This window comes from Cricetulus griseus, chromosome 3 (genome assembly GCF_003668045.3).
Source record: "Cricetulus griseus strain 17A/GY chromosome 3, alternate assembly CriGri-PICRH-1.0, whole genome shotgun sequence".
Lineage (NCBI taxonomy): Eukaryota > Metazoa > Chordata > Mammalia > Rodentia > Cricetidae > Cricetulus > Cricetulus griseus.
This window is the reverse complement of record NC_048596.1, coordinates 77,894,199-78,024,252: the sequence shown is the minus strand read 5'-3', so window position 1 is coordinate 78,024,252 and position 130,054 is coordinate 77,894,199. Positions and strand designations below refer to the sequence as shown.

Here is a 130,054-nt window from a genome sequence, read left to right as displayed (position 1 = left end):
CACCCTATTTCATCCATGTGGGGGGGGGGGTTCTGAGGTGGCTTCTGGTCATGCAGTTATCTCTTGAGGTCTTCAAATCTTCTCTAAACACCCTTGAGTCTCTAGACGCCTCCTGCATCTCTGTGTTTTCTTAGTGTATAGGTCTCAAGGAAACTAAGCCCGTAATGTCAGCCATTTGTTATTCCAAAGGTGGCAGATTAGAACAGATCTCATTAAGAGAGCCAGCTTCTTTGGCATCATCATTTTATTTATAGTGCAGCTGACATCTATTGAGCACTTGATACATGCCGGGCACTGTGCTAAGTGTCTCGTGTATTATCATATGCAATCCGAATTCTGCAGTAAGAAAGGTCTTATTGGCTAAAGAGACAGGTCCTAATAAGATCCTGGTTTTATTTTGGAGGGAAGAGGGACATGGAAGGTTAATTTACTTTGCTTCAAGGTCACTCAGGAGATGCAATTGGGTCTTGAACCTATGTTTCACCTTCTCCAAACCCCATTACCTACCTTTACTGGTTATTATCTGGGGAGCATAAAGTACATTTGGTACTTCCATAGACGCACGCTTTTATCCCCAGACCTGCTCTGGACTATGGCTGAACAAAGGTTCTCACTCACAGTTCTCCCACTGACATTATTTGAGGCTCTTTATTCTAAGTCTAGTTCCCTGAAGTCAGGTTTTAGATGAAGGCAAATTCCATTCTCCTGTCCCCCACCTAATATTTCAACCCAGAAGTAAGGAAGGACAGCAGTTCCCCTGTGGAATCTTGGGGTTGAAGGACTGCTATTTGCTTGCCCTCTGCTCCAATTTCTGTCCTACACACCACAACTAAAGCACTGATGCATAACCAGAAAACCACAAGTTTAACCAGACCATCCCCATTTAAGCCAGGTGAGTGTTCCCTTCAGCCCTCAGGAAATGTACACGCTTCAATGTCCTAAACACCAATACCTGAATTAATGACACTGCTCCCTAAGGTGACTCCTGGCCTTCACCCCTGCACTTCATTACCCACTCCATGACCAGAGTGAAATCTCCAAATGGCATCATTCGAGCCACCCCCAATTTGGTCACGCCTCTTTGCATTATGGAAGACTAACACCCACTCTTGTCTGCCCTGCCTTGTGAGGCCTGCATAGGCTGGCTCTAGTTTGCTTTCCTGATGTCATCTTTCATTTATCCCCTTGTCCCACAAGACTACCCTCTCTGACTGCCAACAAACCATATTCACAGCTTTTGTGCTGGGGACAGTCCCCCAGTTCCTCTTAGGCCTCTCCTGCAGCACAGGCTTTTCTCATGCAAAGGTTACCTCCCCAACCGACTGTGTTACCTGAAGTGATGCTTCAGCTGCTAACGCTGGTCTGGTCATGTTACATAATTTCATTTTCTTCAAGGTGTGTATGGCTGCCTGCATGCTACAGTTTGGATCCTAAATGGTCCCAAAATCCATATGGCAAAGACGTCAAGAGCTATTGGGAGACCATGAAACCTTTGGTAGATGGGGCCTACAGGAAGGTCCTTGGGTGACTAAGGCACACCTCTGAAAAGGATGGACTTTCAGTCTCCGTCTACCCTTCTATCTCCCCACACCCCTGCTTTGTATTTCTCCCGGTGCACAGGGGTGAACGGTTTGGTTCATCTTAGCTGCTTTATCACAGCCTCAAAGCAACAGGGTCAACCAACTATGGGCTGTAACCTCCAGAAACATAAACCAAAAGAAGCTGTTTTTTTTCCTTCATAAATTTATTAGCTCCAGTATTTTGTGATAGTGACAAAGAGTTAGCATACTGTATCTCTTTGGTTGATTAGTTACATAGTTCTTGGCCATTTCTCTCAACATGGAAGTCTGCTGGAGGATGGGGAATCCATTTGTCTTGCTCACTGCTACAGCCTCAACACCCATAGTGATAAGTAAGAATACTTTATTTTTTTTAAGATTTATTTTGAATTATGTGACTGTGTGTGAGTTTGTGTAGGCCTGTGTGCACATGAGTACTGCTGTTCACTGAGGTAAGAAGAGGGCACGGGATTACCTGGAGTTGGAGTTACAGCTTGTGAGCCTTCCAACTGGTGTGTGCTGGGAACAAAACTTGCCTCATTGGTAAGAGCAGTGTGTGCTCTTAACCACAGAACCATCTCTCCAGCCCCAGCAGTGTTTTTAATTTGAATGACCTAGCACAGGTTAAAGGTTCTCCATGACTGCAGTGCCTGGTGTGTCATGTTTTGCTTCCTGCCCTTTATCCATCCTTCTTCTGGCATCCACATTGCAAGTTTCCTCTAAGACTCATCCTCCTAGCTATTCTTGTCCACACAGATTAAGATGAAGCTGATCTTACCCATATGTCCAGGGATGGAACAGGAGCCAGGACCTCAAAGCTGCTTCCTGTTTATCATGGTCGTGTTCAGAAGGAAATGGACCAGTGAGAAACCAGCTCCAAGAAATGTGCTGCAGCTGTTAGAGCCAGTGCAGAGCAACGTGGGGCTGAGATGGAGAGACACAAATGCCACAAACCATCGATGGCGGTCCTGGGTGCAGCTACTCCAAGCGTCATTACCTCGGCACTCACACACACTGACTACTGAATTTATTTGTTTATCTCTGTTCAGTTGGCTTTCTGTTGGCTGGAACTAAGAATTTCTTGACCACTAAATTAGCCCTCTAGTTGCACTCCTCCCTGTCTGTATAAATTAGTGATTATCTTCATTATAAACTTTAAATCAGCTAATGGTCTGGGTTTTGCTATATACAATAGGAATTTTGAAGACAAATAGCCCTGGCCTTTCATGAAGGCTAATATAGGGAGGGGATTCAGCATCTTCTATTTTATTTTCAAATATCCTAAGCATGAGCTTGTGACTACACACTGACAAGGGTGCTGAGAATTTACTGAGTCCTGGCTTCAGGCAGGAAGACATGGCAAAGCCAAGCCATGTCACATGGCCAAAAGTCAAATGCTTCCAAGGATGCTTTATTTTTTACAGAAAACCCACAATACAACTTTTCCCCACCTTTTTACTGTGATAAAAATATATAACACAACTTTTTTTACAAAATTTGACATTAAAAAGGTTTTATTTGTTTTTATTTTATGTATATGTGTGTTTGCCTGAATGTGCATTTGTGCTTGTGCATGGGCACAAGCATGCAGAGCCCATGGAGTCCAGAAGAGGGCATTGGATCCCCTAGAGCTGGAATTACAAAAGGCATAAGCTAATACTATATAGGTGATGGGAACCCAACCAAGGTCCTCTGCAAGAGCAGCCAGTGCTCTTAACCTCTGAGCCACCTCTTCATTCCCAAATTTGACATTTCAATCATTTAACATAGACGATTCAAGGACTTTAACCACATTGACAGTACTGTACCATCTTTACTGCTTTTACTGAACCATTTTTCTGTAAATGTAGCAAAAGTTTTGGAGTAGTGGTGAAAAGCTCCCTGTTACCCTTGCTTTTCAGTCCCTCATGACCTCACTGCCTGCCTCTGGATGATCACCTGCTTTAGGAGGCTCAAATAAGCAACATCTTTTGTGTCAGCATAATGATGTCATCAAGGCTTGTTCATATTATAGCGTGTCTGAACTTCATACATTTTCATGGTTGGATAATATTCTTCGGTATGTATGTGCTACATTGTAGTTATCCAGCCATCAGCAGATAAATACATGCATTGTTCCCACCCTCTGGCTATTTCCATACAGCAACTTTAATTACATTTTATTGATCAGAGTTGTATTATTGGCCTACCTTTCTCTTTAAGGAAGGCTAAAAAAAAAAAATGAAATTTGCTTTCAACTCTAGAAAAAGCACCAGAATCACGATTGGTGTTTTGTTCTTTTTTCCCTCAAGCCCATCTCAGACCAGGTCTTTCAATATGTTAGTCTAACTACCTACAACATGTTGATACTAATCTTCACTTATCTGCACATCCTCAAGAGTTCTGTGTCAGGAGAATGTCTTCTATAAAGTTTTCTTCAGTGACCTCAGTTGCCCTTGAGGGCATTCTTCTATCAGCTCTCTTTGATTGCATAGGTCAAATTCCCAAGAAGCAGAGCAGGAGGCAGGGGTTCTGATGCACTTGATTTATTAAAGGAATAAGGGACCATGGGACAAAGAAAAATAAAGAACAATAATTCTGCAATTGTGGTTTTCTAGAGAGCAGCAACAGCACCCATGAGAACTTGCTAGAAATTAGCATTGTTAAGCATTACCCCCTTTATTGGGAATTTATTGTGTAATAGGCCTTTTAGATAATCCTACCTCATTGATTTGGCTTTTGTCTTAGGTTCCTATTGCTGTGTTAAGTACTTGACAAAAAGCTACTTGGGGAGTGTCTTAGTTAAGGTTACTACTGCTGAGAAGAGACACCATGACCAAGGCAACTTATAAAAGAAAGCGTTTAATTGGGGCTTCACTTACCATTTCAGAGGGAGAGTCCATGGTTATTATGCTGGGGAGCACAGTGGCAGACAAGCACATCACTGGTGTAGCAGCTGAGACCTCACTTCTGATCTGTAAGTTGTAGACAGAGAAAGGGCAAGACTCGGACTGGTGTGAGCTTTTGAAAACTCAAAGCACACACACAGTGATACACCTCCCCCAACAAGGCCGCATCTCCTAATCCTTTCTAAACAGCCCACCAAATGGGAACCAGACATTCAAATATATGAGCCGGTGGGGGCTATCCTCATTCAAACCACCACAGGGAGGAAAGGGTTTATTTCATGTTATAATTTCAGGTAACAGGCCATCATTGAGAAAAGTCAGGACAGGAATCCAAGGCATGAAATCTGGGAGGCAGGAACTAAAGTAGTGAGCATGGAGGTGGCCTACTTACTTGCTTGCTTCCATGACTTGTTAGCCTGCTTCTTATACAACCCAGGACCACTTGCCCAAGGCTGGGCCCTCTCACAGCAGTCATTAATCAAGAAAATACCCCCACATACTTTCCTCCAGGGCAGTCTGATGGTGGAATCTTCTCAGTTGAAGTTCCTCTTCCCAGATAATTCTAGATTTGTATCAAGTAGAAAATACACACACACACACACACACAGAGAGAGAGAGAGAGAGAGAGAGAGAGAGAGAGAGAGAGAGAGAGAGAGAGAAAGAGAGGAGGGAGAGAGAGAGAGAGAGAGAGAGAGAGAGAGAGAGAGAGAGAGAGAGAGGTGGAGGGAAGATTTGCTTTTGAGACAGAGTCCTGGGTTGGCCTCTAACTCACTACATAGCTAAGGATGACCTTGAACTTCTAATCTTCCTTCTTCTACCATCAGAGTGCCCGGTTTATAGGATATTGGATATTGAACTTAGGACTTCCTAAAAGCTAGGCAAGCACAATACCAACTGAGCTTACATCCCCAGCTCCATTGTAGGTGACTCTAATGCCCTTCCTAGTTTAAGAACCACAAGAAAAGGGGATAAAGTCAAGTCTTAGCCTGATCCACGAATGGTATGGAACATATATAGTTCCTCCTTCTGGCAAGATGGCTGTTTTTGCATCCCTGTATCTGCTTCCCTCTAGCTGCAGGCTGTCCCCAAGGGACATGTCATTTCTTGGGCAAGGCAGCTTTCAGAAGCTGACAAAGTTGTCCCAAGAAACGTGGCTGTGGTTTGTAGCAGTCAGGATTAGGATTGTGGTAACATACCAGCTTGGTAAAGGACATCCATCCAACAGCATCTGCTACAAGTATTCTTATTTTCCTAATCATCACCATCTACTCCTTCAGACTGAAGTTCCAGGTGACCAAGAACAATATGCTCTTGCTTGAGTTCACAGTGCCGGTTGCAGGAGTGAAGCTTAATTATTACTTCCACAATTGATGGATTGAGCAAATGCTATTTGAGTAGCTATTACATACTTAGGTCAGAAAATGTAGGTACAAAGAAAACAAATCAACTTCCTCATCAGGAAGATAAGAAAAACACAAAAAACCCACACACACTGAGTGTTCATGTATTCAGGCACGATAAATGCCATGACAGAGTACAGAGTGAGAGGTGAGAGAGAAATATGGGGTGATATTTTAGACAGCACAGTTAGGGAATGATGTTCCTCGATGGTGACATTTGCATTCAGAAGTAAATAAAGTAATGGAGTAAACCACAAGATGTCTACTTTAATTTATGTAAACTAAAAACTACTTTGTTATTGTATATATTTACTTGTATGTGTATATGTACATGTACCTACGTGCACAGGCACATGCCTACCAAAACATGAAATGTGGAAATCAGAAGACAATTTGCAGGAGGATCTTTCCCTCTACCACGTGAGTCCCAGAGATTGAACTCAGGTCATCAGGCTTGGCAGCAAGTATCTTTACCTACTGGACCATCAAGCTATGCACCCATACACACACCCTGCAATTTTTCAGTGAACAGGACATCTCAGGGAAGATAACCCGAGGCATTAGGAATAAAGAGACAGCACAGGAAAGCAGCTGGCATTTCTGTACTGATGAAGAAAGAGGTGGCTGAGAACAGTAGATAGGTAACTTGCTGCTTTTTGGTTTTTAATTAAGTTTTTAATTAACTTTAAACATTTAACAAAGTATGCATGCATAAGATTTAAAACCAAGTAGGCCAGAAAGGGCTGAAATGAAAAGGCAGCTACCTTAGAGTCCCTGATCTTTCTGCCCAAGGGTATTTGCCTAAATATGTCTTCTTTTAACTTATTCCTCCCCACCCCCTCTTCTGCTTCGGTATGGTAATAGGATGTCAGTTCTTTTAGTGACTATTTATTTTATGTGTATTGATGTTTTGTCTGCATGTATGTCTGTGTACTATGTGCATACCTGGTGGCCTTAGAGGCTAAAAAAGAGTATCAGATCCCCTGGAACTGGAGTTACAAATGTTTGTGAGCTGCCCTGAGGGTGATGGGAATTGAACCTGGGACCTCTGGAAGAGCAGACAGTGCTCTTAACTGCTGAGCCTTTCCTCCAGCCCTTATCTTTGCCATTTTTATAAGCTGTCCAGATTCTATATCTACTTTCTTCAGCTAAAGATACATGTCTTGGTTTCTATCTGTAGTGTCACCATACTGCCTTCTACCTTCCTTCTCCAGATCACAGGGTATGATCCTCTAAGCCTCTTAGCCAGATTGTTCCATAGGCTCCCTTCCCTGGAGTCCTTCTGATTGGCAGTAGTCTAATAACATAACACACAATGGACCTGTTAGGTTGTCAATTCTGGATATTCCAAAGTGGAGCTAAAGCACCTCACATTAGTCTAGGCAGATTTCTTGATAGGAATAACACAAAAAGTCTAACTCTAGCTTCCATCTTAAAGATCAAAGCATAGAGAAGGTGTAAGGGTTGACCTTGACTCTCAAATTGATTGGCTTGAGAAGCTCCTGGGGGTTAGTAAATCCCACCCCTAGGTATATCTGTGAGGTCATTTCCAGAGACATCAGCCAAAAGAGGAAGATGTGTTCTCAAGCAGTCCATGGGCTGAGGGCCTGGAGAGATAAACTTGGGGATCAGACATCACAAGGCTTACCCTCCCTCCTTCCCTCTCCCTCTTTTCTTTCCCTTCCCCTTCCTTCCCCTACTTCCTCCCTCTCCCTCCCTTTCTGCTTCCTGGATATCAAGATGTGAGCTGCCCTGGTCTAGCATACTCTCTTTGCATGATTAATTGAAACCTCTGAAACCAGGGGTCAATAGTTCCCTCCCCCTGCCTCCATCAGCTGCTTGGGTGTTATTCTTCCACAGCAATGAGAGTGCTACACAGAAGGCAAAACTTTTTTTCTAAGAATGTAAAAAGGGGCAGATGTGGAAAACACAAAAGCTGTCAAGGACTCCAGTGACTTTTATGTAGGAATTTCAATTCCTTGCTGAGGTCTAATTGCATTTTTGCCTTCTGGTTCCTCAAAATCAGCCCCCATATTCTTATACCACCCTCTCCATTTTCTCAAGCTAGCTCCAGTGAGTTTCTGGTGCTTACAAATACAGTATCTCCTGCTCCTTGGAGAATGAGACTTACGTCATTGTCCCAAGTGTGGTGCTGACTGTCTTATTACAGTGGGCACTCATGATCAATTATTGAACTGAATTAGCTGTTAACAATACTTTCCTAAGTAGAAACCTAATAGATGAGAAAGGCATAAGTAAATATACTTTGACTGTTATCAGCAAGCTAAGAATTCAGTGGAAGAAAAAAACCTTAATAAAAGAAACACACACAAGTTTAAAGCTGCCGGAATGCCTGCTGAGTCTCCTGCCAGATGAGCAGGATCAGAAAGGATCTTGGCAAACACTGAGGAAGCCTCTGGCTTTGACTCTGCGTTTGAACTGGTGAAAGAGCCCTCTAGTGGTGAGAATGAATAATTCTCTCTCGGTCCAGCCGCAGATTCCACACACCCATGTGTACACCTACACACCTCACTGAATGAAAGGCTGAGATCACCCCCTAGTAAGTGAGGTGAAATTATTAGGATCTAAATGACTGGCTCTCTGTCTCTGGCTCCCACTTCAGTCAGGTTCTCTGACTTGTTCCATGTTCTCCCACATTCAAATTAACCTTGGCTCTGGTCAGAGGTTACCAAATATGGTTCTGTGCCACCAAACTTCAGCGCAAAGCTCTATTCTTGGGCATTGCAGCCATTTCTCTTCTGCTCTTTCACTGTGATCATCCTTTTCATCCACCTGAGCACCTAGCCTCTTTTCTCTCAGTAGTCTACCTGGATGCTTGGTTCCATCAGCTGAACATGACATGGTATGTCTGGCCTTCTATCACATATCTGAGGGTGTGAGTCTGGGTCTGCTGTTGTTTCTGCTGAGAATATGGTGAATAGAGTAATGGAGCACACAATTCCCAAGGCCCAAGACCTTCCCCCATCACTGTCTTGCTTCAGAGAGCATCTTTCCTACCTCTGCTGAAATAAGAGAAGAATAAAACAGACCCAGGAATGGCCATTTTGATTATTATTAATTATTTCATGTTATTTAAACTTCTGAGAGGGAGAAGAAAATATCCTTCTATCTTATAAACCCTCCCAGGGAAAGACCAACTTCACCTTCGTCTAACTATATGGCCTTTTAAATTAATAATTATTGAGCAAGGTATGTGTGATAGCCATACTTGCAACCCCAGGCACTGATCCAGGAAGATCAGTTTGAGGCAGCCTGGGTTATATAACAGGCTTGAGACCAGCCTAAACTACATTAAGACCATTTTTAAAAAGTTAATCAATATTATTTGTATTAACAATATAAATAATAGTGATCAAGAACATTACTAATCATGCCTGAGAAGCAAGTTGTCTATATAGAGAAAAAAGACATAAAGTCACTTAAAGGAGGGCTTATGCATCTCCCCACCTTGCCTCTAGGCTCTAGTTAGTTATGGCCCTGGCCCTATGTTTATGTTTCATTTTGTAATATGGCAAATTTTCAGTATAAAATGTGCCACATACATATATGCAACTAAACATGTATAAACAGACAAATCCACATTTTACCTGCATATTCACATTCCTATACACATATCCATGCATGCGCACAGCTGTGTTTATATAAAACATGATCACATGACTCCAGAAACTGCACCATACAGATGTATACATATATTGACACATCTACTTTATGTCTACAACAACCTCACAGGCATTAGGAAATCACCACAAAATTGATCATAGCACTCACTCACACATAGTCACACTGTTACTATACATGAAAACCTATATGTGCACATGGATGTGTATATAACACCAAGAAACAAATCTTCAAGTGACATTAGCATGAAAATAAAAACCTCAAAGTGACAAAAGGGTTGTAAGCCAAATCTGAGACTTTTTCGGTATATTGTCCTTACTCAGTTACCTGAATAGAAGCTCTCAGACAGCCAGAGATGGCACCACAGGGAATGAATGTGTGCCTACGATTCCCTTCCATTATATGTTTGTCCAGTTAAATAACACTCAAATATGACAGCTGGTTGTGGGCACATCTCAGAGGTTTGCAGAAACAGCCCAGTGCAGCCTCAGCTCCAAACACCCAACTGAGTATCAGTACTTGTCATGCCACAAGAAAATAAATGGTCAGAGCAATTTGGTGGAGTGCCTGAAGTCATCTTAGTGTGTCCTTATCTATATGCTAGAACATATGGAACTGGAAAGCTGGTCTGTGCCGGTTCTTTTCAGCATTCACTATTTCTGAGGGAAAGAACTCGCAGGTGTGTAATGGCATTTGTGCTTTAGGCTAGCAAGGAACCAAGACCTAATTACACCTGCATCCAGGTCTGACTTAGAAGATGTTAACAAGTGAACAGCACTATGGCCTTTGGAAAGAGGCTGACATTTTCAATACTCTCCCATCCTGAATCCACCACCCCCTTAAATGTAAAAGTGTTAAAATATTTAACAAGTGTATTCAGAGACCAAACCCTTACATCCTTTCATCCAAGGCCCCTGATATATGAACAACAGTCTAGGTACATTTAGCCTCTTCAGCACTTTAGAGGTATATGTTCATATGTATATGAATGGTTTCTGGGTCTGATGTGAGCACGCTGTCTCCTGTGTAAACCCGAGCTCCGGAGAGAGGAGGGTAGACATATTGGTTTGTTTTCTGAGGAACAAAATTGAGACAGATACACATCAGACGTTTTGCCCACCCAAATGAACCGTCAGTCAGAGCTTCCCATCCTTTTAAGAAGATTAGATCTTTCCTAGCTTCTGTCTCCCCAGTGGACTTCCGCAGCAAAGAGCAAAGTTGCCTGGTTCATTGGGCTCAGGGATGAGGAGGAGGGTTGATTAGAGAATGCTGCGTTGGGTGGGCGCTGAGAGAACCCGCGCACCAGAGTGCGCTGTGGGTTTCTTTCCCTGGCCCTTGTCCTTAACCCTTCCCTCTGAGGAGCGGGATCCTCAGTGCTGCAGTACCCTGGGGCCCTGTTTCGAACTGCCTTGGGCTCCCGAAACTTTGCTAAGGGTGCGGGCTCGAGTACGCGGAGCTGAGCTGGCTGGCTGGTTCCGGGAAAGCACTAGGGGAGTGTTAGCAACCCTTGGCATCCCAGGTCCCCAGCCTAGAAGCTAGAAGAGCTAGGGTACAGCCGCAGAAGGGAGCTGTCCCTTCAGCACCGCGGACCTCCAACGATCCTGCATCGGGAAGAGGGAGGCTGGGCAACAGGCGAGGAGCTGTCCGTTCAGCACCACGGACCTCAGCCTTCCCAAGCAAGCGGCCGGCCCCCGCCCCAGGACTCTCCCTTTTCTCCAGTTTGCGCGGGGGTGTCGAGAGCAGGCGGAGAGCTTTCCTGGGAGGCTGGGGAAGCAGTGAACACTCTTCTCAGCGACTCGCCTCCCAGCAGAGCTATTTTTTGCCATCCGCCCTCACTCCCGGCACACGCGCTCGCACACACGCACGCACGCGCGCACACAGACACACAGACACACACACACACAGACACACACACACACACACAGACACGCACACGCTCACACACCAGACCTCTCTGGGTTTCTTTTGCCTTGACTCTCCTGGAGCTGTGAGGAACCAGGCGCATCTCAAATCGAGCCGGCAGCTCCAAGCTCCGAAGCCATGCCCAGCACAAACCCTCGTCCCCACCAAGCTCCTAAGGAATGAAAGCAACCCAGGAATCCTCTGACCGCAGCAGTGATGTGGACCAACCCCCTGGAGCCTGCACCCTCCCGAGGGCCATAGAGGACTCAGGGAATTGGAGAGAGCTCAAGACAGGAAATCCCAGCTTTCCCAAAGTCCCTGTGGATGCTGACAAAAGGAGATCCAGCTTTTTGGAAGAGGCCGTCCTAGGTTACCCAGCTGCAGAGTGATTCTCTCCTCTGGCACTGAATCTCCCCCTCCAACCCCCAGCCGTTCAGAGTACCATGAAGAATTATGAGGATGTGTGACAGAGGTATCCAGATGTTGATCACCACTGTAGGAGCCTTCGCAGCTTTTAGTTTAATGACCATTGCAGTGGGCACGGACTACTGGCTATATTCCAGAGGTGTGTGCAGGACTAAATCTACAAGTGACAATGAAACCAGCAGGAAGAATGAAGAAGTAATGACCCACTCTGGGTTGTGGAGGACCTGCTGCTTGGAAGGTACTTACAAATTCCTCTCACTGGCTCTGAATGCTTGGCTTCTAATGTCCTGATGTGTGTTTGAGGGAAATAGAGGCAGTGGAGAGAAAAAAAACAGTTGAAATTGTTTTTGAAAATGTCCACACTATGTTTCCACTGAGGCTTGTGCTGTGTGGATGGAAGGGTTGGGTCTTGTTGATTGTTTTTGGTCTAAGCTAAATGTGATGCGATTTTGTAACACTTTAAGCAGCTTCTGCAGTTGGGAAATCTTCTAATCCCAAATCTCTAGGCATGCTGTGCACTGCTTGGATCTCTGTCTAGAGAAGGAGACTTTGGATTTCTTTAATTGCATTTCAGTGATCTGGGATCATTAAGGAATGGAGGGAAGGAAGATAGGAAGTGATGAAGGAGATTAAGGGGGGCTGATCTGACTTGGGACATTCCAATCTGCTTTTGTTTTTTCTTTTTCTTCAATAAAATCTTAGCTTCTCCTGAGTTTGGTCTGATTAGACATTGTCATGAACTTCCTTTGCCAACTGGTACTAGGGAACAATATGTAAACCCCGACTCTCACACCCCCATATCTAAGGAAAATTTCATTATGAATAAGTGTTTCATTATTTGGGATCAAAATAAAACTGAAGTCTTGGTGTTTGCTATCCACCTGACTTCATTCATAAATCACTCCCATAACCAGCAAATGTATCTCCTTGACATTTAGAAGAGACTAACTCTAAGAATTGCAGCTCCTTGTTTCTAATTTTAAAAATTAGAGGATTTGTTCTAAATAGTAATGAGGAGGGCAGGCCAATTTTAGAATGGGGAGCTCTTATGTAGCCTATGTCACTACTAAACTTGCTTCACCACATGAAGAATGACTGTCAGCTTCACTAGACAGTGTCTGGATATCACAAGGAGTGAGAAAAAGAAAGAGGAAAATCAAAGCTCTGTGAACCTGTTACCTGAGGGAGACACTAGATTAAAGGGGCAGTAAGAAGGGTTTTTATTTGGTTGGTTGGTTGGTTGGTTGGGTTTTGTTATTTCTCTGGGTCACAGGGAATCAGTGAAGTTTATCACAGTGATAGTCAAGAAAATAGGGGCTTCCTCCCCCTCCCTCCCATTTGCTGTTGGTTCTCTCCACCCATATTCTCTGTGGCATTTCTCAGGGTTTCTTGGGAACTCGGATTTATGTAAATGATTTAGGAAATCATGCTATGACATCACTTGCTAGTGTAATATTGCATCATTCTCTGGCCTCCTTCCCACGTCCTGATGCTCTGAACTCCCCTGACTATAGCGCCACTACGGTCGATTCTGTTTCCAACACATATTTGCAACTGGTGGGAAATTCAGGAGGGAAAGGGCTTCCTTTGTGAAGTGAGAATCAATGTGAAGTTAGAAAACCCAAGCAATGCTGCAAATGATCTCTATACACTTAGCTAAGACATTTGTCCTTTTCAACTCTCAGTTAACCCAAGAAGTGATTGATTTGGAATTGATAGTTTGGGGCCAGCACTACTCAAGCTTACACTGTTTCTGTCAGTGTTCTGATACAAATTCTAAAATGACTCTTTCCTAAACATCGTGAAGAATCTATCTAGCATTTGTGGCTATTTCTGAGCATTTGCAGCTGGGTAGCAAGAGGTCATTCACCTTGGGGAAATTCCATCTTTTCCTTTGATGTATTGGTAATAGTGGATTAAATCAGTTTTCTCAATGCTGTGATTTGGTAGAAGTGATGATGCCTACATACTCCAAAAAAGCTGATGCCCCTCTCCAGCCAAAACCATATATCAGCTTTAGTCATTTATAGTCATTTTACCTCATGGAATTATTTTGGAAATGTAAAATTAAACACAAGTATTGACAAACCTCACTGTGCCCTATTTATTTAACAGTCTGTCAGAATCAGGGCCTGAGTTTTTGGAACCTTTTCTCAAAGCCTCCTAAAGAGTTTTCTCTTCTCTTCAACATGCTACTCTGTGCCTACAGTTCATGCATGGGACCAGAGTTCCAAGTGTCATATAGGACACTGGGATAAATAAGAAAGAAAATTTAGAATGAATTACATGGATTGAAGATGTGTTCTTGGGCAAGTCAATTCTTTTGAGAAAACTTGTTAGAGTCTTCCTATAGTTTTTCTAAACTACATTTTACATTTTTGCGGCACTCCATTCAGTAAGTTACACAAACCAATATGGATCTGAACAGTTTTTACCATCTAGATGGGTCTGGCTAAAATTTGAAGCCAGGATTCTTCTTAATGGACTGAATACACCAAGTGTTCAAGGAATTTGTAAGAGTCTGTTTTCTGCATGATAAGAAGCATGCAGCAGCCAGCATACACCCTGAGATTTCCATCCTCTGTGAGGATGAAGATAAATACATCTCTATTCACTAGCTCCTGTCTATCTCAGAACTGCAACATCCTCATCTTCTGGTCCTTCAAACATCACAGGACTTATGAAGAGAGTGTTATAGACCAATTTTTTCTTACACATAATTTAAAAGAGTCCTGTTTTCATACGTTAAGAGCCATAAGACAATGTGGCTATTTTTCCTCAAATAAGGGAATACTCTGGGTTGGGGGGGAGCATGCCAGCTGTCTGCAAACATATGAAGGGCTGTCATTTGAAAGAGAGATTTAAAATCTATGTGGTCTCAAGGAAATTGATGAGGGAGCTAAAGTAAAACAGGTTTTACCTAAATATAAATAATTACCTAGTGTGGGGTAGGAAGCTTCCAGAGGTGGTGAGTCCCATAACAGCAAAGTATTCACAGCTAAAAGAATATAATACAATTGTCCCCAAACTTGGCTAGTCATTGGAGTCTCATGAATAGTTTTTTTTTAATGGATTATTAAGCTCCACAGCTACATTTCACGCCTCCATAGATCTGTGGTGGATCCCTGGGATCTAAATTTCCTAAAAACCCTCCAAGCAATTATAACATCAGAGCCAGAATGTAATGAATGTTTACAGTGGTCTGGGATGATATGAGGACCACAGAACTCAAAGAGATGGTTACTTCCTTTTGACATCGCCATGAACCAACAGAGTGATGTTTATCCTATATACTATATACTAGTACTGGCTTCAAAATTTTGAAAACTTGGGTCTTTCATCTTCGGGTGAGCGCAGGGGTGCAGGTATTGTCATTACTTTCACCTTACAGGTGAGGACACTGAGGCTCAGAGAAGTTCCATAATTTGCCCAAGGTCATACACCTTAAGCTGGCAGGCAGTACTTAGGCTAAGACTTGCAGCTTCTCAGGGTGTTGCTAGAGAGCCTCAGTTCATGCTCCAGCAGCTGATTTGCTGCCCGTAGAAATATTGACTTTCAAGAATGCCCAGACACATGGTTTTTTTCCATTCAGAAGTCTCAGATCTGAAAACATTCAGCTTGTCTGTGCATCGATGGAAGGGACACAGGAGCCACCAGACAAGAACAAACTGAGAGCAGCAAAAGATGCACTTTGAATGAGAAAGCAATCAACCTATGCAGAGACACTCACAGTGAGAAACCCTAGCGATTGCCTGACTCATCATCTGGAAAGCAGGCAAGGCATTCACACAGTCCCCACCTGCTGCATGTTTTCAAAGGCAGCATGGGAATTTGAATGCAAATGTGTTCAGTAGGCATCTCTGTCATTAAAAACAAAAAACAAAAGACAAACTGCTGAAGCCCTAGATCCAAGCAAAGCAATGCATTTAGATCGTGGAGAGACCACTACTCTAACAGTGAAGAAACCCAGGTGCTAATCACATATCTGTCCCTAATAGTCATATTAATTGTTCACGCCGCTTTCTTCCCTTGGACCTCAGTTCTAAGGTAAGAACTTTAGATGAGATTAAGAAGTCATAAATCCAACTGTCCATGTGGCCTAGGTAGGTCAGGTGAAGTGTGAAGAAAGACTCTCACACTCTTTCACCTCAGCTGTATGGTTGACAACAACAGTACATTTAGGAAGATACATGATGACTAGAATTTTGTCTCAATGTGGGGGCAATAGAGGATAGTAGGAGACTGTACCAAGCTGGAGAGACCATCTAAACATCAACTTAGTTGACCTGAATTTAGTTTGACTCTGGGGACATGTGTATCAAGTGTGTGCTAATATATCAGGTAAAGAAGAGCCAGGCATGGGGCAGCGAAAAGGCTCAACAGGTAAAGTGCTCATTACACAAATGTAAGGGCTGGAGTTCAGATCCACACACACACACACACACACACACACATGCCATGCAAGTGCTGAGTGGTTAAGGCAGGCTACCTGTAATCCTGGCAAACACAGGGGTTTCTAGACTAGTTGAATCAGAAAGCTCCAGGTTCAGGAGAGAGACCGTGACTCAGCATATAAGGTGGAGAGCAATTGATAAAAAAAAAAAACAAAAAACAAAAAAAAAAAAAACACCCACTTCAGACTTCAGCTTCCACATGTGCACACACATACCTGTATACACACAAGCACACACACAGGCAAACACACATACATAACCTGATATACATACATGCATACATACCATATACATAAATACGGAAAGAAGAAAAAAGATCAAAGAAAATCAGGCATAAAAACCACTTGAATTTTAAAATGCAAGCAAATAGTTCACCTTTCTAAAAACATGGACTCATCCATGCTGTAGTTACATTGCAGCTCAATTTTGTCCACAGGTTGCCAGTTTTGAGCCCTAAAAATTACCTAAATGACCTTTTAAAGCAAATTTCTGATATTTTCATACTCAGTGCGTGAATTACTCTTTATAACTCATTAAAAGGGCTTTGGATATTAAGAAAAGAAAGCTCACTCTGAACTACAGCTCAGGGGACTTAAAATCGTGGAAAGGAAGTTCAGTAAACTGCTGTTTCTGCTGCAGATGGGCCTGAATGACACCAAACATCTGGCTGAAAAACTGAAAATAAAAATTAGCCAGTCATTAGAAGTTCCCCCATATTTCCAAATCTGCAGATGGTTGGCTTGTTCATCCAGATGGGGTTCCAGCTTTATTTATGTGTTCAGAATCCTTCAGGGAAGTCACAAAGATGCAGTTGAGTATATCCTGTGTGCCAAGCCCTGTGCTAGGCACCTTCAGACACGTCAATGCCCATTTTTCATATCATATATCAGCCAGCAGAAGGCAAACTCTGTAAAGTCCTGGGGTCTTGTTTTGGAGGCACACTGCTATATCCCTAGAGATTAGAAATAGCCACTTCTGCTTCTTCATTCCTAGATATCACATGGCATCCTGTCATCTCATCTAAGCCATGGCCCAGAAGAAGCTAGAGTTCTTCCTGACTTTCTACTCCTGGAGTTTATGGTCCTTACCATGCTTTTTTCCTCCTCACCCATAACACCCAAGAGCCAAAAGCAAGAAAAAAATGGGCCAGAGTCACAAGGCAGGATGCCAGCAAGTGAGCTCAGTTGTGCCTGTAGGATAAGTTAGGATTGGGTAGGTGGTAGAGGTCATAACAGGAGCACAAATAACACACTTTTGTGCTGTGTCCACATAGTCATAATGTTTTAGATAGAGATGCTTCCCTTAGTGCTGACAGACAGCACATGCTCAAAGTCCCTCACCAGCCATCCTACCCATTCCTGAGACCTCCTGGGACTTCCTAAGACCCATCAAGTAAAGAGTAAAGCCCACCAGGTATTGGTTGCCTTGGTACAAATGTGACCGATTTGGCTGGTAGAGAAACTAATGCTTGGAGGCCCAGTCACTGCCACAGTAAATGGCATCCAGGTAGGAAGTAGGACCCACCTGACCACTGCTACCTGTTGGATCATGACCCTGTTTCAGCCATGGAAACCATCCATTTTGTGGGCTGGTCTTGTGCTCAACTGAAGGCTCAGCATTTCTCCCCAGCTGTGCTCTGATTGTTACAAACCCTCAGGCACGGGCATTGGTGGCGCACGCATGCCTTTAATCCCAGCGCTCAGGAGGCAGAGGCAGGAGGATCTCTGAGTTTGAGGCTAGCCTGGTCTACAGAGCAAGTGCCAGGATAGGCTCCAAAGCCACAGAGAAACCCTGTCTTGAAAAAAAAAAAAAAAGCAAAAATCCTTCAGGCATCTTCTTTCTGCCTGATGCACAGCATCCTGTCTTCTTGATCTGTGGTTCCATCACAGGCAGTAAAGGCTTCTATTAGTTTTATCACTTGAAATTGTGTGTGGTGGAGTACAATACAGACCACTCACTCACGTAATAGTGACCAATGTGGGCTATTGGTACTAAGTGTTGAGGAAAAAAAACTATAAGGAACCAAGCAAAATGATGCCACGTTCTTCTCATGGTCTTACAAAGCAGTGAACAGTTTCACCTAAGAGACTGATCCTCTGAGGGACTGGACTTTTGTTTAGATTTTGTTTCTTAAAGAAGTAGACTCAGATCTAGTAACTGTATGTTTATTTAGTTCAAAAATTGGTGAAGTGAACGTAAACTTTTGTCCAGTAACAGTGCAAATGATTCCTGGTCAAAAGAAAAGGTACCCCCAAATAAATGGCTTGCACTTCCCAGCATGCCAATCTGCTTTTACATATAACTTTATAGTCTTATTTCAGAATTTTGTTACCTCCTCTGTTGAACCAGTTTTATGATTCTGTTCGCTCCCTTACTGTTGAGTTGAATAAAACTTGACATCATCTGACTATGTAAGTTAGGAGAAATGTGTTCTTTATAGTTTGAGAATTATACTTTGCAACACTGAAGCCCTTCCTTACAAATGAAAACAGTGTTCATGTGGTTAAAGAGAAGCCTTAAAACAAAAATCACAAGGTTGTTTTCTTTCCCTCTGTCTTGTAGGCCTAAGAGACACTGTTCTACTGAAGAAACAAGCTTGACTTTAGTAAGAGCTCAGGGAGTCTAGTGTAACAGCAAAGATCTGGGACCCAGTGGGCCTGGGTTCTTGCCTAGGTCCTATCTTTCAGTGAGTGTGAGATCTCGGAGATAGCTTTACCTCTGGTTGTCTCCTTATCAGTTGCATTACTTTGCAAATGCTTTCACCAAAACAATGTTATTGACAGAAGCAACTTAGGGGAGAAAAAGCGTATTTTGGAACACGTATTTCTGTTGATGGAGGTTTCTGTCCTGCCTGGTCCCACAGCTATTTAGACGCAAATAAACACACTGAGTCTTATATTAATTATAAACTGTTTGGTGGATGGCTTAGGCTTCTTACTGTCTAGCTCTCTCTTAATTATTAACCCATAACTACTAATCTATGTACGTCCACATGGCCTTATCTTACCAGAGAATGCCCGGTGTCCTATCTTCCTGGTAGCTACATGGCATTTCACTGGCAACTCACTCTCTGCGTTCCTCTTCCTAGCTTTCTCCTAGTCTGGTAGACCTGCCAATACTTCCTGCCTGGCCACATCCTACCTGTTCATTGATCAAAACAGCTTTATTTGTCAACCAATAAGAAAACCATATATTCACAGCATACAAAAGGACATCTCCCATCAAGTTTCAGAGCATTCCCTCTGTCTGTCATTTGCTTGGCCCCATGTGTTTAGGCAGGACATCAGGGCAGTGGAAACACGTAGCAGAGAACAGCTGTTTGTATCACAGCAGACGGAAGTACAGAGCAGCAGCAACCAGGAACTAGAAATCACCTTCAGAGGCCTACCCCCAGTGACTTGCTTCTGCCAGGCAGAGGTCCCAAGCTTCCAAGGACTCCCCAAATGGTGCCCCCTGCTGGGGAGCAAATATTCAGAATATATGCCTAGAAGCATTTAAGCATGACACCTCCTGTCAAAGGTAGGAGCATTTTTTCAACCACTTCCCTCACATTTTCTATGGTTCTGTCAATAATATGTTGACCACTAGTTCTTGATTCATTCATGTCAGAGTATTTACTTGCTTTAGGATGGTGAATTGGCTTTCTTATGCCAGTGCTCTTTTATCCCAATACTTGTGGTCTTTCAGGAAGTTCCCTTGGGCTCCTAGAAGAATTGTTACCGATACACAAGGACATGTAAGGAAAAGAGAGGCTAGGATACCTGCTGAGGCTGCATAGCCAAACATTTGCACATGTATCAACCTCAGCAAGGAGATGAAGGCAAAACAACCACGTTGAAAGTGTGCATGACAATGAGGATGAACTGGTTTTGGATGATGAGGTTCTTTGAGTTGAATGAAGCTTGGGAAGAAAGATGCCCATTGGCTGAAAAGCCCTTGGCCCATTGCACGATACTTGTAAGCAAGTCACACTCCCTGATTGTCTTGACCTTGGGGTCCAGCAGGGGCTGAATGCCAACCCCCACTCCACTCACCAGCCATGCACCTTCCTGCAGAATTGAGTCTATCTAGTGGGAGGAGAGTCTTTAAACATAGTTACATGGTACTCGGTTGGCAACTGCAGTCTTGGCAGCATGGGGCTCAGCCAGTAGTAGGAGCCAACATGAGATGAGAAAGCACAGTTCAAAGTTAGATATTTCACAACAAAGAAGCATGTTATTGGGAAGGGACCCTAGGATCCTCCAACAACCAATGCCTGTGCCTTCGTAAGAGAGCCAACCTGTGAGGCCTCACCACTCAGGCATTAGCCAGACAAGCAGTAACTATAATGAGCTAAGTAAGAGAAGCATAGACCTCTTCTCTCTTTGTGCTCTGGACATGGTTCCTTAAGGGGAATGGAATTGTTGTCATTGGGAAACATAGACTATCTCCTCAAAATTGGGAGCCATTGAAAGATCTATCATCATACCCATCCTCTCTCTCTCTCTCTCTCTCTCTCTCTCTCTCTCTCTCTCTCTCTCTGTGTGTGTGTGTGTGTGTGTGTGTGTGTGTGTGTGTGTGTGTGTGTGTCTATGAAGGAAAATTCAGGGTTTGACTAGCTTTTGCCTCTAAATCATGCAATGATTAACCATGTCTAGAAGCTCTCCACCCCTAGACAGCTCTGCAAGGCAGATTTTCTTGTGGTCCTATATCCTCGGTCACACGAGGTGGCCTACCTCCAGGGAACAGGCCCCTTCTTCCTGGCATTTCTAAGCAGGGGAGATACTGCTAGTGAGCCTGTGGGATCCACATGCTTCCAAGAAAGGAGGAGAAGAATGGGCTATGACTATCGCTGAAGGGAGTCATAAGAAAGCAGTACAAATAACTGCTGACACTTAGCAATCACCTTCCCTATGCAAAGTGACCAGTTTTGTGTCAGGCTGTGTACTCATTTTCCTGGCCATCCCCTGAACATTTGTTTATTTATTTAACAGCAGACATACACGATTTGAACAGTGTTCTAAGTAAGCACTTAATAAACACTGTTTTTTACAGAAAATGGATATTACTGTTATCTGCATTTTATAGATTTCCACACAGAGCTGAGATGCAAGTCCTCCCCATCTGCCGCCTCTCATTAATTATGCGCTAGGCACTTGGATATGCAGTATAAACAGGATCAGCTGATGATCCTAAAAGCCAGTCTACTGTTAGCCATTCTGTGCCACCAGCAAGGAGACAGAGGCTCAGAAAGACAAGGTAGTTTGCACAGAACCACCGCACTGGGAGCTGGTAGAACTGGGATACAAGGCCCTGCCCTAACCTCAGCATTGCCTGTCTCTAATTAAAAGCCCAGACCTGGCAGAATAGGTTTCATCCCACCTGCTCTGTCAGGGAAAGCCTGATGTCAGTCACTAGCATACAACTATCCAATAGCTGCAAATATCATGAGAAGTCATTATTCTGGGGGCTGACGACATGGTTCAGTCAGCAAAGTGCTTGACACTCAAGCAGGAGGACCTGAGTTTGAACCAACAGCACCCTGGTTGGGGAAGCCAGGAGTAATGGTACAAACTTGTAACAACAGTACTGGGGAGGTAGAAACAGGTGGCTCCTAGAACTCACTGGCCAAGTAGTCTCTCTGAGATGGTACAATCCAGGTTCCATGAGAGACCCTATTTCAAAAATATGAGTGATAAAGGGACAAAGAGAGATAAAGAAGGATACTTTGATATCGCCCTCTGGCCACCACACCCACACATGCACACACTTGAACATATACACACGTGTCACACAGACAAGCATAATGTTAAGAGTTGCCAATTTTGATTGTAAATCCAGAAGGAAACACCAAGGAAAAGAAATGGTAAAAAACCATCAGGGTTTCAGCACCATAGGACTCGGCTATGAAGAAACGCCTCGTCCCCAGACCCAATGCCATTTTCCCTTTAAAAGACAGCAGGCATGGTTTGGAAGTAAGAAGCCCAAGGAGACTGACCAGATTCAGGGCACAAACAGTGAACCACCTCCTACTGCTTCCACACTGGAGCTGGAGACTTATTAAGTTGGAGATACTATTAGGTTCACGACTGTCCTCTTTTCTGGGGGATTAAACTTTGGGCACATCACTGACTTGACAACTTTGGGCTTTAAATGCTATGTCAGGCATGGATCAGTGATTCAGCCTTTGGACAGTTTTTTATGCAGTACTTGGAGGGGTTCAGCCATCTTTGAGTAGTAGCAGATGGACAGCAGACCAATATTTACTACCAACCTTGATTCTTACTGATCTTGGACAAGAATGAGCCCAAAATGGGCAGCTGGGGCGAGACTGAGGGTAGGCAAGTCCTAACACCATCATTTTCACTTTTAATTTGAATGTTAGAAGAAATATTATCCAAAAATTCTAGCCTCCACATTCCAATGAATCACCAGCTTAGCCCTGAGCTCAGAATGTGGTATATGCTCACTATATATGGGTTAACTTCATCCCAGGCAGGAGAATAATTTGATTACCTTAAGCTTCTAGTGAGCCTATGCTAATCCCCAACAGTGGCTGAACATTTTTTGTTAGACAGGCTGCCCACAAGCCTCGTGTCTCCCCCACCTCCCATCACCAGCACTGGGTTTACAGGTGTATACCACTGTGTCCTGATTTCATGTGGCTGCTGGAGATCCTCACGCTTATGCAGCAAAAGCTTTGTCCACTGAGCCATCTCCCAGGCCTAGATGTTTGATTTATAAGTTCCTATGAACCACCTTCTTAATAATACATCTAGAACCCCAGCCACGAGGACTCATAATCCAGCAGCCCACAGTCTGAGAGGCATAACTTTCCTGACTCTACCATCTCCATATCATCATCTGCTATCTTCTCTCTTGTCCTGGGGTGTTACACTGTGCTCCAGCAGTCTCATCTTCAATTTCCCCCAATACTCTGGGTGCAAACTTGGGGAAGGAAAAAAGAAAAGTCATTCTGTGTGGATATATTGCATACAAACCCAGCAGCCACTGTTTCTGTTCCCTGTGCCTAAGAGTCTCTCTGTATATTTGTTACCTGCACATATAGGGGCTGGAGTCACCTCCACTCTGCATCCTGTAGCATGTGCTGTTGGGAATTGTGCATTTCTATCCTGAAAATACAATGATACCTGCCCATTAAACTAAAGTTATTCTGGCAATCAGAGGTAACTATAGTGGGACCTCCCATCATCTCATTCACAACAAACTCTCCCATCACCAGCAGAAATTGGTTCTGGATTGGAGCAGTCAGTATAGACATGTTTACTATGGATCCTCTCAACTCCTTGAAAAATGTGAGACAATTAGCTGTTTGTCAGTGGAACATCTGTATTATAAAGTAGTTCTGACTTTTCTCTTTCCAAAGCATTACATTTTACCAAAGAGGAATCTGGTTTGTGATCAAAATGCTCTAAGCATTTATAGAAAAAAAGAAAAAAACTCAATCAAGAGGTAATGGTGCTAGGCTGAGTTAAAGGTCTGCTCTTCAGGGTTACAATGGCCTCTTTCTGCTTTCTCACTCTGGTGAGTGATGGCTGCACTCCTGAGTGGTGGGTTGTGGCCAGGACTGGAGTAATAAAGGCTGAACTATGGAAATCAGTCTGAAGCCCTTGTTATGAACATCAAAGATGATTGTCCAGTTAGAGTCCCTGGGGCTCAGCTGTAAGGACACCTGACTGGCTTTAGAAAGAAAGAGTCCAAGCCTAACGTAGGAAGGTATGCTAGGGGAAGGTGTGGGGGGGGATTATATGGGGGAACTCTTAGATGCCATGGTCAAGGTAGGCTTCATTGAGATGGTGATAGTGAAATCAAAATGGAATCGAGGTGAAAAAACAAGTCAAGTGGCTGTGTGAGGAACGGCATTCCAGGTGGGAGGGACAGCACCTGCAAACACTTAGAGTCCAAGGAGTCCAGTGTGGCTAAGAGAAGGAGAGAAGCAGATTAACTCGGGGCACTGGAGTCCAGCTCACACAGGCCCTGGATTCAGAGCCAGGAAGGAACACAATATGCTTGTGCCATCTCCGTCCGCCCTCTTCCTCCCATTCTCTCCTCTTTCCTCTCTTCTTCCCTCTCCTTCCTCCCTCTTCCTCTTCCTCCTAGTCCCCATTCCTCTTTACTGGTCCTCCCCATTCTCCCCTTCTTTCACTTCTTTTTGCTTCCTTTTCCTCTCCCTTCTTCCTCCTCTCCTTTCCTTTTCTCTTTTTCTCCTCCTTCCTCCCCCTTCATCACACTTCTTCCTCCCTCCTGCTCATCTTCCTCCATCCAGGTCCCTGGACATTCTCTGAATCTTCTCAGCTGTATCATTTGCTGCACATTGCCCCAGGGAGCTCTCTCGCTTCCATTAGACAAGAACTCTAAGTCTAGTCTTCAACACTGTTGCCCATCCTGCTCCTCCCCCACCCTTCTTTGTGATGGGCACAATGGAAAAACATCTCAGAGGTGTCTTCCTTCTTCACTTCTTCTGACAAGACCATAGTCCCTTATTTTCAGCACTTCATTTCTTATTTGGGGGAAATCATACAAAAAGTGACATCAATGAAAAAACTTTGTGTGCTCAATGAATCTCGCAAAGCTCTTGGAATCCTCCTTCCTGCTGAGCAACATTTTCCTAACCCACAGGTTCTCTCACTCTGTTTTCCTCAGAACTGAGGACTGAAGTCAGGGTTTAATACATGCTGCGCAAGCTCTCTACCACCGAACCCCTCCTGCTCTTCCAACTCCAGTCAGCTTCTCCTCCCATGTGGGTTCCTGCTCAGTCCTGAGATCCAACAAGAGATGCAAGCTAAGTGGTTTCCAGCAGAGGGACCTTCAGCCTGGGTTCTGTGCTCTGCAAGTGCTTATCAAGCTGCCACAGTGTACTAGACTCCATGCTATCTATGTCCGGAGGATGCTGCAGAGAGTAAGGAAAGCCAGATTCCTGCCGTTGTGCACAGCTATGTGGGGAAGATGCTGCTAGAGAGGCAAGCAGTGGGTGGAGCTCCTGCTGCTCAGAGGAGGAGTTCCTGGATTAGTCAATGTTGTTGTCATGGAAATGTTCTTAAGGGTGTGAGTCTTCCAAGTGACTGGCCTCACTAGATGCTCAAAATACATATGCCAAGTACACAAAAGGAATATAGAGTGCACAGAGGGTGGCCTGTCCAGTGCTGGGAGGGTATGTAAATGAACTTAGAGCTCCCAGGCTCTTATGGCTAAACAGAGGGCAAAGAGAACAGGAAAGCAGCACCCTCCTGGAAACCCACAAAGTCATGCCAAGGGTCTAAGCTTCGTATCTGTGTGTGTGTGTGTGTGTGTGTGTGTGTGTGTGTGTGTGTGTGTGTGTGTGTGTGTGAGTGTGTGTGTGTGTGTGTGTGTGTTTGTGTGTGTGTGGTATGTGAGTGTGTGTGTGTGTGAGAGAGAGAGGGGGGGGGAGAGCTCCATCAATGATTGAGGCAGAGTCACATTCTATCTCTAGCTGGCCTTGACCTCACTCTATAGCCCCAGACTTGAGATCTTCCTGCCTCTGTTTCCCGAGTACTAGGATTACAGTTGTATGTCACCATATCCCATCTTCTCTTTTGCATGTTGGAACTTTTAAAAATTCCTAGGTAGTTAACTTTTCTTATATTCTATTGAGTAGAATTTCCCAAATTGCATCCTTTGATGTTGTTCTTCAGTGCTGGGAATCAAACTCAATATCTTCTGTGAGAGCTCTATCAGCCGTGATTTCCATAGCCTTTATATTTTCTTAAAAGACTTTGAAGAATATAAACATAACACAAAAACAGACCTCCAGCATAAAACAAAATCAACCTGATAATATGTCCCTTGTCCCCACACTACAGCCTCATCCTCCCTGCACTCAAATGATTGCTGTCATGTTTTGTTAAATGACTAATAGACAGCATTTCTCTAATTTATTGAGTCATTTGTTAGCATTGGACAGAGAAAATACTTATTTCTTCAAGTTCACATTGTTCTTAATTTACTCAAACGTCTTCTGAGATTGATCTTATGTGGCAGTTTGAATGAAAATGCCCCCCATAGTCTCATATATTTGAGTGCTTGGTCCCCAATTGTTGGACTGTTTGGGAAGAATTAGGAGGTGTGGCCTTGTTGGAGGCTGTGTATCACTGGGAGTGAGCTTTGAGGTTTCAAAAGCCCACACCATTCCCAGTTCACTCTCTCTGCCTCATACTTGTGGATCAAGATGTAAACTCTCAGCTACTGCTCTAGCACCATATCTGCCTATCTGCTGTCATGCTCCCAGCCATGATGGCTATGGACTCTAAGCCCCTGAAACTGTAAGCCCCAACAAATTCTTTCTTCTTTAAGTTTCCTTGGTCATGGAGTCTTATCACAGCAATAGAAAAGTAACTAAGAGACCTTTCAACTTAAGACATTTAATCATTTATAGAATTTTAGAATCCAATATAAATGACAAGCCTTTGTCATTACAATTTGACAACCCCTGGGAGACTCACCCCTCGTAGGCACTTCTCCACAGAAAGCTTTAAAAAAAAATTCTGATTTGATACTCTCAGTGTTTACTCCCATATCTCTAAATCATATCTTAATCCCTCTATTTCTTGATTTATAATCTATTGACTTCCTGCCATGATAGGTAAGGATGTATCCAACTCACTCCGGTCTCTGTATTGATTAACTCTCTAATTTTTAAAAATATAACATGAATCTTTATTTCTTTCCCATCCATATCGGGCAGAATGTCTCAGCTTCCTACTTTATAGAATGAAAATACCAAGTTCCTCATCTCTACCCACCACATATGTCAATTGTATTTTTCCTTTTTCATCATTAAGATTCACTCTGCCTTGACTTTGTGTAAGTCTTGTGTAAGTTACCATAGAAGCTGTGCATTCATGAGTACAATGGCCATGTCCTGTCCTCATCCTCTGTCTCTTACATCCTTCTGCTCCTTCTTCTGTAGTGTCAGATCTTGGGTGGGGTGCTGCCACCTAAGTTGCTTAGTCCCAGCATTCTGACCAGTTATGAGTCTCTTTAATCAGGTAGGAGGGGGAGAATGGATAGATATGTGATCAAGACATGTCGTAAACATGTATAAAATTGTTAAAGGAAAAGTTTAAAATATCACTAAGAAAAAGAGTCAGGAAAAAAAGAATAGCTCGGAGGCAGAATGCTTGCCTGCCATGAACAAGACCCAGGTTCCAGCTTCAGCTCTGTAAACAAACCAATCCAATATGTGCTCCATTGGCAAAAGAACCTGTAAAGACACTGGCACAGTCCATCTTCCAGCAATAGAGTCAGAGCATGAAACCACCGTGGTGACTGCTGCACAATGGTGTGCATGCTACAGCGGCAACCCTGCTGAAGTCCAAGCACCAGTCAGGACAGTGACTCCATAGTCCATGTAGCCATGCGTGTCTCTACCCCATACACAGTGCTAGAAAATAGTAGATTCAATTTAAAATACCCCAAATGAAGCTTTTTTTAAGAAAAAAAGAAAAGACAGATTTTTGTCAAATCTTATGTTGTGGCGTTATTTTGCTATTCTAAAAATATAGGAAGTACATACAGAACACTTCCACTGCAAGCACACGTCCGCTGGAGGTCTCCAGAGAAAGCCCTGTGCTACCGAGTTGCGAGCTGAACTAGCTGCTTTTCCCTCCATGAGATGCCATATTTTCTGGAAAGAATGACTGACTGACAGCAAAATTATGGTTATTTAGGCTTGGGTCTTTGGCAGACATTTTCTCAAAAAAAAAAAAAATGAACTAACTGAGCCTGTCACTTCAAAAAAAGCAACCAACAATATTTGTTGCCAAGGATAAAATTCAAGGTTTCAAGTGAAAAACTACAATTTTGGAAAACTCGTGTCTGGCTCTGTGAGCCAATTTGATGTTCTTTTTTTTTTAATATTGTGTGATGAAATGTGCCCAATTTAAAAGTCCTGCATAATTCAATGAATCAATATTTTCCAAATGACCAAACATAATGCTGTTAATAAAATTATGCTCAAATAGCAAGGCATGGTAGTGTATACCTTTAATATCAGCACTCAGGAGACAAAGGCAGGTGATCACTGTGCATTCCAGAACAGCCTGGTCTGTAGAAGGGGCCAGTCAAGGCTACATCTTGAGACACTGTCTCAAAAACAGCAACAAAATATTATCCTAAGTAAACTATGCATCAGCAGAGTAGGATGAGAACCATAGATTCTCATGTGTTAAGGCACGAAAAGTTATCGTGGGTTTATGGTCTATGCTACCAAGAAACCTTTAAGAATCTACTCCTTACTGAGCTTTGGTTTAAGATAAATAGCCACAATTATTTCCAAAGGCCACTTAAGCAGTGCTGTCTTTCTAATCACAAAGTTATGTAAAGTTGGAGTTTCTTCATGAATTCTCACCCAAACGTCTGGCAGGAGATCAAATGCAGAAGCAAAGGGAAAATATGCTATAAAGAAGTTTTCAGAGGAGATGGCTCAGTGGATAGATACCTGTGCCCAGCCTGATAACCCAAGTTCAGTCCCCAGGACCCACGTTGTTGGAAGGAGAGAACCAAATCTTGCAAGGTGTCCTCTGACCTTTGCATGTACCTGTCACACAGGTATGTACACACAGAGAGACATACCCACTAAATATTTTGAAAAGTATAAGATTTGCCAAACAAGTTACAAGAAACACCACTCTTCTCATTCCTTCTCACTTTGTTCTGCAAAACAGACTCTATCAGATAAATGTATTACGTTAACACACAATTGGAGCTCTGTCACTTGCACATAGGTTTTAAGATAAGCATTTACATCTCTTTTGGGTTTATGTATGATACAAGAATTATCAGATTGATACCATCCACACAAACAAAAACATGATAATGGGTGGCTAGGTGGTGGAATCTTAAGACTAGATTTGTGAGCCTCTCCCTCAGTTCTGTTTGCATTCTATTGACAAACTTGAAAGCATTAGGGAGAGAAATGAAGACGAAAACGAAAAACACGGTTGTCAGCTTTTTTTCTAGCTCTGCTTTCGCTCTAGTGGGAGATGAAACACTCCCTTGGCAGCTCTGGCCTCTGTCTCTGAGTCCTCTTTAGTTGCAACTAGGCTAAGCTGCTGTTCTGCCATCTCTGGGATGTAAGAGGCAATGTGAGGTTTCAATAAGTCTTGAAAGAGGTGGCTTTGATTAAAATGCAACCCTGCTGAGGTAACGTTTGATGGGACCTGGAGGATTCATAGCATCTTGTGGCTTTGTTGGGGAATGCCAACAAAGCAAAGCTGTGACTCTACAAAGAGTGGAGATCTATGAAGACATAACTCCCTTGTGGGATGAAGCAAGGCACAGGGAGAATGGGCTGTGCGTCCTGAGGCATTTAGGGGATGGGGGTTAAACTTATAAACTGACCATCCTGTAACCTATAATTAAAGAGACTGTCTTGGGAAGGGGTGTTTACAGAATGGATGGGCCTGTTGGGCAGCTGCTGAACAAACATTCCTTTGGGCTAGTCTTCCTACTGCTGAGCACCAGCATCAGCCTCACTGATCCTTCACCACGGGTGCACCAGCCTCATGCTGCCATGGTGGACTGTACCCTCAAACAGTGAACCAAAATAAACCTGTCTTGTCTCAAGTTGTCAGGTTTCTGTCATAGCAGCATGACAAGTAGCTGACACCCCTGTAATACACAGAAGTACGAGAGACATCTATCTATCTCTCTCTCTCTCTCTCTCTCTCTCTCTCTCTCTCTCTCTCTCTATCTACCTATCTATCTATCTATCATCTATCTATCCATCTATCTATCTATCTATCTATCTATCTATCTATCTATCTATCTATCTATCTATCTATCTATCTGGACCTATGATCTTGCCTTTCACAGTCTTTTGAGTGATTCTTATCCAGCAAAAAGGATGACTGGGGTCTGAGGCTGCAAATGTCTATTTCTTCTAGTTTGTTGTTTGGATGACCTCACATCCAGTCATCCTCATCCTTCTGGTATTGACACTCTGATTTTTTTACTATGTTGCCCAAGCTAGGCTTGAACTCGCCATGCTCCTGCCTCAACGTCCTGGATGCTGGGATGACAGATATGTGCCACTGAGCCTAGCTTTCAACTGATGCTTTTAAAATAAGTTGGGAGCCATGGAGAATCAGCTTAGTGCTATGCAGGGAGATGAGCCAAGTAATTGCTGCAAAAACCCTAGTATAAGAAAACTCTCAAACAGTTGATGGTGGCATGATCTTGAAATATACATTAGGAAATTAACAGTGGCACAGGGCAGAGGTGTGGGCGTGGGATAAGAATCACTCTGCTTAACCTCCCTGGCAGCTCCCTAGCAGATGCTTTCAGGGGTGTGTTTCCTGGGTGATTCCAGATTTAGTCAAGTTGACAATGAAGATCAGCCATTCTGACAGGTAAAAACTAATAAACATATAAAACACTGTTGGTGGTTTATCTGCCAGCATTCATGCTAAGTAATCTGTACCCTCATATCTGAGCCTTTTAACAACTCTCATTATCTCTGTGTGACAGAAGTGAAACCTGGGCTCAGAGAAGTCATCTCTCACACACAGCTAATCCCTGGAACAGAATCTACACTCCGATGGTATGACTCTGTGGCATCCTCCTGTAACTATTGCTTCCCTGGACTAAAAGGAATCACCCAAAAGAAAATTCACCATGTTCACAAGAGCTGAAGGGTTCACAAGTGTTAAGGGATGAGGATGGAAAGTATTTTGAGAATGGGAAATAGGGCTGAAGAGATGACTCAGCTGTCAAGAGCACCTGTTGCTCTTGCAGAAGACCAGAATTCAGTTCCAGTACCCACATATGGTACCTCTTAATCTCCTGTAACTCCAGCTTCCTCTTCTGGCCTTCATGGCCTCCCATACATACATGTACACACATAAACACACACAAGCACGCGTGCGCGCGCGCGCACACACACACACACACACACACACACACACACACACACACCCCTCAAATAAATAAAATGAAGGTATTTAAAAATCTGACATAGATTTTTATTTTGAAATTCTGTCTGGAGTGTGAACAGAATGGGGAAGGAAAAGTAACATTTGAAGACTGGTTAAGAGACCTTAGTGGGAGCTAGGGTGATGGATCATCGATTAAAGTACTTGCTAGGCAAGCATGAGGACCAGAGTTTGAATCCCAAGTATCCATGTAAACTCCTGGAGGAGTGTAGTGGCTTGCTTGTAATGTCGTTGATTCCCCCAGAGTGAGCTGGCCAGCAAGACTAGCCATATCTGTGTACTCTGGGATTGATTGAGAGACCTTCAATTGAATAAGGTGGAAGAGCAAATGAAGATGATTCCAGACATGTGTCTTGGGCTTCCACAGTCACAACTACTCATGTGAACATGCACCCCACACACACATGCCCACACATATGTAAGCATGCTCGCATACGCGCACGCGCACACACATACACACACACACACACACACACACACACACACACACACACACACACACGTGCAAACATACACACAAACAGGAAAAGGGGAAAACAGGCCTTGACAAAATAGACCAGGAACAATGATAGGATCCTGTCCTAGAAAGAGAGCAATGCTGATAGGGACATTGCCAGAGGCTGTATCAGGAACTCCTGGTTGTCATAGACAGAGGGTGAAGAGGGATGAGGTCAAAGCACTCCAGATTTTCTCCCTTTAGTTTTTGGATAGACAATGATGACCTTTAGTGACAGGAAGTTTAGTGAGGATGAGAGACAATGAGTTGGGTTTTGAACAAATTTAGTTTATCACTTCCCATCTAACAGTCAAGTGGGGGGTGTTGTGAGAGCCACGGGGTGCACTGCAGGGAACACAGAGGTGACTTGTCTAATTACTTGCACAAATATAGTCTTGCTGATCAGAAATCAGCCAAGCCAGTATATCCTAATCTCCTAATTTTAATAGAGAGAACAAGATGAGTAGCCATTAGAAGAGAATCTGTGTGACAAGTTAACTGATGCTAAAAGTCTGAATGCCACCTTAGGTCACCTCAGTCTAATTGGGCACAAATAGGATTTCCTGGGACTCTCAGAAGCAAGATGTGTGTAACTGCCATTTCAGGCCCCTTTCCTTCTGTCTGACTTACCAGCTGGTTCTGAGTGAACATCAAGGAACCCTTTCATAAATGGTGACCTTTTGAAATTTGAAATGATGGTTTCTAGCTAATTTCCATTCCAGCCTTGGGGCTACTACTTGAAGGTCATGGGCTTGAAGCTCGTGACTGCTCTCTCATCCCATGCTCTCAAGTGTAATTTGGAAAAGGGCAGTGTTGTTTGCACTCGTAATGTGCCCATCATTCAGATGAAGGTTTATCATTCATAATTTTGTGACTACTGTGTTTGAGGATGGAAATGTAATGTTAATAACAGTATTGCACCCAGTTCTAGAGAACTGAGGAGTCTTATGTAGGAGACCATAATAATATAATCATACTTTTCTATTATTTAGAATTCACCACTGCTAGTAATCAAATTCTAATTGCACTAAGAAGAAAGAGGTTTAGAGGAATGGATCATTTAGTAAAGTCCTTACCCCACAAGCATGAGGACTTGAGTTTGAATCCTCAGCACTCACATGAAAAACTAGACATGGCAGCATATGTCTTCAATCCAAGTACTGGGGAAGTAGAGACAGGAGAATCCTCTGGGGCTTTCTGGACAGCCAGTCTAGCCAGGCACCAAGATTTGGGTTCAGTGAGAGATCTTATCTCAAAAGATAATGTAGAGAGTGACAGAAGATGATAACTGACATCTCTGACCTCTGGCCTCCACACACAAACACACAAGTGTGCATGCACAGCTGTAACACACACAAACACACACAAAAGAGACTGAGAAGGTACCACACTGGATTAACAGCAGAAGTATGGTTTGATGTAAGGATCAAATTGCCAAATGTAACATTTCTCTCCCCATCATCTCCACTGAATCCATTTTGGAGCAATAGACACCAGAATTGGGATTGCATGATGATTAACAGTGGTTGTCATGCCTATGATCATCCATCCTTAAATGAGGGTTTTTTCCTCATTTAAGCAATCAATGAGCAATCATTGACTTTGATTAGTTCGTATGCCCATTACTGAACAAATAGCCTCAGACAAGGAATCTCAATGGGCTGATGGGCCAAGGCCTGAGTCATGTCTTCCAGCCTTGAAGAAGGAAAACACTAGCTCTCTGAGCTAATGGTAATGACAAGCAGTATTAGTGGAGTGTTCTATGCAAGAAACATCCTTTTCTTCATTTTCTCATTAAAGTAATCATCCTAAGTAGGTACCACCATTACCACCCTTTTAATAGTAAGGGGGAACACATAGTGAGATGAAGTTAATTGTCAGGGTCAGGGAGCCATCCACAGCTAGAAAATGCCAAAACCAGGGGAGAGTAACCTTCCCAAAGGTTCACAAGTAGTAAATAAAGTAGCCTACAGACTGAGACAGCCTCTCCTCAGAGTTGGGGTTTTAAACTCTGTATTTTAGTGCCACCCTGCCTTGGGACGGGCTATCAGATGTCACTCTGACATAACACTCTGTAGTTAGTGTTGTGGTTACATCTGTTCTTCATGGGCTCATCTTTCTGGCACTTGGTCCCCAGCTTGTGGAACTATTTGAAGACTATGACATCCTTAGGAGGTAGAGACTACATGATGGAAGGTGGCTGTTAAGGATAAGCCTTTGACGGTTATAGTTGCTAATGGTTCTGGCCTGAGTGAACTACTTCTGTTTACTCTATGAGGAGCTACCAATGCGTACTCCTGACACCAGGAATGCTGTCATGCTTTTCCAGCCATAATGGTCTGAAACCATGAGCCAATATAAACCTTTTCTCCCTTCACTTATTTCTGCCAGGCACTTTGGTCACAATGCAAAGGTAACAAACACAAAGTGATGTTAGACATGACTGTATTTTTCTCTACCACAACTTTATGAACGAGATGGGATCCAAGCACATTTTCCTCACTGTACAGGGGGATAAATTGAAATGTACATCTACTGAGGTCAAAGATCAAAGAAAGAGTTGAATAAGAGAATCCCCTCAGAACCTGCAGTGACACCTTGTAAGAACTTGTAAATGTTCAGCAAGCTGCACTCACTTGGGAGTCCTCCTGGCTCATCACAGCATCAGCTAAAGACTTACCCACCATGCTGCCTCCCATGACCTTGAGTGCTTGAGAGGAACAGAGCTGTGAACCCAAAGAACTTTGGTCCCAAACTTGCCCTCAGAGACTTGCAGCTCCACATTGACCTACTTACAAATCAGGTATGCCTACTAAAATGATCTCACTAAAGTTACAAAAAAGTACACATGTACTAAAAGGACCTCACTAAAGTTACAAACATGTACACATGAACTAAAGTGATCTTACTAAAGTTACAAACATATACACATGTACTAAAATGATCTCACTAAAATTGCAAACATGTATACATATACTAAAATGATCTCACTAAAGTTACCAAAATGCACACATGTCCACTCACATGTGGACAGGTTAATTTCTTAATAGCCAATGTGGTTTTATCTATCTATATTTATAGATAAAAATGTAGATAATATTGTGGCTTTACAGGATGATTCTTTGTCAAATATTGGCTCAGATAATTGGATTTCCTGACCATTCTCTTAAGGTGCCAGAAACATTTGGATAGTAATAAAATTTAATTCATAGACTTACTTGAACACAATCAACATCTTTAAAAAGTTCACATTTTATGTTTAAGGTATGTCTTTCATCAATCAATGTTTTATGTCTGCTTTAAAGACTTTTATTGTTGGTGTTCAAAGTACCTGCCAAAAGCAAGCTAGAGGAGGGGTTGGTGTGGGTGCATGATTTGAGAGGTCCAGTTCGTCATGACATGGAAGGCATGCATGGCAAGGGGGCATGAGGTCTAGACATTTTATACTTTGGGTAACTCCTGAAGATGAATGGTGCCTTGTAGAGTATTTTCTAAAATAGTATTTGACTAACCATTAAGAGGAAGCTATTACTGATCTATGATTATCTCTTCTTTGCCTGTAAGCTGTGTGAACTTTCTGACTAGTGCTGATTGCATTGCAATTAATGTCATTTTGTCTCTACTTCCCCCATCATATCATTTACTAATAATAACAATTGTCCAAGTATTTTTTCCTTTAGCTGAGTCTTAGAGATGTATTAAGTAATAGTAGTGTTCAAAGACCACCATACCTTTTCTCTAACTGTAGCAGCATGCCCAATGAGTACTTCCTGTCATGGCGTGGTTACAGGTATTGATGCATATCTCTGATAGACACAGTGATCTGCTTCTTCCCTACTCCCAAGGTGATTTCTGCCCCTCCAAAGTGAGTAATCCTTCCAGAGTTTTATCAAAAAACAAGATATTTGCTAGTGCTTTAGACAGGTCTTCTTTACTGGGACTTCTATTAGCATTTGCCTCGGTGGCAATTTTAATTCCAACGGGAGGTTAATTTTCTTTTATTTATACTGAATTTACCCCCTCTCACATTTTAGTGGATTAATTTGTAGTAATTCCTTTCTGATGAACAGAGCACTTTCCACTCTTTTAAGTCCTATAGGGATACATTTTATTCTTTTACTTTATAATGCTGAAATAGATGTCCTGTTATATAATTTAAGATTTCCTTATGTATTTGCCAACAAAATTTTCATACAGCTTGTCTTCCATGTGTGTTCATTTTCTAGCTTTAAAACCAGAATTGTAGTATCTTAGTCACATGATCCTCTGGACTGAGTAGAATGGTTTTCACACAAGACCCTCTGAGCCTTTTGAAAAGGAGTTCTTTTGACAAGTTTCTTTCATGTCTTATTTGTCGATATCTGGCCTTTTTTTCTAGAGTCATTTGTGTTTCTGAGTACATCATTTGCTTCATAGAAATGTATAAATGTTTTTGTGTGGAGCTGAACTGTGCGATTGTTTGTCATTTATTTTCTTCCAAGTCTGTCTTTTTTCCCTCTCTATTTTCTCATTTTGTCTCCAAGTGCATTTATAATTGGTGTCATTTCTTCCAAGATTGTGCCATTAAGTTGTCTTTCAGTCTTCAATTTCCAAGCTTTGAGGTTTCCGTCTCTGAGTTTTTAATGTATTTTTTAAGAAGCCGAGAAGAGCTATTTGAAGGCAGCTAGCCAAATGCCATTTCCAGCAATAAATTTTTTGCTCCTGGGATTTTTTAACCCAGATTTAAACTTTCATCTTTTTGAAGTTGCCATGTTTTAACATGAAGAGGTCCATTTGAGGATCATAACCCATATCCAGCAAAGTTGTACCCTCTCAGGTATATGTCATCTGCCCAAGTGACTGGCTGCCTGGCTGTGCTTCTGCTTACCAAGTCATTGATGAAAGCACATAGCAGGGAAAGTTCAAGGACATAGTTCTGCACAGAGAATTAACTAAGCACCATCACCACTGGAATACACTCCTGGGTGTGAACTCACTCCCAGTTCACTGGCCAATGGAAGACCCACAACCCTAGCACTGACTGAGTCATCGAGGCTCACCCATCCTTGTTTGTCAAAATATGGGGTTTACTCTGGTTTAGACACTGTGCTGGTCTTAGAGAGGCTGAGAATATGCAGCCCCTGCCCTCACAGACTCAGAGTAGGAAGAAAATCCTTTCTTAGTTGTCTTAGTCAGTGTTCTATTGCTGTGAAAGAGGCACCACAACCACAGCAACTCTTATAAAAGAAAACATTTAACTGGGGCTGACTTGCATGTTTGGATGTTTAGTTCATTATCCTCAGAGTAGGACATGGCGGTGTGCAGGCAGACATGGTGCTGGAGAGGTAGCTGAGAGTTTTACATCCAGATCTGTAGGCAGCAGGAAGAGAGAGTGACACTCGGCTGGGATTGAGCATCTGAAACCTCAAAGCCAGCCCCCATTGACATACTTCCTCCAGCATGGCCACACTTCCTCCAACAAGGCCACATCTCCCAATAGTCTCACCTCCTATGAGCCTATCGGGCCATTTTCATTCAAACCACCACATTAGTTGTGTGATCACCTGTATCAAGTTATATGTGCAATTTAAAACTTTGTAAACACCAATTGTTCAAAGTCCCTTTTAAGAGTAATATGTCTACTACAACCAGAAAAACTATCCAAAGATAGAAAATAAGTATTAACAAACCTTGCTCTAGACCCATCCTACCTCACCCTCACCCTACTCCAAAGTAACCAATGTGAACAATGACGTATATTCCCACAACAACCTTCTGCACCTTTGTGTGATGGTCAACTCCATTAGATTGATAAAAGATTAGTAGAACACATGTCTGGGTGTGATCATGAGGGCATTTCCAGAGATGATTGGCATGGACCCCAGTCCAAGTATCAGCACTCATAACAGGCAGCAAATTCATGGGGTAAACCCACCCTGAATATGGATGGCACTGTCCAGTAAGTTGAGGGGCTCGATGGAACAAAGTAGGAGGAAGAAGCCCACCAGTTCAGGCTAACTGCTTTCTGGCTACTATGAGGTCAGAAGCCTTCTTTGACACATAAGCCAACCATCATGATATTCTGCTTCATCTAGGGCCCAAAGCAGTAGAATGGTTCATGGGTTTCTCTGAGGTGTTTGTCATAATGATGTGGTGTAAGGAATACATCTTGAAACATACACACACACACACACACACACACACACACACACATATATATATATAAATAAATAAATAAATAAATAAATAAAATGAAACTTATTAAAACTATATCACTCTGTAGATATTGGTTTGCCACTTGCTTCTCTCTCCCTGAGTACATCATAGATATACTTCTATATCAATTTTTACTTCAGATTTAGCACAGTCTTTTTTTAACTGCTATCTAATTCTTTATTGAATGAAATAAAGTTTATATCGCTGTTCCTTGTCAGTGGAGTCAGAATGACCTGGATTAGGTACCAATTTGTTCACCTTAAGCAATGGTTCTGGGAGTCTCATAGCCTGATGGTGTCCTTAGCACCATAGCATTCTAGGATGGTATCTTTCCTACCATGGTCTCATCTCCTTCAGACAAGTCATTGTCTCTGATTCCCCTGGCTTCCAGATTCTCAGGTATCCATGTAACATGAGTACATTCTGATTCTTGATAATTAAATTCAACCACATTTTAAAAGAAAGTTGAGAGACTTCTAAAGGAAATTTAAGGGAACTCAAAAAGAAGAGGAAATGGATTTGTATGTTTTGAGGGCTGCATGTGAGGTCCTGTCCTAGAACATAATAGACATTAATTCTGTAAAGTAGTCATCATTGCTCCAGTCCCACTGTAGAAAGGAAAAACTGAACTTTAGCAAAGTCTGGCTTGCTCTACTAGGGCTTCAGGACTAGAGATGATAGTGTGGGTGATGCAAAAGATGATGCCAGGGATGGCAGTGAGTGGTCGTGTTAAGCGCTTTGTTTGTATTGTCTCTTTTAATACATGCAGCAACCTAGTAAATAAGTCCTTTTATTTTCCTATTTTATAGTTAACAAAGCATATGGTTAAGTGATTTGACAAGAGCATCCCAGTAGCAAGTGTTGGAACTTAGATTTGAACCTAGGTCTTTCTGATCCCTTATAAACATCTCTTCTCCTTGCTTTGGAGGTGAAAGCTTTCATGGCAGTCATTCAAAGCTAAACATTCAGCTTCCTGGACCACTTCCAAACAGAGTGTCATGCAACTATACAGAATGCTGGGCCTTGGGGGAAAAGAAGCCAGACTCCATCCCCAGCTGTCTGTATCCCTTTCTCTCCTGGGCTCTTGGGCAACACTTCCTGTCTCACGGCCACACATGCTGTCTGTGCTTGGCACAGCCTGCTGTCACCATGGAACATCTGTGGCTCACTACTTCTGTGAGTGACTCTATTTTCCACACATCCCCAGCTCGTTAGAAAGCAAGGCTCCTATTTGTTGGTGGGTGTTTGCAGTCCCAAACGGAAATACCACAAAATGATGACTGAGCCGATTCACAGGTGGGAGCTATGTATGACACACACACCACCAAGTGTGGTGACTGTCTATCAAAGAACCAATTGATAATTATAGTGGCGATGGGGTAGGGGTACAGAGATGCTCATATAGAGCCCCAAATCCTCTGAGCCGCTTCTCAGTTGAACTGTTAATGTTTTAAGGACATAACTTTGTCAACAAATGTGGTAAGGAAGTAGAAACCAACTTAAACCCACTGCACCCCAGCCAGCCCAGAACTCTGCAGAAAGAGCTGTCATCGCCCTCCTCCTCCTGCTCCCGGTCCTCGTGGATGTGCCTCAGAAACCCCTACAGTCCTCTCAGATGTTCCACTTCTGGTCTTTGGCCAAATGCGATCTTTAAAAATACACATTTGGCGAAGAATCTAAAATTTTCCTTTGGATTGTTATGTGATGGTGGAAAAGACACATTTTTTAAAACCCTAAAAAAAGCACCTTAGCATTTTGTAGGCTTTGGTAATTCTGAAACAGCTGAAATGCTAAAACTTTCAAGTTGGCAGGTGGAGGCTGAGATCTCCAGAGCTAGTTCCACCGGACAGGAGGTGGAGCCTCACAGCTCAGAGGTCCCCAGCCTCCAATATACACAAGTCCACCCTGTGCAGAAAGCACTTCATACCACGCCCCAGGGGGCCCTCACCTCCATTCCTGATACTAATAGGGCTTACTCTGGGAGACATCTGAGGCTACTTCAGGAAGGCTACCCCACTGAACTCCTAGCTGCTGGCTGCATGGACAAGTGGTTTGGAATTCAGGCTGTGTAAGTGGACTGCCTGCATTTACAGACAGTTGGTTTTACTTTCTATAAACTATCAAACCATATTTAAGCTAGTTAATTTTTCCTTGCCTCCATCTCCTTATCTGTGACATGGGGGATAATGCAGGGGGCATTGGACAGTTCTCATAAAATCTTTTCAAACAGTACTAAAAGTATGGAGAACAAGCTGTAACATTGGCTATAATTCACAAACAATTAAAACTCGACTTGGAGGAAATATGTGAGTTCTAACTAAGAACAGTGGGGTGCCCAGTCTCGGAAAGAAAGAGAGTCTTGTAACCTGAGAGTGGACAGGGATGAGACTGGAACAGACACTTACTTTGTGTAGTAAGCTTGACACACATCAAAATGACCATCTTAGATATTTGTTGAGTTAAACTCGTCTTGTTTCAGAAAAGATGGAGAAGGTGTTTAGCTATACAATTAAAAACAAAGGGCAATTTTTAAATTGGACTAAAGGAAAGATGGGCATAGAACAAAGGCAAGAATGAGTCTAAAGATGTAGACATGAATGATCTGTAATCCTGTTAAGGACAGCTGACAAGATAAGGTATGAACGGAGTGTCATGGCAGTCCCTTGACTAAAGACGCTGGTCAGTTGCACATATAGAGTACTGGTCACTTTATAAGAATTAACTCAGTTCCCATCATGCCCATTTCATAGATAAAGAAACTAAGATATGAAAAAATTAAGTAGCTTAAATTGGTCTTCTAGTTTATACATAGTAGAATTGGATATCTTTCCAGACATGTGCCCAACCCAGCTTAAACTGCCAAGCAAACCTCCTCCACAGCTCACCCCTGGGCAAATTACTTAGATCATGGGATCCTGAGAGTCTTTACCTCTAATGGGGATAATAATTGCAACCATGGAGTTATTTTGAAGACAAAATGAAACAATTATTATGGAGGGTATTGATCACAACTCGGCCACTTAGCAACTGTTCAATAAATAGCACCTAAAATAAATGAAATTTAGAACAGCACTAATTCCCTGGGTGCCAAGATCAGACAGGAACATTTCACTTCCTTAGAGGATGCCATGTCACCTAACAAAACATTGTGTCTCCCAATGGGGGCTTGTGGTAAATCCTACAAGCAATGACAGATGGTGGTCAGCAATGTCCGAAGCATTGGTGGAGTCCTAGGTATGTCCTTCAGTAGTCAAATGATTTGAGTATGCTGTCTTCATTTTCCTAGGACTCTTTCTTCATCACTAACAGGAAAAATAGTAGCTCTCACGGGATTATCATGGGAATTAGATGAAGTTATAACTGGTGATGGATTTCAAAGGGCACATCCATAGCCATGTGCTGCTGTTGTTTTGGGAAGCCCTGCCACTGCTCTGATGGAATGCAGATGGTGATGGATCCAGTGGCAGTTCCAACATACTGCAGCACTTGCCTGTACCTTAGCCATACTTGTGATGACTATGACTACACACCTAAAAGACCAGGCGCCCCCATCAAACATTCCAGTCCAGCTCCCTCATGTAAGATGTAGTGTCTGTATGTAGCCGATGGCACAGGTACATCCAGCTGTGTATATAAACCATCCCTAGGCAATTCACAACCACCTGTAGCTCTATCTCCAGAGATTCCATTGTGTTCTGACCTCTGTAGACAACATGCACATACATACATACATATATACAATTAAAAATGAAATCTTGAAAAGAGAGACACACACAACAGAATACCATACCTTAGCATTACTGTAGCAAACATGAAGTGAATTTCTACCCAGGAGATGTATTTATCAGGGCACACACTAAAGCCAACCTGCTAGCTGTTTATCTCACCTAGCTAATGGAAGGAAAGAAGCTGACAACAGAGTACGGGTTGAGGGAACCGATTGCTAAGGAAGATGTAGTTTTGTAAGGAGGTAGAATGAGGCAAGTTTGGTTTAGGATAAGGAGTGCCCAGAGAGACTGAGGCATGTGAGGGATGGATAGTGAGCAGGTAAGCACTCAGCAGCAGACAGGACGAACTCCTGGGTACAGGTGGAATGCATCAAGGCGATGGAGGGAGAGGAAGTTGCTAGGGTTGAGTGAAGTGGCAGCTAAGTTTATGCAGGGAGAGAGGACTTTAAATACTCACTATTCCAAGCAGCCCAGTCTCCAGCAGTTCCTCCATGGGCAGCAGTGGCTTCCTGATGGTGCTGGTCCACCAGAAATGGGCTATGGGCTTTTGTGGGCTCTTTATGATACATAGGGACCTTCCTTCCCCTTGTTAAATGAAACTGTAACCGGGAAAATAGGATCTTGCAAGGAACTGGCATTGATTCCTTTTTCCACCATCATATTAAGGAAAATAAGCCAAACTCAAAGGTAAATACCACTTTCTTTTCTCATATGTGGATTCTATGTGTGTGTGTGTGTGTGTGTGTGTGTGTGTGTGTGTGTGTGTGTGTGTGTGTGTGTAATCATGTGTATATATGGCATAGGAGTAGAAAGAAGTGGCCCAATAGGAAAGGGAGGAGCAGGAAGGAGATAATGGGAATTAAAATGTATGATACACTTGACAGGAATGTCTATGAAATCCATCATTGTGTACAATGAATACATGCTTTAAAAGCCACGAACAATGTAATAAACCAAAATGTACACACACATTACAACAGACAGTTGGAGTTTCTGCAACATATAACAGGCAACAAACGCAGAGCGGGGTCAGGTGGTCTGTCCCCATCAGACCTTGGAGCACAGATCCTGCCTCTTCCTCACCTTCCCCATCTCCGTTCCCCGGCACTTTTCTCCTCTCCCCTCCACTCCTCTTCTATGGTTCCCTCTTTATCTCTCTCCCACAAATCTATATTCGGTTTCTGTCTTCCAAAAAGAAAAAGTGAGTAGGAGGACAAATTGTTTAAAAGCAACACAGCTATTTTAACAAAATGCTTTTTTCCTTTGAGTCAGTCCTAAGAAATTTGAGTAAAATCTAAGCTGGAATGAACCAAAAAATAATAATAATCCTGAAAGAATTTTTTTTAAAAAAAAGAAAGTAGGAAGAAGCTAAATGTCCCTCAGATAGAATGGGAACCAGCAAGAAGAGAGGGGAAGTGAAGAGCTGCCTGCTGGGAAACCAACCCGCCCAGGGGCTTGACAGGAGCACCTGTCAACACAGGAGATGGAGATTCAGTTGCTGGATGTGCAGCCCATCTCAGAGCAAACATCTGGCTCTTAGGAACATCTGGGTAATTGCTTGTGTAGACATGTCATCCAGATCTTGGATTCTTGGACGTGGGTCACCTGCTGTGATAGTCAGTCTTCATTTTCAGCATAACTGAATTTAGAACCACCCAGGAGACAGTGAGTCCTACCTCTGAGTGTTCTTGTAACTAAGGAAGAAGACCCACCTTGAATGTGGGTGGCATTTCATGGGATGGGGCACCCATGATATGAAAAGGAGAGAGAGATAGAGAGTGAAAAGCCAGCCTTCTTTTTCCTGGCCACCATGGTGTGGACTGAGCCACTGCATCATGCTTTCCATACCAGGACAGACAGAGCCCTCCAAGGCTGTGCAATAAGCCCTTTCTCCTTTAAGTGGTCTACACTAGGTCATCTGATCACATGCCTACAAGGGAAACTAACACAGGAATCTTCAAAATCCAAAGGGGTTGCTGTCCTTTGGATTTAAGTGTCCTGGACTCTAACCTGGGCTCCAATGTCAATTCTGCCTCTGCCTCTGCCTCTGCCTCTGCCTCTGCCTCTGCCTCTGCCTCTGCCTCTGCCTCTGCCTCTGCCTCTGCCTCTGCCTATGTACCCTGAAATAACCATGTCCTGTGTGGGTATATTTCTCTACCCCTTTGTTTTTATTTTATCATCATCATCATCATCATCATCATCATTGTTCTTAGTATTAATGTGTGCATGTGATGTGCCATGGCGGAGCCTGCATGTTCCATGACACACGTGTGGAGGTCAGAGAAAGACTATATGGAGTCCATTCTCTCCCTCAAGCTCAATGTGGGTTCTGGGGATTGAATTCATGTTCTTAGGCCTGAATGGCAAATGCCTTCAATCCACTGAGCCATGCAACTCACAACACCCCTACATATGTGTCCCCAATCTCTCGCTTGGGAACTGAACACAGGGCCTTGTACAGTAGACAGATGCTGTACCATTGCATGGTAACCTCAGCTTCCTTCTTTCCTGAATGAGAGGAATTACCGGGTCCCTTTAGCCTTGTCACTCTGTCTGATAGCCACGCTAGTATAGACGTTGGAACCACTCTGCCTGATTTGAATTGTCTTTATTGCCCCAGTGTGAATTTCTTTTTAACACTTTGAACTGCTCTGAACTCTCAGAACTGTTAGCTTTCTTATCTGTAAAATGGTGACAGCAGAAATGTTTACAGAACACCTTCTATCAGTCAAGAACATAGAATGCAACCAAGTTATAATAGAACCTTCATTCATTAGTAAAGGTAAGAAGATATCACCTGAGAACAGGTATGATGGGTTCAGGCCTGCAACACAGCATTAGAGAGGCTCTTTAGTTCAAGGCTGGCCTGAGCTACACTGTGAGACTCTGTACATCATCCCCCAAAGACGCCTCTCTTGTACACTTCAAAACTTACACCACTGGTGGTACTAAAGAGCTAGTGACACCTACAACCAATAATGCTGCGCCCTGGGATAGATTTGGTTGTTGCTATGATAAAGTTTCATGTCAACTTCAACTTCAGAGAGCTGGGAACCAGACAGGCAAAGCCATCTCCCAACTTTTGTCAGCAGGTTCTTTTGGAGCAGTGAGGCATGCCAGAGAGAGATGGAGAGGGCATGTTATTTCTGGCTTAATGCCCTGCACAAACTGTCATACTGGAGACATTATGAGGGAGAGGGGAACACACCTTCAGTATTCCAGACAAGCACATCAGCAGATTGGATTCTCTTCTGAATCCCTTGGCCTCACATCGCCATCCATTCTCTTCCTCCAGTCTCCTGTTGGCTTCAGGAATGGGTTCTCAAAGAAAACTGCTGGTCCCTCATCTCTTCTGAGAACACTCTGCTGCCTAGAGGAAGATGGATTCTGTTTCCTTTTCCTTATCTGAAAACTCTTATCTTGACAAAGACATTGGGCAAAGGCACTGGGAAGGCTTCCCTCTGGCTGGGGGGCCACCATTGCCACAGCTTGGCAATGAGAAATCCCCCGCATCAGCGCCAAGAGACACAGAACTGCCTGTGCCAAAGCCCTGGGGTTCCCATCCACTGTTCATTAATGCTGCCCACAGGCAGAGAGAGGAAAAGCTGTCTGCTCTGCTGGGCAGAAGGTCCAGGTTCCGGGGCACTGAAGGAGATAATTGTCTTTATAGCCAGGGGACTCTTGGCAAGGGTTGGGGGTCAAGTGACTGACAAACTCCAAAAAGTGTAAGCAGATGATGGCAATGAGACTATATTGTCCTCAACTCCTAGCAACACAAACAAAAAGGATAGTTTGGAAGCACTCTGCTATCATAGATGTAACAATGAGAAATGAAGGGAATGAGACTCAGAATCTTGCCAGTTCTAAGAGTCTGATGATAATTCATCTGGCAACATCAGAAAAAAATGTTTCACAGGATTGTATGAGAAAGAAATGAGAAACTAATTGTGAAAGGATTTGAAGACTGACACTTCACGCATTCATCCATTCTGCTAGTAGATACCCAGTTCTCACTGCGTACTAGTGCAGGGGATAAGGCAGTGCTAGGCAGACATAGTAACTGCCCCCATGCACCTGACCATTCATGCATCCATTCATTATACTGATACATACCAGTGCTCAGTGGTACCTGGTGCAGGGGATAAGGTTAGTGCTAGACAGACATAGTTACTGCCCCATACACATGACCATTCATGCACTCATCCCTTTTACTGGGATACCCAGTGCTCACTGGGTTCAGGGTGTAGGGGATGAAGTCAATCCAGATAGACACATGGGAAGGATAGGTCTAAGGCAGCATGTGCTGAGCTGTATGTTCCCCAGAGGCTAAGTCCTGTACCTCTACCTGTCAGTTTAACAGGAAATTCTGGCTCACTTTGCTCTCTTCTCTTGCTAAGACTTGGGATAACTGTGACAAGTCCAAATGGATCAGTTCCGTTTTCTCTAGACCTGCAGTCCAAACTAGAGCCCAGGTGTGTCCTCTAGAAGCTATCTGGATGTGCTCCCTAAAAGGTACAATATGTCACACATGCCACAAACACTAACCTCAGAAAGAGCTTCCACTCTACCAAGTGCTCCTAGTGAGGCTGCTAGAATGAGTTTGGAACCCCAAATAGGTCTCAGCTTGCTACTCCTGTTGCTGATTGCAACTAGTGCTGAGCCTCCAGACACGTGTGATTTCCACCCAGGCCTCTGTGATTCTGGGAAGTGTGAGCAATAAAAACAGCTGATATTTATTGAGTGAGCATATGATTTTTGGACTAGGTCATGCTGAGAAGTCATACTTCAGACCAGCCTGCAGGAAATATCTACCCATATGAATGTGAAGGCAGAATAGTCTAGGTTTATTCTGACACAGGTGTCACACGTTAACTCATTTGATCCTTAAACCCTTGGAGGTATTAAGAGCATCTCCATTTTACAGATGAGGAAACCAAGGTCTAGAGAGGTTAAAGAAGCTTCTTGACTCATAACTAGGAAATGTAAGCACTAGGATTCGAACTAAGTCAGCTTTAATGTCTGTGCCCTACTGCCACAAAAGAGGACAATTCTATGCCAGATGCTGAACCACAACATAAGACATGGAAATCTGCAGATTCAAGATTGCATCTTCCCTGATATGGCAAGGTTGGGATCTCCCAGCATCCCCCAGGCCACTACTGCAGTTCTATCTCCATGATTTGGCTCCTGGTCCTATCTCCTTTCACCCTCGGCATGGTCTTCATCCAAGGTTCTATTTATCTGTCTCACACCATTAGAGTCAGTTTCCCTGACCAGTTTCCACAACGGCACATCTTAGTTTTTCTGTGAATGTGCTTGTTTTCTTTTTGCACTTGCAGCTCTCCAGACCTGCATATCAATGGTCTTTCTTGCAGAAACAAAATCAAACTGTTTCCTCACCAGACTCCCAACTGTGCACAAGAAATTAATCAATTACAGTTGTGATAAGAGCTGCAAAAAAGCAGCTCAGGGGACTGAAGCGATGCCGCTGTTATCTCAGAAGACACTCTTGAAGCATTCTTCTGAAAGGAAGGGATGAGTTCAGCAGGGTAGGCTTGCAGCCTTGCAGATTTCAAGGTCTCCAGGTTTCCTGCAATGCCCCTTTCTCCTTTTAAGGAAAGATATTCAAGAATTAACCCTCCACCACCTTTAGTATACACTGCAATCAGTAACTTCTCTAATTATTGCCTATTAGAAACTTAAGACTCCCAAAATGCCATCAAAGGGAGTAGGGACTTCCTGGCACCTTTCCGAGTCACAGTGGTCATGAGAAGGTGAAGGCCTTTGTTGTCCATTCAGATTGCGCCAGGCATGCCAGGGTCTGCAAATGATGCTGAACTGTCATTGCCTTTCAAACAGGCATGGGAGATGAGAGAGAAACTGGGGGGCAGTGGGTCTGGGAAGTTCCTAATAATGCTGAATGAAGCCAGTCATAGTCTCCTCTCCAAATCCACCTCAACCAGACTCTGAGATGATGACTGGTTTTGAACCAGTTCAGCAAATTCAAATGGGCAAATGGGATGATAAATGCTATAATACAGAGTGTGGAAAAATTTAAAAAAAACCAAACCAAATGCCTTCAACTTAGAACTGAAAACAAGAAAGGACAACATACAAAATGAACAGAGAACATGTCCATCCATCTAGCCATCCATCTGTCTACCCGCTCAGTCACTTCCCTCCAGCCAGCCAGCCATCTATGCATCCAAACAACATCTGCCCATTCACATTTCCATCCATGTATCTACTCACTCATTCCCTTCCGTGTGCCCACCCATCCTTCCACTCACCCATGCGCCAATCCATCCATCTATTCATGTGGTCCCTTCCTTCTATCAATTCAACCAACCATCTGTCCACCGAGACATTTTCATCTGTCTCTCCATGCATCCAACCATTTCCTTCCATTTGTCTGTCCTTCCATCCTTCCATTCATCCATCCACTTACTCACTTCCATTCACCCATCCCCTCATTTCTTTACATCCATCCACCTATTCAATCATCTGTCCATCCACACACTTATGTCCATCTACCCATCCAGTCATCTGTCTATCCATACACTTATATTATCCACCCATCCACTCAGCAGGTATTTGTTTAACCTACTGTGTACCAGAGAAGTTATCCTCTAGATTCAACAGCCTGAACAAATTCTTTGAGGATGGCATTTAGCTATGTGTGACCTGCAATAACCTCTGAGACTAAGATCTCTGAGAGCCATCTGAGGGAAGAAGCACCAAGTGATGGATGGGGTCCAAAGTGGATCATGGGAGCTCTCTATAAAGTTTCATAATCCTCCTATCACATGTGAGCTAATTTGTTCTCTGTTTCACCAATGTCAGCAGGATACCATGGAACAGAAAGGGATGCCCCTGTGTTTCTCCAGTGGCCCCTTGGAGAATATATATAGTTTTTATGAAACAAGGTTTCCCTATGAAGCCCTGACAGTCCTAGAACTCACTCTGTAGACCAGGATGGTCTCAAACTCAGAAATCCACCTGCCTTTGCCTCCCAAGTGCTGGGATTAAAGGTGTGTGTCACCACCCAGCATAATTGTATTTTTTTGGAGGCACAGTCTCACTCTTTAACCCAGGCTCAGGCTAGCTTGGAAATTATAGTCCTCTGAGGGTTGATATTACAGATGTGTGCCACCATATATTTATGTTATCACTTATTTTTAACCAAAATGAGACTATATTTTTGTAGTGTACATTTTCATTTATTAAGCTAAAGTGATCAGACTTTCTTCATCAACAGGTGTGTCACTGCACCATTAAGCAACAGTATGTCACTATATGATATACCATAATTTACTTAGTTAATCCTCCACTATTGGGAATTTGTTGACTTCTAATTACAAACCACACATTTACATGCACATACTGTAAATTAATCCTTACACACCTTCATAGCAATTTCCTTATGATAATATTTCTAGAACTGCAATTATTGAGTCAAAAATTAACTTATCTTCCAATAAATCTGATTTTAGAATAGCTGAAGGTTTACATAGAACTGCAATGACAGCAGAGTGAGCTACTGCCCAAGTTGTTTGTTCTTGTTAGACACGCTAGCACAATACACATTTGTTTTGAGCAGTGGACCAACATTGAAAGGTTTCCATCAACTGAGAACTGCACTTTGCACTGGTGTCCTAATTCTTTACCCAGAATCCTCTCTCTGATATCCCGGGTACCATTATGCTTAGTCATCGCATCTCCTTAGGCTGCTCTAGGCTATGACAGTTTGGCAACTTTCTTTACCTTGGCTGATGACCTTGACGATCTTGAGAAGTATTGGCCTGCATTCTGTCAAACGTCTCTGTCTGTCTTTTCTCATGACCACTTGAGGAGTTATGAGGTTGGGGACGAAAATCACAATGGTAAAATGACTTTCTCTTATATTTTTGGTTGTGAGCCTAGCCTTTAACGGCTCAGCCATCTCTCCAGCCTGATAAAAATGATGTTCTCATCACATCATTCAAGAACACATCCTACCATCGTGCCTTAGCTCTGATGATTTTAACCTTGACCATAGATGAATCAGTGCTTGTCAGTTTCCCACTACAGTGACTCTTTCTTCTCCCTTCCCCTAATGTACATTTTGTGATTCAGTCATTATTCTAAGCCCACACTTCAGCAGCAGGATCGGATTCTGCTTCTTTGAGGGGACTATAGCTACATAAATTATTGGGAATTCTTCTACACAAGGGTTAGCTACTCTCTCACATTTACCTACTTGTTCCCTGACTTACTTCTATGGGCACAGGTGCACACATATTTATTTTGTACTTTGGGTCATGATCTACTGCTACACTAGTTATTTTGTTTCTCCAGTTGTCCCACGTTGCCACTAGCTGCTGAATCAGTGCCCTTTTCTCATGACTGTGACAAAATACCTGACAGAGCTAAAGGATTTGTTTTGGCCATGGATTTGGAGAGTTCGGTGTTTGCTTAGCCCCCTACACCTGAGTGGATACCTTGGCTGTGGGAATGTGTGGTGAGCAACCGTTCATTTCATGGTGGAGAGGAAACAGCAGAGCAGGTGGAGGCAGGAAGAATCCAGAGATGAGATGCCACCCAAGATCTGCCTCCAGTTAGAGCCCCCCCTCTCTCTCTCTCAATTTAAATTAGAAACAAGCTTCCTTTGCATGTCAGTCCCAGTTCCCTCTCCCTCCCCTCCTCCCAGGACCCCTACCCACTGACTCCCCCATCCCATCCCCTTTCTGCTCCCCAAGGAGGGTAAGGCCTTCCATTGGGGGATCTTCAAAGTCTGTCATATCATTTGCAGCAGGGCCTAGGCCCTCTCCCCTGTGTCTAGGCTGAGAGAGTAGCCTTCTATGTGGAATGGGCTCCCAAAGTCCATTTGTATACTAGGGATAAATACTGATCCACTGCCAGAGGCCCCATAGATTATCCAGACCTCCTAACTGACACCCATGTTCAGGGGGCCTGGTTCTGTCCTATGCTGGTTTCTCAACCGTCAGTCTGGGGTCCATGAGCTCCCCCTTGTTCAGTTTAGCTGTTTCTGTGGGTTTCCCCAGCCTGGTCTTGACCCCTTTGCTCATCACTCCTCCCTCTCTGCAACTGGATTCCAGAGTTCAGCTCAGTGTTTAGCTGTGAGTGTCTGCCTCTGCTTCCATCAGCTACTGGATGAAGGCCCTAGGATGGCATTTAAAGTAGTCATCAATCTCATTATCAGAGAAAGGCATTTAAGGTAGCCTCTCAACTATTGCTTAGATTGTTAGTTGGGGTCAAACTTGTAGATCTCTGGACATTTCCCTAGTGCCAGAATTTTCTTTAAACCTATAATGGCTCCCTCTATGATGGTATCTCTTTTCTTGTTCTCCTCTATTCTTCCCCTGACTAGATCTTCCTGTAGAGCCCATCTCTTAAAGTTGCTAGAGCTTCCTGAAGTGGCACTATTAACTAGGGACCAAGTGTTAAATGCAGATTCAAGCTGTAGCAGCAGCTGTTGCTGTTGGTTCTGTGTCATGTTCACACACCTTTTTAGTTTGCATTGAACACTTCCTTCTTTTGTGATTAAGATGTCCATTGTTCAGGCCCTGGAAATTGTCATTTTCCTAAGGACCCTGGCTGAAGGACAGTTAGAAATCAAGACCTCGGTGCTAGACATGCTCATAGCTGCTAGACGGCAGCGGCTTCCAGGTCCTTTCAGGTGACAGAACTTGGGAGCATATGTGTGCATACTCAGCCATGAACAGGGACACCTTTTAAATTGTTTCTGGCTATGTTTTTCATCTGTATTTATCTTAAGCCACACAAGGTTTCAGACCAATGTCTTCACTTTGAATCCAGTCTCTTGTTACTCACTCCTGACTTTTCCTTCATTGAAGACAGTTTTAAACTTAAAGCCTTTTGATTTATATTACCATATTGAGGCTGAAGTTTTGGATTGATTTGGTTTGATTTTGGTGAATGGGGAAGGAGAGGTTTCCTGTGGGTTAAGAATTAATCAGTTGGGGAGGTAAGAAAGGAAAGGGGAGGGGAAGAGGGAGGGGGAATGAGAAGAGAGGAAGAGAGCAGAAGAAGAGAGGAGGGAGGGAAGGGGAGAGGAGGGAGGGGAGAGAAGGGGAGAGGAGAGGAGAGGAGAGGAGAGGAGGGGAGGGGAGGAGGGGAGAGAGGAGGGAGGAGAGGGGAGGAGAGGGGAGGGGAGAAGAGGGGAGGGGAGGGGAGGAGAGGGGAGGGTATATACTAGGTTCACATTGCTCATGGGGCTTGGAGTCCTTTTTGCTTCAAGAGATCAAAGCCCACAAGTCCTGACCGCACAGCTCACCCACTATGAAGACCAGAGACCATGAATATCAAAGAGCTCCAGATGGGAAGCCGCAGCTATTTCTATGTTTATTTCTCCCTTTGTAGAATCTCCTTTGGAGCTATGACTAAGGCCTTTTGATCTGAACTGCTTCCAAACTGCCTTTCCATTCCAGATAAGGAGCTGATCTTTTGTTCCCAACAGTGGCTCATAGACTCACGAGGCAAGCAATAGGCTCTTGAATATGTATTCAAGGCCATAACCTCAGTATCTAGAGAGATCAGTAGGGTCTTGTAGGAGAAAGGCAAAGCAAAGGCAGAACTCAGGGCTTGCCCAGCAAGCCCAGGGGCCTGGGTTCAATCCTTGGCACCATTAGAAAATAGAAGACAGGGGACTGGGTATGGGCCACAGCAAACAGGGAATTCCAAGCCCTGTTAAAAAGAACATGGGCCTGTTGGTGCATGTCCTCTGAATTAGGAGGAGTCAGAAATCCCAATTCTTCTGTGAACTCCTACGGTGTGTAGATGTGGGCAACAGTCATTCATCCTTGTAAGAGACAACCAAAGTATATCCTCCGGAAGGACCAAGAAGTTTAGATCTTAGTACAGTTAATGTTGTATTGATTGACACAGGAGAACAACTCCTCACTTAAGTAGAGCTCCATGAATGTCTTATGACACTCAAGTGCAGTTCAGTATACTAGAAGTAACGTGGGCCATTTTGTTGCAAAAGCATTCACCGCTCTCCACACACCTCATTTTCTCCACTCCTTCTTCCACTTCCCCCTCCTTCCTTCCTTCCCTCCTTTTTCTCCCTCTTCCTTCCTTCCTTCCTTCCTTCCTTCCTTCCTTCCTTCCTTCCTTCTTTCCTTCCTTCCTTCCTTCCTTCCTCTCCTATACCAACACCCTCCACCTCCCTTCTTTGCTCTCCCTCCCTCCCTTTCTCCTTCCCTTTCTCTCTTTTTCCCTCCCTCCCTCTCTCCCTCCCTTCCTCCCCCCCCTCTATTTCTCAAACTAATGGGTTTCTGGACAAGTTGAAATCTTTTTACAGTGTTTGAGGAATTAACACGAAAGCTTAGCAACCCAGCAGAGGCAGAAAAACACAAGCCAACCCACCCCCCATGCAGGGCTAAGAAGAGGGTGCATGTGTCCCTCAGTTCGTAAAGGATGTGCGGGCAGGGAAGACACCAACCTGCCCCCTGCAGAACATCCCTCATCCCCTGAAGACCTCACTGTTTCCTTTGACTTTCTGAGGCATGAGTCTTTTTCTTGGAACTATGGGGATTGGTTTGAAGACACCATCCAAAGCAGGGAAGAGGGCTGGGGGAATCATTATCCATCTGGTGGTACCAGGCTTCCAAATGAAAACCATACTTCATTCATTCATCTTGGCAAACAGCCCAGATCCTCTCACCCCAGAGGGTACTTTGCACCAATGGCAAAGACATTTCAAGTCTTTGAGACATTAAAGATCATGCTCTCTAGTTAATAGCTGTAGATTCTGGACATCTGTACTTCCCTATCTGAACCTGCTATCAGAGAACTCTATGGCTGGGAGGTAGATCTGTGAAAGAGTCATTTCTGTGGAAATGGCTCGGAATATTTTGTGGGGAGACAGGTGTAGGGTTCTAGATGTAAACCTTAAACATCATACACTTCTAATCTCTCTCCCCAAGCCCAATGTCCCTAGAGCAGCACAGAAAGCCCAAGTGATGCAGCCCTCCTCTTCATCCCTCATCACTTAGCTTCAGCCTTCATTCTTTTCCTTCTGCAATCCATTTTCCACATTGTAGCCTCTGTAATCTTGTGAAAACATCCGTAAGGTCGTGCTAGCCTTCCTGCTTAATATTCTCCAGTGGCTTCCTACCAGTCTGTAAAAATAAGCCTCCTTATCACCAACAAAAACCTTGTTTCTCCAAATGTGGTCCTTGGACTAGGAGCATCAGCCTCCTGTGGGAGCTCAAAGAGATGAAGCAACCGACTCTACCTGGCCGAATCAGAATTTGCATTTTTCACAAAGTCCGCTGGGGATTTGGAGACACGGAAAGTATTTAGGAAACTGTAGGCTTTCAGACCCACATCAGTGGTCCTCTGTGGTAGCACACTTACTCTCCTATATTGTTTTAGCTTTTTTTTTTTTAATACATAGGTGCCTCGCTGCATCCCATCATGTGGGTTCTTGGCTCTGGTATGGTTCTTTTCTGTTTTTGTTTTTTAATGTTCCTCAGAACATTATAAATTGCAATGGGTTAAAACAACTGCAATGTCCAGGGCATTCCTCATCACTTCTCCAGCTTCAGTTCCAACATCCTCCTCCTGTTTTGGGCTCCATTTCCAATAGCCTTTTGATTGATTGATTGATTGATTGATTGATGCAGGATCTTGTATATCATAGGCTGGCCTGGAGCTTGAACTTCTGATCCTACTGTCTCTGATTCATGAGAGCTGGGGTCACAGGCACGCCCCACCATATGTGGTTTGTGGTCCTGGAGGCTCATGGCTGGCTTTTGCAATTATTTTAAATGTCACCTTTTCAGAGAGCCATCTCTTACTATCTGCCCCCAACAGCTCTGTGTCCCACTTCCCCATTCAGTCCTCTCCCCAGGATATGACGCTTTCTGTGGTAAATGTGTATCAGGATGTCTGTCTGTGGAATAGCTATTTTCCTTCATTGGGTTTTGGCTCCAGAAAGTCAGGGACCTTCTGAGGGTTATTTACCAGTGAGATGGATTAATAGCACAAACTGAGCTACAGGCATTAGGCAAAAACACGTGACAGGTAGTGTACAGAGAAAAAAGGCTTTTCAAAATGAGATTTGACTTAGAGTACTCATCCTGGCCCCCAAAAATGACTTTGTAGAACTATTTTTTAAAATATATTAAGGGTGGTAGATTTTAAAATTAAGCACAGGGAAAGGTACTGTTATGCCTTAGTTGTTTTATTTTGCTGGGATAAAATACTCTGACAAATGCAACTTATGGAAGAAAGGGCTTGTTCAAGGGTAGAAAAGAGAAAGCTCACAGTTCTAGGGTACAGCACATGATGCGGAGGTGAAGGAGGCAGGAGCTTGAAGCAGCTGGTCACATGGCACACACAGTCAGAAAACAGAGAGGGATGAGGGGTAGTCAGCTTCCTTTCTCCATCTGTGTGGCTCCAACTCCCAGCCAGGGAATGAAGCCACCCACAGTAGGAAGGACTCTTCATCTCAATTAACACAATCAAGATAATCCCCCATAGGCATTCCTAGAAGCCAGTCCCCAAAGGGGTTCTAGGTCCTATTGGACTGACAGTATTAACTGTCACAACAGCTTCTTAGTACTTAGGGCATGTAAATCTTGTTTCCTAGCCTTGCTTTTTGATTTATTTTTCTGAAACAGACCCAGGATGGCCTCAAACTTGCTATGTACTAAAGGTGACTTTAAACTCCTGATCCTATGGCATTCTGCCCTGCCCTAGGATTACAGGTTCATACTGCCATGAGCCAGTTTTTATAGATGGAGTTGGGGACTGTACCCAGGGCTTCCTACATGCTGGGCAAATACCTTACCAGCTGAGCCCTCTAGCCTTAAGGTATAGCATATGTGCAGAGAGTTGTATGCAGGCTCAGTGGAGTCTGGCAAAGGGAACAGGCCTGTGTATTCAGTGCCCAGAAGAAGCAGAGCTGGCTGTGCTCCTGGAAGGACAGTTCATTCTGTCAGAAGTCAGATTTGTGTACTCCCAGAACAGATAGAGACAGAATGAGCTGGGGGTTTGCAAGTTTTCAACACAGTCACCTCTATGAAGCAGCAACTAGTCCAATACCTCACAGACACAAGACGGTGAGCCCTGTTTGTTGTTGAAGTCAAGTGATCAGAGTGAATTCCCTTCCTGCCATCAGCCCCATACGCATCATTTCTGGGGAATCCAAGGAACATAGCTCCCAAAGGTTCAACTGCTGAATGTGAGCCACTAACAAGTGATGAAACCCCAGCACAACCCTGCACTCAGGGGAGTGATGACACGTTGATGTAGGCTCAGCAGTTAGGACAAATGTGCCACTGTGGTGAAGATGTTGATCATGAGTGAGGCAGGCATCTGGGAAATCTCTAACAGACTTCATTTTGCTGTGACCTAAAATTGTTCTATAATACAAAGTCTAAGTGAAACATTAATTATTAGCAAAGGACAGCTAGTCTCAATTGCCCCTGGGTTCATGAATGACAATGGTGTCATGCCTTACAAGGTCTGGTAGTAGGAGGCTCTGGGTGGGAGCAGCCAGGCCGGCTCTCCTTGTGCCTGCCCTTTGGTCCTTCACAGGCTCTGTGGTTCTTGCTGTGTGGGCGGGCCTCATTCCACCCGTGGGCTTCCCTTGGTAGCTGCTCTTTGGGAGGCTTTTGGTTCAATGAAGCTTACATTTCACACCCTGGCAGCGGGTTCTTCTCTTTCCTTCTGAGCTTTTGTTTTCTCCCTTCCTGCAGATGAAGCATAGGTGCTGGGCAAGGTGACAGCTGAATGGCAGTTACAGGTGCAGAAATCTCCTGAGCTATGTGAGGATGGAGCAGAGGAAGGACAGGGTTCTAAACTGGACAGAGTGTAGGTGGCACTGCAGGCACCACCTAAAAGCCTTTGGAAAATACAAGGCTGCCAATGATTCCTTCTGCTCATTTTGCTCCTCCCTCATTCCATTTGTGTGGTGCTACAGCCAGGGAACAGCTGCTTCAAACAGCTCCACCTTCAACTTCCTAGCCATGCTCTCCCCACCCTCAGCTTTTATCCACCCCAACTCCCAACACACACACATGAATGCATGTCCACACACATGCACACACACACATGCACACACACACATATACATACACATTCATGCCCTCACATGTGCACACACTCATGCACACACATGCATGCACAAACTCACACATTCAAATATACTCACATTTATCCACGCTTGCATGTACACATAAACACTCACACTCACATATGCATACACTCACACATGTACACTCTTACGTACTCACACATGCACACACACTCATGCATGCACTCATAGATGTGCACACACACTCATAAGCACATTCACATATGTACACACATACACACACAGCTTGCACTCCTGCCTGCACAGTCATTAATACACATTTCCAAGTGATTACACACTCCCTCACATACACACTCATGCACTCATGTAGGCACTCACATGCATGCCAATGCTCACAAATTCACACATATGTATACGCGATCATACACATGCACCTACTCGTGTACTTACTTGTGTTCACATACTCACATGTATTCACATGTGTATACTCTAGCACATATACATACAATCACATATGCATATAATACATATAGCTATCACAGACAATGATAATAACCTGTCACTCCCCTAAATATCCCCATAGCAAAGCCTCATTGCAGTCACCCACCCAGCCCTCACCCTACCCCATGACACCCTTCTCTTCCTTGCTGCCATTTTACAGATGGTTGACCTACTCAAAGACTCTCAGCCTGTCATTCTGCTTGACATGGGTGGCCAGCATGGGAACACCAGCATCCGCATCCTGCTGGGTGGTCCTGCCAGTGTAGCCTGCCCACAGCTAAGCCCACATCTGGGAATGTCTCCTAGCACAGGAGAGCTGGCACAGCTCAAGTGCCAGCTCCTTCCCAGAAGTCTCACAATGCAATGGGAGCAGGTTCAACACACCTCCAAAGGGCTCTGTTGTTGGTTGTTTTTCACTCTTAGCTCTTCTGGGCGGGCCTGCCACCAGCTCCCAAATAAATCACACACGGAGGCTTATTCTTAGTTATGAATGTCCAACCTTAGCTTGGCTTATTTCAAGCCAGTTTTTCTTTACTTAAATGATCCCAGCTACATTTTGCTTCCAGGCCTTTTCCTTTTCTTGCTTCTGTATATCTTATTTTCTCCCTAACTTGGTGACTTGCTGTGTAGCTGGGTGGTTGGCCCCTGATATCCCCCTCTCCTTCTCTTGCTCCTAGATCCTCATTTGCTCTCTTTTTCTCCTTCTATTTATTCTCTCTGCCTAACTCAGCCCCACCTAACCTTTCACATGCCTTGTTATTATTGGCTGTTCAGCTTTTTATTAGACCAATCAGGTGTCTTAGGCAGGCAAAGGAACACAGCTTCACAGAGTTAAACAAATGCAACATAAAAGACTGCAACACATCTTTGCATCATTAAACAAATGTTCCACAGCATAAACAAATGTAATACATCTTAAAATAATATTCCACAACAGGCCTCTTCAGTTCCATTTCTACATGAGGCTGAGTCTCTGTTACAACTTTGACACAGATCTATTTCCCCCAGTGATCAGCCCTGCTTTCCTTATTACTCCTCCCATCGGGGCCCCTCTCAAAGACTCAGCCCCAGGAAAAACTCCATCCAGTATGTCCACTGGAACACAACCTAAGACAGCACCCTAACACTAAACACTGTGCTGTGCAAAGTAATGCACCATGGTGCCCAGCAAGGATGGGGACAGTGTGCCCAGCCTTCCTGTTTCTCTGGGCTCTTATTGGGAGGATTATATGTGACCACAAATGAGAAAATAATGGGCAAGAATGCACAGTCAGAGAAGAGGTCCTCCCTGTTGGTCCTTTACCAACACCTTGTTATTTTGGACACATAGCCATACCCCTTGGGTTGGTAGCATCCCCAAGCTGGGGTGATCTGAAGGAGCCTCTGTCACTGAAGCAACCTGGGCCTGCAACAGAAAAGTCTCTCTGAATGAGTCCAGTGGTACAAGACCTCTGCTCTCATCTGCATCCAAGGGAACAATGGGTTTGCTGACACATCTGACTCCATTCGTCTCCATTGTTATAGTGAAATACCTGAGGCTAGATAAAGAGAAAAGATCCCATATGGCTAAAATTCCAAACAACATGACAAGGGCTCTGTAAAGGCTCTCCATAGTTGTCATGCATCCTTAGAGACACCAGCATGGTAAAGAACCTGTGAGAGAGAGGTGGTCCAGCAGATAGGAAGACTGGGGAGGGACCAGTCTTGTCCTTTCATAATAAACATCTCTTAAGAACTAAGCAGGTAGGCTGGGGATATGGCTCCATGGCAGAGCACTGACCTAGCATATCCCCAGAAGCACAGAAGACAAAAACTAACTAGGATCTCACAAGAACTACAAGGCAGGGTCCTGGCCCCACCTCTTACAGGCCACACCTTTTTTGTGTTCTTTTTCATTTACAATTTTACATATATGCACCTTACAGACCGACCACTCTCACCTCCCTAACACCCTTTTATTTTCTGCCCACTCTCTACAAATCTCTCTTTTATTTAGTGGACCACTGAAATTTAAACCATGCATTTGGAGCCTGGTTGACTCAGCAATGGGTCTACAGTTAAAAACAGTCATTCTTCCTACTCCCAGAATCTATCAATAGCCAATATTCAGAGGTAAAGGTAGGGGCCCCTGGGCCCCTCCCCCTTCCTTGACTGACTGTTGACAGGGCTGCTCTTGTGTGGACCCAGTGAAAGTAACCACAATTGTGAATTAATGATTGTAATGGTTGAATAAATTCTAGAAAATGGTATTCTGTAGCCTTTCACCCTATCCCTTGTCTCATACAGACTTCCTGCTCTTTCTTCCTCAATGGTCCTGAGCCTAGAAGAGTTGGTATAAGTGGCTTGCTTAGGACTGGACCCTTCCTCTTAAAGGCCCACCACCCAGTAACACCACCTTGACACTTATTAGAGAAACTTCAGTTTTGGCCCAGGAATTTTTTTTCAGCATGAGAAAATCAACAGATAAGCTCTCCTCCTTGGGATGTGACCTCCTGGCAGGCTGTGCTAGTGCTTATCTGTAGTGATTTTACACATAGTTCCCAGACAATGTCTGTTGAGTGAGCAGATGAATTACAGCTCATGTAGGCTCCTGCAGGGCTGCCTGGCACCTGGTGGGACTTGGTAGAAACAGTGTAAGAACATGCTGTGTGGAGAGTGATTTATCCATAGGGTATAAGAATTGTCTTCTTAGCCAGGCGTTGTGGCGCATGCCTTTAATCCCAGCACTCAGGAGGCAGAGGCAGGTGGATCTCTGTGAGTTCGAGGCCAGCCTGGTCTCCAGAGTGAGTGCCAGGATAGGCTCCAAAGCTACATAGAGAAACCCTGTCTCGAAAAACCAAAAAACCAAAAAAAAAAAAAAAAATGTCTTCTTAAAGGGTAAATCAGATCGTGTCCTGCCCTGGGACAGCATGGAGGGCCTCTCTGGGAAGGTGGCATCTGAAGTGAGACCTTAGTGGAAAGGCAAAGTTATGTGAGATATAGAAGAGCTATATTCTGGGCAAATGGGATGGCATGTGCCATGGGCCTGGGACAACAAAGATCTTGGCATGGTTGTGCTGACATGGCTGGGAAACAGGGCACAACAACCAAGGGGATACATGATAGTAGGTAGAGCTGAAAATAGATGGGTCAAATCAGAAAGGACATTGTGGCTTTTGCTAAGGACATCCGATGTGATTTTTAAATATTACAGGCAGCCACCAGAGAGCTTAATTGGGAGAGTCAGGAAAAGGAAGACTCTTAGTCAAATATTACCAGGGAAAAGAAATCAGCATAATTGGTGTGGAGTGAGGAGAATGAAGGGACCTGCGTGGAGAAGGCTAAGGCAGGTAGAATACGAGGTCAAGGCCAGCTGCTCACATAGTAAGACCCTGTCTCAAAAATGGAAGCTGCAATTAAAAAAAAAAAGGAATGGAAGAGGAAGAAGATGAGGTAAGGGGAAGGAAAAGGAAGAAGAGATACAGGAAGAGGAGGAAAAGGGAGAGATTCAACTTTTCTGAGTGATGGAAGACCCCACAATGACATAGCTATTATTTTGACAGTTTCCTTTGTGCTCACATGACTGAACCTGTGTTATCTTCTCTAATCTTCACAACCCCATGAGGCAGGTGCTTTTCTTATCCCCATTTTACAGACAGGGAAAAGCAAGACACAGAGAACTCAATCAAGGATCCACAGCCAGTGGATGATGGTGCTGGGATTTAAACTCGTGGCTCGAGAGTGTATTACTACACACACACATATACCCTGCCATGATGGTAGTTATGACAAAACTGGAGCCTTCCCAGGGCCCCACATCCTGCCCTGAGCTTTGAGTCAGCACACTTATATCAGCCCAGTGGAGGGACTCCCCTGAGGACAATAGAGGCCCAGTGGAAATGGAGCATTCTTCCGGGACACACTCTTGACACTGTTCCCATAGGGAGCAAAACTAGGAACCCGAAGGGTCTTGCTTCCTGGGCAAAAGATATTCTCAGGGGGTTTCCTTCCCCCATGGGGAAGCAGAAAGCCACCTCAAGCACAGGACCTACCCACTCTGGCCACAGATTCATGTCTAGCAAAAGTTAGGAGCAAAGGCAGAGCCTAGTCCTCCATCCCCATCTGCACTGTGAGGACCAGGTTAGTACCCCAAGGGTTTACTATGACTCAGTATATGTACAATGCTATAAATCGTGCCAGGGCTGACTGAAGTGCTCTCTGAACATTTGTTGCCTTTTTAATAACTAATACTATGTAAACACAATATTGAAAAATGCTAAGAAGAAAATGTGCACATTCAGTGCAGATGCCCCATTCTCCCAGCCCCTCTCTCCTCCAGATGATGTTTAAGTTCTCAACAAGGAAATGTGGTGGGGATGGGGCGGGGGAGACACAGGGAGACACTGCTGGGCCAAGCCAGGACTGCATTGCACACACTGGCCTGTCAAGGTCTAATGACCTTGATTGTGCCACGCCTGCCTCTGTACTTGACTGTTCAGGATGGATGGAAATGTGCTCAAATGTAAACTGGTATTGACAGGAAGGAAGGATGGAGCCAAATCTTTGCTTCTGGGCTCAGTCAAACCAGGCAACGTGGAAGTGAGACAAAGTCTCACACTAGCCATCTCCACTCCAGTGTACCACACATTTCCAAGTCCCACTTGACCTTCCTTGAGTTAGGCACCAACCAGCTAGTCAAGAATGAGATCTGGTGTGCTTTTCCTGGGTCCAGACTCCTGGGGTTCTAAGCCTAGCTCTGCCACTTATTAGCTGTGTGTCCTTTGGATAACTGTCTTGCCCTCTCTGTTGCTGTTTCTCATCTGTAAAAAGAAAAAGCAGTGGGTGGCACTTCACATCTTATGATGCTGCTGTGAGAATTAATTGAAGTCATGCCTCCGCCATCTAGCAAGCACTGAGCAAGTCTCAGACTGTGAAGGCTGTTTGTTTTTCACAAGTAACAGAAGTGAAGCTGGTAAGTCACTTGCTCAGCTGGTGAATGGCACCTGCCCACCAGCCTTAGGACCTGAATCTAATCCCCAGAACCCAGGAAAGGTGGGAGAACAGACTTCCAAAGTTGGCCTCTGACCTCTACACACACACGCACAAGCACTGTGGCACAGGCATCTGCCTCCCACCCCCACCAACAAATAAATAAGTGTAAGAAAAAAATGCTGTTTCCTAGAACATATTCATTAAACTATTCACTGTTCAAAAAAAAAATCTTCCCTTTGTGTTTCATGATGATCCCTCTGAGATAATCCTATTATCTCCCAAGTTCAGAAGAGGAGGAGACTCAGAGGGGAAAGCACCCTACCCAAGGTCATACAGATTAAAATGGCAAGAGTGGGACTTGAACTCAGGTTCTTTGGCCCCAGGCTGGAGGCTCACAATCCCTATACTAAGCTAATACCTTTTATATTTTACACGTCAATATTTTCCTACATTGTCTGGCATCAATATACAGAAGAACATGGACAGAGACCCTAAGAAGGCTTCCCTGGTCTAGGGCTAATGCCAGAGTACTGAGTGAGCATCTACATCAGGGTTGTTGTATTCCATGTCCTCTCTGCCTAGAGAACTTTTCCCCATTGGGAAGGCTTCTGAAGGGCTTTGCTCAAATGTCACTATCAACTTCTTGCACTTTCCTTTCTTCCTCCAGCTCACTATTCCCCAGCACGCTGCTTCCCCGACCTGGGTTGTCGGTTCTGGATCTGCAAGCCCAGCCTTCGGATGGACGCCATCTGGGGAATGCTCCTCAGCACTGCACACGTGTAGACTTTCATCTTTGCCTGAGCAGTGCAGTAGAGCAGTCATTTGCTACAGTGTGTTAGGAGTTACACAGTATCTAGAGAACTTTAGCACATTCAAGGGGCCAGGAAACAACCCAGCTGTTAAAGCACTTGAGGACAAGTTTGAGGACCAGAACACACAAGTTTGAGGTTTCTGTGATCCTCGGAAACAAGGTTGGGTGGGCATGGTGGCCTGACTACAATTCCAGCCTTGCAAAAGTGGAGACAGGGAATCCTGGGAGCAAACTGGCTAGTGACACTAGTCATATCAAAGAGCTCTGGGTTTAATGAAGAGACACTACCTAAAAGAGTAAGGTGGATAATAATCCCTGTCCTGCTTCATTTTCTGTTGCTGTGATACATACCTTAACCAAAGCAACCGTATCAATTACATCATACAGGTTAGAGCCCATCATGGAGAGAAGCCAGGGAAGGAGCCCAAGGCAGAAATATGGAGACAGGAACTTAAGACAGAAGTCATAGAGGAGCGCTGCTTACTGGCTTACTCTCTGTGGCTTGCTCATCCTGCTTTCTTCTACCATCCAGGACCACCTGTCTAGGGTTAGAACTGTCCATAGTGGGCTGGGCCCTCTCACATCAATCATTAATCAAGAAAATGGCCCAACAGACTCTCCCACAGACTGGGTTAATGGAGGCAATTTCTCAAATGAAGTTCTTTCTTCCCAATGAAGTTCTTGACCAGTTTGGGTCAAGTTGACAAACAAACAAAAAACCAGCACATCATACATGTGCACATATTCACAAACACATATATACACATGCAGCACACATATTTAAAATGGAAGAATTAGAAAATGAAATATACAGTAGGGTGGTATAGGTTAAATGTAAATTCTAGACATACCTTTTTATATAAGGGACTTAAAGTGTACAAATTTGGGGGTCTGATAGGGCATTGGAGCCAATTATTGTATTGTATGAGGTCCAGTCCACATGAAAATAATAAATGCCTTGTTCAAAAAAAATACAAAGAATTTCAAGCTAGAAAATAGCATTAAGCAAAGTAGGCAGGTCCCTTGTGAACCACTCTGGTCCTAGTCCCATGGAACCTATCCTGATGCAGAAATAAGTTTCTGTGTCTACAGACCACCCACTAGCTTTGTGTGAGGGGAGCTTCAAGCTCCAAGCTTGCAGCCTGAGGGCCATGACCAGCCTACACCTTGTAAGCCAGGGCACCAGCATAGAAAAGCAGAAGGAAGCCATGGCTCTAGACCAGAGCCCCTTCCGCAGTCGCCAGCATATCTGAGTAAACGACCAACTCTTGCCCTCTTGAATTTATTAGCCATCAAAATGCTGAGAGGAAGAATGCCACAGCCCTCGCAGTATAAATATATATGTCCCCATGTTCCCTCCAACTCCCCTGCAGACATGTGGCAGCTTCATTCTGAAACCTGGCAAAATTCTCCAAGGGCTCTCGCCTCCTCCGCCCCCACCTCTCTCCCTCCTCCTCCTTTTCTTTCTTCCTTCCTCACCCATTCTCCCTCATTTTCATAAACCTGGGTAGGCATACACTAAAAGGATGGAACATAGGAGCTGGGGGTTCTGAGCACCATTCTCCTGCCTCCAACCCTAGAGTCTGGGCTCTTGGGGAAGCACTTGAAACTGTGGAATATGACAATGACCTTGCCCACCCAATAGTCTAAAGAGTAAACCACTGGGCTACTGGCTCAAACATAGCAGTATATGACTCCCCTCAGTGTTTCTCAGAAGCAGTATTGAAAATCTGTAGTTGAACATGTATTCCCTGAATTCCCTGAAAACATACTCTATGTATGTGTGTGTGTGTGGGGGGGGGGAATTGTATTAGTTAGGGTTCTCTAGAACAGAACTTATAATATATATATATATATATATATATATATATATATATATATATATATAATACTATTTACTAGAGTGGCTTACAGGCTGTGGTCCAGCTAACCCAACAATGGCTATCTACCAACAGAAGGTTCAAGAATCCATGAAGCCAGATGTCTCAGCTGGTCTTCAGTATATTCCAGAATCCCAAACAAGTAGGCTGTAATGCCAGTGAAGGAATGGACTTGCTAGCGAGAGTGAGAGCAAGTAGGCAAAGAGAGAGCAGGCTTCCTTCTTCCATGTCCTTTAGAGAGGCTGCCAGCAGAAGGTGTGGCCCAGATTAAAGGTAGATCTCCCCACCTCAAAGAACCAGGTAAGAAATGGGTCTTCTTACTTCAAATGATGAAATTAAGGGGGAAAAATCCCCACAGGTATACCTAGCCACTTGGGTTTTAGTTAATTCTAGATATACTCAAGTTGACAGCTAAGAATAGCCATCACATTTGTCAACTTCCTTTTACATTTCCCCATCTATGCATCTGTGTTAGCTACATTTCTCTTTTCTGTGACCAGACAGAAACAATGTAAGAGAGAAAAGGTTTACTTTGGTTCAACTTTCACAGGATTTGAATCCATCATGGCTGCTGAACAGCCCAGTCCCTGTCAGTGAAAGTCTGAGGCAACAGGTCACAGGTCACATAATGGCAATGACCAAGAAGCAGAGAAAGGGACCAGAAGCTAATGGGCTAAAGCCCACCTCACCCAGCAATCCACTTCTGCCAGTCACACTTCCTAGGCCAAGTGATCTATCATCTCTGCCATCTTTCTAAACTGCACTATCAGCTAGGGAACAAGTGGGTCAAAGACACAAGCTTGTGGGGACTGTCTCACACACCACAGCAATGTCTCACCAGATGTTTTTGTTTTGAGAGGAAAGATCCACTCCAAATCCAAGGATGGGATGCTGGGCTTTTCTGGGCTCCGTCTTAGCAACCACAACAGCGTATCACCTCACTCCTTCCGTTTGCATCACTACGCCCACCACTCCCATCACCATCTTAATGAACTGTACCTCGCACAGACTATATACTAGGTAATTTGGTCACAGAGATCCTTTGAGGTCACAGATCCTGTTTCTCACCTTCCCTTTGCCTGACTGCGTGGGTATCCAGGAAGGCATGAAGTTGAGGGAGAGTAGGCAAGGCACAGGGGGAGAAGAGGAGGCGAGAACCCTTGCAGAATTTTGCCAGTTTTCAGAATGATGAAGCCGCATGTCTACTGGGGAGTTGGTGAGATTCGGGGACATATTTATTTATATTGTGAGGGCTGTGGCAGCCCACACGTGAGCTACCCCATGCTTTGTTGTCTCATTTTACAGCAAGCCTGGACAATTATACTATTATTTCTGTCTTGCTGAAGAAGAAATTGGGGGTCAGAGGGTGGGCACAGCTTGCCCTGGGAGCCATGCTGTAGCAATAACCTCAGTGTCACCCCAGCTTGGAGACTCTCAGAGCCTCTGAGCCTTGTCCATCCATAGCACACCAAGAGCAGGTGCAGTCTTGCTGTCTCACCTCCTCTACAAGGCCCCAGTAAGAGCCTTCCCTGAAAGCCTGAGGCTGTGTTAATCCTTGACACTGACTGGTTCAGCCTTTCCTTCCAGCTCCAGCTCCAAACCCCAACTCTCGGCATGCTCCCCGCCTGCTCAAAAGTGGGCTTCCTCTTTGGAGTCTGTGATCTCTGTCCATGATGAGATGAAGCTCCCGGGGGAAGGTCATGGCCTGCTTCTGTGTGCCCCACAGAGCTGGCATGGCGTGGGACCCATGATGTTCACTGAGGCATTTCCTGATCAATCTGTCTGTGGCTTTCCTGTGCACTAGCCACTGTGGCAACATTCTCACTGAGATACTTGCGACTCCAAAAGCCCCACATCCACTCCCTAGCCATGTGCACTCATGATTGAGGCTGTGCCTTATCAGTCCTCAGCTCCTGGGAACGAATGGCACAGCTCCATTAGGGAATTAGAGCCAGGCACCCACCAACGTTCTGACATGGTGGACCCATGTGGAGGAGAGGGAGACAGACAGCTCAGATTCCAGATGAAGAGCACATTCCAAACTTGGTCCAAATCCCAGCATATCTGCCTAGCTGGACCACCTTAGGTGGCTTCATTTCTGCGAGTTCTTTTGCCCTCACAAGTGAAATATAAAGGAAGAAAATTCACAGGGGATTAGGTAGCAGTGGAACTATCTAGAATGGTACTGAGAATAGTGGTATGATGATGCCAGCCTCCAGCTGGAACTGGACCATGGAAGAGTTCCATATGTGAACCACCAGGCTGCAAACAGACATCACCCCATTGCTGCCCATATGCTCTGTCTCAAATGTTTCACTTAATTCAGCCCACCCAGCTGTGCCATCTAGTTTTTCTGATGAGGAAAGTTAGGCTTCAGGAAGCTGAGAAATTAAGGCCAAATTACATGCATAAGAAGGATGAGTTTGAATGGGGGTGATTCCTGAGCCACCAAGTTTCCCTGCCAGACCACTGTCTCCTAGGCCATGGGACATCCATGTACTGTATAGGAATTGAATGATGGAAGGGTGCTAAGATGGATAGAGAAGAAGCCATGGAAGGGTCCTCTGCCTGCTCCAGGAACCAGAGGGAGAATATAGAGGAGCTCATGTCCACAAAGGACAGGTGGGACACAGGCTTGGACAATTACTATCTGCAGCCCAAATCCATGGCTCTGGCAAAATTGAGTCTCCCCCATGCTGCTCAAGTCATAGGATTTTCTCTGGTATATTTTCACCAGAGATGGCACCACCTTGTTGGCAGGTTTGGAAGTCTAAAATAGGCAGAACTTCCCTTTGCCTAAATAGTGGCATCTGTGTTCGGAGAAGGCCTTTGTACTTGTGCCTTTTATGTGGCTATAACAAAATATCTGAGGTTGATCTCTTTATAAATCAAGGAAGGTTTCATTTAGCTCACAGTGTGCAAGGCTGAAAGGTCATATGAGCCTGTCTGATTTGCCTCTGATGAAGGTTCCCTGGCTGTATCATGGCTTCTTAGAAATGCAGAACCTCCAACCACACCCTAGACCTTCTGAATTCAGTCTCTAAAGGTGCAGCAGCCCAGGAAACTATCTGGACTAACCCTCTAAGGGACTCTGCCTCACACAAGTTTGAGAGACACCACCTATATGGGGGTGGGAGGTGTTCCTGCCTCTGGGCCACCACACACATCTGGATCCCTGCCTGGATGCTCTCCCTCTTGTTCTTAGTGTGGCTGCTCATGTCCAGTGTCAGCTCTCAGCTCAGATGCCCTTTTCTGAGAGTTCTCCCTGGCCTCCTTTATTGGCTTCCTCATAGAACCTGTCCCATGGAGGGACAACGATGTTCGTTTTCTAATACCCTCTGTACACCTAGAACCTGTGAGGTATTTAGCATGCAGCAAGCATTCATTATTAATCCTTGGTTGTGTTTTTAATGAACAAATGAAGAAATAGCAGCTTCCTGCTAACTATGTGGCCTCTGTGGTCCCCTTCCCATCCAGTACCAGGTCTTTGAGGTCCTCCTTCCTGCCCAGTACCTAGCCTTTGAGGTCCTCCTTCCTGCCCAGCATCTGGCCTCTGTGGTCCTCCTTTCCACCCAGAACCCAGACAACAATACTTTGTGGTACTTCTGCCTGCTAACACCAACTGCCAGGCTCATGTCTCCTGGATACACTATGGCATCTTCAAGGCCAAGGCTCCCAGAAACATTGGCCCAAGGATCTTATAGCTCAGGAGGAGATTCCCTGTTGGGAGGTGGAGGGGGTGGAAAGGATGGAGGGGCCGAGGATCAAGGGGTGGGGGTGAATTTGGACTTAGGCCATCTGTCCTAGCCACATAGGGAAAGTGATTAATTCTGCCAGTTGATGCATGGAAAGTCACTGCCCTGAACCCTAGACTGATGAGATTTGAAAATTAACCAGCGTCCTCCTTCTAACAGGCAAGCTACCCAACCGCCTAGATGCAGTAGCAACCACCATAGCTGATGCACAGCCGCCCAGCCTGCCATTAAATAACATCTCACCATGAAGCAAGCAAGATATTTCCTTTTCAATTCACAGCACTGAGCCGGAATTTCATAATACGGTTTTGGTTTTATTGTGTTTATTTTTACAGTAGCCTTCTATTTATGGCCAGAGGTATTAGCTTTCTATTTACAGTTGAGTTACAAAGTTTCCATTGGAAATAAATTTAAGTTAGAGTTGACTTAACGAGAAATGGAAAATAAACACTAAAATTATACACCATAAATACACAGAGAAAGGAATCGGGACTCGGAAGGGTGGCTGCTGCAGCCATCGGGGTCTTGCTCCTCAGTCCCCAACTTGGATACTTTCCTGAATGTTTTAGAAAGATTGGGAGACTGTCTACCATGAGGGACTGGATACCTGTGGGGCAATATTGAGGAGAAATGCATAAGGTTAAGATAACTTTTAATAAATAAACGCCAGCCAACAGCAAGCCAGAGCGTGTCAAAAGCAGCAAAGCAAGAAAGGGCCCTTGTGCCTTGTCTGTCCCTTTTTAAAACCTCTCTCGTGTCACCCTGACATCACCTTGACCACACCCTAGTTGGTGTGGTCAGTCACACTTGTAGCCACACCTTAGGAGGCGTGGTTACAGTGTCTCCCTATAGGGCAACACTCTACACTTAGATACATGTGTTGCTGATCCATAAAATGTTAAATAGTCAAAAGAGATGAATCAGAACAAGGAAAAGTTGGTCACATCAGCTTGGGTCTGATTTTGCAGACAAAATACACTCCAAGGAACTTTCATGTGTCTCAGAATTGTGGGTAAAAGATTCTGGACCTTAAGAGTAACACAGGTATTAACACACTAGTGGTAATCCTAGCTGAACATTAACACCACTGAACTATATTTGTGCGTCACCTAGTTGATCTTGTGTCAGTCATACTCACACTGACCCAAAAGTTAAGTCCTAGGGAGATACCTATTTTCCAAATGTAGAAAATGGCATCTCCAGTGGTTAAGTCACCTGTAGTATTAGTTCCTTTTCCAGTTGCTGTGACAAAAGCAACATGAAGGAGAAAGGGTTTGCACTGGTTCACAGTATTTAAAAGAATATGGCCCGTTACGGTGGGAAGTCATGACCCAGGAATTTGAGGCAGTTGTTCATGCTGCACTCAGAGTCAGGACAATGAAGACTACTGTTTGGTTCCTTCTCCTTTTTACCCCACCTGGGATCCCAGCCCTTGGGATGATGCTAACCAAACTTAGGTGAGTCTTCTACATCGTTAACCTAATCTAGGCCCTCACAGACACGCCTAGGAGTTTGTTTTTGTGATTTTAAATTCTATCAAGTTGACAATTAGCCATCACATATGTCAAGGTTCCACAACTGGTACCATGCTGAAGCTTGCAGAAGGCAGGTAGGTGGAAGGGGAGCATGGTGGTAGCCAGGAGCCTAGCCCCCCATTCTCTGTTGAAGACCCACCCTCTACTTGAATATTTTCACATTAGCAACTCAAGGCTGAGTAGAAATAACACTGTTTCTGGTGCCCTCAAGAGCCACAGTCCAGTCAGCTCCCAAGAAAAGCAGTGTGAGGTCATGTGTGCCCCAGTGAATCCTGGTCACCCTGATACAGGGAGGAGCTTCTTCACAATGCATTATCTTTGACCATCTCACCTGCTCCTTCATCACCCATCAGTAGGCTCTCTGTAGCATCTTTCTTCCTTGTAGTTTGATTTTATTGCACATATAAACCTGGTACCAGACAGTTCTCAGCAAGACTTTTGTCTCACTATGTAGACCAGGCTATTCTAGAACTCACAGAGATCCACCTGCCTCTGCCTCCCAAGTGCTGGGATTATAGGTATGCCCCACTGTGGCCAACTAAACATTTTCTTATACATTATCTCTGGCTTTTAAATATTTTTTAAATTTGAAAAACATAATGAAGTGTATCTTCAAAAGTAAATGCATCCATAACATCTATAGTCCATTATTTAAAGATATCATGTTAAGAAAAGCAAAATCCCTACCATTCTGCCATTCTGCACAACCCATGAGATAACTACCATTGGGAAGGATGCACTCAGCCTCTTCCTATGAATACTGGGACACAGCTACATCTAAATCAATATATTCCCCAATGAGTATCTGTCATAGTATAGCCCCTGCAGAATTGTCTGGGTAGGGTATCACACCACTCAATTCCTGAGGCTACCATTCCCATAAACTGCATTATTCACAAATTTTTCTTGACTGGCAAATGAGACCTGTATATGGGACTTCCATAACTGTTTTTACCTTTTGTTTAACCCATACCAGTGTTTTAACTGTATGTGTGTCTGTGCACCACATGTATTCCTAGTGCCTATGGAGACCAGAAGAGGGCATGGGATCCTCTGGAACTAGAATCACAGGGAGGGTGCTTGCCACTATGTTGGTTCTGGGAATCCACCCTGAAACCTGTGGGAGAGCAGACAATGCTCTTAATCTCTTGAGTCATCTCTCCAGCCCCCTAGAGCTGTAACTTTTAGGAAACAAAGCCATGTGGGAATTTTTCCTGCTCATTTGTGTATCAGCACTTCCTCGTTCTCTGTGATAGGTGCCTGATGGTCATAGAACTGGTATACCTCAGTGAATCTTCCTCTTCCCTACTGAGTGGGAGACGCCTCCTCAGTCTTCATTTTTACAGGGCTCCTTTAATAGTAACAATGTTTTCATCTTAAGCAGAGTATGCATGTGCTGTGTGAGGTGTAAGAAGCCTCACAAGCATGCGCAGCCAGTAGCTGGCAGGTTCTGGATGCAGTCCCGGGTCACTACGACCTTACGTTTATGTAAAGCATCTGATATTAAGGGGATCTCAGAAACTCAGTGTCAAGTTCTCAACTTTACAGGCTGCTGTTGATAAACAAAAGTTGATACATGAATAGAAGTATCTCCTTCCTCTGGAAAAGTACAGAGAAAAGAAGCATGGCTTTTACTTATCCCCTAGCACATACCCAGCCCCCTTAACACATGCTTTCTATCTGTCTTTTATTCACTCCTCAAAAAGCCAAATGAAAACAACGAAACCTGTCAGAAAGACACTAATACCTTTGTCCCCACAAGCTCATGGTCACCTTATACCACATGAAAGTGATAAAGGGCTCTCTCTCTCTCTCTCTCTCTCTCTCTCTCTCTCTCTCTCTCACACACACACACACACACACACACACACACACACACACACACACACAGCACACAAACACACAAGCACACATAAAGACAGGTAAAGCAGATTTCATTGAAAATAGCCTCAGGCCACTGACCATCATAGAGAAATGGATCCTGATCTCTCCATTGCCTCTGACCCACAGTCAACCCAGCTAATGACCTTTAACTGAAAACTCTAGGCTACAGCCCATCCAGAGATGGAGTTGGTTCCTTGCATCCTAAGGGCTCGTGGCAAACAATGGCAACACTGGCATCTGAGTGGGATGATGCTGATCATGTTGTGAATTGAAGCATTCATTCTCTTTGCTGGAAGATATGAAGGCTAAGGAGTGGGCAGGGCTTGAAGAACACCAAACAGAAATCCATAGCCCTGTGAGAGGGAAGCGGCAAGAAGGCAAGCTGAAGAACCAGGCTCAGAAAGACATATAGACGAAACAAGAGTCTTGGACAGTTAAGAAAAGCTTAAAGAAGCATCTAGACTTGTAAGAAACACTCAATTCTGAGGCATCCACTAGGGTTCACTTGTTATTTAACAACCTACTACATACCAGGCACTGGGAAGATGGCAGTGAACAAGATAGAAATGTTCTTTTCACATTTACACTAAGTGGAATCAACAGACATAATGAAACTATAATTAATTATTTATAATATGCCCCTGAAAGAGAAACATAGGGTGCCATGGGAACAAATAATCAAACACCATCAGCCCAAGGATATTATGCCAAGATCTTAGTACAAGTAGAAATTAACTGAATGGAAGACGATGTATAAGGAGGAACACTGCAGGAAGACTGCTTGGAAGGGCTCTGAGCACATGAGAGGAGCAAAGGCTGTGTGGCATTAGTAAGAAAGAACGGGAAACCTTAGGGGCCAGATGACAAAGGACCTTAGAGGCCAGGTTAGGAATTCTTATTATTACCCAACAGTCATCTTGTCTAAAATTCCCTCTGGTACATACACAGGATAGACAGACATTCGGTAAATACTTGTGAAGTAGCCACCCTGTGTCAAGGTGTTTAGACCCAGAAGAGCTCAAGCTAGTGAAGAAGTTATAGCGTAAGAAGTAGGAAATAGAATGGCTGGCATCGTGGTGTTCAACTCTGGAGAAGAAGTGCCTGGACACACTTAAGGGAGACCAGCACTTCAATGATTCAGAAGGGCCAGTAAACAGTGGTGGAGGTAGAGATATGCAAAGGCCCAGAAGCCAAAGATGTGTGTTCATTGGCACACAGTCACCTGCACACATGGATACCGTAGGGTCATCATGGGACTGAATTCCCAAAACATGTTTGCATCTACCTCTGATAACTCTGGAGGCCCCCTCTAACCTTGTCCATACCTTGTCAGGAACATGTTCCCCTCCCTGAACACAGCCCGACAGTGCAGTCCTTCTGCACTTCTTTCTCCTCAATGCTAATAATAATTCAGGGGAGGGTGAAGTAGCTGGGGAGATGGTTTAGTTGGCAAAGTGCTTGTATGAGGACCTGAGTGCATTTCCCTAGCAGCAATGTAAAAGGATAAACAGGGTGGTGCATGCTTGCTGTCCCAGCTTTGAGGAGACAGAATCAGGATGATCCTTGGACCTTGCTAGTCTCCAGCCTAGCTGAATCAGTGTGCTCCAAGTTCAAGACTCTGTCTCAAAAAATAAGGAAAAGAATTATTGAGGAAGATACCCGATGTTGACCTCTGGACTCTATATTCACACACACACACACACACACACACACACACACACACACACACACACACAAACACAAACACACACATACCACTCATGGTGGTGCACACCTATAGTCCCAGCACTCAGGAGGCCAAGGCATGAAGACTGACTTTTGAAGCTAGTCTGGGATATATTGCAAGACCCTGTCTAAATATAGAGAACAAAGAGGAAGTCTGAGGTCAATCAACAAGGAGACAGATATGTTGGAGGAGAGACCTGTCTTCTTTCTCCTGTCCCAGACCCTGAGACCCATGAGGATGCTTAGAGGGAAGTTCAGACCCCAGGGAGAGAGCCCCTGAGGTGTCCATGCAGGTCAGAGGGAAGATGATCAAGTCTTTACATCACTGAACAAAACCCCAGTGTGGTGTTTGCTCAAAACGCAAGAACTATTCCTGGATGTCAGGTGCAGTTAATGGTTGCTGTGGCAACCACCCATGCTTAATGAATAGACGAGAGTAAAAGATGCAGGGTAAATGTCAAGGCCCCAATGGATGTGCTGGCGAGCCAGTCTGTTAGCGCTGGGTAGAGCTGACCAGCGAAGGTTGAAATGAGCAGCCCAGGGTAGCTGGAGATTAATCCAGGAGCCTTGGTTCCTTTTCTCAGTGTAGCATGTAGAATGTAAAAAACAAAACAAAACAAACAAACAAAAAACCAGTGTGACTCTTATACACAGCTAAACACAGGCCCCGGTTTGAGAGTTTGATTATGAGTATGTTTATAGAACTTACAGGGGAAGTAACCTAAGCACACATCACTCAGAAATTTTAAAAAACTGCACTTTAAAAGGTTCTTCTGGATTTTTTTTCTTAATGAAGAAAGTGTCAAATTAGGGTTTAAAAATACTATTTTGAACTCCAAGCCTCCACATGCCATATTGTCATTGAGCCATATGTGTGCTACTTATAAAAGGTGGAAGGCGGGGGAGCTGGAGGGATAGCTTAATCGGTAAAGGGCTTGCTAGGCAAGATGAGGCAGGAGTTCAGATCCCAAGCACCCATATAAAAAGCAGGGCACAGCAGCGAATCTGTAACCCCAGCACTGGAGAGAGAGGAGCTTGCTGACCAGGCTGTGAACATGAAGACTGGGTTCCACAGGACGGGCCAGCTAGCATCAAGGATCCAAGACTCAGGACTCCCCCTGACTGTGATGTTTCCTTGTTGAAAGATTCGAGTCATCTTAACTTGTTTTGTGCTGTGGAACAGAATACCTGAAGCCTGGGAATTTATAAATAATAGAGATTTAATTCTTACAGCTAAAGGCTAGATCTCCAAGGTCAAGGAGCCACCTCTGCTGAGGGCCTTTATGCCATGGCAGAACTCTGGTGGCAGTGGCAGTGGCGGTGGTGGTGGTGGTGGTGGTGGGGAGGCTTTATTAGGAACCCACTTCTGTGTTGACTTGCCCAGGCCCATGACAGTAACATGAATCCACTCTTTTGGACACTTGAGGCACAGTCCTTTGCATGTGTGGTGATGTGTCAGGGAGGACATTTGGCTACCAAAGCAGAAACACTTTCCTGAGGTCAGAGACTGGTTCTTAGACTCTGATATGCAACAGAATCCAGCAGGGAGCTGTTGCATAGTATAGGTTCTCAGAGGCCTTAAGCAAAGGAGGCCCAAGGACACACTTTGCATTTTAAGCACAATCCAGGTGAATCTCACACAAATGGCTCCAACTTCACCCCTCTGGAAGAGAGCTGGTCCTTTGTTCAAGAAGCCAAGATGGAGGAGCCATATCCATGGCTCTTAGTCTCTCTCAACTCTTCGCTCCAGAACCCTCACTCTGTGGTCTACAGAGGGAACGAGTTCTTGACTCTTCCAGTGTCTACCAAGACAGGGCTATAAATACTGGGACTCCAAGCAGTATGTGATGGTATAAGCATCCCACCATCACCCAGGCCAAACCTCAGATAACAATTCCAAGCTGTTAGATGAGTAAGATCAATACACCAGATTTTTCCTGTGCTTTTTTTATTTTTTGTAAATGTCAACAATAAAACAACTTCTAATTTTCATTCTTTCTCCACACACCTGCCCGATGGTGCCCCAGACCAATGATTCTGCTGCCTCATTGATTAGTCAAACATTGGACTCCATGGAATCATGGGTACTGTGTTGGGTAACAGGATACATAGGTAAACTGAAACCATATCCTAACCCAGGCCTGGACACGGGAGGACTGGCCTCTTGACTTTGTGCCCTGGGAATATTTGGATCCTGAGCTCTGAGATAAGCTAGTTATTTATTTGTACCTTGAATTATCCACCTAATTAAGGGCAAGGGAAAAAATTTTACCTTCTAAACCCACCCAATGGATTGATTGAACCAAGAACTTAATACCAGGATTTTCAAGCACAAAGCAAGGTTCATTATGTGCAGAGAAGGAGTGGCTGCAACAGCCCATCCTTTCTCACAAAATTCCCCATCTAAGGTCAACAATGGGATACTCTGTGGGCCCTTCTCTCCTGCACATGCAAGACTCCTCCTCATGTCTTCCCAGGCATGGCTTTCTTTTGTCATTAAAAGTTAGCTTCTCATAGAATCCTCCCTTGTCCACTCAACCTCATGAGCACCCTCCACAACCCATCCCAGTCACTCCCCGCTCTGTAGTGTTTATTGCAGAAGCTAGCTGTGTTCAGTCACTGATAAACTCAAAGTGTTGGGACCATTCTTCATGGAATGTGGGTGCCTTCAAAGACATCTGTGAAACAAAAGATGTCTCAGCGTGTACACCAACAGCAGCTCTGTTAACCCAAAGGTGTTTATTTCTCATTAACTTTCTGTCTTCTGGTTCTCTTACTAGAGGTGGCCATTCATAATTGCTATACCCCAAGTGCTTCATCTTGCTCAAAGAGCCCAAGTTTAGTTCAGGGTCCTCATTATCTGTGAATTCATTATCTAAATCTGTGCATATGGACAGGCGAGTGAACTCTGTCTTAATACGAATACATGCATTAATGGCCCCAACCACTTACAAAAGCAGTTGCTGCTCACAGGCTGCCCCACCCCACCTCTCACTCCCCACCCCTTTAACACTCTGTGACTCCCAGTGTCTGTCTGGCAGCTTTCCCTCTCATTGCCAGCTCTTGTCAACATGTAACAGTAAGAAGCAAATAGAAGGTTGAAATGTAATGTGCCAACTGAGAGGAAGGAGAGCCTGCCTCAGGACACAGTTAACAAGGGGTGAGGGGGGACTGAAAAGGGTGATGACATGATAGACATCCCATGATTTGAATATCAAAAGATTAACAGAAGCCTTTGGGAAAACTGATGATGAGTTAACATATTTTTTTCACAAAATTGACCCACTTTATGATTCTGCTGTTTAAATCAAACTTTACAATCCTGTCATAAGGGATTTCATATTGGACCATAATGCAACTTTATCAGAAAAATGAGGTCTCTCCACCCATCCACCCCCAAATCAACACGATGCTTTTTTGCTCATCCTAGCACATACTTAAGAAAGATCAGATGAAGCAAACATTTTCATAAATCGTTTCAAGTCCAAGACGTTATTGGCATCAAGCACATCTTTGTCTTTGACTGATTTTTGTGAAGGAAGTGTCTTCCCATGGGCTACTCAGGGGACCATGCATCTCAACCTGTTCATAATTAGAGCCAGCAGGGCCCCTCAGAAACTCCATGTGCCCCAGTGTCATTAAGTATGAGCCTCTGTGGGTGAACTTCATCCTTGTCGTTAGGCAGTACAGCTTTGTTATAATACAAGCATCCTTACAGGCAAGAGCTTACTTTTCTTTTGCCTTCTTAGCCCAAGTACCCCTGAGACATCAAAGAACTTGACCTTTGCTCTTCCTCATATCTCAAGACAAAGCTATCACAATGGGGATCTAACTGAAAACTTACATTGCCAAACCCAAATCTCTGGTTTCTCCATAGCCTTAGCCTCATGTTCTAAACTGGGCCTTGAGGGTCTGGAATTTGAGTACAGCAGCTAGATTTGTGGCTGAGTGGTAACCAAGTTCCAATCACTATGTTAGTCCTGTTTGTGGGCTGGACCAGATTTTAGGTATGAAGCTTGCCTATGTGGACTGGTGAGGGCACCTATCTTCATTCTGAACATGAGGTGTCTACCTAGAGTTTTCATGACACAATTGCCCTTTATTAGGTTGTACGAACCGACAGCCATGTAAAACCTGCCTTAGGACCATAGTATAGGTGCTGACTGTCCAATAGAGACAGCTGTGAATGATCCTGTCTAAGACTAATCAGAGGCCTTGATGGCATCTTCTCTTTCTGCCCTTGTGCCATGGTTTGATTATGAAGTGTTACCTGAAGATACCTCCACTGAAGGCATTGTGGTTCCCCCGTGCAGCAATGTTCAGTGGTCCAGAGATCAATAATCACAAGTGCCCTGATATTATCAGCAATTAATCAACTGATGGATACATAGCTGCATGGACTATTTGGGTGGTCAGGTGAAAACTGTTTCTCAACTCCTTCTTCTTTCTCTCCCCCCATTTTCGGCTTCCTGGCCACCTTTACACTGTCACATGTCCCTTGTCTTCTCACTGCATCCCACAGACAACAGAGCAATCTGACACAGACTGTAACCTTAAAGCTCAAGAGCCAACACAAACCCTTCTTCCTGTAAAGTTGATTTTCTCAGGTAGTTTGTCATAGTTTCAGTCTGCCCAGTCCCCTTCAGAATTGCAAGCCTGGAAAAATTAAGACTTGGGTGACAGTCTTGTTTTCCCAGTTCTGTATGTTCCAGATCCAATAATTTCTTGACTTGAGGCTAAAAACTAGGGAGATGGCTCAGTGGATAAAGTATTTGCTGTGCAAGCATAAGGACCTGAGTTCAAATACCGAGCACCCACAGAAAACGTCAGGCAAGGAAGCCTGCAATCCCAGTGCTGGCAGCAGAGAAGGGGGCAGAGGCACAAGGACTTCTGGGGCTGACTAGCCAGCATGTACACACACACACACACACACACACACACACACACACACACACACACTGAAGAACTACTTTCAAAGAATACTTCTCCCCCAAGGGATTAAGCAATAATCCCCCATTCTTCCTTTTTACACATCTTGGTTAACAATAATCTGTTCTATGCTGCTATGGATTCCTCATTACCTTTAGTGGATGAATATTATTCATAATAGAAGACATCATTTGTTTAGCCATTTTCTGATAACAGATATTATATTAAGGAGACATGCACAAAGATATGTGCATGAATGCAAACACAGGCACACATACACACACATGTACATGCATAGGTGTGAGAGGACCTTTGGGTAAAACAAACAGTGCTATAAGACCTATCTGCCCACATATGTCTGGGAATGTAGGAGTTTGCTTCCTAAAACACCCTCACTTTGGCATTGTCATGTGAGGCCACAAAAAAAGAATACTTCTCCCCCAACCAAAACACAAAAACATAACTCTACCTATTCTTCAACCAAACTAGACAGAGTAGATGGTTTAGGCCAGTCCCCCTGGAGAATGACAAGTTTCTTGGGCTCCCTGCCTAAATTAACTCTACATGGTACATACATATGCACGCATGCACCCACATACACAGATCTGTATAACTACCCATGCAGCTCTATGAGGATGGAAGAGACTCCTGATTTATTTTCTGGGCCCCAAATAAAGATGATGGTATTAGAAGCTGTCCCCTCCAATACATATCAAGGGCCCAGTTCTGTGGATTAAGAGGATTTCACTAAAAGCTGAATTCTGGGATTAATCAGATCTTAATTTTATGTCTTTTTCTCTGTCTTGAAATGTGTTCTTTGAGTTAACACATCCTTGAATAATTCAGTGTACTAAGTAGTGCTGTAAAGTGCTTGACAAGGACTGGGAACACAGCTCAGTTAGTAGAGTGCTCACTAGAGTGAAAACGCCTTGGGGTCTGACTCCAGAATCACATAAACTAGGTATGGTGGTGCACACCTGTAATCCCAGCCCCTGAGAGATGAAAGCAGAAGTACCAGAAGTTCATCAACTGGCAAGGTCGTCCTCGGCTTCAGAGAAGGTTTGAAGACAGCCTGGGATACATGAGATCTATATCAAAAATAAATGAATGAATGAATGAATGAATGAATGAATGAAGTATCTTACTTCACATTAAAGCTCTTAATAATGTTACTAATATTCTTAGCTTACATAGGGAGAAACTGAGGTATGGATAAGCTAAGTAACTTACAGGTGATGTGTAGTGGAGGCAGGAGCCAAACCCAGTCATCCTGGCCTCATACGCCATACTTCTCACTTCCTCATGTCACCTCAGGTAATGCTTGCTGTGCAAATGTGAGAGAGACCCAGAGGGAACATTAATCAGGTGCCTGGCAGATCAGTAAAAGTGGAGACTACAGTGAGTTCTTTGGGGTATGTGGAAAACAGGTCAACTTTAGATGTCTTCCTCGGTCACTTTTCACCTTATTTTTTTGGAACAGGGTCTATTACTTTGACTTACTGAGTCGGCGAGGCTGGCTGGCCAGTGAGCCCAGGGACTGTATGTCTCTGTCTGCTCAGTACTGGGATTAAAGTCTTTTTATGAGACTCTGGTAGCCAAACTCGGGCCCTCATGCTTGCACAACAAGCATTTTACGGACTGAACAAATGCATCCAGCTCCAACTTCAACTATTTCTTTAGAACTCCTACCAATCAAGAGACAATGAAGAGGTCCGGTTGCAGGGGAATGACTCACCCAAGGTGTTGGCACATGTTACTTGGTACTAAGACAAAATACCTGACAAAAAGCAACTTACAGAAAGACAGTTTTATTTTAGCACACAGTTCTAAGAATTCACTCTATCCTGGTAAGGACAGCATGACAGCAGAAATGAAAGGTAGCTTGTCACATTACACCCACAGTCAAGAGCCCTTCTCTCTATCCAGTCTGTGACCCTGGCCTGAGAATGGTGCTGCCCGAGTTTAGGGTGGGTCTTCCAGCCTCGATTAACCCAGTCAAGAAACTTTCTCACAGACATGTCCAGGGGTTTGACTTGTAGGTGATTCTGTCAGGTTGACAAACAATATGAACAATTACAATGCCCTTTATTGGCCTGTGCTACTATAACAAAATGCCATGTATGCAGCAGTTCCCAACCTTCCTAATGCTACAACCCTTTAATACAGTTCTTAATGTTGTGTTGATCCCAAACCATAGAATTATTTTCGTTGCTACTTCACAACTGCAATTTTGTTATCAATTATCTATGTTTTCTGATGGTCTTAGGTGACCATACAACCCCCAAAAGGTCAAGACCCACAAGTTGAGAACCACTGATATACGGGATGGTTTATATAATAGAATTTTTTATAGTTCTGGGTGGTGGTAGATCACATGATAACCTACCACATGATAAGGTTTTGATAGGCCCATTCCTGGTTGCCCAGGGCTGCTTCTTATTGGTCTTGAATGGGACCTCTTTTAGAAGGACACTAATCCCATTCATGAATACTCTACCCTCCTGTTGTCATTAATTCCCAAAGACTGTTTGTCATCATAACATCCTACTGGAGATTAAGATTTTGATATAGGCATTTGGGGAAATACAAACATTCACTCCACTGTGTAAGAGCATCTAACTGGTGAGTTTGTTAGGGACAGCATCTGAGAGTGCCAGAACTTGTGTTCCTTCTGCTCTATATCCACCACCACCCCATAGGTTAAAATACGTTGAAGAAGGAGCCCTTGTTTCCCCCAGATTGCAAGAACCTGACCTGTTTCTACAGATTCCAGCTAAGAGCCGTATGCTTTTGTGACTACTGATGGCCATTTCCCAGGTTCAAGCTGGAGCCACATTGCTGGAACCTGAAAGAAAACTCTCAGAATGGGGACTCTGATCCTTATGTTCAGCTTTGGAGATAGATGACAAGATTTTTAGGGCTCAAAAACACAAATACCCCATCTTCCAGGCTACTTCCCATCTTGGCATGTTTGGGAGCCATTCGGGAACATGCACATCCTTTAGGGTGCCTCTACTGGGTGCTCCTAACCCTAGGGAAGAGCTAGGGTTGATCATGGTCCACATGCAACCCAGCCTCCCAGGTATTCCAGAGATCAGTGATAGAGAAACAGCTGGAAGGGCAGCCGGTGGGCCCAGTGAAATTGATACACAAGTCCTCTGTCCACAGTGGCCTCCCTTCTCAAATTGAGGAGTTCACTCTACTTCTCAGCCTCTGCCTTTGCAGTCTCTTAGCTGAAAAGACCTTTTCTGAATCTTCAGATACTTGGTTTCTTCTCCATCTAGGTCTAAGGTCCAGTCCTCCTCTACCACCCTATCCAGGGTTGCTACCAGCTGCCTACACTGTGATCTTACCCATGATTGTCACCAACTGTCCCACCACCTTACCCATGATTGCTGCCATTTGCCCCCACCAAATATAGAACTACCATCATACCAAGGATGTAAATGTAGTGATAGAACACTTGCCTTGTGGGCACAAGACCCTGGGTTTGACTCCCAGCAAAAGACACACACACACACACACACACACACACACACACACACACACACACAGGCCCAGCATTGTGGTGGTGGTGGTAGTGCCATCCTTGGGTTGGTGGTCCTGGGTTCTATAGGAAAGCAGGTTGAGCAAGTCATAGGGAGCAAGCCAGTAAGCAGCACTCCTCTATGGCCTTTGTATCAGCTTCTGCCTCCAGGTTCCTGCCCTGTTTGAGTTCTGGCCCTGACTTCCTTCAATAATGGACAGTGACATGGAAGTGTAAATCAAGTATACCTTTTCTTTCCAAAGGTTCTTTGGTCATGGCGTATCATCACAACAATAGTAACCCTAAGGCATGGATGGAACTGGAAACCCTCTCGTTAAGCTAAATAAGCCTGACTAAGAAAGACAAATGGCACATTTTTCTCCCATGTGCAGAATCTATACTTATTTGGAAAAAGGAAAAGGACCACCAGAAAGAAAGGGGAGAAATAAGGAAGGGTAATAATTCATTTTGACTAGTTGTGTGTCTCAGCATTAACCACTGTCTACTGCCATGAAAAGCTTCTCTGATGAGGGATGAATACTGCATGGAACTATGTGTAAAAGGATAAGTATTAGAAGGCAACTTAATGCTATTCCCATTTATCAAAAATACCATTATCTTGTTCACTGACTGGTTAAGATTTTCAATGAGGATCTCAGGTCTGGGGACCAGCATCCTCTGTGTCTTGACCATCAGGGAATCCCCAGAAGCTGAAACCACTCTTTGTAACCCAGTTCTCATACACATCTCCTCCCCAGACCCCACGTACTCTGTCATCCTTTCATCAATGCACTCTGGGTCTATTCTGCAGACCAACTTTGGCTGACTCTGAACACCCAAACAGTCCCCCCTCCTGGATTCTGGCATCATCACACCAGATCACCCCCCATCCCCCGCTTGAAGAAACCACCTCCTCTGATTAGCTTCTAATTAACCTTCAAATCTCATCTTAGACATGATTTCACTTGGCATTCAGTTAACAAAAATCATTATACTGAGTTACCAGGGAGATAATTGTGTGTGTGTGTTGGGGGGCTGCTTACTCTGAATCCTTTCTATACCATTTGAACCATATGTCACATATGTTCTTTTAATTTAAACAGAGATTATCTAAATACGAGATAATAGGCTGCTTATTTTTAGGATGTTTATACATTTAAGAATTAGTCTAATAAATGCTCAATGTGAGTACCACAAGGACTTAATTATTATAGCTCTGTTGTATGTCTTGGTACCTTGTTTAAAACAAAACAAAACAAAACAAAAAAAAACAGAAAAAACCACCTTTCTTTATCCTTTCATTCATTCTAACGTTTTGGGTTTTTTTCTGAGAAAATTGCTTTCAGCTTCCTGAATAGACTAATTCTGTCATCTGGGGAAAATGTGCCTTTATTCCATTTTCTCCCTTTTGCTCACAGTCCAGTCCTTGTGAAGAGTAGAGTCCACAGAGCTTTGGTAACTAACAGAGACAATGACAAGCATCCTTCTATTTTTGATCTTAGTGGGACTGCTTCAAGGACCTGCCCCTTAGGAGGCATGATTGTCTAAGAACACACTCTTCCTCCTGTGAAGAAAATATCCCACTGTCTAGCCAAAGTCGAATCACTGGAATAATCTTCCAGAATGCAACTTTAACCACCATCAAAACCAGTGTCCACAATGACACCTCAACACCTCAAGGGATCTCTCCTTCCACTCCAAGGTTCTTCCCAGGATCCTGAGATCCACTGACTCTCACACCCCAGGTCTTCCAGCTGCCTGGGTACTGGAGTCCCTCACCTCTCACCCTTAGCCAGCAGATCAGTCCCCAAACCAACACCCAGGATCCTCTTCTTTGTTCGCTTTGCCCTCTTTGCAGCATCTCTGCCTCAGAGCTTCAGCTTGAAACTGAGCTAGGATGGTGTTGAGTTTGTATCCTGACTTGATTCTTACAACCTGAATGTTTTCAGTATTCCTGGGTTCCAGTTGTTTGCAGTATGCAGGCAAACCATGCTCACCCTTTTTCTTCATTTTTTTAAAAAAGATGTATTAACATCATGCTGTACATGGTGATGTTACTAGGACTGTTAAGAGCAGATCCTGGGCACCAGCAGTCATAACAAGCTAGGCTCAGGCAGCTGTCCTTGGCAGGTTGTTAAAGAGACAAGTAATAGTGTAAAGCAGAGAAAGATCTAATCAGTGTGCACAGTGAGGAGAGGAACAAACAAAGAGGTGCAATGGCCCTCCCTAGTCTGTCCCTAGGGTCCTGACGAGAGGTTTAGGCTTAAATGGAGGGTAAAAGATTCACATATCAAAGCAGTCCTGGTCAGAGTGTGGTCCCACACATTACTGACCTATCCTTGTGTCAGCTTCAGTTTCTCCTGTCAGGTAGGCTGACAAATTGCCAGAACTGGATAAAGTCTCTTTAAGGACACAAGCTCCTCCTCTGGCTGGCATCGGGGCTCAGCCTTGTTCTTCTCCCAACAGGAGATCCTGGGGAAATTCCATTTCCTTGGGACCCATTGTTTCAGTAGTCTCACAACTAAAGGGAGAGGGACAAGTGTCTTTCCTTAAAATGTGTTTATTCTTGACAAGAAATGGTTTTGAAAGCACATACCTGTAATTCTAGCACACAAAAGGCTGAGGCAGGAGGATCACAAGTTCAAGGCTAGTCTGACTACATAGCAAAAGAGAGTCTCAAAAACTTTTTACTAATATGGGGAAATATTCATGGAAAATGTAAGTAAAGAAGAGTATATGGTCCCAATGTTAAATCATCTTGTGTGAAAGTGCAGGAGGGAAAAAAAAGCATTGAAGAGATATAAAAATGTCAACTGGAAGTTATTTCTGGGAGCCAGCAATATGCTACTGATACGAATGGCCAAGTTCACTTTACAAGTGTTTGACTTGGGGTGCCAACAGCTTTATGATCAGCGTGGAGTCTTCCTTGGGGGAAATCCTTGACACCCTCCCCTGTTATAATGCTTTGCTTTTAAAAATCACACCATGTCACCCATCTGTCTCTTCTCATCCTAAAATATTTACCAAAACCAGTGGTAGTAATGGGTCTGATTTATTGAGTTCTTGCTGAGTGCCAGGAGCTGTACTGAACACTTTCTGCATTTGCCTGATTGAAAGACGTGGGAGAGTGCTGAGAGCAGCCTTGGTGCTGAAGGTACTGTGACAGCATCAGGACAACCTCAGGGCAACTCCATGACACCACTTTTACCATCTCCCTGGAGATAGGAGAGGTAATTCACTGAGCACTACAACTAGTGAAAGATTGAGATGAAGTTGACACCAAGATGTGACTCCAAAGTCTTTTACTCAGTATGTTTTCATTCAGAGATAGCAGGATTATATGTCTGCAGGAACATGGGTGCACCAATGGGGATTCTGGCCAACTGGTGAACTCATACCCAGGCTAAGGATTGGTTGTCACATGGAAGTGACAATGAACTCATTTTAGAAGAAAACTCGAAAATACGATTTTCATGTGAATGTCCTGAGTTTTAAATTACAGCAAACATATTTAGTTTTTAATAGAGCACAATATGCAATTAAACAACACAGGATAAAGGAAAGAAAAAAATCACAAAACATTTTTACACAAATCTCTGAAAGGCCTGCTGGGCAAGGGATGGACCAGCAAGTGAGAGTGCCTGCTGCATGAGCCTGGGGACCCCCATTGGAATCCCCAGTATACATAAAGGGCCCAGTGTGGACATATGTACCCGTTACCCAGTGATGAGGGACAGCAGATACAGGGAGACCACTGGGGCTTGCTCACCTCCAGGCTCGCTCCAGGTTCAGTGACAGACCCTGGTGGAGATCAGCTCACCCAACATCCTCTGGCTTCCACATAAGCATACACAGCATATGCATCACACACACACATGTACACATGCATACACACACACACACACACACACACACACACACACACACACACACACACACACACACACTAATAAAAGCCCAAACTCATTTTTAATTTCTACATTTCCCCTTAGAGAGCAGAAGTTACTGGACTGGAGATAGTTCAGCAGAATCTTTCTTAGATGGAAAGTAAATATTTCCTGCTGTACTGTCTGTCACAAATACTCATGTCTGCCATAGCAGCATGAGAGCCAGCACTGGAGCTGTGCTTCAGTAAAATTTTATTCACTGCATGTTGTAAAATAATATTCTTTTGATTTTTCCCTCAATCATCTAAATATTCAAACACCATTCCCAGATGATAAACCATAGGAAATCAGGTAATGGACCCCTTTTGGCCTTTAAAAGCTCGCTGCCAGGATTAGAGAGATGATTCTGCAGTGAAGAGAACTGGCTGCTTTTCCAGAGGACCCAGGTTCAATACCCAAGATCCACAACACACAAGGCAACTCACAGTCATTAGTAACTCCTGCTCCAGGGGATATGATGATCTCTTCTGGTCTCTTCAGGCACCAGACACATAAGTGGTACACAGACATGCATGCAGACAAAACACCCATACACATAAATTTTAAATTAAAAACCCTTGTATGCTGGGGCAAGAGAGATAGCTTAGCTAATACCATACTTGGTGGTCAAACATGAAAATCTGTTTCATGAACATATATGAAAACGACAAGTAGCGTGATGCCACGTGCTTATAATACAGGCACTGGGATGTAGAGACAAGAGGATCCCTGGTGTTTGCTGGCCTGTCAGCCTGTCTCCAAAAAAAAAAAAAAAATGGGGGCTGGGGAGATGACTCAGGAGTTAAGAGCACAAACTGCTCCTATGGAGTTTGGTTCTCAGTACCCATGTCAGGCAGCCCATAACCTGTGGCTCCAGTTCCTAGAGAACCCAAGACCTCTGGCTTCTGGGGGCACCTGCACTCACATACATATACCCACATGTAGACACATGACTTTTAAATAAAATGAATTTTTTTAGGCAGACAGCAACTGAGGATACACATATACACATGTGCAGGCTCACTTGCACTCATGTGTAGGCACACACACACACACACACACACACACACACACACACACACACACACACACACACAATCTGGCTAGTGTGTTTCCTGATTGTAAGTACCGGTCTCATGCTGCCTAAATCACGGAGTGGCGTGCTTCACAAGAGATACAGACAGGCACCTACTAATCACCGTAATAATCACCGTAATAATCCTGAGTGGTCTGTTTTAGAAGAGCCCACATTCCATCTTCCCTGAACCTTTTCTTCCTGTGCAACCTTCTGTGGAATACATAAAAAAGCTCACAGTGAGGTGAAGCTACTCTTTAAGTCCCTTGCTCTGTCCAGGGGCACCTGGCCTGTTTCAGGGAAGAAACATAGCTGGTGAGAAAAGCACTGGTGGACCCCATTGCCACTATTGATAGCAAGGGATGACCACAAAACTGTCACTAAGTCACCTGGAGAAGTACTGTGCTCCCACTTCTAAAACTCCTGAAGAAAGCAAGAGTCACAGAGGTTCTGAGGACTTTCAACTTTGGAATCCATAAGACAGTACACTGGTGTGATAGTGTGATAGTGTTCTCCACCCTCTTCAGTTTTTTTTTTCTTCTGAAAAACTGATCACAAAATGGTGTATTTTAAGAGCTATAGAGTAAAAAGCATATAAGATACTTCAAGTGGTTCATGGGCTATAGTAAATGTGCAATAGGTATTATCATGATATTATCCAGTCAATTTGTGTTGATCCACTTTGTATGTATGCATGAGTGGGGTGTGTGTGTGGAATGTGAGTGTGTGTGTGTGTGTGTGTGTGTGTGTGTACTTGTATTGGTGTGCATCTGCAGAGGCCAGTAGTCAACTTTAGATGTCTTCTTCTACTGCATTCCTCATTTTTGAGGCAGGGGCTCTCACTAAACCAGAGCTTACTAACCTGGCTGCCCAGCAAGGCCCCAGGACCTGCCCTCACCCTAGCACGGAGGTGACAAATACATGATGTTACACCTGTTTTTCCATGAGTGCTAGAGATCTAAACTCAGGTCTCCGCATTTGTGCAGTAAGCACTTTACCCACTGAGCCATCTTACTAGCTCCAGTGTCAGTACACTACCCATTGCTGGGACAAAATGCCTGACATGTGTTCCTTTTAGCTCGCAGTTTGAAAGGCTCCTGTCTATGGTTAGTTGGACCCAGTGCTTTTGGGCTTATGATGAAGAATCACAATGACAGAGCAAGCTACTCATTTTATAGTATAGTGATTGCTACAAACAAAAAGAAACAAGAGAGGGATGGGCCTGAGGACAAGATACAGCCTTCAGGCATGCATATCTCCAAAGACTTACCATTTCCAGAACCTCTATGTCTGTTCAGCTATAAACCCATCAGAGGATTAATTCTCTGATAAACTTAGAGCCTCCATGACTCAATCACCCTGAAGACTGCTGCATGGGTCTTCAGGACCTATGTCAAGACATAACACACTCAACAAATGGGAACATGAGAACAAAGCTGTGAAATACAAGAGTGAAATTAATGTATTTTCTTCAGGGTTAGGAGAAAGGTTATTGTTTGTTTTTCCTTCCAAGAATTTCCTGATTCCTCGCCCCTAGATCCTTTTCCGGATTCTGAGTCTATTCTTTGAATCAGAACCAAAGATATGGTCTACATACCTCACTGCAATTACTGTGGAATGCTGCTGGCTTGGAGCCTACTCATGGTAGTGAGTAGTAAGGAGTTAATAGATAGAACTCTTAGTATTGTAAGATAATCATAGGAACAAAAATAGTAGACACAGCAATGATGGCTCTTCATAGTCTGATGGTGAAGCCTCAGGCTTTGAAACCTCAGCAGCTAGGATGCCTTTGTTATCCTCAGTGCCCCATCAGAAATATCAATATTAACAGCCTTGCTTCAAAGGATGGTGGGCTTCATCAATGTGCCTGGCCAATTGGAAATACTCATTTTGTGTGTGAGTACAAGGATATGAGTTGGTATATGTGTATATGTGTATACATGTTTATATGTGTAGAAGCCAGAGGTCAATATTGAGTGTCTTCTTTAGTTGCTTCTTCTTTTCTTTTTTTAAAGACAGGGTGTTATTATGTAGCTCTGACTGGCATGCCTGGAACTTACTATGTAGACCAAGCTGGCCTTGAATTCACAGAGATCTGCCTGTCTCTGCCTTCAGGGTGCTGGGATTAAAGGCATGTAGCATCCCAACCCATTTGTTTTTTAATGTGTGTGTGGGGGGGTGGGGGGGGTGGGTGTGTACCACAGGGCATGTATGAAGGTCAGAGGACAAGTTTTTAGAGTCTGTTCTTTCCTTCTATCTTTATGTGGGTTCCTAGAATTAAATACAGACCATTAAAATCATGCAGCAACCACATTTATCTACTGTGCCAATCTTCGAGCCCTCCACCTTATCTTTTGAGACAGGGTCTCTCACTAACCAAGAGTTCACTAATTCAGCTAGACTGTCTGGTCAGTAAGCCTTGGGGACTCTCCTGTCTCCACCTCCCAGCACTTTCATTACAGGTAGACATCACCATTACCACACTCAGCTTTGTACGAGAGTGCTGGGGAGCTGAGCACAAATCCTCATGGTTAGCATCAAGTCCTACAGCCACTAAGCCATCTTTTCCCTGCAGAAACACTTAATAAGAGACAGCTATTATGGTTATGCGCCCAAGCTTCACAAGAATTATATACACATATATATTTCATAGATGGCCTTTTTCTCATTTTACGGTGACCTCACTGAAAAGCATGGCTGGCTTTGTCTAATTCTCCACCTTCCTGCTTGGCTCTACACTACACTGCCCCTCACCTCCCTGCATCCGTCTTTGCAGACAGGGAAGAGGAAACACAAGCATAATTTCATGCTGTGCTGTGAGACTTTCTGAATAGTGTTTGTCATTTATAAGAACTGACAGAGTCATTAACTGCCCCAGAGATTGGTTAATTGGCTAGTTAATAAACACCCACAATGATTATCAAACACACACAATGAGTTGAGTCAAGTTTATGCTGGAGGAAGGAAAAAAAGCAGAATGCTGACAGCTTCTCTGTGGGTCTGAGTGAGCTCCACAAGAGTAGGGGAAGGGTGGAGGAGGGTAGGGGGAGGGTGACTGTCATCTCCTTCCCGAGGGAAGAGACCTGTGGTCAGAACTGGCAGGTTGGAGACCGGAGACTATTCCCAAATGCCCGGATTGGAATGTTGGCTCTTTGCTTACCTAAGTGACTGGAAGTGAAATTCTCCTTTGCTTATCTGTCAAATGGGAAGATAAATCAAATGCTTCAGTTCTTCCTCCCTTTTCCCTCACCAAGGCAGGAGAGCGGAGACCCTGCACCAAGCTCTCATGCTTCTTAGATCTTTGTCCTTCTGTGATGGCAACAGCATGCAGTATCTGAAACACAGAGCATTTTAGCCTCTCAGTTTTTATCGAATGTATTTATTGTCTGTTGTCTCTTCTTATATGTTAGCTGTGGCTCACTGTGACAAATACCGAGAAAAACACTGTGTGTGTGTGTGTGTGTGTGTGTGTGTGTGTGTGTGTGTGTGTGTGTAGTAGGCCTTGAGTATAAGTGCTCTACTACTGAGTTACTTCCCTCTCCTTATTTCTTATTTTTATTTTGAGAGGGGGTCTTGTGTATCTCCCAAATTGGCCTTGACCTTGTCTTGAACCTGCAACCCTACTGTTTCCACCTCCCTTGTCGTTGGAATCACAGGGGTGTACCACAATGCCTGACATAAATCAACTCTTAATGAAAAGAAGTTTTCTGGAGAATGTTGATTCTGAAGCCTCAGGGCATGGTTAATTGGCTCTGCTGTTTGAGATTTTGGTGAGACAGAACATGGTGGTTCCTGTTAGGTAAGATATGGTGAGAGGGCTGCTTTCTTCATTGTAAACAGGAAGCAAAGCTCCTAAAATTTCCTTCTTAGGCATGCACCTAACGACCTACCTTTCTCTCTCTGTGCTCAAAAGTTCTAGCACCTCCTACCAATGACAAGTGTATGTGTGAGTGTGTGTGAGTGTGTGTGTGTGTCTGTGTGTGTTTGTGTCTGTGTGTGTATATGTCTGTGACTGTGTATCTGTGTCTGTCTGTGTGTGTCTGTGTCCATGTGTATGTCTGTGTCTGTGTGTGTCTGTATATATGTGTTTGTCTGTGTGTCTGTCTGTGTATGTCTAGGTGTGTGTCTATAAGTGTGTCTGTGCCTGTGTATGTCTATGTCTGTGTCTATACCTGTGTATGTGTCTATCTGTATGTGTGTTTGTATGTGTGTTTGTGCATGTGCTGGAAATTGGACATTCTAAGAAAGTGAACTACCACTGAACTCTATTCCCAACCTCAAGTCTATCATTTAATGCATGGACCTCCCAAGGACATTCAAGAGCCAAACTACAGCAACTAGTTTCCTTTATGCACCCTACTTAACCCAGCTGTTGGGCCTCTATGCACAGCTTCTGATGACCAGGGGAGTATATGCAACATGGAGTTGACCACGAAGCCTGGACCCCAGTAACACTCTTCCCTTGGCTCAGGGCCCTGTTTGTTTTCACAGGTGCTTTCCGAGGAGTGTGCAAGAAAATTGATCACTTCCCAGAAGATGCAGACTATGAACAGGACACAGCAGAATATCTTCTACGTAAGTTCCCCTACCTCTCCAGTCTCCCTGGGGGGAGGGAGAGGGTCTTCTGCCATCACCCACTTACCTGTGAGCGTGAGTCTCCTCATTATCCAACTCAAAGTGCAGACATATATTCCCAAGGCTCTGATGTCGAAGATTCTTTCATTTCAATGAGCTAGAAATAGAAAGGAGAAAGAGCAGGTGTATCAGAATTGAAGGTTCTTTTTAGTCTCCTTAGAAGAAAAATCTAAGGAAATTTCTTCAGCTCAGTACAGCTTTCACCTCTCCAGTGGGTGATTTGAGGTGCTAATGGTCAAGGTGCTAATGGGTGAGGTGCTAATGTGTGAGGTCCCCAAGGGCAAGGCCTGGCATGATAAATACAAACCAAAGTTCACCTCTCCTTTGACTTCTCTGCAGTTACCAATCCTATTGGGACAGGGACAGTGTCTCTGTAGGAATTTTCCAAGGTCAGTAACCTGGATGTGGCATGGGCTGTCACAGGCACAACACAGGACAGCCAGTGCCATGTTGGGTTGGAATATGATAGGCTAATCTTTGACCCTATTTGACTTCCTTCAGTGAGGTTGGTCCTGAGGCAAGCTATTTCAATATCTTAACTCTCTTCATCTGTTTTGAAATGGAAATTATGTCATCAATCTGACAAGGTCACAAAAATTAAGTGAGAGAATGTGTAGTATATTCAGCCCTGAACCCAACAGGTAATCATGATGTGGTGTATGTCATCTCTGGTCTGTCTCATGGAATTAGAAAAAGCAGAGTGAGATGCAGATGGGGCCTTACACTGGTCCAGGCACAGGGGAGCTTAGCTTGAGATGTCACTGTCATTTCATTAAGAAGCAGAAGGAAAATTCCAAAGTATTGTCTAATTTGCTATTTAAGAATGTTAGGTTTAAGATGATTTTTTAAATTGAGATTATAAATTGGCTTATTCAGGTTTTGTTTGTGACTCAGAGACCAAGTATCTTAGGTCCAAAGTGGGTAGAATATGTACTTAGCATTCAACCCAAGGGTGTGGGGAGAGGGGAAATGGGAAGAAAGGAGTAGGAGGGGGAAAGGAAGGGGTGGGTTGGAGAGAGAGCAAGAATCTAAACCGTGGTGGATGAGATGTCAACTGGACTCCCTCAAAAAACAACAGCTTTGAAGTAAATACCAATGGGATTTTCCCAGGATGCCTGTTGTTTATCTATGCTTTTTTTCCTACTTGAAAGAAACAGTTTATACCTGCCCTGTTGGAGACTAAAACAGAACTGTGGCTTTTACTCTACAACTCACAAAGCTGATTTTCAATTCTCTGGGGAGCTTGATTGTTTTTCTGACCATTTCCCCCTCCCGGCTCCTTTGCTTCATTCTCCACATGCCACGCCACCCAACAGCAGCCTCACCAACAGCCACAGAATCAGAAGTTCAAGCACGGGCCTTGGCAAGCACACAGGTTCCTTGCCAGGAATTTTAGAATCTCTGATGCCTCACTCTCTTTTCCTGTTGCTGTGGTGAAATATCCCGATTCAAAAGCAAGAACGTTTATTTCAGCTCACAGTTCAAGTTACAGTGCATCATTGTAGGGAAGTAAAGGCAGCTGGCCTCATCACATCTGTAATGGTGAAGAAGAAGGGAGCAGGTGCATGCTCAGCCCCCTCTCTCCACTGACACTCTCACACCTTAAGGGTAGGGCTGCTGTTAAACCCCTGCATCTCAGTGCCATCCGAATCTGCTGCTATGGTAGAATATCAGATCCTGTGTGACTCATAGAGAAAAGAAGCTACCAGCCAGGTTGTGGTAGGTTCACACCTATAATCTCAGCAGAGGAAGGTGGATCTCTGTGAGTTCGAGGTTAGCCTGTTCTACAGAGAAAGTTCCAGGACAGCCAGGGCAACATAGAGAAACCCTATCGCAAAAAAAAAAAAAAAAAAAAAAAAAAAAAAAAAAAAAAAAAAAAAAAAGAAAGAAAAAAAATCAAAATTGTGTATTATGAAAGAAAAAATTCTTTGGTTGACAATTTTAGAAGTCAGGAAACCCACAAGCATGGTGCTGGTGTCTGCTCAGCCAGTGACAAGGGCTTTCTTACTGCATCATAACATGGCAGAGGTCATCACATGGAAAGACAAGTCTGTCAGCCTCAGTTTCCCTCCTCCTTCTAAAGCCACCAAGGGCTACATCAGAGCCCAACCCTCTGAAGTCGTCTAATTCTAGTTACCTCCCAAAGGCCTCACCTACAAATACTGTGAGCAGATTTTTAGATTAAGTCTACAGTCCAGGAATTTTGAGGGACACAGGTAACCCATAGCATCATAGAAGGCTAATTAATAAGACCTAGGTTATGTTGACTGTAGACTTCCCATAACATGACATGAGGAGCAAGCAAAGCTCAACCCTAGTGTCAATGATGAAATTACACTCAAATGAGCTTACCTTTGACTCTCAAGTGAGAGGGTTGGCCACCAACAGGGCTTCCAAGTTGCTACTGTGCCATTTTGGAAACAGCCTCACCATTAGGAACAGGATGTGCTAACACGCACACCCTCCCCCTCTCCCTCTCCCTCTCCCTCTCCCTTTCCCTCTCCCCCTCCCCCTCCCCTCCCTCCCTCTCTCTCTCTCTCTCCCTCTCTCTCTCTCTCTCTCTCTCTCTCTCTCTGTCTGTCTGTCTCTGTCTAGAAAAGAGCAGAAAAATGACAAGTTTATCTAGTATGCTGCAAATATAACGACAGTAAGAGAACAGTTGTTGGCATAATATGCTGGGCTGTTTGTGGTGGGGGTGGGGTCTTCATTTTGGAGCTGCCATCATTCATTTGGATAGGGATAGGGTAAGCCACTATCACCCAATGACCTGCCCTGCATTCCCCACCATGCAAATGAGGGCAAATCTGATTGGTGGATGTTCAATCCTAGCCTGAGATGGCTTTATAGGAGGTGAGGCATCTCTGAGGTGTGGATTGCAGTTAACCTCCATTCTGCCAGAGGAAGCTCCATTTCCTGTCTAGAGATGCTTCCTGGACAAGCTAACTTTGAAGACTTGGTTCCTTTCTGGCCTCAGTCACAGCCCTCCTTCCGCACATAGCACATACATGTTTCAGATGCACCTTTGTTGTGTATGTGTGTGGTGGGGCCCTCATTTGTTTGTTTGTTTGTTTGTTTGTTTGTTATTTTCAAGATAAAGTTTTTCTGTGTTGCCTTGGCTGTCCTGGAATTCACTCTGTAGATCAGGCTGGTATTGAACTCACATAGACAGAGATCTTCCTTCCTCTGCCTCCCAAATGTTGGGATTAAAGGTGTGAACCACCACTACCAGCCTGGTAGGGGCCTCATTTTCGACAAGCAAGAGACAAGTTCTCTGCCAATGAGCTGTCTCCAGCCCTTAGCCCTTTTTCTTTTCTTTTCTTGTTTTCTTTTGATAGGATCTCATTACCCTGGCTGGCCTTGAAGTAACCTTGTAGCCCAATCAAGCCTTAAACTTGTGTTCCTCTGCCTTCAGCCTTCTTAACAGAGTGTTTAACAGGCCTATGCCACCAGGCCAGTCCAAATATACACTTTTATAATCAACCTCATCGCTTCCAATGTTGGGAGCATGTCCTTGGGGCACATTTCAAAGGTTAATCATTTTTTTAATTAAAAAAATCTTTTAATCAAATAAACTCATTACATTGAATATTCAAGCAAACCCTGCCAATTCACAATGCAAATGGTCCCTTTAAAGGTTGATTCTCAGACTGGCAAGACTGCTCAAAGATTAAAGGTGCCTGGCTCCCAGCTTGACAACCCTGAGCTCCAGCTCAGAACCCACAGTGGAAGGAGAAAACTGACTCCTACAAATTACTCCTTCTGACCACCAAACACAAACACACACAATTTTCAGTGGTACCCATTTGCAAAGCCACACATCAAACATGGAAATTTTTAGGAATTATTTGATAAGTTACTCCCAAGGCTAGACCTATTAAGTTATACCCACACTTGGGATCCCAGCTTCCCTGGGATCATATTCTACCCGAGGACCAAAATTACCATGAGGACCCTCTCTACCTCCTCTGAGTATTAAGGGGAAAAGAAACCCCACCTCCACTGCACCTTCTGAAGTTCTATCGGAATGAACGAGTAATAAACACACTCAACTGGAGAGAGGCTTACAAATGTGTGGATGTGAAAAAAGGGAGGAAATCACATCTTGTTGGGCGGTCACCAGAGCATGAGTGCTGATCTAAAATGACTTAGAAAGCTATAGACTCCTTTATTCCATTGGGGGAAAAGGAACGGGGAAAGCAGACAGCTTTCCTTTAAACCCAATAGACCTATTAAATATGCAATGGCCCGGAACAAACTCTGACACCAGAACACACAATGAGTTGTAAATGATTCTCTGTGGAATGGAAGTAGAGGCAGCCATGGGTGACGAACAGAAGTCTGTCCAGGTGTGTCAGTAGACTGCAGTCTTCCTGGGAAATGAGTTGAGGTAATGGAAATGCAGGGAAGAGACTTAGAGTAATTGCTTCCTCTTTGGTGGGTCCAGACTTCAGGGAGATAAGAGAGTTCCACAGAAAACCTCTGCTAGCATTTGGAGCAGGGGCATGAAGCTAGGATGGGGAGACACAATGACACAAGGTCAGAGGGACCTTGACACAGGGCCTGCTTTTTAAACAGTGTTTCATTTACTTTAAATCAAATTACTCAGCATACCAAAACAAGAAAACAAAACAAAACAAAAACCCATTATATTTTCAGATTATCATTCTCTTAGTCCCCAGCACAATCCAGGGCAGTAGCAAAGATAGCCAGGGCAGACCACATGTTCAGGGAAGACTGATCTAATCTGGTCCTTCCAGGGCCCAGGATCCCCTCACCCACCCACCATGCCTCTCTTCTTTCAACCAGTTTTTCAGTTTGAAAGCCCTCCTAAAATGTCACTATGGGAGCAGGGAGCTGGGAAGGACACAGCTATCCAGCACTCCCAACTGCCCAGGCCTCCAGCCTGAGACATCTTGAAGCAAATACGGAAGCCCTCATCTCTTCTACCTTAAGAGAACCCATTCCTTTGTGTCCTGCACCTCAACCCAGTTACGACTAAACACACAACCAACCCAAACCGGTCACAGCATCTTAGAATGAGTTTTGACTTTCAGATCTGAACAATGTAAGTGGCAGGAGCTAAGTCATGTGACTGTGAGGGACATGAACTCAGAGCTCTGAACCTCTCTGAGCCAAAATAAGCTATACACCTGTCTGCCCCACCCCTATTCTGTTCTTCTGGCTGGCAGGTGACAGTAAGGTGCCACCATTCACTTCACTCTGAGAGCAAGCATGACAGGTGTTCATGAATCTTTTTCTCACAGCTCCTATCGGAGCATCAGCTAATATTTTCACATAGAAAATATTGCCTGAATTCAATCACTCACCTTCCATGGTTCACTGCACTAGTCCAAGCCATGCCAGCTCTTACCTGGATCCCTGCAGTCCTGTCAATCACTCAGGGCCCAGCCCATGGGAAAAGTCCTTCTCATTGCACCTCCTTCACCATCTTGAATTGTTAAACGACTTTGCAACAAGACACCTCACATCTTTGCTTTGTACAAGGTCCTGCAAACTATGTGTTCGGCCTCGCCTGTGGTCTCTACTAGAGCATAAACCTCATGAGGATAGGGTCTGTGGCTTCTTAATGTACGGATGAGCACAGAATTCATTCAGGCTCTTTATCCAGGCCTGAGTATACTGCAGCCAGAACAAAGCTTATGCTGCCTGTTACTGAATATTTAAGGTGAGTTTTACTCAGGGGGTCCGAGAAGACACTCTTAGGCTCACCTTCACACCTCTTCTCAAGCCAGTGTTGTTATTGAGAATGAGACAGCCCATCACTAGTGCCCAAGCTTGTCCCTCCAATCAGGTAATCTCCACATTCCTGGGATGTCCACGCCTCTGTCAATTATCATCTTTCTGGACATCTAGACCAGTCAGCTCTTTGTACTCCTCCAGGAGCTGCCTGGTTGGGAGAGTTAAAACAAACAAACCATTAATAATGCATGCATGCAGATTAACTTAGAACAAATCAACCATTAGCCACACAGAGGTGCTTTCTCCTTTCTGTAGTATGAAATACAGAGTGCGCTAACTGCTCTCCCATCCCCCACCAATTCAAGAAAATACAGCCAGTCCCCGACTTAGGGCATTTCATCTTGGGATTTGCAAACCCTTCAGTGGTTTGAAAGCAATGCATGCTCAGCAGAGCCTGGCTTCACATTTCAAACTTGGGTCTATTCCTAAACCCGCAATATGTGAACTGATTCTCTCATGAGGTGCAGCAGCATCCGTCATGGCTCCCAGTCAGCCTGCCAGCTGAGAGGAGATGGTCAACACTCTATGGTATGCTGTGTTGCTACAAGGCTGGCCCATCAGTGTAGGAAATGCTTGCTGCACCTACAGTATTTTTCAGCATCCTAAGGTTCATCAGGGTGCAACCCATTATAAGTTGAGGATTATTAGATAGTATATACCCTTATTCTAGCTAGGATCATACTGACACCTGCCATGGGACTCTGCAGCCTCTCCAGACTCTAGGAAGACACCAAGTTCACAGCAGTGATCAGAGGTCCTCAAACCAGCATCCCTTCAAAGAGCAGTACTGTGCCTTTATGGTCCTTAAGAGTTTCTTTTGCTGCTTCCTAGCACCTGGCAGGGTGCCTAGCATCTAGTAGGTGCTTAATAAATATTTCTTGAGTGAATACATAAATTCATTTAATCATTCTGTGACTAAATGGGTTTTGAATGGGTATTGCCAGGCTCTTTACTATGCAAATACAGGTGTTTAAGATTCTGCATTTTGATGAGCTGCAAATGGGCTGACAGGGATTCCTGAATTCAAGACTGCCTGCATAATTTGCAGGTCCCAGTGTAAAATGAAGATCCTGGGTTCCAGGCTCAAAAGACAGACCCAAAAGATTTTCAGTCAACCCCCACCCGCCTCCACAGCCCCACCATGTACAGGTTTTGATTGCCATTGTTTGTTTTTGATTATTGTTTAATGTTGCCCTCTGCTGGGCACAGGGATAGCCTCAAAGTAAGTGAAACCTCACCCAAGGATCTGGGGCTTGCACCGTGTTCACCCCCAGGCCCCCATGAGAGACAAAGGATGATTTGGTTACTAGGTTGAGGCAGGAGAGGACAGATACTCTGGGAAGTTAAGAAGTTGATGGCTGAAAGTGGGGTCCTTTGTGATTCTAGGCTCCAAGCGCCTTTGTGTAATTTACAATGCACACTACTGGTAAAATTGCTTAGACTTTCAAGATGTTGGTGGCCATCAAGTGCTGGATCTCCAAAACACAGGCCCCTGAGTGGCTGGCACTGGTCTCACAACCCTATGGGATATGGACTTTTGTCTAGTTCTGCACTGTTTAGTTCTCAGACACCACATAACCACAGAAGGTGAGTCCTAGGGCTGGCTGAAGCATAGACGGACACTTCTCTCCTTCTCTCCACAGGGGCTGTGAGGGCCTCCAGCGTCTTCCCCATCCTCAGCGTCACACTGCTGTTCTTCGGGGGACTCTGCGTGGCTGCCAGTGAGTTCCACCGCAGCAGGCACAGTGTCATCCTCAGTGCAGGCATCTTCTTCGTCTCTGCAGGTGAGCATCTTGCCTAGGCCTTGGGATCTCCCTAGACAATGAACCAAAGCCAGAGCCAAGGTGAATGATCAATTTGTGTACAGCTGAGGGTTCTGTTAGATAGTAAGAGGCCCAGACTCTAGCCAAGTCCAGCACAAAGGAAATACATGGAGGAGACAGATGTCTATTGAGACAAAAGGGACAGAGAGATAGACTAACCAAACAGCAGCCAAGCATGGTGGTGCATGCCTAGAAAACCAACACGATGGATGTTGAGTCACTAATTAGAGGTCAGCCTGGGTTACATAGTGAAACTCCAAAGAGGGAGAAGGAGGGAAGAGAGAAGGAGGAAAGAAAAAGAGGCAAGAGCGATGACAAGAGAAAGAGAGAAGGGAAGAGGGAGAGGAGATAGAGGGAAGGAGAAGAGTTGATAAGAGCTTTGAGACACCTGCTTGCCAGTCAAATGCTGTTCCTACCTTTCAAGCATTCAAATTCCATATCCTCCCAAGCATCCCTGAAGGTAACAAAAGCAATAGCCCCAGATGACCTCAGGGAAGACCTGACATCCAGCCACAGTAGCTCTGAGCAGCAGGAAGTGCAGGGTGACCTGGAGACAAAGGACTACCTTCCAAAATGTGTCCTGGTTCTCTCACCCACCACCTCCTCTCCTCGTCATCCTCTCCTTCTGGGTTTCCACACTTCCTTTCAGGTCTTTGCCCCCCTCTTCCCACCACTCCTGGCTCCAGGCAGGTCAATGCCAACTGGATGAAATGCTTTAGGAAAGCAGAGAACTCCACAAGTTTATTCATCATTTTTCTCATTGCTTCGCCAAAATACCGGACAAAGGCTGTTTAGAGAAGAAAGGGTTTCTTTTGGATCACATCAGGAGGGGACAGTCCATCATAGTAAAGAAAGCATGGCATCAGGAACATGAGAGAGCTGGTCACATTGTGCCCACAGTCAGGAAGCAGGAAGAGATGAGCTGGTATGCAGCTTGCTGTCTTTGTTTTATTCAATCTGGGACCCCAGACCATGGGATGGTGCCATCCACATTTAGGGTGGGTCTTCCCACCTTAATTAATACAGCCTAGAAAGTCCCTTCCAGATATGCCTATAAGTGCTTCTTAGATGATTCTCGATACTGTCAAGTTGACAGATATTATTAACCATCCTGGAAGGAGCAGAGGAATATGGCTTTGGTGGTGACCTTCAACTTTGCTGTACAGTGGTCTTCTCTTACACACAACAGATACTTTCCAAGAACCCTAGTGGATGCTGAAACCCAAAGAGTAGTACTAAATCCTATAACACTGTATCATTCTGTAAAAACACACAATGAAAGTATAACTTATACATTGAGGTATAATAAGCACTAAAAATAAAATAGAAGACTCAGAATAAACTGTAACAAAGCTATTTAATATTAATATGAATTGCTTCTTTCTGGAATTTCCTTGCACTGTTTGCGGACCCCCCTCCCAAAAAAAATGACTGTAGATAAGTGACACTTTGAACTTGGTGTGGTCTTGGGAACTATCACTAACTATCCTGGTAACTTGGCTTCCTCACCTCCAACCTGGCAAACAGCAGTGGTTCCCATTTCACAGAGCTGGTGGAAGGGCACTGGGCGTGCATGTTTATGATGTTATTTTCTACTATTGGAAAAGCAGCAACAACGTATTGTCAAGCATGGAGCCAGTATCCTAGTCCACTGTCATACCTTGCACGGGTTCTTTCCCCCCACTTTCCCCCCTTTTACCGAATGAGTAAGAAAGACAGCACCTCACTCTAACCTTAGGAGAACCCATTCAAGTTACAGACCAGTGAGAAAGTAGTATCCTTGCCCTGGGGAGATGAGGTCAGCTAGAGGTAGCTATGGCTTCTGACAATGTTCTGTGGTGACAAGTGTTAACTGGAAAACTGAGGCTTGACTGGCTTTGAGGAATGTTCCTTCCACTGGTGGCCCTGTCCTGGCTCTGGCTGACCAACCAGGAGAATCTGCACCAATGTTGTGTTGATGTGACAGTTTCCAAAGAATGAGATACGATCATTATTTTGTTCCTCCAGGGGATTGTTAGGGAAGAGTGTCATCAGCCACTTGCTTTTCATGGAAGTACCATGAGGGATGACAGGTACCTTAGATACAGGGGTCCATGAGAGCCTGAGGGGATGCTTGTCTAGGATTAGACCTCTCTACTAGGCTCCCAAGAGCCTCAAATTTTCCACCTATAAAATAACAGTGTTGGAAGACACCATGCTCCTCAAGGTGCTTTATGGTGCTAAGGTTTGTGGTTTCATTACAAACTTGAGCACTTACTGTGTCCTGGGCCTGATAACAAGGTCCAAATGCATGAGCTCTGAAGCCCAGCTCTGCAGTGTTAATCTCCCCTCTTCCGATATTCTAGTCAGATAGCATCAGGCAAGTCACTAAACTGCTCTGTGTCTCAGTTTCCCCACCTAAAAGTTGGGATAATAATGACTCTGCCTCTTCAGGCTGTTTAAAGTGTTAGATAAGTTGGTACTCATAACTGAGGCTAGAACCGTGGCTGGCACCCAGTGTGGCTCAACACAAAGTAACTGTATTATGCTTTGTGTGTTTAATGTGTGCATCAACTCCATTCATTTATTAATTCAACAAACATACCCTGTGTTCTGGTATGTTTTGGGCCAAGTTCTGGGCTAGAAACTGGAGCAAGAGTGATGAGCAAGTGTTGTGTCCCTGCTCTCAAGGAGCTTACAGTTTGATTGGAAAGACTATGCCTCATTACAGAAATCTCTTCCCACTGTGGCTAAGAGTCTTGGATTCAAATTCTGATTTTATCATTTCCTAGTTTATATTGACATGGAAATTTAATAATCTGTGTTGTTTCACTGACTATAAAAGGGAATCCTTTATTTCAAAGCAGACATATTGCAATGATTCATCGAACCAATGAAGGAAAGAACCTGTGTATCTAGGGGCATGTAGCTAAGTAGTACTGCACTTGCCTAACACGCTTGAAGCTCTGGGTACCATCATCAACACCATAAAATAAATAAGTCAAGTCACCAAAGACTCTGTCCAAGGTCCCACTCATAAATGCCCTGTGAATGACTGAAAGGGACTTGGCATCCTGCCTCTTTAAACTAGTTTGACATTTGAGCATCTCTGTGGACTTCCCTACCCTGCCCCCCAGCAAAGCTCTCTTTCCTAGGACTTTCTAAACTTTGTCAACCATATTTCCCTGCTGTCATAGGGGAAAAAGGGAACATGGCCCTGGGCACTCAGGGCATCCGTAGAAGCATCAGTGAGCTGAAATGTCTTTGAAGTCAGTTTCCCATTTCACTGAAAAATTCATGTGAATACTGCTTTCTCCTCCTTATATCCGTGTTCATTTTAACATAAAAGAATGTGTCTTCCACTAATCATCTGGGCAAATTGACACCAGGGGAAGAGAAGCCGTTTTTCATCCTGTGGTGGTCCTGGTAGCCTGACAAAGCCATATCTGTCATCTCCCCTACCTGAGAAAGCCTGTGCCAGCAAAAGGCCAGTAGAAAACACAAGGCAGAGGCAAAACCTGACTCTTCCCTGCTAGGAGCAAGTCCTAGATGGACTATGACCAGAGTCATATGCAAAATATTTGTAAGCCCTCACACATGTGCACCAGCTAATCAGCATGGTGACACTAAAGCAACTCTGCTAGACAAAGCTTTATGTTATATTTTAAGGTTTATTTTTATTTGTGTACATGTGTTGGGGTGGGGGGTGTCTGCAGAGGCCAGAAGAGGAGATAGAATCCCCTAGAGCTGGAGTTACAGGCAGTTATAAGACACCAGACATGGGTGTTAGGAACTGAACTCAGGTTCTCTGGAAGAGCAGCAAGCCTCTAGACAGAGCTTTCTATAACCCTGTAGTTGTCTAACATTGGGAGTATGTAGAGAAGTACAGGCCATTCAAAGAATGGAGGGAGGGCTCAAAAGAGGCTCCTGGGATGGTTACTCATCAACTAGTGTTGGGGCTTGCAAAAAGGGGCGGACTTCATATAATGCTGCCCAAAAGGTAGTGCAGATTTAGAAGCAAGGAGATGCCAGCTGGTATATCAGCTCCCTCAGTCATTATTGGCAGCAAGCCTGAGCCCCTGACATAAAAGAACAAAAGGCAACATTTTCCCTTTGGAGCAAGATTGTGAGTCAGGCAACTGGAGGTGAGCAGGGCTCTGGGCACTGCTCCTTCCCACCATTGCCTAGGGAATCAGTTCCTCTCCTAAGGGGTAGGCAGCTGGTTATTATCAGTGTAGCCTGTTGGCACTTGAGGGAGGAAAGTGTATTTATAAGTCAAGACTCTCTAGGGAAACATAACAGGCATGGGGCAGTAATGGGTTAGCTTACACATCAGAGAGGTAAGTAATCCAGTACTGTCTGTACTTGCACACTAGAGAAGCAGACAACCCCTGAGTTACTCAATCCAGGAGCTGGAAGACTCTACCATCCCAATCTGTATTGAATGCCCAGAAACTCCCCCAGAAAGAACTGGTGTTTAGTCCTCATTGAAAAGCCAAAGGATATGAAGTCCACTGTCCAGGGACTGTGGCAACAGCAACAGACGCACTCACTAAGAGTGGAGTTTGTTTGTGTGCTCTGACCAGGTACTCCACACCCAGCTTATTAGTTGGCATCACTAAAATTCAGGATCATTCCCTTAGTTACAGACCACATGATCCCAATGGAGCCTTTCAGTAGTCCTAGACATATTTTGTTTGTTTGTTTGTTTTTCCATATTGGGGGTTGAAATAAGGCTTCAGATGTGTTAGGTAAGTAAGTGCTCTAGCTTAGCATTGTGCTATCTCTGCTAGCTCTGGACTTTTTGTTATTGTTTTGTTTTGAGACAGGGTCTCTCTATACAGCCCTGGCTATCCTGAAACTTACTATACAGACCAGGCTGGTCTCAAAATCACAGAGACCAGCCTGTCTCTGTCACCCTAGTGCTGGAATATTAAGGTACGCACCACCATACCAAGCTTCTAGACATTTTTTTAATCAGTCAAGTTGAGAATCAAGACATTGGAGAGAGTCTTTGTGTTCCCTAAGTCCTGTTATGTCAATAGCTGACCTAAAGTGTGTCTTATTCTGTGCAGAAAAAAAAAGAAAGAAAGACTTGGAGGTCATGGGTGTAGCTCAGTGGTAGAACAATCCCTAAGTATATAACAAGCTCTGGGTTCCATTTCCAGTATCAGCCCCCCCAACACACACACACACACACACACACACACACACACACACACACACACACAGACTTGTTGAGTAACCATCCTTCTTCCTCCAGCGGATAATTAACCTCCCAACTATAGCTCCACACTGTGTGTGTTCACTGGTCTCCAATCAACATTTCCATCTCCATAGATCTGACATGCTCTGCTCCCTAGCTGGTCCTCCCTGCTACTCAAGATACTACCAGCCTCCCCAGCATCCAAGCTATGTCCTTGCAAGTCATTGGCTGTCCTTTCTCTCACACTTCATAGTCCACAGCCTTGCCTTCCTGTCAATTGTCAGGATCCAGCTCAAATGCCACCTGGCCTTCAAAGCAAGGCACTTACCTCTCTCTCCTGAGTCATCCCATATTCATCTCTGAGAGGGTCCTTGCTGTATTATGCGATAATTGCATTTACATGTCAGTCTCTCCAGCTACTGGTGAGAAATTCAAGGTCAGGGACCTGAAGCTTGTTCACTTTGCCATCTTTATGAGTTAGTGTCAAGATTAAGTGGTGATGAAATGGGTTGTTTCTAGGGAGAATGGATGCATTCTGGGTTCTACAATACTTGCTATGAGTAGACAATCTCTCTGTTAACTGACAGTGTCCCGCACAGGATTGAGCATCAGAACTTGTCATTTCCCAACAGGCTGCCCTTGCAGGAATTGTTCAGCTGTGGGATTTCCTGGCAATGCTCCATTGCCTCCTCTCCCTGTTACTTCCACATGTTCTATCAGTACTTCAAAACTAAAAATGGCCATTGCCTCTGGGTCTTTACAGAATGTTTTCTTTCCCCTTTCTCTCAGGGCTAAGCAACATCATCGGCATCATAGTTTATATATCAGCCAATGCTGGAGACCCTGGGCAGAGGGACTCTAAAAAGAGCTACTCCTACGGCTGGTCCTTTTATTTTGGAGCCTTCTCTTTCATCATCGCGGAGATTGTGGGTGTGGTCGCTGTGCACATCTATATTGAGAAGCATCAGCAGTTGCGTGCCAGATCCCATTCGGAGCTCCTTAAGAAGTCGACATTTGCCCGCCTACCACCCTACAGGTATAGATTCCGAAGACGGTCAAGTTCTCGCTCCACTGAGCCTAGATCCCGAGACCTGTCTCCCATCAGCAAAGGCTTCCACACCATCCCTTCCACTGACATCTCCATGTTCACCCTCTCCCGGGACCCCTCTAAGCTTACCATGGGGACCCTCCTCAACTCTGACCGGGACCATGCTTTTCTACAGTTCCACAATTCCACACCCAAAGAGTTCAAAGAGTCGCTGCATAACAATCCAGCCAACAGACGTACCACGCCTGTCTGAGCTGACCTCTGACCTCTGCCCCGCCGCCCAGCACAGCCTTGGGGGAAGTGTACACAGATGTCTCTAAGGTTGCATGGCATGGTCCTCGTGATGGTATCACTTCTAACAAAGAACGAAACCAAATGGACTCAACTCCCTCCCACACTGGTCCCTCAACCCCCAGACCTTAACCCATCCACTCCCTCTAACTTTTCTCGCTCGTCCCTTAATGTTACCCCTCTCTGTGTATCTGTGCCAGGTGTTTTCTTTCTTTCTTTCATTTTTTCCTTCTTTGCTGGAAGGACCACAACATTCTTCCCTCCTTGGGAAAGGACTTTACTAAAAGTCGAAGGTGTGGTCACAGCAGTGTGGGGGGATTTCCAAAGCCCCATCAGTTGTATGCATAGCTGTCCCCATTGTCCACCCACACGAGCTCTTGGGAAACCCACCACACAGGTGGCCCTGAGAGAGGCATTCACCCTTAAGTGTTAGAAAAACATGACCAGAAATCAAAGATGTCAGTGCCCTGAAGCAGTTAATGTAATAAGCACTCGTGTTATTAAAGGTTTTTGCCTTGTAACCAATGGAGCTGGGGGTATTTTGTCTTGTTTTGTTTTCTGGGTATTTCCTACAAAAATTTGCTCTCCTGCCACCAGCCTGGCTCACATCTCTCCTAGAAACCACACTTTTCTTGTCCTCTCTCTAGTCATCATGAATGAGTCCCCCTTTCACTCAAGGCCAGTGAGATCTTCTTTGTCTGTAGCCTTTTCCAGCCACCAGATCCATTGGAGACTCCTAGGAAAAGTGGGAATGCTGGCCATTCAAGATCTAGCTCTGACCTTCAAACTTAGTCTCCCTATCTAACAAGAGCTGTGGGGCCCAGCCTCAAGACCTCTGGCCACAGTCACTGTCTCTTGTCTGTACGTGTAATCATTGGTGATTTATAAAGAATGCATGTATGTATTTATGCGTCATTTTGAGGCAGGGTCTCATGTATCCAGGCAGGCCTCAAATTTGCTGTGTAACTGAGGATGACTTTGAACTTCCTAATTCTCTTGCTTCCACCTACTAAATTCTGAGATTACAAGCATGAACTACCACACCTAGTTTATGTGATGCTGAGAATTGTGCATTCTAGCTGAGGGTGCTATGAAAATCCCCAGTCTAGGAATTAGATAGATAGATAGATAGATAGATAGATAGATAGATAGAGTATTAATTTTATTTTATACATGAATTCCAGGTAGGGTGAGAATTGGACTCATGGTCAACTCATACTGTCAACAAAACACCTTGAACTAGGTAGCTTAAACAACATTTACAAATAATAAATAGGCATTTATTTCTCATAGCTCTAGATCAGTGGTTCCCAACCTGTAGGTCTTGACCCCTGTGGGAGTTGAAAGACCTTTTCACAGGGGCTAAGACTATCCCACAGATCATATCAGATACTTGCATTATGATTCATAAAAGTGGTAAAATTAAAATGATGAAGTAGCAACAAAAATAATTTGATGGTTGGGGTCACCATAACATGAGGAAAGGTACTAAAGAGTCACAGCATTAAGAAGGCTGAGAACCACTGCTCTAGAGGCTGAGGCATCCAAGGTCAAGGTGCCTGTATACTTGGCTCCAGGCAAGAACCCTCATCCTAGCTTACAGGCAGCTATCTTATTGTTGTGTCCTCATGCAGGAGGTGGAAAACATATCTCTTTTATTCTCATGAACTACTAATGTCATCATGGGGTGGGTAGGGCCATACTCACAACCTCATTAACCCTATGGATTGCCCCAAGGTTTCACTTTCATACACCATCACACTGGGATTTAAGGCTTTAGCATATGAATTTTAAGAGGTCATGGCATACCACACTGTCCATAGAAAACATTATAAAAGCCAATGGAAGTGATTCTATATGAAGGGAGGGAAGAGAACACAGTGAGGGTGCCGCTAAATGACTACTTAGTTCTTTAAAGCATGAATGACATGTCCCCTCTACCAATAGGGCCGTCATAGAGTATTTTTGGCATATATCCAGGGCTTCACAGTTCTACAGAACTTACTCACCTAGAATCCAGCCCTAGTGGGAAGCAGGGTCTCTGTCCTAAGTGCTAACACTTGCCAGCCCAGGCATTCAGAGTCACATACAAGTTTAAAGAGGAAAAGTTGATCCTCCCAGGAGCCTCACTAAGATGATATTGCTAATACTATCACGGACCAGTGAAGCAACTAAAGCAAGAAAGGGTACTTGAGTGGTCAAGATTCAATCCTACAGTGTGGTGCAAGTTCCAGCCATTTAGGAACTTATTCTGTGAATTTTATTATAAAGCGCAGACTGTGAGTGGGATGGGATGGAGAAATGACTTAGCAGGTAAAAGTGTTTGCCACCAAGCCTGACAGCCAGAGTTCGATCCCAGGACCCACTTGGTAAAAGGAGAGAGAGCACAGCTGGTGCAAGCTGCTCACTGACTTCCACATACACATGAACACCACCCCCAGTAAATAAATGTTGAAAATATTGCACACTGCCAACAAGTCATTTTGTTTAATGCTTAGCAGCTGTTTATGCAGCTCACTTGCACCTCCAATTGTCTTTTTAATCATCAAAATAACCTCATTCTAGAAATCACTTTCTCCATTTGAGTATATGAAGAAATAGAGATGAAAGTGTGTAAGGTATCTTAGGCTCTAGTCACATCGGTATCCTGCCTCTGCTTCCTACATGCAGGAGGATTCCCTACTCTGCCAGCATTTTCTAAGCCTCAGCCATCTGAGCATCAGTTTTATGAGACGGTTTCTGTCCCCATAGCACATCAACAATTACGTACCTACTTTTTTTTCTCTAAATAGACTCCGTTTTTCTTTCCATAAACAGATTTTGGGGGGTAATTCTATATAGTTTATCTGCTAGAAAGAGGAAAGTGGAATTAATTCAAATAAGCAAATGCTAACAGGAAAAATACAATAAAAATAAAAGAGTGACGCTACCTTCTGGCTCTTGCTGGCCCTGCCGCTACCCTTCATCAAAAGCATATCACCCAAGTGTTGGGAGTGGTGAGGAAAGTCTAGCTCAGGAGCTGCTTCTTCCGTTGACTTAATCAGCAGGAACAGGAAAGAGAAAGAGGAACGGGTCTCAATTGGCATTGCAATACTGTGACCTCCTTCCACACGTGGGCTATAAACAGATCCTTGGAAGGAAAGCATTTGGTGACTGGAGCCATTATGTGGCATACACTGTGAGGAGGGGACAGCAGCTTCAGGTCACCGTAGGAACCAGGACTTAGTCAAGATCAGGGAATCTGGGTCAGTGGTTCACGAGCAGGGGGCCAGCCCAGAACATCAATATGAAGCTATTTTGCAAAGGCCAGAGAGCTGGAGGAGAAATACAGGCACCTTACTCCTGGAAGGACCCCTGCAAAGATCTGGCACCAGGAGCCCCAGGAGACCTTTACTGAAGTCTGTTCAGCTGACTAGCAACAAGTGCACACTAATAGCATCCCCAGGTTATAGTCCCAACTATAACCCTGGTCAACCCTCATCATCAAAATCCCCATGAGAGGGGCTGAAGAGATGGCTCCATCAGTACAGTGCTTGCTGTTCACCAGATTTCAAGCTTCAGAACCCACGTTAAAACTCCATGTGAAGTGGCCCTTATTAACAGCCCAGAAGACAGGAGGATTCCTGGAGTTCACCAGCTAGTCAGCCTAGCCAAACTGGCAATCCTCAAGACAATGAGAAACCCTGTCTCCAAAAAACAATGTGGATGACCCCTGAGAAACAACATCTGAGGTTTTTCTCTGGCTTCCACTTGTAAGCACACACATGTGCATGAACACTCCCACACACCTGCGCTCGCGCGCATGTGCACACACACACACACACAAAAAAAAAAAACCCACCCCACACAATTCCCTTCACCAATCCTCTACCTTCATTGTTAAGCACTATGTCACAAATGTCGCTTATTTTGTCCCACTGAGTCCTAGCATTTGAGGCAGTTATTAGCACTATGTCACAAATGTCGCTTATTTTGTCCCACTGAGTCCTAGCATTTGAGGCAGTTATTATTAAGCTATTGGATAGAGTTGAAACTTAAAAATACATACCAACATAGAAGCATGGCCCATGCCTGCCTGACCTCACAGCCTATGCAATAGCCCTCACAGAGGTTTCCTAGTTGCTGCATCATGGCATACTCCATCTCCTCTACAAAGCCTGGCTCCTTCCCCTGACTCACCATTTCTAGACCAGCAACATTCTCCCATCTTCAAAACCAGAACCTTGGGCTTCTTGTCCATTTTTTAGTGTGCAGTCTTCTCCCTCTTTGTTGAGAACAGATACTTTGCCCTTTCTACAGGGGAAGGGTGTATGTCCCAGTATTTAAGCACCACACTGTGTAGCTGTAGCTGATGAGTCTGAACCCACAAGGTCCTGAGTTGAATTCCCATCACTACAGCCAATTAACCAACTGACCAGTCACTAAGGTAAAAACAGGACTCAATGGGTTTGTTAGGAGTGTTGAGTGCATAGTCATAGCCATGTGGAAAAGAAATTGACATATTGCACCATCCATATAAACATAGCCATTCTTCAAGTGTGAGCACCATCCATATAAACATAGCCACTATTCAAGTGTGAGCACCATCTATATAAACATAAGGCATTCTTCAAGTGTTATGGTACACAACTCCACCCTCAACAAGGGTTAGGTGGAAGCAGGAGGATTGTGAGTATGAGACAATCTTGGGCTACATAACGAGACCCTGTTTCAAAAAATAGCAAAAAGGAAAGTATTATTACTTCATGTTATTCTCAAGTTTACATTTTCCCTCTAGGGTCCTCTTCTTCACATCCACTCACCCCAGCTCTGGTCAGGCACTGTGTCATGGTACCCTGGTTACATCACACTGATTCCCAGTTCTTTGCCTTATTAATAAATCTTAGCCTTACTTGCTTTGTTTTCACTTCTCTTTCCCCAAACCTCTGCCTCCAAGCCAAGATCATGGTCCATGCTTTCATGAAGTTTTTACTGCAAAGAATCCCTGGGACACATAGTCTCTGCTTGTTGGCATGCATTCCTTCATGAAGCCATTACTCGTTATTTGATTTATTTTTTAAATTTAATTTACTTAAATGGTTCCCAGTTCCATAAAAGGAATGTGGGGCTGTGCCATGGCATGTGTGTGTGGAAAGCAGGGGACAATTTGCCAGAGTCAGTTTGCTCCTTCTACCATATGGTTTCCAGGGACAGAACTCAGGTCATCTTAACAGCTGGTATCTTTACCTGCTGAGCCATTTCATCCGTTAGCTCTTATTAGGCACCTACCACACACCCTTGAATCCAAGAGACATCAGAAACTCCAACACATATTTTCTATTTTCAGAACTTTGGTAAGAGGTGTTCCCAGAAAAAATTATTGCTTTTCTCAACCATCTCTGGGCCCACCTCCTTCAGGGTTTCGAACATAGAAGCAAGCTCCAGGTTCAGTTTGAGATCTTGTTTCAAAAACTCAAGTAGAGAAGGCCTGCCAGTTGGCTCAGTGGGCAAAAGTGCTTGCTACCAAGGCTGATGACATGAGTTTGTTCCCCAGAACCCACGTGATAAAAGGAGAAAACCAACTCCCAAAGGATGTCTTCTGAGCTCCACACATGTGCTGTGGCACACATCACCCATGCAAAACCTCCCACCCTGCTTCCCCTCCCATCATGAACACACGAATGCATGTGCGTGTGTGCACACTCGTCCACATAAACACACTTTTGGGGGGAAGGGTTTATTCAGTTTATGTAAACACTTTTTTTTACTTTTTAAAAATATGTAGTAAGGTTGAAAGTGATAGAGGAGGATACTCAATGTTGAACTTCATATATGCAAACACATGGATGAGCCTGTGAGTGAGAGCTCGCACGCACACGCGTGCGCGTGCGCGCGCGCGCGCGCACTCACACACACACACACATTTTAATCCAAGGTATCAGAAACTCCAACACACATTTTCAATTTTCAGAAGGTTGGCATGAGATGGCCTCAGGAAAATACTACTTTCCTCAACCATCTCTGGGTCCGGCTCCTTCATGCTTAGCTCATAGACTGTTTCATCATAGCAAGTGGACTTCACCATGTTCTGAACATGACGCTGCTCTCAGCCACGGCTGATAGATCAGAGGACTGTGCCTGACCAAAGGCCTGGTAAGCCATTCACTGGATTGGCCAGTGGTCTGGAATTTGTGGCTTCACTACAAAAAAATAAGCTAGACTAATCAAATAATCTATACTGGGAGTATTAACTAAACACTCAGCAGGCAACTTCTAATTGGCTACAGGGAAGAAAACAAAGTATTTGAGAGGATCTGATGGGAAAACATTAACCATGGGCCAAGATCAAGTTAAAATGATCAAGAACTACGTGGCAAAGAGAATAACTGTTTATCAGCCTTTTATCCCAGTGACAAAATACCTGGGACAGAAATTTAAGGAAGGAAAGATTTATTCGGGCTTGTGTTTCAGAGGTTTCTGTCCAAGGTTGTCTGGCTGGCTCTTCTGTTGCTTCAGGTCTGAGATGAGGCAGAATTTCATGGTGACGGGAGCACAGTGGAGCAGAGCTGTCCAGCTCATGGCATCCAGAGAGCAAGGGGGAGAGATAGGAAAGGGCTGGGGACAAAGCACATCTTTACAGGACATGATCACTGTTGATCTGTTTCCTCCAGCTAGGCTGTACCTCCTACACCCTGCCACCTCCTAATACTCCATTATATTGTGAATCCACCAAGGAATTCTGAGGCTAGACTCCTTAGGATCCACTTACCTCTCAATTATTAGACCACCAGTTGGGAAACAAGCCTGAAGCACATAAGACAGGAGACGGTTCATATGAACAACATAAAACAACCTACAAAGTTTCAATTGTGCTTAAGTAAAATCCACATTTTTCTATGTGCAGAAGGATCTTGTATTCCAAGAGTCTACTGACTTACCTATATTCCATGCAATGTGCATATTGCAATCTGCACCCAAATCTTACCATATTGCTATTTCAGTCCTTGATTGAGCTAAATGCATTCCTTGCCCTTTACAGTTGTTGCTGCTTCAACTTGAAATCTCCCCTTCTCTAAATGCCTGACCCCTTATCATGCTTCAAGTCTGAGCTCACTGTTTACTTCTGTAAAAGGAGTTCTTATTTGGTCTAATTAATAAAAACCCAGAGTCAGATATAGAGGAAAATGATGAGAGATCAGAGAGCAGAAGGAGCAAGCCATAGCCACACCTTACCTCCTTCGAGTCTCAACAGACCAGAGACTGGTCTGCAGAAACAGACTGCAAGTTTCTGTTTCTGCACTGCTTATATCCTGTTTCCATCCAGCTACCTAACTTCCTGTCTGTCTGTACAGACCTCCAGACCTTTATGGTTAACTAGTGGCAAGCTCCAATCTCTGACCTTCTGATAGACTTCATTTATACAAGCAAGATATCACCACACACTTCCTCAGAGAGAAATCCTTCACCAAGGTCCCTAAGTTAGATGGTTCATGATTCTTTACTATAATCTACACTTGTTCCCTTGATGGCTCAAATTTTTGTATATTTTAATATGAATTTCATTTACTTAATTTTTGACAAGTTTCCCATATAATCAGAGTTTTTAGCTATCTTGTTTTCTACTGTATCCTCCAATGCCTAATACCTGATGAGACTCAAACACTGAAAGGAAGAGGAGGAGGGAAAGAGGGGGAAAAGGAAGGAAGGAAAAGAGGGAAGGAGAAAGGGAAGGAGGGAGGGAGAGTGGTAGGGAGGGAGGGAGGGAGGGAGGGAGGGAAGGAGGGAGGGAGGGAGGGAGAAGATTGCACTGTAAGCTCTGTAGGGGAAATCAGAGCTAGTACCATGGCTTTGTTTCTAACACTTTACTGCCTTATTTCCTCAAGCCTAACTATATCCCATTCTCAGACCCCAGGGCACTTTTTTCTGTACTTCTTCACAGTCGTCCTACTCCTTGAGAAAGCCTAAGTGTGTCTCTGTTCCTAATGACTGAATGAACACTGACCAGAACTGGTATCTTTGGAAGCTTCTAGAACCGAGAACACCCAACAATAGTGTGGCAGCTGAGTCCCTCCCTCTTAGAGATGTCAAGAAGCCAGGCCAGAGTGACATGTAGTCAGTTCAGTCTACAAAGGGCTAAGACAGAGAGATCCAGGAACTGGAACCCAAGTGTTGGGGATCTAAGGGTTTGGTAAACTGTAAAATCAAAGTCCTTGCAATGACAATGAAGAGGCCAGGCCACTAAGCTAAAGAAAGCATGCAACTCCTGAGAAATAGTCATTGCACATTGATTACTACTTTGAAAATAAAAAAGGAACTCAAGGAAGCAATGTTAAGGATGTAAACTGTGGCCTTATGTGTTCTTGGCAAGTGGTCTACACTAAGCTATGTCCCCAGCCCCTCAAATCAATCTTAAGACAGCAATCTGGCTGGGCATGGTAGTATACACTTATAATTCTAGTACACTGGAGGCTAAGGCAGGGGGACCACCACATGTTCAAGGCCAACCCTGGCCACATACCAATATCCTGTCTCAAAAAATTATATTAAATTAAAGGTATAAATGACAGTGATCTGGACCTCAGAATCATTTCCTGTTTCCAATCCTGAGGTGATATACTTCTGGGGGTGGCCAACACTTAACTCCTGCTTAATCATCTTACATTAGTCAGGAAGACTTAGATTACATTATTGAAAATCAACACAAAAATCACATTGGAAATTCATTTCTTGGCTCCACAAACCAGAACAAATGGTTCTAGTCAAGTGGTCCCCCTGGGTGGCTCCATTCTAGGCAGTAACTCAGGATCCACATTGACCTGTCTTGTAGTTCTGCCATCTTGAGCTCTGGAAATCATACTGGCAAGATGGGAAGAAAAAGGAAGAGAGGTGGTGAAAAGCCAAGGAATCATGAACTCAAACTTCACCACTTTGGCTAGAACCTGCATACTTCACGTCCCATCCTATGGTGAGAACCAGCCATGCGGTTCTGTTCTGAGTCCAACGGAAAAGATGCTGAAAATGCCATCCACAGGCGGAGAGCTGCTTCTAGGTAGTAACTACATCATATAACGTATGTACATACCTTTGGCAAGTGACTGGTCATCTCTGCCATACAATTTAAATAAGAAAAAGATACCCTCCATAAGAATAAATATCTAGGTCAAGAGCCACAAGGCTAGTTAATCCAGGAACTTAACAATAAATTCAAGGGCCAAATCTTTCCATTTTTCCACATTTCATTCTATGGCAGTTAATATTGATTGCCTTGATAGGATTTAGGGTCATCCAAGAGAAAAACCATCCAGGCATGTAAGAAAGTTTGAGGTTGGGTCCATTGAGGTGGAAAGACTCAGCTAAATGTGGGCAACAGCATTCTAAGAAGCCTGGACTGGATGAAAAGAAGAAAGTGGTCTCAGAAAGGGACTCAGCCCTTTCTGTTTCCCGACTGTGGATGCAGTGTGATCACGGCCTCCAGCAACCCTGGTTTTGCCTCCACCACAGACTATACCTTCGTATGGGAGACAAAAATCAACCCTTTCTTCCTTACATTGTTTTTGTTAGGTATTTTGTTACAGAGACAGGGACAGTAACTAACTCACATCCTCAGGCCAGAATTCCATCCCATATTTATCAAATCTAATACTGTCTCCTCATAGGTGGCTGTGATCTCCCATAATATCCAGCTATAATGCTCAGCAGGGAAGACCTGCCTCTGGGCTGGAGAGATGGCTCAGAGGTTAAGACCACTGACTGTTCTTCCAGAGGTCCTGAGTTCAATTCCCAGCAACCACATATGAGATCTGGTGCCCTCTTCTGGTGTGCAGATATATATGGAAGCAGAATGTTGTATACATAATAAATAAATAAAATTTAAAAAAAGAAAGAAAGAAAAAGAATGGGGAAAGCTGCCCAGAGTTTCCCAGTGAGACCTTCTGATTCTTCTTTGTTCTTACTGGGCAAAGTTGGATCAAGTTTCCACCTGTAAGCTAGCAAAGGGTAGAGTGACCTACTCTGAGGAACCAAGGCCTCTGCTACACTTGAGTATCACCAGGAGGAAATTCTTTTTGGATGCAAAGGTCTTGGACTGAAGAGATGGCTAAGTGGTTCAGAGGACCCAGGTCCAGTTCCCAGCACTCATATGGACGCTCACAACTGTCTGTAACCTCAGTTCTAGGGGATCCAAACCCACTTCTGGATTCCATGAGCACCAGATACACACGTAGTGCACATATGCAGACAAACACTCATACACATAAAATAAAAATAAATACATCTTTAAAACTTGCAAGGGTCCAATCTACACCCTGGCGATTTTTTTGTGTAAGAGAGGTGTGCCTGAAGGGGAGTACACATGCACACGCACAGGGGTGAGCATGCTGTGGAAGCCAGAAAGTGACAGCAAGTACCATTTCTTAGGCACTAGCTACTTTGTCTTTGGAGGCAGTATCTCACACTGATCTGTAAATCCTTAAGCACCCTAGGCTGGCCGGCCAGCAAGCCCCAAGGATCCACCTGTCCCTTTCTCCCTAGTGCTCAGATAACATAAGCATGTCACCATGCCCAACTTTTTATGTGAGTGCCAGTGATTGAACGCTGATCCTTATACGTGTGCAGCAAAGGCTACAGAGTGATGCCCCCAGCCCCCATCATCCCAGCAATTTTAATTGGCCTCAGAGTGGGGCTGGACTCCAGAAATCACCAACTGATAGCTTAGCCAATTTCTATTCATTTTTAATCAGCCTGTTTGGTGGAGTGTTTATTTTTAAATTGTCAAATGGAAAAGAGAAAGCAGCAGGGGCAAAATGTTAACTGGTGATGGATCTGGGCACAGGGCATACAGGAGCACTAACTGTTCTCATAAATCTTTTCCTGTGGATAGAATTTATATCAAAATCAAAAATTATCAAAAAGGGGGAAATGGGAACTTGGCCAAAAACAAAACAAGATTTTTTGGCTTCTCTCAAAATCCCTGGGAATCTAGGAAACCCGCCTCAGTTTTCTTGCAGAGAATTAAAAGCGGACTGGGAAAGCCAAGGCCAGACTTCTGGGAAAGTACTCGAGTCAGGAATCAGGGTACTTGTAGAGTTTGCCGGTGCTCAGGTAAGTCTCACAGTCAGGTAGGCTTGGAGTCAGTCAGTCGATGAAGTCCCTTCTGTTTTGATTCATAATTTTCCCCTCCCATTCTAACCTCCAAGTATAGCTTGGACTATTTTTTGCCAAACACGGCACCTTGCACTTGCCCACACTGAAGCTCATCCCTGGCAACTCCTCTGCCCACTCACGCAGCCTGCTGAGCTCTCTTTGTGGCTCAGCAGCAGCAGCCTGGCATTTCACTACCTGGTACAGTTAAGTGTCACCAGTAAATGTGGAGCCATCACCACTCACACCTCCGGATCAGCTAGGCAAATGTCAGATAAGACCAGTCGCAGCACCGACACTCAACTGTGTCGATTCATTAAGTAACTAACTTCCGGCAGCCCAGACCATGTGACTAGTTGCAAGTAGGCGAAAGCTATGTTTGACGGCTCGTTCTTGGTGATCTGTGAGGGAATTTGTAGATTGGGTTAACTGAGTGCGAAGAAAACCCACACTACATTTGGACAGCACCTTTCCATGGACTGAGGGCCCAGGCAAAAAAAAAAAAAAAAAAAAAAGGAGGGGTAGAAGAAGGTGAAGGAGGAGGCGGGGAGAAACCAGATGGAGGAGAATGGGTAGAAGAGAGAGTGGGAAGAGAGAGGGAGAGGAAGAGGAGATGAGGGCAGCAGGAGGTAACAAGCATCAAGGAGTTTGGAGTGGAAGTCTGTCCTGGGAATTTGAAGTGGAAGTCTGTCTCAGCTTCCCAGCAGCATCACTAGTGACACTTGGGGCTGCCCTCAGGGAATACTGCCCACTGGCTTCTACTCCCCTAGCCTACCAGCATGTGACAACCAAAGCTCTTTCCAGCCATTGTCAAATGTCTCCTGAAGGGAGGAAGCAGAAGTCACTCCCAGCTGGGACAGCATGGTCTAGAGATGAAGAGTGAAAGAACAAAGCCTCAGGAAAGACAGCAGCAACCTGATGGCAGCCCCCAGGAAAGAAAGCTAACAGGTTGACTTGGGTCCTGGATCCAACACTGGTTGAATGTGACTTAGTTTACTTAACTTCTCTTTGTCTCCGTTTCCTCACCCGTAAAATGGAATGATCAGGCTCTGATGTATTATTTGGCAGAAATAAACAACCCCTGCATTAGCTTCCCATCACAATAACAAAATACCAGGGTGGGGCAGGGATTGGAGTCAACATAGAGGGGGGAAATTCTCTTGATTCACACTTCCTGGAGGTTCATTCCATGGTCACCTAGCTCTACTGTTCCCGGGTGTGGATGAGACCGAATATGACTGGGAGAGCAAAGCTGCTTACCTCACAATGGTCAGGAAGCGGCAGTGGGGCAGGAACAAAATCTGTCTTTCAAGGCCACATCCATAGTGACCACTTCCTCACCACTGGCTCCTCCCCACGATCCATCAAGCTATGAGTCCATCAGATTAACTCACTGGTGAGGTCAAGGTCCTTCTAAAGACCCCCCACCACTGAGCACTGCTTCACTGGGGACTAAACCTTCAACACATAGGCCCTTGAAGTTCATTTCCAATCTCAACCGTAACAATCTTCTAAAGATCAGAAGCCAAAAACACATACCGTGAGCCCAGCAAGAGCAGATGGACTTTGTTCTGATGACCCACTGCAGCTGACAGAGGCTACCATCTGAACATGGCTCAGAAGAATGACCAGGATACAAAAAGATAGATAGACTCTGACATGTTTCTACCCATGATTCTTGAGCAAAATAAATCACGTAGCCATACCAAATGGGAAGTATACAGCAACATGAACCCACCACAGGCCTGGGAAGGGGAGGGGAGCAAACACTAATGACAAGATAGCACAGTTGTCACAGTTGTTTTCTAACACAAGGAGCAGTGCTGACTTATTCATATGTTTGTTGGAAAGAGTAAAAAAAATCAGTGATCGCAAGTTCTCAGAACAGCAGCACACATTAATTCCTCGGCAAGTAAGTGTGTGTTCAGCAGAGTGATGGTGGATTTTTTTTTGTTTGTCTGTTTCAGTGAATGTGCTAGTTACTTGACTCATTGCTATGACAAAACCAACATAAAGAAAGGGCTTATTTTGGCTCACAGTTTGAGCCGTCTTGTACAGCCCATCAAGGTGAGTAAAGGCATGTGGCAGGGGCGTGAGGAAGTTTGTTGCCTCCTATATGTGGTCGGGAAGCAGAGAGATGAACACTGATATTCAGTTTGCCTTCTTGCTTCTTTAGAAATCCTGCCCTTGGAATGATGTTGCCCATTTAGGGTAGATCTTCCCACCTCCATTAAAATCATCTAGAAATGTCCCCAGGGACATGCTCAGAGGTTTGTTTCCATGGTGATCTAAAGCCCACCAAACTGACAGTCAAGAAGAACCGTCACAACTTGGCTGACCTAAAGGACCAAATGAGTCACACAAACTTTTATCTAGATGTTGCTGTGAAGGAATTCACAAATGTGACTAATTCTAAAGTTGGCTTTAAATAAAAGGGATTACTCTCAATGACCTGCTACAGTCAGTAGAAGGGTTTCAAAAGCTGAAAAAATAAACAAGTAAATTCCACCTGTGAGCAGAAATACCCATCCCTTCCTGGAATCCGCCCTGCCCTTCCTAATAGCCTGCTCTATAGATTTCAGACTTCCCCAGCCAGCCCTCACAACCACATAAACCAGTTCTTTGCAACACATCCTTTTAAGACCTTACTGTTCTGTATTCTTTTCCCTCCCTTCCTTTCCCTGCAGCAATAAATCTTATTCCTATCCCGGGGGGTTGACTCCTCTGATTCTTTAACCCTCTGGTCTCAACCCCCAGATCCCCAATTGAAGTTTGATGATTTGATTCAAGTTCCCTCCTCTGCCTCTTCCTCTCTTTGTCTCCATCTCACCTCCAAGTTGCAGCAACTGTTTGTCCTGAGCTGAGCATCCTGGGTATAGACCTTTAACTATATGACCATGACTACCTTGTTACAACAAGCTCAGCCCCTGCTGCCATGGCCTCGGCCCCATCATCCTAACTTTAAGAACAGATCTGCTCACATCCCTTCTCCATGTTTTCTGTAGCTTGATTCACTCCCATGATGAACAGGATCAGAGGCCACCCGAAATACGCCACTTTGGCATGCTGATTATTTTAAGCTGAAGACAATTGAGACACAGCAGAGTTAGGAAAAGTTTTCTGTCCTCTCCCTTTCTGCATAAACCCCTGGATGTCTCTCCCCATTTCTCCTGTCCAGGATGAAAAGCTGCTTCATCTCTGGGGATGTCACCAACTTGAACCTGCTCACACAAGCTTCACTGAACCAACACTTATCCTCCATTAGACTCCCTCCATGTGTTTATCTTCCCACAATTTACCTCTCGAAAGTCTAACCTCTTCTCCTTTGTCTCATCAGTTCTCTACAATTGTATTGCTCTTTATTAGAATAGTACATAAACTCTCCAGCCTATGTCTTTTGGTTTCTATATCCTATTCTGTGAGACCCTTGTGTGCAGGTATAAAATTAAAATGCTAACAGGAAGTAAAAATTGCATACTTCCCTTTTTCCTGTTCATGTCTTTTATCGACTTGATTTGGGAGGCCCAGATGTTGAATATAAGAAGGTAGGGGGACATTTTTTCTGTATATTACAAAACAGAAATACTAGTAGAATCCATGTCAGGGACATGAGAAGGACTGAGAGTGGTTTTGGCTAGGCACTGACTCTTGGGCTTCCTTTGCTACCTTAAACTCTGAGTCACTCTTCATGAATCCAGACATGATACTCATTTAAGGGGTGTCATTGAAAGCCTGGTTATTAGACCTAAATTGAGACACTCTGCACCCTTTAAAGATGAAGACATCAAGTGTAACCCAGAGATTGTTAGCTTTTATGGAGTCACAAATCTTGCAGATTAATCATCCCATAATGGGATGGAAGCTACCCTCACCCCAAGAAGGAGAGAGAAATCATCCTATGAGAGCAATGGAAGCTACCCCCATTGGGGGAATGCGTGATCCCCTAATGAGAACCCAACTGCCTACTCTAGCAGTGACACCTTCTCTGGAGCCAGTGGGATCTAACAGAAGAAAACCTAAGCTAGCTATCAATCCAACCAAAGTTTGGTCAGACAGACCACGAGCTCACAAATGCAGACTCATGCATGCTTCTTGCTATCACTCCTGCTTTTGTCCCTTCCCTGTGTAGCACTGAAACTCTTGTCAAGACTCCAAAGAGCTGAGGTTGATGGTTCCCCTGTTCTCATTGTGGTCATCTAGAATAAATCCTTTGTCTGTTTCACCATCACTTTCTCCCTCTTAGTTTTTAGGATCAAGTGGTCACATCTAGTCTGTTGGAACCCATTGATCTTTCACACAAATCCCCAGCCTTGAACAAGGGTTACTTGAATATGTGAGGATTAAACAAGACAAACCTGTGTGGAATCTTGTGCATCATTGCTCCCCCTCCCCACCCCACCCCACCCCCGGCGTCTGCACTGTGTAGAGTGTTAGAGAGCCTCAAAACCCAATCCTACCCACTAGCTACATAGAAACTTTTCCTTAAGTCTTCTAGGGAAATTTGAAGAAGAGTGAACCACTGAATCACAGAAACATAGTATTATTAAACACAAAAGCACGGTCACTATGTAAAATGGCATAGGGAAGTCTCAGGACACTGTCAGTTAAAGAATTCATCCAGACATAGGCAGAAGAATTTATTGAAAAACATTGCAGTGTGCCAGTTCCCAAAGAAAGCTTCCTGTCACTGAGAGGGAGTGGAAGGGTTTGTTTTGTTTTGTCTTTGTTTAGGATTTTTGCAGTTTTTTTTTTTTCTTGTAGCAGTTGAGGGGAAAGTTACTTTGTCTAATTGCATGAGTCCTGTGCAAGTGTATAGCTAAGTGGGCAGATACACCACTCGTTATCTTGTTAAATTTTACAGACAAGGCTATTATTCTTGAGCCTGGCCATTGGTACAAGGTGCCATGGGCCACTAGAGGTCAGGCTCCAGACATTCTGTGTAAGAAATCATAGGTCTATAAGGCCAAGCTCCCAATGATCCCAAGCTAATGGTTAAATGTGGAGATTTTGCTTTTATTTTTAGCCTTTTTTGTCTCTACCTAGGCAGTCCACACCCCAAATCTCCAGAAAAAGAACTCCCATGAGAATTTTAACACCCCCATTCTACAACCTTTCCTTTCAAACCACCGCCCCCGCCCCCACTTAACATAAGGAGACATTTTGATTAAGCAAGGAACTTGCATCCCTCCCATACTTATCCACTCTCTGGCACCCCACAGTCAGTATCCAGACCTGTGGGAGTCCTGTGAAGCCTTTGAAGTGTCTGAACCTCTCTACATTTTACATATCAAGAGGGAAACAGATCATAAATCATTATTGGTGTGTGAGATAGACTAAATCACAGAGGTCGGATATTCTAAGGCAATTAATTGGGACAACAGGGGGAACAAAAGGAAAGCCATTATGTAAATGGAAGGCCACTCCACCTTGAGAAGATAATGTCTGCTTTGAACACAAAGGCAGGGGTTTAACACAGCAAGTTCCTTCCAGGTCTGTTGGAATATTAAACTCCCTCATGACTAATATTAGATCTGGACAGCATCGGGTTTCTGAAATGTTAACACTTTCGTATTCTTCATAATTTGATCTCAAGACTGGGCAGAAGTGACTCATATTTTGGCAGGATCACTTATATCTGGATGAGGTCCACATTCCTGTGGTGAAGGTCTCCCCTCCAGAGCTTTTACAGAACTGCTTAATGGGGGCTGGAAGGGTCCCACACTGGCAAGTTCCTCTTGCAGAAGCCTGTCCTCTTCTTTTGAATGGAAAGGATTCCTCTTTCTGTAAGTAGCAAGGACTGAGGCTGCTTTGGCCCAAAGCTCTGACTCTTCCCTTGGGCCTGAGGGCACCTGGTGGGCGCCGCTAATAGCAGGATAAAAGCTTGGTATCTCTGCCTCTACCTTCTGTTCCCTTTGCCTCCTTAAATGTTTAGTCACATTCTTGCTTCACTCTGCACCTGGCTGGACATGGTAACCATTTAAGTATTCATCTAAAAACCAGCAGCACACAGTTGACTGACCTTTCTTGTCCCATTTCAAGGTTGAAGACACTAAAGAGTAAGTAAGATATTTTCAGGATTTCTGGAGACACTGCAGTTGAAAGATTATTAACCAGCAGCTTACAATAATCACCATGTTAAACCCAGTTACTGCACCACCCCCCGTGCATGTGTGTGTGTATGTGAGTATGTGAGAGTGTGCTTTGTTCATTATTTTTCATGAATGTATAGCTATGTGCAGATGTGAATGCATGTGTGTGTCTATATGCATGTGGAGGCCAAAAGTCAATGTGGGGTTATCTTCCTCAGTTACTCTCTATAAGAATATAATGGTATGGGCTCAGTGTAGTGATACACACCTTTAATCGCAGCACTTGGGTGGCAGAGGTAGTCAGCTCTGTGAGTTCAAGGCCAGCCTGTTCTACAAGAGTTCCAGATCAGCCAGGGTCATACAGTGGGACTCTGTCTGTCTAAAGGGGGAAGTGGGGAGAAAGTAAGGAAGAATATAATTTTAGAGTCAGGATGCTACTTAGGCATCTACAGCAGCCCTTCACCTCTCACAGATACCCTCTACTGAGTAGGCCCTCTACTGAGGCACTGCCTGTGAGTTCCTAGCTAACAGACTTACCAGTGCCCAGATCTCTCATCTGGTTACTTTTCTATTGCTGTGAGAAAATACCATGACCAAGCCGGGCATTGGTGGCATATGCCTTTAATCCCAGCATTCATGACGCAGATCTCTGTGAGTTCGAGGCCAGCCTGGTCTTCAAAGAGAGTTCCAGGACAGTCTCCAAAGCTACAGAGAAATCCAGTCTTGAAAAAAACAAAAGAAAGAAAGAAAAAGAAAAAGGAAGGAAGGAAGGAAGGAAGGAAGGAAGAAAGAAAGAAGGAAAGAAAATACCATGACCAAGGTGACTTACAAAAGAGTTGAAGTAGACATAAGGTTCCATATGGCTAGTTTATGATGGCAGATCAAGGCACGGAGAAAGGCAGCTGGAAGAGAAGCTGAGAGTTCACTCCTTGATCCACAAGTGGGAGGCAGAGAGTGAGCACAGTGGGAAAGGCATGAGTCTTTTGAAGCTGCAAGCTCCCCTCTCCCTGGTGGCATATCTCTTCCAACAAGCCTGCATCTCCTGATCCTTCCCAGACAGTTCCACCAACTGGGGGCCAAGTATTCAAACATAGGAGCCTCTGGGTTGGGGCAGGGTGGCATTCTCATGCAAATCACTACACCTGGGGAAGTGAGTTTACATCAAAGAGTGTATTGGTGGCTACACTTTCTGGTCCCCACCCTCTGCCTCGCTTCTGCCTGGGAATCAGAAAGTCTAGCAGCAAGCTTGTGTTATGAAAACACTCATAGCCCCAGAAAGATATCAGACAGCGGTTCTCAACTTTCCCACTGCTGTGATCCTTTAATACAGTTCCTCAGGCTGTGGTGACCCCAAACTTAAAATTATTTTCATTGCTACTTCATAACTGTAATTTTGCTACTGTTATGAATTTATGAATTGTAATGTAAATATCTGTGTTTTCCAATGTCTTAGGCGACCCCTGTGAAAGCATCATTTGACTCCTAAGGGGGTCACGATCCACAGGTTGAGAACCACTGGTAGAAGAGACTCCTACTTCTGCCACATGGACTCTGGTTTCCTCTCTTCACATCCTCTCCTCCCCTAACTACCACTATACTGTCTGTCTCTGGTGCTGGGTCCTGAACTCTCTTCGAAGCCCTCCCCATCCTGTTCCGCGGTCTGTTTGTCCATGGTATTAATACCTCTTCTATTCAGTTTTTACTACCACCACCCTCAAAATATCACAGTGTCCCTCTTAAACCTGCTTCCAGGAGCTTTCACTTTCCAACTTGTAATTTAAGACAGGGTCTCTCTCTGAACCTGGAGCTCACTGATACAGCTACACTGGCTGGCCAAGGAGCTTCAGAGATCTGCCGGTCTCTGTCTCCCCAGTGCTGGGGTCCGATGTTTACTAATGACTTGGGTTCTGAGGATCCAAACTTGGGTCCTCGTGCTTTTATGGCAAACACTTTACTGACCAAGCCACCTCCCCAAGCCCCCATCTATTTTTGCTCCTCTGCCCTGTTGTCTGCCTGAGTCACAACCTCCGCAGCTTGGTCTCAAGTTCTAGGAAGAGTGAATCTAGCATCACAGGAGCTCTCAAAGTCAGACCTGGCAAGATCAGACAGACCTAAGTTTGACCAAGGCTGACAAAGTGTATTCTCTGCATGTCCCCTTTTGTTCCATCACTCATATATTCAGATGAGATTATACTCTGTCATCCATATGTGCATTGTGGTATGTGCCTTGCCACACACAATAATAATAATAAATTAAAATGTTTGAATAGACACCAACTATGCCTAGTCTATAAACACTAAACCTACACCTGCCCAATGATTCCACCCCTAAGAGCTTAAGAAAAACTAGCACACCCAAAGATATATATCAAATGTTCACTAGTGCTTTGCATATAACCAAAGCCAACTGTAAACGTCCAAACTTCCATCATCACCAAGATAGATGAGAAACTGCATTGGTCACAAAATGAACCACATGGCAGCTGCCCTCACTAATGTGTGGCAGGCTGAAGAATTCTCATCTACAGGACATCAACTTTATGAAAGTATCTTGGGCACTCAAAGAGACTGGAACTTTTGCTAGACCTCCCAGATGCGTTAATAACATGCCTTGAGGTCACTTAAGACTTAGGATGTGGTCCTATTGAGTATCCAGCCTGTTTGTTTAATGTGCCTTTAAAAGAACAGTGTTAAGAACCAACCTCAGTGGTCTTGGCTTCCCATGTAATTAGCTTTTTCAGCCTAGGCAATATAGAGTTGAAATTTTTTGTTGTTGTTGCTGTGTTTTGTTTTGTTTGTGAAAGATTTTCGAGACAGGGTTTCTCTATGTAGCCCTGGCTGTCCAGGAACTCACTATGTGGACCAGGCTGGCCTAGAACTCACAGAAATCTGCCTGTCTCCTGAGTGTTGGGATTAAAGTTGTGCCTCCACTGCCTGGTCAAAGCTGTAATCTTATGTGTAGTTGGTTCTTTTTTACTCTTCGTTCTTTGGGGGCCTGCCACCCAGCTCCCAAATAAATCACAGAAGTTTTATTCTTACTTATGAATTCCCAGCCTTAGCTTGGCTTGTTTCTAGCCAGTTTTTCTTAACTTAAATTAACCCATTTTTGCCTCTGGGCTTTTATCTTGCTCTATTTCTGCATACCTTTCTTTACTTCTTACTCTGTGGCTGGCTGTGTAGCCGGGTAGCTACCCCTGATGTCCTCTCTCCTTCTCTTGCTCCTTCTCCTTTCTGATGTTCTCCTTCTATTTATTCTCACTGTCTGAAAGCCCCTGCCTATCTCTCTCCTGCCTCACTATTGACCTTTCAGCTCTTTATTAGACCAATCAGGTGTTTTAGACACCCAAAGTAACGCAGCTTCACAGAGTTAAACAAATGCAACAAAAAAAAGAATGCAACACATTTTGAATCATTAAACAAATGTTCCATAGGATAAACAAATGTAACACATCTTAAAATAATATTCTATAACACTTTTGTTTAACAAATTTAACTGAAGCACTCAACAATAGACCAAACTAAACTAGGGTAGTATAAGTTAAAACAGTGGTCCCCTTTTTTGTAGCATTCATCCCCTGGAAAGCCTGAAGTTCTGGAGTAAGGGACTCTTTACATAGGTTGGGTTACATAAGCGTGTGTTCATAAAAGTCATTAAGCTAATCACTCAGTGTTAGTGTATTCTACTCTAATATATCTTGATGTAATAAAATGCCATGTTTAAAAAAATGTGAAACTGGGCCTGGGAATGTAGCTCAGTTGGTAGGGTGATCGCATAGCATTCATGAAACCTTGGGTTCAATCCCCAGCACTGCATAAACAAGGATGGTGGTAAACACCTGTAATCCCAGCACTCAGGAGGTAGAAGCAGGAGGGAGAGTCACCTTCAGCTACATAGAAAGTTCGCTTTTCTCTATCTATCTATCTATCTATCTATCTATCTACCTATCTACCTATCATCTCTATCTCTTGTCTTTCTGTGGTTTTTTGGTTTTTTCTCTTCCTTTAGTTTTTTTTGTTTGTTTGTTTGTTTTTGTTTTGTTTTTTTTGAGGGCTTTCTTGGTTTGGGTTTTGGTTTTGAATTTCTTTGTTCTATTGTTACTGTGTTTTTGTTTGCCGTATATATATATATTTGGTTTTTCAAGACAGGGTTTCTCTGGGTAGCCCCTGATTATCCTGGAACTTGCTCTGTAGAGCAGACAGGCCTCGAAGTCATAGAGATCCACCTGCCTCTGCCTCCCAAGTGCTAGGATGAAAGGCATATACCACCACTGCCCCATGTACTACAGTTGACCTTGCCCCATGTACTACAGTTGACCTTGAACTCACTGTGTAGAAGATGACCTCAAACTTCTCATCTTCCTGCCTCCATCTCTCTATTGCCAGGATTGCCCATGTTTGCCACCACATCCAGTTTATGATATGCTGGGAATGGAACCCAAGGTTTCCTGCATTCGAGGCAAGCACTCCTCCAACTGAGCCACAGCCACAGCTCATCCTTGAGCTACATCTCCAGCCCTCACCAAAAAAAAAAAGCGGGGAAGCAAGATTGAGAATGAGGGAACAGTAGAGAAACAACTGACTCCCATCTCATGATTCCTGTTGAGTTCAAGTGACCTTCTTATCTCAGCCTCCCCAGGAGGCTGGGCAAGCACATGTACATGCTCAGCTCTTGAGGGGCATGGGGACAAGGATAGAAAAGGGCTTGCCATCTCCCTCCCATGCATCTAGAGAAGGTGTGCCAGGGTTCTGTGGCTAGCGTGTAGACTCTTCTAAAGGCACAGTCTCACAGCTGGACGATGCCACCCCACCAGCTGCATTTAGCCAACATAAAACATGCTTCCATGTGAGCTGTATTTTCTGCTGTCAACTTGGTCCCCCTTAGGCCACACTCCAGAGTCCCCTACCCCTGTCTGGCTCCAGGCTATACCTGGCAAAAGGGATGATCAGTAAGCCACACCAAGCAGAAGCCAAGCAGCACCACTGTGCTCTGAAGGGTCCCAGTGGTGGGGCGGGTGCGTAGGTGCTGGGCTCCAGCTCATCCCCTTGACAGCGCATTCAGAGGCAGCAGCAACAAACAAGCAACAGACTTCCCTGGGCTTCTCTGGCTCTTGGTGATCTCACACACCAAACAAACATGACTGGCATTAACTTCTGGTTTTCCTGCCTTCTGGGTTCTGGTTCTAGCTTCCAATTTTAGTTTCTGGATCTGGATTCCCCACCTGTAGTCAGTTCTTGTCAAAGTGTGTGCATACCTGTTCTTAGACCCCTTACTCTGTCTTTTGAGCTTTATTCTCCAATTACTTCTAGGTTGAATAAAGCCAGATTCTTCGACTCCCCCATTCCCTAACGTTCCTCCTGGATTCTGCTTTTGCATTCAGTCCTCAAGGATGCACAGTGGAGGGGCCTTCCACAACCTTGGAGATGTTTTCTGAACTACTCCACCGATGTTACATAGGATCCACTTATATTTAAAAATGCATCAAATCTTCTATTTTTGATGTGTGCACTTTATCATTCATATCCTACGTCTTGGGAATTATTTGTGTGTGTATTGTTCATGTGCACATGTGAGTACACATGTATATGGAGACCAGAGGTTGACTTTTTCAGTTGTTCTCCACCTTATTTTGGATATCCAGGCCCAGGGGTCCTTCTTTCTCTACTCCCCAACACCAAGATTACAGGCATGTCCTGTTGTACCCAGCTTTTTCTGTCAGTGCTGGGGATTGAACTCAGGTCCTCATGCTTGCATGTCAAGCACTTTAGCTGAGCCATCTCTCCAACCCCTTGGGAACCTTTCTTTAAATGTATGACTTAAGCAACTTCATCAGACAAATAAAGTATGACACCAACAATAGGTGAAATGCAAGCCTTTCCTCCCCACCCCCCGACCCGTGTCCCCTGATAGGCCATAGAGTCCTGGCCCCAGAGCTGCTGCTGCTGCTGCTGCTCTGCTGCAGCCGCCAATGCATATCCAATAGTCCTTCAAAGGACTCCTTTGCCTGCTGGCTTTGACAATAAGAGATCATGATTACAAGTGGCTTTCGATTGTGGAAAGATCTTTGGTCTTCATTAAGGTTTATTTGTGACTGTTCCAATGGTGGTTTCTCAGAAGAAAAAGAATGCCGATGGTAATTAGGCCCTCCTAATTGCAGTAGTCACTGATTGCCTGTATTAAAAAACATTTGAGGAAGTGTAGCAATTAGAGCTTCGGGAAATATTTTAAAAACAAAGCAAAAAGAGGCCTCATAGTGCAAGGACACAGAGAGGCAGCCAGGAGCTTCTGCCCAGTTGGAGTGGACCCTTGGCAACCCCAGACGTCTGGGCACAGTATCCTTTGGATGCTGGCCACTGCAGTCTGAGAAGGAAGAGCCGTATTTCCTCCCAGTCATTCTGCAGACACAGCTGAGGCAACAGAGAAGGGAGACATCCTGCAAAAATGCATAAAGGTTATAATAATGTCAAACATGTATTAGTTACAAACACGTGCCCACTCACACATGCCTCTGTTAGCTATTTTCAAGAAGCTAAAAATTGCTTCCATTTTTACACTGTGTGTGTGTGTGTGTGTGTGTGTGTGTGTGTGTGTGTGTGTGTGTGTGTGTTGACACACACATGGCATGGAGGTCAAAGGACAACTTGTAGAAGCCAGCTTTCCCCTTCCATCATGTGAATCCCATAAGTGCCTTTACCCAAAGAGCCACCTCCCCAGTCCCTGTACTTGTGTATCTGGAGTATATTTGACTTACAGGGTGATTTCTCTATGTCTCTGTGAGATGCCATCCCAGGTACGGTATTCTTAAATCCATCTGTCAGGTGCCCTAGAGAGAGGGTTATTTCAATCACATATGTACTGTGCCTGTAAAGAAACGAGAT

The 130,054-nt window shown here is 44.2% G+C and overlaps 1 protein-coding gene across 1 annotated transcript; it reads left to right on the top strand.

Annotated features, from left to right (window-relative positions):
• Positions 1 to 11,844: 11,844 nt before the first annotated feature.
• Positions 11,845 to 105,933, top strand: Cacng3 (calcium voltage-gated channel auxiliary subunit gamma 3). Its single transcript, XM_027410281.2, has 4 exons — positions 11,845 to 12,055; positions 91,721 to 91,804; positions 99,268 to 99,408; positions 105,422 to 105,933. Exons 1-4 carry the CDS (start codon positions 11,845 to 11,847, stop codon positions 105,931 to 105,933), a joined length of 948 nt encoding a protein of 315 aa, XP_027266082.1.
• The last annotated feature ends 24,121 nt before the right edge of the window (positions 105,934 to 130,054 follow it).

Excerpts from the sequence above, each read along its gene's own strand:
- Cacng3 (XM_027410281.2), top strand. The coding sequence starts at position 11,845 with ATGAGGATGTGTGACAGAGGTATCCAGATGTTGATCACCACTGTAGGA. Across the intron at positions 91,805-99,267 it reads CACAGCAGAATATCTTCTAC|GGGCTGTGAGGGCCTCCAGC; the intron begins GTAAGTTCCCCT and ends TTCTCTCCACAG. Across the intron at positions 99,409-105,421 it reads CATCTTCTTCGTCTCTGCAG|GGCTAAGCAACATCATCGGC; the intron begins GTGAGCATCTTG and ends CCTTTCTCTCAG.